This window comes from Chiroxiphia lanceolata, chromosome 3 (genome assembly GCF_009829145.1).
Source record: "Chiroxiphia lanceolata isolate bChiLan1 chromosome 3, bChiLan1.pri, whole genome shotgun sequence".
Lineage (NCBI taxonomy): Eukaryota > Metazoa > Chordata > Aves > Passeriformes > Pipridae > Chiroxiphia > Chiroxiphia lanceolata.
Window position 1 is genome coordinate 14,756,943 of NC_045639.1, and position 144,179 is coordinate 14,901,121.

At 40.2% G+C, this 144,179-nt stretch overlaps 1 protein-coding gene across 2 annotated transcripts; it reads left to right on the top strand.

Annotated features, from left to right (window-relative positions):
• Positions 1-26,359: 26,359 nt before the first annotated feature.
• On the top strand, positions 26,360-113,766 carry LOC116785147 (follicle-stimulating hormone receptor). Of its 2 annotated transcripts, XM_032684397.1 has the most exons (10): positions 26,360-26,538; positions 59,274-59,345; positions 84,299-84,373; positions 84,764-84,838; positions 92,489-92,560; positions 94,722-94,799; positions 98,503-98,571; positions 98,689-98,763; positions 103,614-103,799; positions 109,816-113,766. In XM_032684397.1, exons 1-10 carry the CDS (start codon positions 26,387-26,389, stop codon positions 111,041-111,043), a joined length of 2,082 nt encoding a protein of 693 aa, XP_032540288.1. In that variant the 5' UTR covers positions 26,360-26,386; the 3' UTR covers positions 111,044-113,766. The 2 variants fall into 2 exon arrangements, with proteins under 2 accessions (XP_032540288.1, XP_032540289.1); XM_032684398.1 differs by lacking the exon at positions 84,764-84,838.
• Positions 113,767-144,179: the final 30,413 nt, after the last annotated feature.

Sequence of the window (144,179 nt, forward strand, 5' to 3'; positions counted from 1 at the left end):
GGCAGTTAGAACTAGGAAAGCTGAATGTCACTAAGGGATGGTAAAAATGAAATGTTTGACTATAAATTATTTTTTATGTCCTATTTAGATTACAATATAGAAAATGCAAGTAGTCAATATGAGTTATGTAGCAGACACTAGAACGTGTCAAGAAATGCTCCATTTTTGATGAAAATAAACTATGATGGAGACTCACAGTGACTTTGCAGGAGACATAAGTTGTTGATCCTTATTCCAAAAGTAATATCTGCAGCAAATATTTTTGAAATGACAACTTTCAGAACACTATGAGGTAGTTGCTGTGTAAGGGTTATTAAGAGGTCATTTGAGATAAAAATCTTCAATTTGGTTCTGCAAAACCTCAGCAATTGCTCAGAAGACAGGCAGTAAAGCAGACTACTGTCCTGTATCAAATCGTCTGCCTGTGAGATCTGTGCAAGCAGTTATAGTTTGTAAAAGGAGGAATGCACAGAGCTTGTATGAAAAAAGTTAAGTATTTTCGGTTTGTATTAAATGCAAGGGATTATTTGTGTTATCATCAGTGAGAAATGGATTCTTTCTTGTAACAGTGATTCATTTAGCTGATTATATCTCACCCTCCAAACTCTGTGTGTTCAACCTCATGGCCTTTTCCAGGAACTTCTTGGCACATTGGTCCTTGCCTTGCAAAGCAGAGCCTGTGCCTTTAATCATCAGATGTGATTTTGCTCAGAAATTTCTATCTTTCCCCCCTATTTGACTGGTTCATACTTCATCTTAGTTTATTGAGTCAACTTCAAAATGGTAAGAATGGGGCTGGGAGCATGACCTGGAGACTGAGCTTCCTTCCCTGCTGGCACTGGATCACATCCTCCCCGTGTCGTGATGCTGTCGCTCCTGCTGTTGAAAGGAGAGGAGGGGAACAGGTTTTCCACCAGCCCTTTCTTCTTGACTAAAGTTTGAACCAAATCCCCTGTGAGAGGAGGCTCAGGTGTTCTTCATTCCAGCATTACCTGAAACACAATGCAAGTGGCCTCTGGCAAGGTAGTTCCTATTCAAGTCAGGGCTGCAATCAAAAGATTCTACAAGTGTTGAGACGAGCACCATGCTTTAGAGTCCTCACCAGAGGCTGACAGTGCCAGTTTCCTCAGTTCTGGAGCAAAGAGGGAATTTCATTATAATCTGAATCAGTCTGGCCATCTCTAAGTTTGATTAGGCTATGTGGAATTTTGATTGGTAGAGACACAGACTATTTATTAGGCAATCTACCTGTGGAGAATGAGAGCACCCATAAAGCATTTTTCAGGATATGCTGTTCCATACTTTGCTAAAACTCCAAAGGACAATAAGAAAATGGATGATGCACAGTAGATGAACCTTAAAAATAACATTCAGCTCATAATTGTTTATAGAGCCCTGACTCTGAGGGGTTAATTCTTTTTTTTTTAAATTATGCAATTATTTTTTCTATTTTCAATAGGTAAATTATGAGATTCTTGTACTATATAGTACTTACTGTACCTTTGGAAAGCATTCAACACTGGGTTGGGGCAGTGTCTGAGAACATATACCTGAAACGATGGCTTGAATGAGGCAAAGAGACAAGTTGTTATGAAATTTGCTCTTCTACTTTCATTTTAAAATTTCTAGTGAACACACTTCAATATTCCTGTTATCATTGCCTCAAGATTAACAGGAACATGACACAAAATATTGATTTAAAATGTGTATTTTTACTTAGGTATTAACATTTTATATAGTTTTAAAGTTTTCTATAAAATTACTTTTATTCAGTATATATGAGAAGATCCTATTACATGATAGTCTGTGGTCCTCCTTGGCTCAGAATAAGATGAATGCATTAACCTTTTTCAAATGTCATCTATAAAATCTATGCAATGAAATAGTTAAGCACATAAGCTCCAACCTAATCAATATTTATTTCTTGGAGAAAACTGACTCTGCAGCATATCTTTTCCATCTCTATAAACATTTATACAGCAACCTTAACAATTGTGTCTGTTTCCTTTCAAAGCTGATGTCAAATTTCTGAAGGTGTCCTAATTTGATAATAGCATAAATATTGGAAGTTGACCCCAAAGTTTCTTTCTCAAAGTCCTTCTGTGCTTGCTTATGGTGGCAGGAAATGAAAAATTAAAGACTGAGAACACACAGATCCTGCAAAATCCTTGAAAGCTATAACAAATCCTGGTGACACCTGCAATGCATCATTCAGTATTGCTGCATGGGGCACAGAGAAAACTGGGCAGATTCAGTTCGTTATGGCAAGTACAATTTGAAGGAATGCTCTGAAATGGGGGGAGAAAAAGGAAATAATGCAAACACCATCAGCAGGTGAGTAGATGATTAAAAAAAAAAAAGGCAGTGGAGAGTATCTGAAATTTAGCTAGTATCACCTTTTTGGTCACATTTTATCTCTACATGGCCCACTGTCACCATCAGAGCAGCAGTGTGTGGGGTGACTTGTGCCACAGCTGGCAGTCAGCAATGCCTCGGGGCTCAGGCCAGCAGGGACATTGGCTACTGAAGCATTCTCTGCTCCTCAGAGAACGTGCATCTCCATGGTCCAGGATAAAGATCAGTATAAAGGCAGAGAGGAGAGAGAAAGGTGGGAGAGGAGGAGTACAAGGATATCCAATTTTTATAACTCTCACAGTGTTTCCCCTTTGTCTTTGACACCTGCCCTGGAGCACACGAAGCACACTGCTAAATAACACCTTGTCACAAGAACCAAAGCCATGATTACACTATGACGAGGTTAATAAGGCAATTTTATTTCACACTAGTAAATTACAGTAAGAAACCACATGGCAAAGATGATCTTCTGGGAAGAGAAAAAGGGTTTTTAAATTGTCCATTTTTTTTAATACCTTGCCACTGAAACCACCAGAGTGCCATACTATAGTCATATAATAAAAAAAAGCAAACCAAAAAACAACCCCAAAAAACAAAACAACTAAAAAGCCCTAAACACAGCAATAAAAAAAGCCCCCACCTTTCTCTTTTCCACTTTGTCAGCCCAACGTAAGATGTTCAAAACCTGATTTGTTTGCTTGTTTTGGTATGGGCTGTGATAGCACGGTCTAAACAGCTATTAAAAGCATGCTTCCTGTGACTTGCTGGGAAAAAGAAGTAAAACTTATATTTCATCATTAGCTTTGCTGTTTCGATTAAAATGTAAAAGTTGTGCACTTTATTACCTTGTAAGGCTCCCCCAATTGCCAATAATCTCAATTTATGCCTTCATTTCTCCCATAAGAAGAATGTATTTAGGACTTGGAATTCGATATATAATGAGACTATAGTTGTATTTGAATTTTGAATTAGAAAATTACAAAAAAAATACCAAAATATTGTCAAGATTCAGAGCAAATTAATGACAAATTTAAAATACTGAGTTAAGCAAATACGTGTATATGTACACCTTGTCTTGCAGAATGTCCTCCAGAATAGCTTTTAGGTTAGATCTCTATTGGAATATCTCTATTAATGGAGCTTAAGAGCACATTTACCTTTCTCACAGCTGTAGCCAGTAGTCTCTGTGAAGTAAATTACATTCTCATTATTTGCACTAGTTCTGGCAGCAAGACACCACTTACTTTGAAGGCAGAAGAGGGGAAAAGGAGTGAGCTCTCTGAAAAACATCCTTCAGCAAATTCAACTGTATCTGTGTAAGATGCTCCTGGCATCGCCTGATCCTGAGTAGCTGTGTGCTTGGCCAATGTGACTTAGACATCTCAAACCTGCATTTCATGCATCTCTTGACCTTTGTCGTTGTTGTGAATTTAAACTCATCAGTAAGTTAATAAACCAGCGCTGCTGTGGCACAGACACGTGTCCCACCGAGCCACCTTGTTTCTGGTTATTCGTTTTGGTAGGAGAGACACTTGTGTGGAATCTTCAGCCAGTCAGGTTCATTTACCAGAGCCTGGAGCCTGTCATAACTCTGGCTCAGTCCTCAGGAATATGATTTCTGTGGCAGAGCATAATGAACAGCTCTTACCAGTGTGGTTGCACCGCAAGGCTCTGCTTACAACCTGTGGTTACAGAAAACATTTTGCTGACTTTAAATAAATTGATGAAAGGAAAAGACTGACAACTATTTTGTTGTCTGAGGAAGGAATATGGTTTCCCTTGTCTGAAAAAGACTGTGATCAGCAGAAGATTCTGTCAATATAAAGAAGTGCATCAGTAATTTCTTTATTTTTATGTTAACCAGAAAACAAAAATATCATTTGGTTTATTGAGGTTTTTTCCTGACAACTGATTTTCCAGTAGTGTTTGCCTAAATAATCAGCATGAGTTACAGTATTTGTGTTATTATGTCATTCCTTGCATGGCCTTGTCCAGTTGAAAGATTTGCAAATGTTATCAAACATAGGGGCTCTCAAGCCAAAGGTTTATTTTTACAGGGAGCCACATTATCTGTCTAAATTGGCACAGGTTATGTTTTCTTTTTCCTGGTGGCCATTCTGTCATACCACTCCAACAACAGGAAGTAGCAGTCAAAGCAAACGGCTCACAGATCAAGCACAGGTCCTCTTCTAATGTATTTTTTTCCAAGGTACCTGACAAATATTTGCAAACAAACTCAAGGACAATCAGGCTTGATTAGGAAAACTAGTGGTATCCAGACTCTGACATGCTGTGTTTGAGGGCTGGCAAATGCAGTACAGATGTGGCTAGATAGCCAGCAGGTGTGTCTGATGACCAAAACCTCTAGTCTTTTGCTTCTTTTTTTTTGTTTTTGTTTAATGATTATGAACTGCGTTAGCACAAAGAGAAGTTGATTGCAATCCCTTCTCTTCATCTGATCTGTTTCTGCAATAAGAGAACTTTTCAGATAAGTATTTAAATGCATTCATGGCAGAAAAGAAGCATAGTGGTCAGGAGAGTCAAAGAGTTTGATTGTTTTGTTTTGTTTTTATGGATAGCATGGATTATTCATTATGTGCTTTTCTCTGCTGGTTAATGAGACATACTGAGCTCCAAGGAACATCATGGGAGTAAACTGATTTGTCAATGGCATCCTTAGTTCTCATGAGCCAGGAGTAGTCCTTAGGTCTCCATGCAGAACACCTCCCCAGGCAATAGAATTTCATTTTTCTTCACATATATTTGTTTCATATTGTTGTGTCACATACATTTGAATTCCTCATTGTGCTAATGCTCGGTTATTGAGGGTTGCTGTGTTCAGCTAGGAAGGAGAGCTCTTGGGAACTGAATTTTAAAGATGTTTCTGTTGCAACTGCTAGGAACAAGTTACTGCATGGTAATGAGAATGGCAGGTTACACCACGAGGAGGAGATCAAAGTCAGTGAGGAGCAAAGCAGATTCCTGCAAGACTCTGGGCTTCACATTGTTCTCTGAAATCTCTCCTGCCACACAAAAGAGATGGTGAGATACCCAGGCAGCACTGCTTTGTTGTGTTGATGTAATGATTTGAAACAGAAGTCTGTGATCTGGTAAACTAGTTTAGACCAATCTGTAGTGTGCAAACATAAAATGTGATGTAAAGCCAGAGTAAAATGGATTTTAATTCAAACACATACCCTCAAAGCAAACTCATGAATATTGTGATTTAAGGTGCTTATCTTGCTATCTTGAAAGACACCTGAGAGTTTATGAACTACCCCAATAGTGACACTAGAACGGGCTGACTCCTACTTCAGAAACTGCAAAGGTGCTGGAGCAAACTGGTAGCATTATTTATGCTTGTACTTACTAGATTGTGGTTACACATACTGTCTTTATCATTACTTTTAAGTTTTGCAATCTCTTTAAGTAAATCAGTGAAGTACTTTCACCATGCTCCTTCTATGCCTCCACACTAGGTCCCATTTACATTTGAAATCTAATGAATTGTCCCCTTAATTAATCATTCTGTGAAAGGCCTGTAGCTTAGTTGTTTCTTATGCATACAGTTCCCATGGTTCTCCATCAACTAAGAGATAAATCTGAAAATAAATAAATAAATAAAATGAAAAAGAGGAAAAAATTTTCTGCAATTATAATTTGTAAGTGAGGCAGTCAAAAAGACAATGAATACTGGAAGAAACTTTATTATGTATTGTCAGTAAATATAACAATAAAACTTTTAAATCTCTGGAATCCAACTAAGATTACATCCTCTTCCATAATAAAAGGGATTTATTATCAGTGTATACCCTGTATACACTGCAAAATGATGCTGCCTTCATGCAAGATGGATGTGCAGTATCAGCAGTGAGCACTCCCACACTATTTAGGTGTCACATGGTTTGTAGGCTTGTAAAACTAAACGACTTGTTTGTGAAGAAATCTGTTTGTAAAGGTGCCACAACTGTAGTAAGTCAGCCTATGAGTGGCTCTGATACCTCTTCTGGTTCCTCCAGGAAACTCCTGCAGCAAACTGTTGCAACAGGCTCCTTACTCTGCTACATCTTTTCTTTTTCCCCATAGGAAGCTTTGTAAATTTGGGGTCAGCTTTTCCCTACCTTTTCCTAATTGTTAATGTGAGCATTACTAGTTCCTAGGCTGTGCTATGGACACAGCCTTTTTGGCACACCTTCACATGCCAATATCTCTTAATCCTGTGATGGCAGCAGGTACTTCTGCACAGCGAGTAGGAACACTGCCTTGCCCTTTGGCAGTGTCTTTTTGGTCCTCTGGATTGTTCACATCCTTTTGTAGTACTTCCTATATCCAAGTTTAAGCTTTTCCATGTTTTCTTGCCACTGCTGACATTTATTTAAATATTTAGGGAGACTGCAGTTCTAAAGCCTCCACTCTGCTCAAAGTCCATACTGCCTTATACAGACCAGTCCCATGGTAGTTTACCTTTTGCCTTTGTTTCTAGCAGCTGTTTGGTTCAGACCTGAGCTCTTTGCAGTGTCCCCAGCCATTGACACCTCTGAAGGAAGCTGCTTGCTTTATACTATACTTCTGTAAACTAGTGTAAACACTAAACATGATCAGATTCCATTTTATGCAGCTTTTAGCCCCAGCCTGCTGCTGCCAGCTGGCCGCGGAAGGCTTATTTTCGATCACCTGCCATTGGTCACACTTGCCCAGTCTAAGATTGCTGCTTATCATTGTTGTTTTAACGATATTGCATCTGGCACCACAACCCAGCTGGAATTATAACATTCATTCAATAGTACAGCTGCAAATACGGCAGCTGAGTGGCAGGTGACTGGCTTTGGCTGTGCATAAACTTTAAGAGTCCTTGCTTTTACTGGAACTGCACTACAGACATCGGCCTCTGAACGACAGCCCTCTGCATCCTTTGACTGTGTACACACTGCTCACTCCTTTCTTCCCGAAATAGCTGCAGCACTGGGGATTACAGATGGCTCTATTTCATATTCTCCTTGCACCTCTTCCTTTCTCACTCTTCACGGCTGTCTTTAATTTAAACCTATTTCTTTGTGTGTGTGTGTGTGTGTGGAGGTTGTGGGTTTGATTTTATTTGGTTGGTTGGGTGGGTGGGTTTTTGTTGTTGTTTTTGGGTTGGGGGGGTTGTCTTGTTGGGTTTTTTTGGGGATTTGGTTGTTTTTCTTTTTAAGTTTGGGATTTATATTTTTTAGTTGGTTGGTTGGTTGGTTTGGGTTTTGTTTGGTTTTGGAGGGGTTTTTTTGTTCTCCAACTGTGATTTTGCTGGTTTTTTCAATTCACTTGAGTGGCCCAAGTGGTTTGACAGTATTTGGAGGTGCCTCTCTGGAGAGAAAGCAATGCTCTCTCAGCAAAATCTCCTGTCGCTGGGATCCTAGGCTAGTGGTGAGTCATCTCCAAAACCACAAGTAAATGAGAAAGTTTTCACTTATAAATTTAAAATTCTTGCTACTTGTTTTTGTGTAAGTACATGGTAGGTCTCTTTTGGCTAAATTTGTTTGGGATCACAGTGCTTATGCAACATTTCTATTGGACCTCTGTTGTTTCAGTTATTGTTCTTGGCAATGGTATTATTCTACTTTTCCTTTTTTTTTTCCTCAGTGTGATGGATAATATCCTCCTCCTTCCAGTTCTTTTTTTTTTAGCAGCTGTCACTAGTTGGGTATACAGACTTTGTTTTCCTCGAATTTATGCTTGTGCCAGATTCTTTGTTAGAAATTCAGCATGACCAATGATCTGAGTCACTCGATGCTAATCACCTTCTCTACCTTGCTGTGTATCTCACTAGACTGCCTTCACCACACTTCACATACCACATGTTGGCTCATAAAACTGGAGGGTTTCATGCTGGTAAATCTAAGTTGCTCTGTATTTAGCAGCTTACTTCAGAGGTGCTGCAAATGTAGCATAAACTCCTCCTACAATATATAGGTGGATGTCACGGTTCTTCCCACGGATCCTTCTTCCTCCTTTTGTATTTTATGCACTTCTGGTCTGAACAGGGAGGATATGTCTAGGGCAGAGACAGTAGTTTAAGCTCTGTTTTCCATGTGTGTTTAGTACTTTTTCAAACATCATTCTTCCTCTTTCTAGGAAAGGCAGTTTGCTATGCACCCAGACAACAGTCTGAAGCTATGCCAGACGGGCTGTCTTCTAGAGTTGTCTTTGCATCATTTCTCTGTTCTGGGAAAAAATTTCTCTTTTTTTCACCTACTGAAAAAAACTCCATCTTTTTGACAGGAATGGGATTTTAAAGTCTGTTTGGTAAGAGGAAGTCAGGATGCTGGTCTGGGATGTAGGAATGTCTGGGTTTAGTTCCCAGAGCTGCTGCAGAACTTCAGTGACCTAGTCCAAGACATGTATACTCACCACTTACCAGTGTAAGGTGATTTCTACACCTCATTATCCATCACCTATTGTAAGTGGTTTGGATTAGACATTAGTATTCCTTGGGTACTAGAGTAGCAAAGTCTCAATACTGATCCTTCCAGCTTTGTGTAAAATGTGCCCAGATCGATAAAAAGTCAACCCAGACTGAGGAGGGAACAGGTTTTTCAGGTGGAGTTGGAGTTTAATAGAACTCAAGGGACTGAGCTTGCCCCACAGAGAAATTTTCTGTAGCCACAGGTTGTGAAAAAACGATGACTGCTCATTTGACCTTGTTTACTTTTACGCATCAGTACAGCTTTCCTCAGCTTCGAAGGTGAATGCAGAAAATATAGAACTGTAATTTTAAAATGCACTTTTAATATCAGAGAATATAGCAAAGCTTGAGAGATCCACAAGGCCAAAAATGTTTGAATAATTTAATGTAGTGAACTTCTAAGCCACAAGTTTCAAGAGTGCAGTTAATACACAACTTTGATATTTACTTTATGTATGCGATGTAATATTCCTGATCTCAGGGCTTCAATAAATGAGTGTCACACAATCAAAAAATCTATTTTGTGGTAATCCTGTGAATTAGCAGTACTTTTCTCACCATTTTAAGGCACTTAAGGAAGTTAAGGTACACGTGCATGTGGAGGTTATGCAGAAAGTCTGTGATAGATTTATTATTCTGCACCTGACTCAGAAATCTAAGCCAAAAGGAAGGAAAGGGAGAAACAAAAACACAATATGATGGCTTGAGAACTGTTAATAGAAACCAAATACTTAAAAATTTCTCTTTTTTTCAGTCTAAATGGGGAATTTAGTTACATTGCCTGAACATTTTTTTTAATTGTAGTGGTAGAGTTTATGTATACCTTAAAAAGAGAAATTTAAAAGAGAATGGACCAAAATGGCAGAGTTGTTGGCTTTTTGACTATATATATTTTGTATTCAGTTAAGTTGTCTGTGTTTAGTTATTTGCATCTTTTATTTGATTGCCTGGAGAATCCTCATATCTTATTCAACCTTTTACTCTGGGTTGTTTTTCTTTTTTATTTTCACTATTAAAAAACTTTTGATACTGCTATCACAGAGATAGATGTAATATAACAATATATAAAATTACAAATTGTACCAAAGTAGTACAAAATGTCAGGCTGGGAACAGGTCTGACAAAAAGAGGGGGAGTGGGTGTAGCCATATGTAGAGAGCTACTTGGAATTCATCATCTTGAACAATCCAAATCATTATTTCTCATTATGGATAATCAAGGGGGGGGAGGAAATTAAATATGCAGTTTTATTTAACAGAAATGTTTTGAAGATGTATGGAATTCTTTGTGAATAATTCATGCTCTTTAAGATCAGAAACGCTGAAACAAAATAAAGGTGGGCACTTCTGCTGGGATGTGCCAGTTTAGAAACAAAGCAGCACTCTTGCCACATGTAAATACAGCTGAAACAGGATGGCTGTAACATAACGGAAAAAAAATTCTTTGGTAAAAAGTCTGCAGTGATATAGATGATCTCTTCTTCAGAAAGTAAATTATTCATTTTGTCCTTGATCAATTCCAGTTAACACGTATTTGTGGCTCACAACTCTTTTCTCTAAAACATAAAAGTGACTCACAGGGGGAAAAAAGTCATGCTTGGGGAAAAGAGCATCAAGAAAACTGTGCCACAATGCAACCTTCTCCATCTTATGCCCCTACCAGGCATCTCTGATTAAATAACCCTCTCAATGACTTTGGCACTAACAAGTTATTTAAATTTTTCTTGCCTCTTCCAGTACATTGTTCTACTTATTTTTCTACAGGTTAGACACAAAATTGAAATTAAAAAGGAAAAGAAATATTGGAATGTGCTTTCAATTTGGGGCAGTTGAACAGCAGCAGGTGTAGTGTGGGCTGTAGGATGAAGCCTGTGAGGGACAGGTGACAGCTCTGTCACCTCATGTAAACTTTCATGTGTTCCCTTCTGTGAGCCTGCACCAGCACAGTAATATAGGTATTAACTAATATTTTTTTCTGTGTCTGCACATAGAATCCCTAGTTTTGCAGTCCAAAGTAAAGTAATGGGAATCTGCTGGTGCTTAAAAATCGTTGCTTCTTCTTTGAAGAAAACTGCGACTTTGTGGCATGTGCAAATTGTCTGCCACATGCTCCCTGCAGGGTATGCTGAGCAGCTGAGTCACTACTGGGGAGCCCCTGTCAGTGGACAGCCTTTGAGCCTCCTTTAATTCATCACGTTCTGGCAACACATTCTGTCCTTCCCATTGCAGGGGATGCATGAAGCAAAACGTTCTCCGAGATTGATATTTCTGTTTGTTTTTCTCAGTACTTTGGTGCCTTCTGGATGATCTGTAGATCTATTTTGTCTAACATTTTAAACTTCTTGGAAAACTGGATGCAAACTGTTTGTGTTCAGCATTCAAAAGCTGAAATACTTCTGAAAATGTTCCTATATACAAAAAGAGTCCTTCTTACCACATATGTGCTGGCTGTTAGCATATCTCCTCTTGTTTTCAGTGATGAACATCTTTGAACACCCAGGACAGGACACTTTTGGCTACACTGATGTAGGTTGGGTAGAAGCATATGTGTCCAGTCCTAATGCCAGTACATTTTCACTACCTAGGTTACAAAATGATACTTGTCGGGAGAAACCAAACAGAACAGAAATGTGTCAGTCTTTTAAAATACTGGTTTACGACCTTTTTGCTACTTTTTCCAGATATAGATAAATAGAACTATAGTTTGGTGGTAAGGTTCATCCAAATCAAACTGAACAGTGAATCATTTTCAGAACTGTCGCAGGGTACCCTGTACCACTTCTTTTCCATTTTACATGCATGCAGAGAAGGTCAAACAGTGAATTAGCAGACACCTTTGATGGTGCCAAAGACAACAACCTGCTTCAATACATTATCAAATAATAGACTATAAATTATGTAAGCACTGAAATGCCAAGCAGCAAACAGCATTTTCACTGCTAAATAGAATCACTGAATTCATTAGAAACTGCCAACTTGATGATGTAATTTTTTGAGGAGTCTGAATGTTAATTCTCTGTCACCAACCTTCCTTTCTTTCTGCCTCTCTATCAAATGCAGTCTTTTTTTATCACGTTCCATTATTATGTGATCCTCCATCAAGCCCTGCCTCCAGTATGCAGACACCCTGTTTCAATTCATGTTCAGACCAACTGCATAAGCTGACAGATTGCTAAGGCAGCACTGGAGGGGCACCACATAGGAATAAAATATTGAGTATGAAAAGCTAGGGAGTAAAATACCTGAAAATGGAGCTGGCAACACAGAGCTCTGATCCTTTGTGTGCTACTGAGCTCTACACTTTCCATAAGCAGATGATGGAGACGTGACAAATCCAGAGGTTGTGCATACATCAGTGTGGTACCTCCTGAGACAGGTCCTGCAGCCTCTGGGAGATAGAAACCACAGCTGGCAAGGGCTTTGAGCATCTGTGGTAGTGAGAAGGTCTCAAAGGAAATGGAAACCAAAAAAAAATTGAAAGTGTAAAAGGCAGATTTTATTAAAAATTGAAACATGATTTTTTTTTTTTCATTTCTTTTAAATAGAGAAACATCAGCATTAATAGGATAGACAGAAAAGTATTGAGCACCTTGGTTTCAGGGAACAAAACCACCTCGTTAGTAAGAGTTTGATGTATCCAAGTCAAGGGAGTCTTCTAAAAGCTGAAGCATCCTTGGGAAGGGAAGTAAAAATTAGGCTAAAACAAAACAAAACAAAACAACCAAGATAAATATTAATGAACAGAAAGTCCATAGTCTAGCATGATACTTGGTCCCTATTTAAGTTCAACAAAAAACATGATCACTGGGTACACAGCAGGACTCACAGGCAATTGCAGAGCTCTATGGGGAAATGTAGTAGTTCACATACTCTTTCAATACAGACTGCTGTCAGTGCATTATTTTGAGAAGCCACTAAAATTCGGTGAATCATTAATGAAGGATAAATATATAACGTTAAAATACAGCAGAAGTACCAAATCAAGGCATTTGGCTCTGAACATTTTACTTGCTAAGTTCTTTTCTGTCAGGGAACTCTGTAATTCCTAAAAACATCTCTCTCCTTTTCATAACCACATATAGCTCTTAGGAAAAAAAAAAAAGACATCTTTCTTTTTGCTTTATCTCACTATTTCACTGAACATTGAAATTTTGTTAAAGCCTCCAAAGCAAAGACAATTTGAAAATTAATTTCTCTACCACTCTGAAAAAAAGAAACCACCAAAAGACCATGCCATGTCCTATGGTACTGTGTTTCTGTGAGAAATCCTAGGGGAGGGAACACATAGAATTATGTTTCAGAGCTGAATTTTACTCTGATGATTTCTGTACTTCTGATAATTTGCTGGTAATACGACTTAAGGCAGAGCTGTAGTTGTTCTACATCTTAGTTCAGATGGTCTTGCTTCCTTTTGCAAGCAGACTTGAAGAAATGATAAGAGAAACATTTTTTTCCCCTTGTTTACTCCTTGCACCAAGAGATCAGATGTTTCTTGGTGCTCAGAAGTTGATTAGCTTAATAAAGGAGAAGCAAAAATAATTTGCTTTGATGCATTTCTTCAGAACAGGGCAAGCTGTCCTTTGGCAGTGGAATTCCCTAACCAAGGAATATTTTCAAGCTAGTATCCAAGTTTAAGCATGAGTTGTGATTTTGGTATGCATGAAACAATTCAAATTCATAAAATTAGACATGTACTTGGCAAGCAATGATTTCAACTCTCTGTAATGAGCCACTGTCCTTACATGAATCTGGAGGCAGTAAGGATATATGACTCAAGAGCTCACTGCTAGGAAGTGTCTCCCATTGCTAGAATTATCAATACCAGTGTATTTCAGTGCTATACTTCTATACAAGACAGTGAGTATGTTCAACAGAAAATGTCACAGATTAACATAAATAAAGTATTTCAATTAACATAGTAGAAGGTTTTCAGCTATTGTAAAAAGCTAATTCTCTTAAAGTCAGGACTGGCCACTGTAGGGTCTCACGTGCCTAAAGTTGGTGACAATGTTCACACCAAGGTTTTGCTATTCTGTCTCTGGAAGTGGTAATAAATGGATACCTAAAACAGTCAGACTTATGTAATACCTTCCCCTAATATTCTGTCAGCCTCCAGCTTCATACATATCTGGGGATTTACTAAGTCTCTTGTGTCTTGTTCATTTAGCAACCCAAAATCATGTCTCTTTGAGTCAATCATAGAATTTTTCCTTGAATCAGTGTCCGCTGCTCCACCCACAATATACCTTAAGAAGAAATTACAGAGATCTTCTATCTGTTGTGTTAAACAGCTCTCCTGGCTTCATTTGATGACCCATAGTTCTTGGAATGAAAGAGATACTGAAAAAGTTGATTCCAAACCATCACTTCCATGCCACTCCTTATTTTGTAGACCTGTACCAAATTTTTCTAAATAAGATATTTTTTTCAGAGTCTTCTCTGTGACCCCTGTGTCCTAGCTATTTTTTGTTTTCCCCAAGTCAGAACTGTCCCTTTTCCCCCTGACCTATTAAACTTTGATGAAGAATTTTGTCAAAAACCTTTTGGAAATACAAACAGGCTGTATCAATTAGATCCCCTTTTTCTGCAAGGATCAGTAAGGCAGAATTTCCCTCAGCAGTTTCTCACAAATCTGGCATTTTTTCATGCTCTGTAGCTACATTCCTTGTTACAATTTCTGCTTATTTGCCCAGTGTTGTCATGATTATGGACTTGTGATTCCCCAGATCTCCCTGGAACCTTTTTTTAAGGATTGATATTACTCCCACTCTTTAGATTGGAGGACATTTTAGGTAGTTAATATGCTTACATATCACCATTAGTAACTCAACCACCTGATTTGAGGTGTGTTAGACCTCCTAGGTGACTGCCATTCGGTTTTTGCAACAGGTTACTGCTCATCTGGAGCTGAAGTTGAACAGTGTAATTGTATTATCTGCCCTCACTGGCTCTCTGATTCCTCTCAGTACAGAGCAGTCCCTGTCACCAGCTTCCTAAGGGATATCCTTACCCCGAGATGGATGTATCTCTGTGTGATCATGTGCCCCCCTTCCTGTTCTAATGATGTTTCTGGAGTTAATCATCCTCTACAAGCTTCCCCATCTTCTTCCTGGTGAGATGCACTGAAAAATGGATGGAAGAAAAGTTGAATACTGGACCTTTCTCTGCATCCAGCCTGCTTCTGCCCTGTGCTGTGCCATAGTCAGTTCCTTTTGAAGGTGGCATCTGGCTTCAGAATTAGGTTGAGCTGAGAAGTCAAGTACAGTTGGGACTGTGTGATCTATTGTTTCAACCTTTTTGTAGAATGGGGTGGATTCAGAGCTTTGCATCTGGGAAATGCTTGATTTTTCTTTAATGAATCTGGAACTCTAATCTCACCATGGGATCTGAAGACTAAGCAAGATCAAACAGTATTTACTTCTCTACCTTGACCTGCTGTCAGAAATGTGCTACATTAGACTTTGACAGATCAGTTGAAGACAAAGAAGAAAAGGGATGAAACAGAAGCTGTTTACAGATGCTTAACTTTGGTGCTGTCACCTTCATACATGGCAGAAATGTCACCTTCTCCTACACACATTGGAGAATGCTCCCTACAACAGCTGTGGTCTGTCAGTGATGCAATCCAGAGTTTGTGGTAGGATGTGAAAGTGTGAATATTGGCCACGATCAGCCTTGGGAATGTTTTCCTGCTGCAGCAGGCGTGCTTTCTGCCCAGAAGCTGGATGACTTTCTGCTGCTCTGTCAGCTGACACTAACTTTAGATTTGGCCAAATATTCTATCTGAAGGGTATGTTTGATCTGAGTTTCTGTTTCCCCCAAAACTTTATAGGCCTGTACAGTGAATCATGTACCTTGACTATTACCCATCCTTTTTTTCTTTAGGCATAGGATTATGCCAACACAGTAAGGTTGCATAACAACATGCAGAGACTAAAGTTGTTAATTTCTTAATTTTTTTTCCCAAGAGAGTCTTTTTAGGTAATTTTATTCCTCATTCAAAATTCAATCCTTTTCCCACAGTTCAGTGTCACTGCTAGCATTTGGTAAAATCACTCCTATAATGAATTTGAATTGAGATCTATTAGGGTGACCAGTGGCTTAATGGCTCAACTGTAACTACTCCTTGAATCAGCTCCTGGGTAATAAGCGAGGCAAGAATAGCTCCTCATCTTGTGTGCTGCACTACCTGAGGTTCCTGCAGGCAATCATTATTACCTGCTACTTCATACACTGTTTGGCCAGATAATGTCTTGCAATTAGGCCTTAAGAGCAAGCGATGGAAAGCTCTCCATAAAAGCTGATTATATGGGAGCCCAGCAGCGCATCCCTACCACCATTCTCTGAGATTTATTGCCTTTTTGATGTCTCGCTGTTGCTGCTCAAATCCAGAGACAAGCTGTTTATCCAGACTGCTGCAGTCCAAATCTTCAGCAGTGGTGCTCTGGCACTGCTGCACTGAAGCCAAGGACAATATGGACTATGTACTTCTCACTTATATCCCTTCATATTCCATAATGTCAGCTGTATTCTGTTGGTACTTTTCTGTTTCTTTTATTGTCACACTCATTTTCAGCTGGTATAAATAGCATGTTGACATTTACTCAATGGATCCATTGCTGGAATCAGGCTTGCTTCATGGTTTTTGCATAGATGTTGAAATGTTTATGGGGACTGCAGGGGCACAAACACAGAAATCCTTGAAAGTTTGGTGAATGTCAACACAGTCTGTGAATAAATCTTCACTGACCCTTATGGTTACACTGCCATGCACAGAAGGGTTGGACAGATTAAAATGGTCCCAAGAGTAGCACAATATCCTGAGTAGATACAAACTGCTTTGCTTGTGCAGAGCAGCAAACAAGCACAGCTGGCTCACCACTGCAAGCACTGATTTAATAGATTATTCTGCGATCCAGAATCTATAAGGAAATTTTCAGCCTTCCTGCATTCTGAAGAGGGCATCCATATGTGGTCAAGGAGTTATCTTTTCACTTCCCAGAGCTGCTGTGGTTTGGGAGGGTGTAAAGCACCATTCTCTAGCTTTGTATTTAGACAAGCAAGAGTGATCTCCCTGAGCCTGGCTACGTGGCACTCTTTCTCCACACACTATTCTGCAAGCAGAGGCAAAGTCACTTTACCCACATGCCAGGCCAATCAGGAGTTAGAATGTGTAAGATTGGTTAGCACTGAGCGTGAACTAATGAGCCCTAATGAGATTTCTGCTCAGCTTGGAGCACACGCAAAACACACTTGCAAAATATCACAGACGTACTTTTTAAGAGACAGTAAAAAACCTCCCTTGAGAGCTCTTCAGTCTCCAGGCATTTTGAACTTCACCTGGACAAACAAAAATTAGCCAAGATGTGGTCTTCATTACTTGGTTTGGCAGCATTTAACAGATTGTGCTTCGCCTTTGCGCTCCATCTTAAAAACAGCAAAGAGAGGTGACCATGAAAGGTAAAATGCACCCTTCCACAGACAGTTTTGTTTGGGTAGTTATGCCCAAATTGTGGTCAGCTTAGTTCAAAAGATATTTGAATTTGTAACACAACAGGATATGTCATTTCTTGATAAATTGTATCATGCTAAACCATGTCATATGAGTCAAAAGGGTAAGGAAAATTGTAGTAGAGGTAGGAAAAATGAAATATGTTGGCGGAGCATGACTTTTCTTCCTGCTTTGAGTTTACAGTATTCAACAGATTTAAATCTTTTTTTCAATATCTAAAATTTTTATTCTCTAACCCATCAGTGAACCATATCCCAGCATCGTCACAAGGGTGGCAGCAGCCAGAAGAGCCTTTCTGAGTGAAAGACACGCAATCTGTCAGGGTGGGCAGGCTAACACAAATCTGTTAGCACTTTCTTTTCCTACGCAGGTCAGAGTCTTCTGGTACACTGGCCGGATTTCAATTTGGGGAGCTGTACATCTGTTGGGACTTCAACTGTGACTTGTAAAGTTTGTTTGAATCCTTTGAAGAGCAAGTAAGTCCTATGTAAATGTCAGGTGTGACGGAGGAATTTGAGGTCTTGACTGGGATGTGAGGGAGAACCACAGTGTATCTCTGTCCTTCCCCATGCTCGCTCTTATGGATGCCAGTGAGATTCACTGGACTGCAGGCAGCAGTGATGCTTCTTCATTGCCAGGTCACAGCTGGATGTGTAGAGAAGCACAGTGCAGATGCCAAAAGTGGTTGCAGCTGAGCCAGGGGAAGGTCAGAAGTCCTATGTGTGTGTTTGCAGTGTAGGGCCCATAAGCACAGCTTCCTGTCTTGGGCACATCACTATCACACACTACTTGTGCACAAACCTGCATCTCCCTGGGGTTTCTGCTCTGCACCTCCGTGAATGTACCCACCACCAGGCTGCAGATGTGCCATTAGTTTCCCTGACATCATCTGTAAAATGATGTTGGAGGTCTTTCTGTGCTGTAGAAGTGGGGATAAAAATGGGCATTAGAACCATGAGGCACTTTGAGAACATGGTAATGAGGACTATAAAGCACCTGAGAGAGATGGACAAGCTTCTTTTTCATCATCTGCAGAATCTCATTAGTCTACCTGCCATTCTTTTCTTTGCCTTAAGAACAATGTCAGGACCTTATTCTTCTCCTCCTTTTGCAGAGAACTGTGACTGACCTGCTCCCTCTGTGCTGAGAGCACTGGCAGGCAGATCAAGCTTTGGAGGCTCCTCTTTGTCGCCTTCCATGTAATAACCTGCTTCCTGGTAGAAAAAGTGTCAAAGAAAAACTATTCCAAGGAGGAATATATCACTGGACAGTCTTATAGCACTAATTTGAGCTTGCTGAAGGAACTTGGAGCTGCTCTTTTTCATTTTCCAGGACTCCAGCTGCATAAAGACTTAGACATGCCCAGCTTTCCTTTCAATGCTCATTTGCTTGCTTTTAAGTACATGTGTCATTTTTCATTATTTTATATGCTAAGGGGTAGGTCCTGAATTTTTTAGTCATGTTTGGCAGAACCTTGTTCCATAAATAATCCTATTAACTGCAGTGGATCTGTTTGTGGAAAACAGTACTGTTCAGCAGCAGCTGAGGAGTCCCAGCAGGAAGCACAGGGAAGAGAGAAAGAGGAAAACGACTGCTGGAGATCGGAACTGTATTTATGTTTTAATGTAGCTCCATATCAGTCATTGAATGAAATGAAATAATTTTTTTACTTTGCTGTAAAAGCTTCAGCAAAAGTAGGCAAAACCTCAAATGCCCTTTCAGGGACGCTTTAAAGTGAATGTGCAATATTCATTCTCACTGTATAGTGCTAAAAAAAGACTCAGTGACTCTTTGGCTCCTAATTGTCACCTCAGGCAGCTTATTTAGCCTACCTGTCATGAAGGTAAGAAATATACAACACACTGTAAGTCTTGCAAAGTAAATGAGACACTTTTTTTAGCCTTCCTCTGTCAATATTAATAACCCACACTAATTGCACAATGCTTCTTTTTTCTTTTCTCCTTTTTTTCTTCAATCTGCTACAGGGATTAGTTAGTTACTTGCATCTTCTTTAGAGATCTTAACAAATGTTAATTTGTCATTCTTACCTTTTTTTTTTTTTAAGTGTCAGAATGAAATTAATTTCCCGGAAGGATATTTAGTGTCTTTTATGTATCAATCACGGTTGAGTTCTTCCTTTACTCATGCAGAGGTGGTTTCTCCTAAGCTGTATGAGGTCAAGAAAAGATACAGTTTTACGCATTGCAGAGTATCTTGATAGTGTTTAGGGACCTATGGTATGCTGTAAAGGTATTTCCATTTCAGACCTCTTTAATGTATTTCAATGCTGGAAATTCTCCTCCAACCTGAGTGAATTTCAGCAAACTTAATTGCTCTGGCCAAACAACAGGTTGTTAGCACTGTCTGTGGGCTGATTGTAAGTACTAGAAGAATTAAGCAAGTTTTCTCTTTACAGAAATCTCAGTATTTCAGCCTTTGAAATTCCTCATGTGTGCTCTGCCAGGCAGCTCTCTTTCTTTAATATGAGATGATAATTATGGCATGTTGTGGAGGCATCATTAAAGTTTCTTTAATTCATTTTATGTCATAATAAATTGTACTTGAACGAATTAATAGTCTCTTGAATGTCAATGAGTAAGAAGTTCAGGTTTGTTGCTAAACTGCATAGCTTCCTGAATGGCAGGCTCATGAACTTTGAAATGGTGGACAGGAGGCATTGCCAGCCTATTTTTTTCATGCTGATGAACATTTTTCCTTTATTTATGGATTAAAGACTAATAACTGAGTAGTATATTTTAACCATACTCAAAAGCAATCAGACCAAGTAAGTCCCTGAACAATCCAGTTTGACCTCACATTGGTCCCATAAACCTCCATGACCTGTCTAGAAGTCTGTGCCCCTGCTTGACTGTCCTTAAGCTGAAAAATTATCTCCTTGTAACCAGCCTGAATGTCACTTGTTTCAACTTGTGTCTGTTACTTTTTCTTCTCCCACCCTGCACTTTGAAATAAGCCTGGTCCACTTCTTGATCACCATCCCGTTGGTGCTGGGGACTGCTTTTCTGAGTCCACAGGCCATCACTTCATAGGTACCAGGGGCTACTGTTAGGTCCCCACAGGCCATCCCTTCCCTGGGCTGAACAAACCCTGGTCTTTCAGCTTCAGCTCACAAAGTGCTCCTGCCCTGCCCATCTTGGTGGCCTATCCTGAACTCCCTCCATTAAATGATGTCTTTCTTCTACTGGGCATCACAGAATGGACACAGTGCTGCCAGTGTGGTCTAACAAGTCCTGAATAAAGGGGAATAATCACCTCTCTCAATTTACTGGCAGATCTGCTCCCTGAACAGGCAAAGCCGACTCCGCCTCGCTGCAAGGAGTTTGTCCTCCACAGGTTTGGGTCTTTGCATTTGTCCCTGTTGGATTTCATGAGGTTCTACTGCTGCCAATGTGAACAGTGTATGGTTATTGATGTCTGTAGGCAGGTCTCCTTGACATTACAGTCAGGCAAGGTTTCTCCTGCCTCACATCTCTGACCTTCAGATACCCTTTTCTGGCTGGGAAAGGTGGCAGGGAAGAATATATGATGCAAAGTGCAATTCTAGGCAGGCTTTGGTGTCTCTTGTGCATTATTTTGGTCTAGTCAAACCCACTCATGGACAGTGGAAAGAAAAAGTACTTCTATAACTGTACTTCTACAGACATGTGATAGAAACCTAGCAGATGGGCTGCGTCTTTTATTATCAGCTGGGGATGAACAGACCTGAACCCGAGGAGCAGTACTAGATGGAGTGGCAAAGATTATTCTCTGACTTCACTGTTGTCTCTTGCATATGTCTCCTGTGGTCTGAAAATACACGAGGTGATATATCCTCAGATTGCCTCAGAAAAATCATGTAGATAAAGGGCTGAGTGGGAGTTTGTCAGCCATCAAAGCCATGGAAGTATTGGGGCAGAGTGAAATAAAGAAAGTCGAAATTCCCCTGCACAAGCACATGCTAATTGCTGAGAAATGTCAGCAGAAGCATTAGAAGTGTCCAAGATCCTTCTGTGCTGGGCAGTGTCCTTCCTGTGCTAAACAGACAGGCAGGACCATTTACAGCAGTTTCTAACTCGCTTTTAAGGAGGGGGAGGTGGCTAAGAGGAGGGAAACAAGAAACACAGTGTAGTTGATTATTGCTGCTCCGCAGTCTGCAGAGGTGCGATTTAATAGGAGGACAACTAATCACAGCCAAGTTTTGAAGTCAAGAGTCAGGCAGTCACAGGAAATCTGTATGAGCGTAATTCCATAATCCTCTCCTTATGCTAGTGTGTGTTGTCTTCTCGAGTCAATGCACTCCCTCTGGTGGCAAATTTACTGTCTCGCTTTCACTCTTTTTTTGCAGTTAAGGTTGCATATGAGCAGATGGCTAAAAAAAACGAGAGAGCAAGAAGCTACTGCTTTTATTAGGCTACTTTATCGTTTTATATTCTCGGCACTGAGGTCACAGATAAAGTCTGTCCATTCAAACGTATTAAAAATAATTTCATACATGGAAAAAGAGGAAGCTAAAAATATTCTGTTCAGAAAGGCTAATTCTGGGAAGAGCCTAAAACATTCTATTTTTATCAGGTCAACGGTCTGTTGGTCTCAGTGATCAGCTGTTTTAAAACCCATGTTGGTCATTCATAAAAGGTAAATCAATGATGTGTTGAAGTCCCTTTTAGTAATTTCCTCTAGTTTCTTCTTAGGTGTCTATCTGTTCCATCTCACACTGTAAGCTTTCCTAAATAAAAAACATCTTTTTCTGCTCGTTGAGTGGTAGTCAGGATAATAGGTGCTACTGCTGCCTGTAAAGTATAGAGAGAAACTATGTGATGGAAATCATCAAAAGAGCAAGAAATCTCCACTCTGACAGATTAACTTTTTTTGGATGTGGTTTTTATGTCATTTGTTCATACAAGTGATTTATTTGCCTACACAATTTTAGAGAATGCTTATTGTTAAGCAAAGCCAGTGTTAAAGTGGTATTCGGTAATTAAACACAACTCTAAGGCTGGGAAACATCAGTGAAAACAGTATTTACTTAATTAGCTGTCATGTTGTGTTTCAAAAGACAGAAACAAAAGCAGACACTGCTGTGAACTTGCTTGCCCGTAGGTTGATGCACTCCAGCACCTGGTGAGCTTCCTGCCTTAAGAAGACCTGTTCGCACACCTCCAACAGCTGGATTTAGATGCTGAGCTGACCACGTCTGCACTGTAGTGGAAGGACTTAGAGTTGTATTTGGAGCAAGTTTATTGAGGGCAAGAGAGAGAGAGAGAGCAGGGATGGCTCATTTTAATTTCCTCTGTAACCTCACTAATCTGGGTGACGGAGTGGCCTGGGACCGGCACTGCTGCTTGGGCAGAGGATGGGGTTTGTAGAACCCTTTTATTCCTCTGGCTTAGTGCTCACAGAATTAGACCAAAGCTAATTTTAGAGTCCAATGTTGATGTTAGAGGCCAGTCCTATCAACCAGACTCTATTACCACTGTCTTAAAAAAAGATTCCTTGGTGACTATATAACCTTGAATTAACTGTCTGTCCCAGATGCCATCTAATTTCATAATCTGTAATGTCATCATTGAATATCTGTCATAATTCACTTAATTGCATGTCAGTTGCTACAGTACTTCAATTTGGGCAAATTTCTGTTTTCTTACTCAGGAAAACAGTTTACACTCTCAAGACCAATTTGCCAGCTGGAGCATAGTTCTTCTGCAAATGGATGCAAAGATAAGGCTCTTGTAAATATCTGAAAGCACCATCATCTCTGCATTTACACATTCAACAGTAAGAATCTCAAAGACAATGCATCACAGCCATCTCCATGAGATAGGTCCTTGCTCCCAGCACATGATGCTCTGAAGGTGTCAACGTGTGTAGCTGGGGCAGGTATGAGTCTGCCACCTGCATTGCTTTCAAGAAGCTAATGAGGAAGAAGTATGAAACCCTGTGATGGCACAAAGATGTGGGGCATATTTAGGACTAGCTTTAAGTGCCTGTCATGGATCATCTGCAACAGGTCCTTTGGGTTTTCAGGCATGGTTGTAGCTGCAATCATGGCACTCAAGAAGGACTTGTGAGTGCAACCTCCCCAGAAAGAGACCAGGAAGTGGTTTTTTCCCCCTCTTTTACATGGATGTTCTTCCTGAGAGGACACAGCTGTGCTTCTGAACTGGTAGTGAGAGAATCACCATCCGATTACTCCATCCAGGGGACTGTAATGATGTGACTGTGTGCCATTTGATAGTAGTATAAAGAAATTAGGAGAGACATTCACAGGTCAAAACATTAATAGACACCAGAGTATGTTCTTTAAGGCCTTGGATCATATGTATAAAACAACTCAGACAACCTTCTGAATCTTCATTTATTCTCAGATAGTTTTAGTGTGGTGTTGAATTAGTGCTTGCTCTAGTATGAATGAAATGTCAGTTCTGTTTAGCATACTAGTCTGGTTTTATTAAATGTAATGATAACTACATATTTCCTTCAAAGTCTTATCTCCGCAGTATTAAAAGAGAAACTTCTGGTCTGAGAGGGACTTTTTTATGACTTAATAATTGTCATCTCATTCTTAACTCTTGTAAATGAAAATGAAGCAATATGTACTGTACTGATAAAATGGCCTCTCCAATCAAAAGTTAGAAGGATTGAATTTTTCTTCATTAAGCTCATGATTTGCTACTGAACCTGACCTGATGTTTTAGAACACCTATGTTTTACTAGTCATATTAAATTAAAGTATACTTGTTATAGTTTTGGAAGTCACTAATAATTGCAAAGACATCTTGTAGCCCCAGTGGTATTTTTTGATCTCCTTACTTTTGCATATGGAAGAATTATTACAATCATCTGAAAGAAACTTTGTGGTTTGATATATAAAACCCAGAGTTAATCAAATTGAAATGTCTTCATATCAGTGAAAACTATTTTGACATTCAGAGAATGTTACCACTTTTTAAACTATGTCATAAATATTACTATCCATTTCATCAGTATAACATGACCATTTATATGGATGTATTTCAGGATGAAGAGATATGGCTTAAATTCCTCTGTAATTAAATATTCTTGTGCTTTGTACATTTCTCAAGCTTCACCTTTTGTGTTTTGGGGGGCGGAGGGGGGAATTCCAGTCTGCTTTTAGATTACAACTGTAGAAGCTAGAGTCTTCTGTTGAAAAGACAAAACTCCAAAAGCCTCAAATGAATTGTCTTCCTGGCATTTGTTTAAATCCTGAAGTGTTCCAACTTGCAATGGGCTACAGCAAAATTTTACTAAATGGGAATTTGTTTGATCATAGGGTGCAATTCTGCATTTTATATCATTTTGAGTATGAAGGCAACTGAAGATTTACCTATTTCAGAAGACCTTGTAGGTCTAAAATCTTTCAAAGGAAAGAGCATAGAGAGATATGAGAAAAAAAAGTCACTTATGTTTTAGAAAGTCTTTTTTTTGGCAGTCACTGTCATTAGCAAAATGGACAGTGTTTTACACAGACAATTAAAAGAATACTATTGCAATTCATTATAGGCTTACCATTGTTAAAAAGAGATTGTCATGATTTTTTCTTACCTTTTTTTGTTTGAATATTGCTCTTCTCATCTTGAGTAACTTCAAATGGCTGGGGGGAAAATAACAAATATTTAGTGATGTTTGGTAAAATTGGGATAGCTTTTAAGATAACTTGAAGAATTACTTTAATTCCTTTTAAAATCTTAATTAGTTCCCTTCAGAAAATCTGCATTATGAGGCTTATTTTAAAGGTGAGAAGGATGGAATTTTTTGGTCAGCACGGTTCAGAGAAAAGGTGATGTCTTCTGTCTCATTTCACGTGTTTATGCTTTTTGATTACGGAAGAAGAAAACAAAACCGGCCATTAAAAGAAAAAAAAAAAAAAAAGAAAAACAAGTTAACAGCAGATTTTAACAAGATTAAGAAATGTGAGTCAAGTTCAGGAGAATCACCTGTGGCTCCCTCACTTACTTAAAATGCATACGATTTATAAGAGCTGTGTATCTGAAACAGCTATTTACAGTTTAAAAGAAAAACAAACCAAACCATCAAACCAAACAAACAACCCCCCACCTTTATGTCAAAATGCTCTCTTCAGGCGTCTTGTAGAGTAACCCTGGTTCCAGACAATAGACTGGCGCAGCATGACTCAGCAACAGCAAAGAGTTCACAAGGTCCCTTCCTCCAGGATTAATATTTGTAACAAGATGTTTTAGCTCAGTCAAATAGTAAACATAACAAATAAGGACTCAAAGAGTCCTTAGAATTCAACATGCAGGCCTTCTGATGATATCCTTGAAGCTGTTTTGCTCCTGTTGTGTTACAAATAGTCATTTGGCATATTTCTGGGATTTCTTTTCCAGATGATGAAATTAGTTTACCAGTCCACAGACATTACTGGAATTGTGACATCTTCTGCTTGGGTTCCTATAAAGGTACCAAAATAAAAAGGAGATGAATCAGCAAGTGCATGAAGAATAATCACAGCTAAAAAAAAAAAAGTTATGTTATTTAGCTCTGGTTTGAGGGTTGTAGAGCTTTTAATCTATCAAATAGATTATATACCACATAAAAAATAACATGTCTTTTGCCTAGGAGGAATACAAAAACAGGGACTCTTGGATCCATGAAGTGGAGCATAAATACTGTAACAAATAGGGTGTTTCTCCTTCAGGGACAAAAGTGTCTGGGCTGTATAAAGTAAAAATGCTTTGTTGTCACTTTCGGTCTTACCAAAAAATACATGTGGCTGAGGAGGAAGGAGCTTTTCACAGGGCAGATACCCACTGCATTAAAAGAGCCCTGGTTAATACAGTTGGGCCCCATGATTTCAACACCACTTTAAATATAAAATACTTGTGTCATGGAAAATCAGCATTGCTCACCTCTATTCCTACTCTAAGGGCACAAAGAATCTGGGGTCGTGAAGTGAAACTTGCTGAGGATTCATCCCCCAAGGGGCACATGGTTTGTCCCAGCTTTTGAGGCGGATCTTCTATCCAGGGAGTTGGTCTGGGAGGTCTCTGCATTCCTCCCTTTGATATGAAGGAGACAGGCACAGATGTGAAGGCAGAGATGTCTTCAGTCCTTGCCTGTTTGCTGTTTTTCCTGGTGGGCTGCTTGGGATGCCAGCACCACGCCTGTCGCTGCATGGGAAGGGTCTTCATTTGTGAGGAAAGCAAGGTGGTCCATGTTCCCCGGGACATCCCTGCCAACACCACCGAACTGTAAGTAGGGCAAGGGGATGGTTCTCAGCAGCAGCCTTGTTGCTGGCTCGCGAAACAAACTGCTGCTTGGCAAACCAAAGGTCAGGTTTATAGGGAGTATCTCGGAAGACTTAATGCTGGATGTTTGCAAAGCAAAGCCCTTCCTTCAACGCTCACTTAATTACATCTTGAAGCTCCTCTCCATTTCTCTGATCGTGCTCATTTTAAGATCTCTGTTAAGAAACAATATAGCATGTTATAATGCGAAGTGCAGACCAAATTTTGAACAAGCTTCCTTGGTGCTGTGACACTAATTTGAAGCATAAAGTCTAAGCTTTCTTTACAGCTTGCTTCAGTGTTGTCAGAACGTGTAGTGCAACTTGTCTGCCCTAAACAACTTGATGATGAGCATTTGTGTTTGTACTGCAGGAGGTTTCCGAAGGTTTGTGCTCATTTACCAAGAAGAAACTTAATGTTTTCTTTTTGAAATCACAAAGGCATTGCAGAAAGGATTCTGATGAACAGAGACCAATCCTCCTCCATCAGGAGCAGCACGACTGCAGCTGGAGGGAGTGAACAGTGTGAAGATACCATACTGAGTTACTAGAGAATGAGTTTTATCTATCTTAAAGTTGCTCTTTGTTTTCCATAAGGTAGTGTAAGCAATAGTGTATGGCAGCTGTTTTCTGTGTAAGTAGCACAGGCGAGCAAACGCATTTACAGAAAGGCAAATATGTAACAGTGCAAGCGACAGTTTTCATTTTAATTTTTTTTTAAACAAATTATATCACCCCTTGCCTACACCCACAGCTGTCTTACATTGTTACGACCTAAAGCAAAAACAAAAGGATAGTCCTGGATAAAGCCTTTGATTAATGTCGAGTAGCAAGATGGAGGGAGGATACAATGAAGAAGGATATGTCACTAGTTGGAAAAATATACCCCTGTTCCAATTTTGCACATAGTTACTATGCCACAGTTTTTCTAGGGCAGAAGTTTTGTTTTGTACAGAAGGAGGAGCTGTTATGCTCATTGAGTAAGCAGACTGCGGTGAAAACTTGAGAGAAATGTCTGAGTTAACCACAAAAGGTCAATAAAAGTTTAAATCATTCTCACAACTAGAGGGAAAAATAATCCATCTGTGATGTAGGTCATCTAAACCCTGAGTGAACTGTGCTCCAGGCATATACTGCTAATTTTGTTTAATTTTGCTTTGATTGTTTCTTTAGATTACGCAGTTAAGGTCTGCCTTCTCGGGATTAAGCAAAAGCATTTTTTTAATTATTTCTGTGAAGAAGTAGAGTATCACTGAAAAGCACCTGTTAGCAAAATGGGGTTTGTTCTCTCCTTGTTAACTTCTCAAGGGTTTGTTGAGGATGCTAATTTGTGGGTTCTTCAGCATAAGTATGTATTCTCTGAAACAGGCAGACATTAGTGTGACTGAAAACAGGAAACAAATGCTTTCTTCTGGCAGTGCTGTGCAAATACTGGAGTTAGAATCTCCCAACTTGGCTCTCTTCTCACTTTCTCTCTCACAAAATAAACCAGCTTTTGGTTCCTCAGGAAGCAATTCTGATCCCATTCAATCAGTATAGCCCTAGGACTGATTTCAGCATGGCTTAAAAATTTGAAAACTGCCTAGAGTTGCTTTGAATATACCAAACCTTAGAATTAGTAATACGTTCAGATACGTTACCTGAACAGCTAAGTGACAGATAAATGTTAGATTTTTCCTTCAGGATCAAAGCGGAACTCTAGAAAAGTGTTTTCCTCTGCAATCTCTCTGTTGAGTGCCCAGTGGGGTGATTCAGGTGACTAAAATAGGTTTTACTGCTCCAGATGACGTTGAAGGTGCACTCTTGGAAACAGAAAAAGCTTGCTTTATGTTTCCTCAAAAAGTCTCAATGACTGAAAAGGGTTTTAAAATCAGTGTAGCAAATTGAGCACAGAAGGCCACAGTGTCTAAGAACCCTGTACAGGGCACAAGCAGTGATTTCTTGGTACGTAGAGCTCCTGCAAGGTATTTTTTTCACTTAAGAGATCATTGTGGAAGTGCTGAATGCAGTCTGGTTTCATTTGATGTAAAGGAGAAGGGTTTCTTCAGTACACTAAAAGCTCCTCACCTTCCCTTACGTGGCCTTGATAGCTTTCCTAAGTTATGCTAGAGTCCTTTCCTAGTGTCTTTAAAATATTGAATAACATACTGGTGAATACTTTGGACTGAGAACAGCAGCCTAATAAGCCTCACTTGTTGCTCTGTGTTTCTATTTCACTACATCTGTTTCTGAAGTAGGGACACTGGCATGTGGCAGCCAGCTCTGTCACTTGCTAGGAAAACTCAGGATAAAGATAAAAACATGGCTCTCACTAACCATTCTCTCTTTGCCATTGCTGATTTTTTAATTGTTATTATTATCTTTTAGTGTTCGAGAGTTGGTCACTGTCATGTGCTGCTGTGATGGGTTTCTTTCTCCCCTCAGGGAGAGCTTACACTCCACAGTTATAGTTCACAACAGTGAACATGAGCTCTGCAGCATGGTACATGAGACAGGGTTTTCATCCTAGTTGGATTAGCATCTCCCTTAGCAAAGTTATTGCAAAAGGGAAGGCTGGTAAGCTCTTACAGTGAGTGATTTCATTCTGTACTTACAATGTGGAAACAGAGCAGGAATCAGAATCCATACGGTTTCATTACTCTTCTTGCTGCTGCATCTACTTTTTCACTCACAGGCCAAAATCTCATGAGGGGATAGTTACAGCTTGGTCTGTACATTGCTTTTTGCAGACTTGCAAGCACTCTGCAGCTGGCATGTTCTGAATGTTTGCAGAGGAGTCTGTGGTTATTAGCTGTTTTGCTTTTGTTCTATCTTTGGCTGGATAGAAGAATTTTTTTGGGTTTTCTTATAGATATCAAAATGCCTAAGAGAATTGGAGTCAATCCATTAGAAACCAGAGGCCAAAAGTTCAGGTGGGAAATGTATGTTCCTCTGTCTCAAAGTACTAACTGTTAATTGCCTCTGGGGAAGAGGGGAGGGATGATTCAGTAGTAACCGAAGGCAGTTTGCTCCTTGAAGATTTATACCAGTTTTAAAATGTAATGTCAAGCTTTGTAATCCATCATCAGTATTCACTAAGATTTCATTTTAGTTATTAGAGGTCTTGCTTTGAGATTGTAATGCAAACAAAAAACTTATTCTCAGAAGGGATCCTTCTTAAGATTTAACAAACTACTTTCAGTAGAAATATTTGAGTGTCATCAAATAACAGGATAAGAGGAAATGACCTCAAGTTGTGCCAGGGGCAGTTTGGACTGAATATTAGGAAAAATATCTTAACTGAAAGGGTGGTCAAGCACTGGAATACGCTGCCCAGGGAAGTGATGGAATCATCATCCCTATAAGTGTTCAAAAGACACGTGGATGTGGCACTTGGGGACATAATTTAGTGGTGAACATGATGGTGCTAGATTAATCTTTGGACTCAGGGATCTCAGAGTTCTTTTCCAGCCTTAATGATTCCATGATTCTATGGTTCTGTGAGGCAGTTTAGCCATTGTCAGAGCAGTTTAGAAGTATATTATATAGAGTGTTTGCTCTCAAGCATCTGCAAACTATAAACAGCAGGGTTTTTACTTGCTTGCTGCATAGGTGTTTTTGTACAATTGCTCAAGGATATTTATTTTAGATTATCAAGTCAAGGCTGAGTAGACGTCTGAGCACTAAAACATTGGCTGCCTTGAAATAGCAAGTTCTGTGTTATGTACGGGGTGAGTCAGATGCACTTCCCAGCGACAGAAGCTGCAAATTATGTGAACAATACCTGCAGCACTGTCACTGACAGCTGCAATTAGGAAATTTTTTATTCTTTCACACTTAAAGTTGAAATTACACTGAAACCTGCGAACAACTACAGTTTTGCTCAGGTGTTTATATGGGCGGACTGAACTCAACCTAAGAAAGACAAGGTGCAGAGAGGATAAAGTAAACTAAGGAAATGAAGACTCGTGAAACTTTGAATTCCCTGTGTTATGGAGGTTAATCATAGAGTTAATCAATAAATCCACATATTTGCAGAAGGGGATGAGAATATTTTCACAGCAGAGCATACGGAGAACATACTACATGCTAGCTAAAGCCTTTTTTAATATTATTAGTTTTTAATTCAAACCAATTTTGCATCTCTTAGGGTTACATTCTTCTCGCCCTGAATTTATGATCAATTCATACTTTGAAGTAGAAAGCTATAGAGGTGCTGTACAATTGCTGTCTGTATATCAGTGGAGTGATCCAACACTTACTCTGGACTCTGATATTTTAATTGGGAGGATAAAAAGAAATAAGCAGATCATAAAAGGGAAAAAGAAGAAAAGGAAGAAAATTACACAAAAGGATAATAAACTCTGCAGGACAGATCCTCAGCTAGTATAAATGACGAAATATATATCTCTATAGAAACATTCAGTTCCTAAAGCTTCAGGAGCTTTTGAACACGAGGAGGTATGCTGCACACAATAGGAGCTGCTTTGCAGTGCAGTACTCTGCTGGCTTACTCATGGTGCTATAAATAAATACATACACATGACTTCACGTTACTAGTATGATCTGCAGTTTGATGCATGTATGTTCAAGTCTGAAGGTATATAGATGTCTGCATATGCATATAATGTATCTTTGAAATGAAAACGCATTCACTTAAAATTTAATGGCAAGACATACTTGTTAAATCACTGAGCTCTTTGCAGGGAAACAGTGAAAGCCAAGACTTGATTTTGTTTTTATGCAGCATTGAGAGAGTACCAAGTTGATGCCCTTCACTGGGTTCAGCTGCAGAGAGATTCTCCCAGTGTATAATCCCTGGCTTTTCCAGCTCTTTCTATCTCTCACAAACACACACACATGCAAACCAGCATGTAACACATCCCCACACATCTGATACCAGGCAGAATGGGTTCCTGGACTTGTCATCTCCATGTCCTGAAACAAAGACTAACAGATATTTTAGCTTTGATCTGCTTCGTTTCCTACAAAGAATCAAAACGTGCTTGTTAAACAACATAATAATTAATATTTTTCTAAAGTGTTTGGAAGATTAAACTGATCATTTGTAGGTGTTACATTTTCTTGTCTCAAATATGGTGTCTTCATTTGGATGTCTCCCCATTCAAGTCATGGATATAGCTAAAACCTAGGAGAGCTTGACAGTAATGTTATTCATGAGATGCGAGCTTGTTAATACGAAGGTTTAGTGCAGAGGCACAGCAGGAAAGAAAAGCCCCAGTAAGATCTGAAATAAGTAGTTTTAAACTAAAATGTGGTCCAAACTGAGAAGTTAGTAAGCCTAGAGCACATTACAAAATAGGATGGAGGTCTACCTTTTACTTTTCCGACAACAACATGCATACAAAGCAGATTTGAGGACTCATGAATTCACTGGTGTCATGCAGCAGTTAATTTCCTTTGCTCTGAATGGTATGTCAGGCTAAAACTTCAACACTGTGGATGATTTCCTATCTTTATTTACTCCCCTTACAACAGTTTCTCACAACTCATCAGTTTTCACTCCACAGAACTTAAACGCTGTATTTCAGACTTTGTTGCCTTTTCTTGCCTAATATTAAAATGTATTAAATTCATCTGTCATTCTATGTAGGGACACTGGTACAGGAAATCCTATTGATACTCAAAGATGATTATGGCTAGCTGGGAGAGCAGAGCATAGATAGAGCTCTAGGGAAAAGTTTTGAAGGGTGCTTTTATGAGTTTGAATGACACTAAAGTGCTTATGTGTGTCTGTCTCAGCTTCACTGAGTTTCCTTCCCATCCCTTACATAGGGAGCTCAGGGTATTCGTGCAGAGAGAGATGCAGAAAGGGGGATGTGTGTGTGTATTCCTCATATTCTGGCCCAGCAGGGTACAAGCTCCTGTAGTGTAAGAACCATCAAGCCAGGACAGCTCATCTGTTATCCCTGTATCTGCATTTGTCCATGCAGTACGCTTTCAGCTTCTCACTCAGGTTTATAAATGGCAGCTTGGGAATTTGAATTAATCAGTTTCTGGATCAGGCCCTTAACGGATTCATATCAGAATTGCAGTCCTGAAGAATAAAGCTTATTATCTCCTTCAATATTCCAGGCCATGCCACTTTAAAAAAAATAAAATTTTTAAAAAGGTTCTCAAACACTTGATAATCCCAGAAACATTTCTGAGGTGATTTCTGGAGATCTCCAGTGGGAGGTATCTTGAAAAGCTCCAAATCGCATTCGTCTAGAAGAGTATCAACCACAAAATGTTAAACCTGATAAGCCAGCAGGAGAAAGTCTGCTGTGCAGCTCCAGGGTTTCCTTGGCAGACGCCAAAGTGATCTCATTGGGCTGACATGTCATTGAAAACACTGCTTATGTGAGAGTTTAACAAGAGTGAAAGAAGAGAGTGGATGAGAAATACCGCAAAAAACGGGAAAAGAGTTGCACAGAGGAGAGACACTAAGTGAATATACATCCTGAAGGGTACAGCAGTTTGTATGCAGGAGGGGGTCCTGTAAAGCCAAACAGAATTATCTGCCAAAGAAAAATAAACAAACCTGTTAGACATCCAACTGAGGAGCCAAAGAAATCCATGCAGTGTTCATGCCTCACTCTCTTCTGTCTTGATGGCATTTTAGTTAGTTCTGCTTAACTTTCCCAAGTTCTTGTGCAGGCAAGTTAAAAGATAATTGGGGTAGGTTCACAGTTGATTTAAATTGTCATAGCTTCATTAACTTCAGTGGAAAGAACTCGGTTCATTTTCACAGTCTGGCAATGGGGACCTCTGTCAGCCACGTGTCGTTCATTTTGGCAGCAGCTGATTGGTAACGACTGTGTGTGTGTGGTGTGCGTGTGTGTGTGTCTGGTAAACAAGATACTTTGGGCACAAAAGACAGGTATTATTTTTCATAGCAGTCTATTAGTTTTACACAGTGAGGGGCAAGCACTTTGGTAGGAAAAGTCACTTTTCTTTGTTTAAGACCTTGACCTTTTCAGACAAAACCTGTAAATTATTTCACACACTTTGCCTGTAGTTTGATTGGACTGCTCTTATTAGCAGTGAAATTTAAGTCATTAAAATGAAGCTTATTTCAAATTATAGGTCAGAGTCAAGCCTGAATTTCACATAAGAGCACAGAAAATTATTTCTTCTAATTGTCTTCTTCCACACACTATAATACGGAACCAAATTTCTGCCTTTTTCTCAGATGCAGTTTCTTTGCTTTTGAGGGTCTAGAGTCCGGAAATCTTGTGATTTGTTTACTTTTGCTCAGTGTTTTCCTCCAACTATCCTTAGGTGTTTCAGCTCAGCCTCGAAGGTATGGATAGTTCTTATCTCCCACTACCTTATCAAGCCACTCAGATGCATTTGCTCCTTGTTAGCTAGAGGAGAATTTACAGACTGTTATTATATGCAGAGAGAAATGCATGTCTGAGTGGAATGAAAACAGTATCTAACCCAACTCAGCTGAATGAGTCTTTGTTTTTCTTAAGTATATTGAGCTTGCTGAGCCTCTGTCTTTTCCTGGACTAGCTGAATAATGCTGTATCCTTAAATGTAACTTATTTAGAGTGTGGTAAGGACAGGACAGCCTCAATTTTAAATATATACCTGCTAGGTGAGCTGCAGGATGAAGCTTTCACCTCTCTCTGCTCTCTTATCTACTCAAGAATGCATTTACTAATCAGCATTTTAGCATATTTGCCTGGAAATCCTGTTTTGTGAACTTCCATGTAGCATTATTCCGGTAAACGTCCTATTGACATAAAGTTTCCCCATATCTACATACATGAGGATGTACTTTCTGATATGAATCCTTGTCCAAATACAGTCAGTTAATTGGAATTAATTAGCAAATATTTGTTTGTCAGAAATCTGTGAATCTTCAGTGGTTTTCTAAAAACACTATGTGCATAAGCATGCAGTGGGGAAAACTTCCAAGTTTTCAATGTTTGATTCATCTTTTGTTTGACAGCAGAGCAAAGAGGGAATATACCTTCAAATGAAGGTCAGCAGATAATTTTAATTTGAAATAGTAGCATGCAATGAAGAACTGGATTGACGGCGTGAAGACTGGAAAAGAAAGTGATGCTTGTTTTCTCAGGAGAGTTTCTGGTGTACTGTATTTATGTTCTAATCATAAAATTTTAGGATGCAATGGGATATTTATAAAGCTGTCTTCCCTCATCCTTACCCCAAAACAAGATCCTAGCCCAAGAAGTGAACAACATGTGTGCACACACCTGTGAATGTGCACGGGGTGTCTGTGTTTAACTTCTTCCTCCATGAGTTTGGCTCCAGGCAAAGAATATGACATTGGAAAACAGTAGCACATATATATAGCTGCAACTGTTAAGGTGGCCGAGGCTTACGTGGAAGAGAGTAACAATGGAAGGAAGGACGGTCTGCCTGTGCTTTTTTTACTAAAACCAGGAGCATGGAATGGAAAGAAGTGATATATAGTTATTTGAGGTTGGTTTTCTTCACTGAAAAGGATTGTCACGTGGGCAGACTAAGAATTATAATGGTATTCTTTACGCACCTTCCGAAAGCCTTTCAATGGTTTACATTCTCTTCAAGGCCTTGTGCTTAGAAATGATCCCTGGTGTAACACCCCTGCCTACTTTGAGAGGTTTGGAATTCAGTGCTTACCTTCAGAATGTCTTTCTTGGCTTGTACCATCACATGATATAAATATATTAGTCTATTGCCTTTAGTAGCCCAACAGGCATTTTTGAGGACAGACCCTTTGTAAGTGAGCAATGAGAAGCACTCATACCTGTGGGAGCCACAGACACTCACCAAGGTAGGAAAGCACATCTGTCTCCAGCAGTGGAAGCACCACCTGTGCTGCTTGCTCTGGTAGATCCAGTCTCTCCATAGGTTTTAAAAAAAGGAGCACACATCAGCCAAATCCATTTTTTCCTTCTTGATAACTACTGGGAAGCAATCAATTCTGAAGAGTCTCTCCTTGGAGTCCAGTCTCCCAGCAAGAATATTTATACACACACATAAATTTCTGAACAAGCAAGGTATAAGAAGAGAGGCTATAAACCCCACATACTCTGGAAAGACAGCGTGTTGATGCTAAAAATCTTGTCTTGTCCCCAAGGTTTTCCTTGGCTTACGTGTAAATTTTTTGCTTTTCTTGTTTTGGCAAGTGGAGAGTCATAAAAGAAGTACAAACGTGCCAGAAAATGACAGCAAACCCAGAAATGCCCTGGTAGAACAACTCTCTCTAGGTGGAATTACTGGTTGGGGGAAATACTCACTGTATCCGAATCCCATGAGCTGTAATTTCCTATCTGCAGTATATTGTTGCCATGGCAGATGAAGCCCAGACCTCATTCTTCAGTCCTTTGAAATCAGCATTAGTAGCCCCTGTGAGGGAATACCCCGCAAGAAAATCCAGGATTTGATTCCTCTGGCATCCGTACACATCCTAATTGCTTGCCCACGCATCTCCACTGCCTCCCAGTGGGACAAATCGTAGGTGTGAAACTGCCCATCTGCACGTATTTGCAGATTCAGGACTTTGTGCTATCGTGGTAGACAGAAAACCACTGTGGGGAAAAATAAAGTGGATGTTGAAAGCACAAATGAAATAGGTAAACAACTGCTTAAATTTATTTAAAATTATTAGGGAAGATTTTAACTGTTTTAACGGACCATGTGGAAATGATAGGACTTTTTGAGGGCTCATGAAGTTTCCTATAAATACTAACAGACTTCACAACATTCCTGTTAAGTATATAAACATAATTTTATCCATTACAGAAACAGCAAAGCTATGGGTTGGAAGACAGAAGGAATTTCCCAAGAGTACAAGGTAACAAATCAGTGGCTTAGCCCCTTTAGGACATTTTTCATCACCAGACTGTACTCCTATGGCAGTGTGTTTCTTTTTTCCAAATAACAAATTAAAAAAAATTACCTCTTGCACATTCATATTTCTGTCTAATAGCTATTTATCAGCAGAGAAAGTCATAACTCTACTATTTTTTAATGTCCAAGTAATGCATATAGTTTCAGGGTTTTTTCCTCTCAAATGCGTTTTTATTGACCTGGTACCTCTGCATCATCACCTTTTCCACTTTCTCCATTTCTGTACTTTTTTTGTTTCAGTCTCTGTCACTGTATTAGAAGAGCAGCATTTCACAGCAGTGTTACAGTCAGTAATTTAAAGACAGCTGAGGTGGAGATTTTTGTGGGCATTTCAATTATGGCTAACTGTTGGCTCGGTTATGGTCAGTAGGGTTGCCTATGGAGCACTAATTGGGAGGTTTTCACCCTTTATGAGTTTAATTATCTGTATATTTCTCCTTAGCTAAAGCCTTTTGCAAATACATGAATGTTGCACCCACAGGAATTTTTTATATATATACAATATTCGTATAGAAAACCATATTACTTTGAATTCCTTCATTTCTCTATCTGTTATTCCTGTGTTAGATCAGTGTGGCTGAGGGCACTACATGGGCCCACAACCCAGAAATCAGGTTGGTTTTTGAACACTTTACCCCAGAAGTTGGAGTACGTCCATCCTGGGCTTTTAGGAGCACTGTATGGGCTGGATGTGGAGTCACGAGTCTCCACAAAGCTCCCATTGAAGAGTGCTTGCCCTTGCAGGTACTGATGCCCTGGTCTGGTGGGGACAGCAAGGGCTTTGCCGTTTTGTTTTTCTGTCGGAAGCATGAACACTGTCTAGAAGAGACACTCCAGTGGCACCAGAAACAGGGAGACTGTCTCTTTGTTCAAGGCTTTGAAAGACTTTATTTTTATTTCCCCCTCTGTGTCAGGCTGCCAAGGGGCAGCCTTGGTTCTAGGTATAGATTAATCTATTTAGTGGCCTCCAAGCTGAATGCACGTAGTAGTGGTTATCAGCTAAAGTAGGGAATGAGGCAGGGGGTGCTTCAGAAGTTCCTGCTTGCGTCTCCTTGAAGATTTTCTGCATTCCACAGAAAGCTTGTTAACGTCTGAGTTGGTTGGATGGCAGACTGCTGTTTTTATTAGCAGTGCCTGACTTGCTAGCTAGAATACATCTCTACAGTGTTCATTGTATAAAGGAGTTTATACATTTCTGTGAAGCACCACATCCTAGTATCCTGCTTTTATGAACAACAGCTTTGGACTTCAACCTGTGTTGTGTAGCAGTGCTCAGGACTTTGTTAGTCTGAACTCAAGTAATTCAGGTTTGTTCTCAATCCTACAAGCCCACAAGTCCCAGAAGCCTTAAGCTTCAGTATGATGTCAATCGCTTTTCTTAAAATGGTCCAAAGAAGGAAAAAGGTGCACCCAGAATTATATGGAGGTCTAAATTTCACCTTCATCACCAAGTATGCCATCAGCGTAGGAGTTTTTGTGGCTTTGAGTTCCCCCTGCTGGAAAGTCTTTTCAACCTCGGTGTCTCTATTTCAGCAGCTGCTGTAATAGAAGCCAATGCCCATGCTTCCTCTGCTAGCCTGCCTAAGAGCATGCTTCCAAGCTATGCTTGGCTTACATGGTCATCTGAATGTTGTTCCCTCCTGTTAATCTTATTGAAGAAGCGATGATGGAAAATACTTTCCAGAAAAAAAACAATGTCGAGCCAATCACTAATCATTCCCTGCTATCTCAATGCTGAAATAGCAATACTCACTAAATCAGAGGCTACTTCTGCCAGATAAACGATAATCAGCTGAAACATATGTGTGTTTTGAAAGATTACGCTTGAATGAAGGAGGCAGGAAAATCAAAAAGCATACACAGAGGCAGAAAGTATGTTAGTTGTGGCTTTCCATACTTTCATTGCATGTTATATAGAATGAGGAAAAGGCTGAGGTGCTTACTGCCTTCTTTGCCTCAGTCTTCAATAGTAAGACCAGTTACCCTCAGGGCAACCAGCCCCTGAGCTGATAGACAGGGATGGAGAGCAGAATAGACCCCCTATAGTCCAGGAGGGGGTGGGTAGTGACTTACTGTGCCACTTAGAGGTTCACAAGTCCATGGCACCAGATTGGATCCATCCTGGGGTGCTGAGGGAGATGAGAGAGGAGCTTGCTAAGCTGCTCTGTGCCATTTATTGTCAGTTCTGCTTAACCAGGGAGGTCCCAGATGAGTGGAGGTTGGCTAACGGGACACCCATCCACAAGAAGAGCTGAAAGAAGGATCTGGGGAACAACTAGGCCTGTCAGCCTAACCTCAGTGTCCAGGAAGGTTATGGAACCGATCATCTTGAGTGCAATCACTAGTGATCACAGTGTGAGCACATACAGGACAACCAAGGAATCAGGCCCAGCCAGGATGGATTTAGGAATGGTATGTCTCACCTCATTAACTTGATCTCTTTTTATGGCCAGGTAACCTGCCTAGTGGATGAGGGAAAGGGGGAAAGGCTGTGGATGCAGTCTACCTGGACTTCAATTAAAGCCTTTGACTCCATCTCTGACAGCATTCTCCTGGAAAAGCTGGCAGCCCATGGCTTGGAGAGCTGCACTCTTTGCTGGGTTAAGAACTGACTGGATGACTGGGCCCAGAGAGTAGAAGTGAATGGTACCAGTGGGTGGCTGGTCACCAGGGGTGTCCTTCAGGGATCACCGTTGGGCCCATTCCTGTTCAATATCTTTACTGATGATCTAGATGAGGGGATCAAGTGTACCCCCACTAAATTTGCGGACAGAACCAAGTTGGGTGGGAGTGTTGATCTGCTGGAGGGTAGGAAGGCTCTGCATAGAGATGTGGGCAGGCTGGATCAATGGACTGAGGCCAGTGCTATAAGGTTCAACAAGACCAAATTTCAGGTCCTACACTTTGACCACAACAACCCCAGGCAGTGCTATAGGCTGGGGGGAAGAGCGGCTGGAAAGCTCCAGTAGGAAAGGACCTGGGGGTGCTGGTTTACAACTGGCTGAACGTGAGCCAGCGGTGTGCCCAGGTGGCCCAGAAGGCCAATGTCATCCTGGCTTGTATAAGCAATAGTGTGGCCAGCAGGACTAGGGAAGTGATTGTCCCCTTGTACTCGGCACTGGCAAGGCCACACCTCCAGTGCTGTGTGCAGTTCTGGGCCCCTCACTACAGGAAAGATATTGAGGTGCTGGAGTGAGTCCAGAGATGGCCAACAGAGCTGGGTGAGGGTTAGATAGCAGGTCTTATGATGAGGGGCTGAGGGAGTTGGGGTTGTTTAGCCCGGAGAAGAGGAGGCTCAGGGGAGACCTTATCACTCTCTGTAACTACCTGAAAGGAGGTTGTAGCCAGGTGTGGTTTGACCTCTTCTCCCAGGCAACCAGTGACAGGATGAGAAGACATAGCCTCAAGCTGTGCCAGAAGAGGTTCAGGCTGGACATCATCACAGAAAGGGTGATTAAACATTGGAATGGACTGCCTAGGGAGGTGGTGGATTCACTGTCCCTGGAGGTGTTTAAGAAAAGACTGGATATGGCACTTAGTACCACAGTCTAGTTGATGTGGTGGTTCTGTCAAAGGTTGGACTCAATAATCTTGGAGAGTCCCTTCCAAGATCTCAGAGATCTTTTCCAACCTAATCAGTTCTGTGATTCTGTGATCTGCTCTTCAGTAACTCAGTATATGATCCCTTAGTACTGTGTTCAGTAACAGTAATAACAGTAGCACTTACACAAACTGTAACCTTTCCCAAAAGCAACACTACAGTCTTACAAACAAAGCCCTGGAAAAAAAACATCCTTTACAACTGTCAGCTCAGAACAAATGTTCATTTTCTCATTGTCAAAAGAATTCCTTAATATGAGAAAGTGAGAGATTGACTGCTATCATACCTCCTCTTTGAACAATCTATTTGCAAGAATAGATGGACATTACATTTTTTTTTTTTAAAAAAGTAGTTGGCTAATGTGATGAAATAATCAAAAAGGCTGACATATCAAGCACTGCATCTAACCCAACACCTCAAAGGGTATAAAATAGTGGCACATTTTCTTAACAAAGTAATCAGCTGCAAAATTCGTGCATTCTCTCATTATTTTTGCAAAGCCATCTCACCTTTAATACCTGAAAGACTTTTTGCCATGTAAAACAGAGCAAAAAGATAGGAGATCCTGTAAGGAAGCTGCAATTAGAATAAAGTAACGATGCAGATCTTTGAAATAACTCTGAGGGAAAAACATAATGATTCTGGAAGGGTATATGTGAAACTTCACAATGACATTTCAGGTCTGGTGGTTGATTCTGACTGTCATTTTTGCTTGTCCTTAAGCTAAACCAAACATGGTTAACCGAGCCTCTTGCAGCAAATTCTATCAGCTAGATAAGATGTGTAGCACTTAATGTACGGTACATTGGCTGATTGTGGATGTCGCCAGAGAAGAACATGAGGCCAACTCATTTTTTTGTTACAAACTCTGATCAGGACAATTTCATCTCAGCATGTAGAGATTATCACTGTGCTGCTGATTGGTTAACCTCTGTTCCCTTTATTCAGGCTTTTGCATGCAATAAAAGGTCTATCCAATACATATTGAAAAATCAGGGGAAGAATTCCTATTGATTTCCATTAGACTGTGCCATAATATTGGCCCAGTCTTTTATTCCATTGGTCATCAGTACTAAGTGTCAGCTAGCAGAAACCAAGGAGTCATGGCAACTTTTTTCTCATATGACTCATGAATAGGTGTTTATATAAAATGAGAGCATTAGGCAAAGCCAAGTTCTTGTACAATTTATACCCCTTTAATTATCTTCTGTCACAGCAAGTTATCATTGTTTTTAATTAAGCAAACATCCTCAGACTGGCAAGATGTGCTGTTTCATCCCTGCTGGAAATGTTTATTTCTGCTTTGAAATTTTAATATGGAATATCAAGGAGGTGGAAGGAGAACAGAGGTTTCAAGTACCCAGATATCCAGTACTACATCTTATGTTTCCCTAACTCTCTCTTCAAGGTGAGCAGTCAAGATAAGCCAATGATCTGCAGCCCATCTAATTTGTTTTTCCATCATTTTCTTAAGTTGTCTTATGCACAATAATCATTACGGTGTAAGCGACACTGCTGGGAGAATCAATTCTTCCTCACTGAATAGAAAATGAATTACACTACACTTGAATCATAATTGGTATTTTCTTTATTTTGTTGGACCTGAAGTTAACCACTGAGTACTTTGCCCAAGAAAGTTCTGTGTCTTCTGGTAAAGGCACTGCTTCCTATAAAACATTAAGAAATCTACTTCTGATCGAAATGTAATAAAAAATGCTTATGGATCTACACTGAATTTTCTGTCAGATGTTCAATATTACATCCTTGAAGACTATAAAGTCTCTGAATATTTATTAGCAAGATGGAAGTCTATTCCAGATAGACTTTGAACCACGCTCATCACTAGAGCATGTGAATGACTTTCAGTAGTACATCTGTCATATACTCTATTATTACAAGATTACTATTCATCTTCTGCTGTTTATCTATAATTCAACCACAGCAATGAAAAAGACTCTTCTGTGCTATATGTGAGCACAAAGCCCATGTAAGTGATGCCAGCTTTTCAGCTTGAGGATGAATGGGAGTTAGCAGAGGTTATCAGCACCAAGCATTGTTCTCACACCTCTAGAGTGTCACATGGTATGCCCAAAGCCTCTTCAGTTTTGCTGTATTTGAATATATAAATTCAGGACTGGTAGTTTGTAGTTGGCTTACATTCAACAAAAGGCTCTATTGGAGGGGTAAAAAAAAAGGGGGGGGGAGGGGTTTAAGTGCTTTAGTTTCCTGCATGGGGTTGGTTCTTCAGAGCTAGTGGTTGGGGCGTGTAGGATAAAACCCCAGAGATGAAAGGGGAGCTCATTGTGGTGTCCTGGTGATGAACAATACATGCAGAACCAGGGCTGGTGACCTGGAGTTCAACCAAGACTTGAAAAGCTGTTTGGAGCTTCAATATGCTTTTCCTTGGTTTCATTACTGGGGGAGGAGTCCACTATTAATCAAAATGAGCTTGTCTGAAGCAGGGTCATCCCCATATTACCCTGAGTAAGGAGGCATGTAGGATTTTCTACTTTATCCTACCCCTGCAGGTGGTATGTGTGTTGCAGACAGTTTGTGTGCAGTTCCCTTACATTGCTGTGACCGACCTAGAGCCCGGCTCTTGTCGTAACACCTGTCCAGTTGTGTGCCCTGGCAAAGGTGTCCTGTGCAGAGTGGGGACTCAACTGCTAGCACACTCCTGCTCTGCTCCTTAGTGACCAGGCCCCCTGCTAGTAAGACACTGCACCTTCCCCAGAGCAAATCCCTTTGGGGATGAAAACCCAACAACACAAATACAAAGCATAAAGAGGTAAATAAGGTGCCTGTATGCAACTACCCCCTCCCATTGCCAAAAGTCTAATTGAAGTTAATGACATCCCCTTGCTCCCCTCCAGTAGATAATCCTTGACTGACTATTCGGGGTAGAGAGAAAATCTGAATGATCTCCAACACCCTTACCTAACCTAATATGTCGGAAGACACTTTTCTAGTGATTTGACCAAGAATCTCTTCACCTGAGCATTAAATCCTATATATAATGCAGAATACTTTGTGTTTCTTTGTCTATTTAGTTCTCTCCTCTCTGTAAATTCCTGCATTTATCTTCAGGACAAAGGATTAGTTTTCTGATTTACTTATTATCCTTTTAGGATATTTTTTCCTTCTGGGGAATGGAAAAGGAGAGGAAGTCTGTGCTTATGTTTGGATAACTGGGAGTATTTTCAGGCTCTCTGTCCAACTCTGTGTACAGCTGTTCTGGGAGAGATACTGAAAAGCTGCAAGTGGATTCTTGTGTCACCTTATCACATTCATACAAGAGAAGACACCCCTTGGCTTATAACGATAAGCTACAGCCTTGATCGATTTGATGTGTGCTTCTGTTCTTTTTCATAATTTGAGCTATTGATTCTATTTATTAAAACTAATTTAAAAAAAACAAGCCCTGAGTGCTCTGCTGTTCCAGATCAGGCTGCTCCGGGCAGTCTGATCTGAAGCTAATCCATTCATTGCTGATTTATTTTCACTCTGTTTTCAAGCAGAGTTCTGTTCTCTGTTTCATTTTTTTTGTTCCCTGTTTCTCTCTGGAAAAAAAAAGGCATTTTATTTCACACCTCCAGTGCAAGCAGGGGGGTTTAGATTCCTTTTTCTGATATATGAAGTGAACGCAGGAAAGTTTACCTGACTCGTTTTCATGCAGGGTTTGTTCAGATGGTGGCCTACAGTGTATTGTTCTCTGTTGTCTTAAATCAAAGCACTACCTTTATGCTACAAAAGAAAGTATTTGCTTACATGTGCTCATCTTGCCATCCTGGAGTTAATGGGACTTGCTGTGTTCCTGAATTAAGGACCAGCAGAGGAAGTCCTTTCTCTACTACTTCCTGGGAAGCACAGGTTTGTCTAGGAGCTGGTTGATAGTTCTCTGAAAATAAATACGTTTATTCAGACTTAGATAAATCAAATGAAGTCTTTATACTAAAAATGGATTAAAAATAGAGCCTTAAGGAAGTAGACACCTTTTAGCACCAAGCTGAATCTGAGTTTCTGGGCAAGGATCAGCATTTATTGACTTAATGGTATTTATTTACTGTCAATGCATGTTGCCAGTGATGCTACTGTAGCCTTCTTTCCCTCAGTTTAACAAAATTATTGAAATCTTCAACCTCAAAATTCTTCAGCTGGTTAAAAGCTCTCTGTGTCCTGCTTGTGCAGGGACTGTGCATCATGGCTACTGCATCTTTCATGGCTACTGCATCTTTCAGTGTTTGTGGCTGTAAAGGGTTCTTTCCACAATAAAAATCTCGTAGTCTCTTCCTAATTTATAGTGAGGTCTGCTTGGTCATCCTCACAGTCTAAAGCCTGTGATTTCCTCTGCAATATGCCAGAACTATCAGCTGAACTCAGTCAGGCAAAACATAAGCTTTGATATTGTCATGAAGGAAACAGGCGTAGGGTAGTATAGAGGAATATCCTCCAATGCCTTGGTCTGTTTTTAAAGACATTGTGCTTTACTTCAAAAACAATATGGGCACAGAAAGATGGAGTTGGTGTTACTGAATATTTCTTTGTAGGTTAGAAATGCTTTATGTGGTGCATTAGGAAGATATCTTTGTTTTGACTTGAGAGCCACAGGTAGAATATTGATAGGATACTTACTACAAGCAACATTTAAGCAAAACCAGCTTAAAGCTGTTCAGGTACAGTAAGAAAGCAAGTTCAGGCAGCTTGTTTACGATGTGATCTTGTCCCAAACCTTCACAGAGATGTTGCATATCCCAGAAATGAATTGCTGTGAGTGGTCAGCAGCTCAAATTTGACCCATCAGCACCAACTAAGGGCATGCTAGATCCAGTTTCCATGATCTGCTTCCTTGCCCCCAGGTGTCCAGGCATGGTTATAGCCCAGCAAAGGTAGATTATGATATTTCTTCTGTAGGAAGGGACCCTGTCCTTTGTCTGTTCTCTCTCTGCAATATAAGCTATGGCTATGGTAAGCTGAATCAAGAATCCTATGCACAACAGGGATTCTTGGGAGCTGCAAAGGGTAGCTTAAGAATAGTGCAACACAGTACTTCTTCAACCTCCATATAATTCCTGTCCGGGAGGTTGCCTGAAATTCTTGTTGTTTGTTTAGTAATCCTAATTTATCTGTCCTCAAACTACTTGTACATTTTATGTCAGTCCACATCACCTTAACCCTGCACAGGACCATCCCCAAGAGTCACATCATGTGCCCAAGAGTATCATCCAAACACCTCTTAAACTCTGTCAGGCTTGGTGCTGTGATCACTTCCCTGGGAAGCCTGTTCCAGCACCTATCCACCTTCTGGGTGAAGTACCTCTTTCTAATATCTAAATCTCCTCTGACTTCAGGTCATTCCCTCGAGTCCTGTCAGTGGTCACCACAGAGAAGAGATCAGTGCCTACCCCTTTTCCCCTCACGAGGAGGTTGTAACTGCAATGAGGTCTCCCCTCAGTCTTCTCTTCTCCAGGCTGAGCAGACCAAGGTACCTCAGCCGCTCCTCATACAGCTTCCCCTCAAGGTCCTTCACCATCTTTGTTGCCCTCCTTTGGACACTCTCTGATAGCTTAATATCTTTCCTATATTGTGGTACCCAAAACTGCACAGAATATTCAAGGTGAGGCCACCCCAGTGCAGGGCAGAGCAGGACAATCCCCTCCCTCGACCGGCTGGCGATGCTGTGCCTGATGCCTCCCAGGACACAGTTGGCCCTCCTGGCTGCCACGGCACTGCTGACTCATATCCAACTTGCCATCAGCCAGGATCCCCAGGTCCTTTTCCATGGCATCGCTTTCCAGCATCTCACTCCCCAATCTGTACATACACCCAGGACTGCCCCATCCCAGGTGCACAATCCAGGACTTTCCCTTGTTAAACTTCATCCAAGTCATTTAAGATGTCGAAGAACACTGGGCCCAAGATGGAGCCCTGAGGAACCCCACTAGTGACAGGCCACCAGTCTGATGTCCCCATTCACTATTACCCTCTGTGCTCGACCCATGAGCCAATTGCTCACCCACCACATGATGTGTTTATCCAGCTGTGCTGGACATTTTGTCCAGAAGGATCCTGTGAGAGACAGTATTGAAAGCTTTACTGAAATCCAAAAAGGTTACATCAGTCGGCTTTTCTTAACCACTTAGTTGGCTTGCCTTGTCATAAAAAGAAATCGGGTTAGATAAGCAAGACTTTCCTATCATAAAGCTGTGCTGGCTTGACCAGTGACTGCATTGTCTTTTTACTACGTTTCTCAATACTTCCCAGAATAATCTTCTCCATAACCTTATCAGCCACTGAAGGGAGATTGACAGGCCTGTAGTTGACAGGATGCTCCTTCTTGCCCTTCTTGAAAATCAGGACAATGTTCACCAGCTTCCAGTCAGCTGGGACCTCTTTGGATTCCCAAGACCACTCAAAAATCATTGAGAGAGTTTTTGTGATGATATCAGCTAGATCTTTGAGGATTTTGGGATGAATCCCATCAGGCCCCATAGATTTGTAAGAATCCAGCTGGAGCCGCAGATGCCTCACAATTTCAGGATTGAGTGGGAGTTGATCATTCTCACAGTCATGGTGCTCCAGCTCAGGGCACTGAGACTCCCTTGATCTGTCATCCATGTGGAAGACAGAGGCAAAGAAAGTATCAAACACCTCTGCCTTATCTCTGTCCCTGTTTGTGAGGTGACCAGCCTCATCCTGTAACAGGCTGGTGTATTAGGAGCCTCAGTCTGCCCTATACTCCACCTCTCAAAGAGAGAGCTGGGTGAAGAGTAAGGGACAACTTGAGACTTGCAGTGGGAGTGCAATTTGCCTGATTTTACAAAGATTATAAAAATGACCTAGCAAAAGAATTCGTGGCAAGCTGAGACATTCTTTAAATATTTTTATTATTAAAGAATGCTGAAATGTTCTTGTCACATTTATTTTTGGAAGTGTCTTGTAGAGCCAATTCTGTGTAATGAAATAGGAGTCTGAACAAGGTGCTGAAAATATTACCCCTGATTGAGTTTTACTCTTTAATCTTCTGCCTAAGGAGCAATCCCTTCTTTTGCAACATAAGAAAACTTGCAGTAGTTCTAAATATTGAAGAACACTTCAACACTTCAATCCCGATACCACCTGCTTCAAAGAGTGCCAGAATAGGTGGTATTTGGTCATGCTGATCTAGGTATGTCCCCCCATTTTGGCTGAACTGTCTCAGGCTGACTGCAGTGCAGGTTTTTTTCCTTTCTGATGTGTATCTCAGGAGAGAGATGTGTCTCCAGCCCTGCCTGGTTCAAGTATATCTTGAGTAAAGGGATATCTTGGTAGTCAACCCTCTTCACATATTTTGCTTTCATGTATTTATCCATTTCTCTTGAATGTCTGCCATCCACAATGTCCTGTAGCAAGGAGGTTACAGTGTTGAACTACATGCTGTGTGAAGACTGGACTCCTCCTTATTTGCAAATCTTCTCACCCAGATCTTGTCTTACTACCCTGGTTATCACACATATTTGTCACATTGCTCCTCACTCCCCTTCCAGATCACCTATAACTATTGTATCCAGGCCCCATGCTGGTCTCTGTGGGATGCCATTTATGACCTTCCTTCAATGAGATGATTGTTAACATCTAATTCTTCCAGTGAGGTTTTCGTGGAATTATAGAATCATTAAAGTTGGAAAAGACTTCCAAGATCACTAAGTACAAACACCAATCTAGTACCACTGTGTTCACCACTAAATCATATCTCCCAAATGCCACACCCACATGCCTTTTTTTTATCCAATTTAATGCAAGGAGATGCCTACCACAGTCATTTAGAGCTGATGACACAGTTATCATTCAAGGAAGATGGTGGAAGTGTGTGTAGGGAGGTAGCAGAAGCCTAGGTTTTATCCGCTGTGGTTAGGTGTTGCAAAGAATATATTTTCACAGGCATAACTGCTAAGCTTTTCCTTAGAATTATTCCATAATCTGCAGCTGTGCCATGGTCAGGTCAATTTTCTCCCATTTCTATTTCACTCTTCTGTCGCCCTTTTTAAGAGGACTGTGTATGTTTATTAAGTGCTACATAGAGGGTTCATGTTTGAGAAGCACTGTGAAGGTAGAAGCACGAAGCACATCTTTATTCTGAACATAAGGTAGTATTTCAGTTGCCAATGGGTCAAGCTGGCTTCTTTCCGAAACAATAATACTTTCAAATGCAGTAAAGATGCTTGACACCACTGCAAGTTTTGCCCTGTGTGTTACTGAGAAGAGACCCATCAGTCTTAAAGGACATAAAGTACAGTTAGTATTTTTAAGGATACTGGTACACTCGTTGCCATGCTATATTTAGTCAGGAACATCATTTTATTATGTGAAAATAAATTCATGGCTAATGGAAGGCAGATGGATAAATTCAGCAGTTGCAGTGGCAAAGTAATTCTTGCTGAAATAAAAGGAAAACATAATTATTTATTTATTTTTGCACAAGGAGAAGTAATGAGAATTCCTTGCTTTTTCATTCCCTATCAAATTGGTGATGTCTGTGGGGGAGAGATCTCAATAATAGAGAAAGACTGTGAGGGAGAAGAGACGCTCTCAGGAGAGTGCAGGATGAAATTGAAAGAGTCCAGGCACCTGCAATTGATATCCCTGTGATTGTTTCCCTCAGCAATCTCTAAAAGATGAGCTGAGAAAAGTTCTTGCCATGGAAACTCTGTGACTAGGAAGAGGACCAGTGATGTGGGAACATGTGGTGAGCAATGGCAGTAAGCAGAAATGTTTACAGGACTTGAATAAAACATGCAAAGTGGACTACAGTGTAAGGACTCTAAGCTCTTTTACACATACACATATAAGCTCTTTTATAAGTACCTGTTTCTCACAATAATCTCATAGGTACTTTCGTTCTCAATGTGCTTTGTGGTTCATCCTCTTGCACAGCCAGCAGCAATTCCAGAAGCCAGCTTCCATCCACCTGAAAGAGACAGAAGAAACATTCATATTAGAGGAAGACGTGACCAGAGGGAATTCCCTTTTTCACATGGTGAAAACTAAAGTTGTGGGGTTTTAGCTTTTGTCACTTTTAGTGTTATTTCAAAACTCAAGTATTTAAAATTTAAATGTGGGCTTCAGTACGTAAGAAGAAGTAAACGCTCCACTCGCCTCTGCTGGGGAGAAGTGGGAACGTATGGCATAGGCCCAGCTCATTTCTGTATTTTGGTTTAGTTATGTTAGCACAAGTCTAGCTTGTGCCCTGAGAACTGCAGAATACATGCTGTTTGCATCTGGGACCCCTCCTTCGGGAGATGCTGTTTTCCTGAGTCTACCAGCTGAGTTAGCTGTGTTTGGCACTCACACTGCTTTTGGAAAATACAGCACGTATTAGATAGCAGAGAGAATATTTACTTTTACAAAGCTCATATTCAGATACAGAGGAAAAAAGAGTGCAATCAAATCTCCAAGTGCTGTTTCTTAAGCGTTTTCTGACTGCTCTGGGATCAGGAGTATCTGATATCTCATTACAACTTCAAACAAGCCTTTGAATGTATCCAAATTAATCCAAATATTTGGTGAGGACCCTGTTACTTATTAGGCTGTGTGTGCTAATTAGGGAATGTAACAGTGAGTGTCTTTCTTTTCATTTTATTAATATTCTTATATATTTCAGCTGTTTCCTGTTAAGTAGCATAGGTATAGTGCCAATGAAGACATGGACGAGAAAGAAGATAAAAAGAACACTAGCTGTTTCTAGTGAATTTACCAAGCAAGATAAAGTGAGAGGAGTTATTTGGTGTTTTGCCGTACAGCAATGGTTCAGCAAAAAGTTTTGCAGAAAAGCTTTCTTTTTCTCTTTTACCTTTACTAAGGTGTCCAACCCAGAACTTAACGGATTTTGTCCCTGGAGAATTTGTCTCACTCAATAAAAATAGCATCATGTATGGTGGATCTGTCAACATAGAAAGTCCCAAGGTCTTAGAGGTAGAAACACACAAAGAACACTTGTCCCCTTTCTGCTACTACCTCAGACAATGAACTGTTCTTTCCCTGCTGTGAAATAAGACCTTTTTTGACACATTCTTGCGACAGGAAAAGAGTCTAAGTGACTGGCTGTGTGTGAGCAGGATGGCTATTCTTGCACTGAATTAAAAGAGGGGAAGAAAGTTCTGAAGACAATACCTTAAAAAGCCTCCCATGTGGTTGTACTGTGGACATTTTCTAGAACCCTGTTTGCCTTGACAAGTTGCTCATGGGAAAGAACACAAAGTAAAACACTTTCTTTGCAAGAATGAAATACCCAGTACTTGTACAATGCTCCTTTTGTTAGGAAAATACGCAGAGATATTAATATAAATAGATGCAACACCACGATTGTGCTCAGAGTGAATGAAACTTTAATGCCTCCTTACCATAAAGATGGTTGCATATATCAAGGTCAGGTTTTAAGGAAGTTGCACGTTTACCACATGCTGTACATTTCTCAAAGGCCCGCCTGAGTAAGCTCTGAGGAACAAGGATGTGCTCTTCGAAAAGCAGTGTAGTGTCTTACAAGATAATCAATACTAACAAAAGTATAGCTATTTGTAAAAATAAAGTAATCACTATTTCCTGCCTCTCTGTAACCAAGATGGGATAACTTCATTCACTTGTGTTATTTATCTTACACAGAACACTTTTCACAGCATGCCTTTGACATTAATAGAAGCAATTTTAACTGTGCTTTCAAGTTTACTGCTGGCCTTTTTCGTGGGTAACTCATTCCAAGCAGTTAAACTCTTACCGGATGCGAACATGATAACTGTGAGAAGACTTGTTTGTTGCAATTTGTACTCAGCAGCAAACCCTTTTTCTCCATGTGTACTTAATGTAGAGGAATCCAGACCTCAAGCTTTGTTTTGCTCAAGCTCTGGGTAAGCTTAAAGGGAGATGATTCCTTCTACCAAGACAGCATTGCTTTACCTGCTGCAAGAGTGCAGGATGCACATTTTGACCTTTGACTTGCAGCCACCTGGATCTACTGAAATGACCAAGCTTCTCGTATGAGAGGGTGCTCTGCCCAGGGCAGGTGTCATTTGTGTTTGTGACATATCTTGTGCGTGGCTGCTACTTGCACCTAAATCTTCAACAAAATTATTTGTCAGAGACTTTCTGAGTTAACATGCGCAGGCAGCTCCTCTGAATAGTCACAACTCTGTTCCTCTCCAGCTTCACCTTAATGTAAAGCAACCCAACCTAAATTCACTGAAATAACTACACCAAGTGTAGAGCATTAAATATCTCAGAATGACTAAAAGTCCTAGTGTTGCATTTCTTTCTCTGATTGGGAATTCTGCCATCTTCTCTTTTTCCCTTGTCCTCCATCTTGTTTTGTTCTTTTTCACTTTTTTTTAATGCCCCATCTCTAGATTCATCCCACCTTATCCAAGCAGAGCTATTTAAAAGCATCTTGGAGGTTTATTTTTAACTGCCTGCATGTGTGACCTCAGAAAGAAACTATCTGCAGCGTCGTGGGGGGATATAGCAGTGTTACTGAGGACAGCCCATGCTTTGTCCAGAAATGAAAAGGGTATCAGTGCTGAGACTAAACATGCCATGGTTTTGGAAAACTAAGGAAGGGAGGAGGGAGAGTAAGCTTTACAAGCACATTGCTTGACCTATTTTACAATCTTTTAGATGCTTGCTTTTTTTTTTCCTCACAACAATTTTCTGTCCTTCCTTATCTCTCCTTATCAGCTGTTAGCTGCTGAGGGGCACTGTGTGCAACTTATTAGCTGACCTAAGCAAGGTCCTCTAGGAAAAACAAATCCCACAGCTAATTTGCTGTGTGCCTATGTGAGCACCATCACAGCTCTGATGGGGAAACAGGAATTTTGTTATCCATATTTTGGTATTGTGGGCGCTCTGCAAGTGAAAAGCCAACAGGACATTGGGTGGTCTTGAAATGCTTCCCTTCAGCTTTTTGTGGCTGGGAGGCACTATTACGCTGGGCAAGTGTTCACTAAATTTAGAATACGAATGCCATCAGTACTATTCATTATCCTTTTGATCTAATTCAAAAAAAAAAGGAAATTGATTTCTAAGCAAGACTACTGGTAAAGATTAAGGGGTCACTCTTCATAAGCTGCTGCACATGTTGCCTTTTAGATTCAGAACTGTAAAGCAGATGGGCATCTTTATAAACACATTTCTAATTGTATTTACTTTGTCTGTACATTACTTTGTTTAATAGCTCAGAAACCAAAATATTTTCTTTCTCATAGATGCTCTTTTTATCACTCCCAGACCTGAAGGGATTCCGAGGTAGCACACCTGAAAGGAGGACATGTGGTCTCCCAGATTAATCCTACATTTTTCAGTCAGATAGAAGAATGGTTTCCCCTTGTGTTGCTGAGCATGATGGTATATGGTGTGGCATGATGTTATATGGTATGAAATATCTCCCTGCTTGGTTTGGGTCACCTGCCAGGTGTGTCCCCCCAGCCTTTAGCCTACCCCCCAAAGTCTTCATTGCAGGGGCAAAGTGAGAAACAAAGGCAGACTCAGTGCTGTGCACAGTTCAGCAAAAGCTGGAAGATTAGTGTGTTATCAGCACAGTTTTGGTTAAAGGTCTAAACCACAGCACCCTGTAAGCTGCTGTGAAGGAAATTCACTCTCTTCCTAGTCACTCCCAGCACAACCCGAAAGACAGAAGGGCATTTCTGTCTTCTCCATAAAATGTATATTGTGTATGTTTTCCTTGCAATACTCACCTTTACCAGCTTTTATCATCCCATAAAAGGGAGAAACCAGCTGCACAGTCAAGATAACTTGTCCTTTTGCAAGCACTTGAAAGGGATGAGCAGCTGACTTAAGCACATTAGGTGGCCACAGTGATCATATGCTTCAATCCAGATTGTGCATGTTAGGACGGGATTATGGTCTTTCTCTCATAAATCCATTTACATCTGTGTGACGTAGGGCCTCTAAGACTGGATCATATCTCAGTTGAACAAATGATTTGCAAAGCTCTTCCTCCATTATTCAAGTGTGCCTGTGCTATCAGGGTACATTTTTTGAAATGAATCTATACTTACATGGATAGTCATTATTAAAAAAAATATTCTGCTTGGCTTTGGTTTTCTCTTAAGATAATGCCGTTGCTCTCTGGAAAGACAAGCCAGCAGGATGGTGGGAGACATTTTTTGTCACTGCTGGTGCCAGTCCTCGTGATCCCGTCAGCCTTACAAAGTCCCTACTTTGGCATCTCATGGAATTGAGGTGACTAATATAAATCTTTCTCTGTTCTTAAATTAAAACCTCGCGAGGGTTGAAAATAGCTTTGCAGAGTGATATGAATGCACTCTAAAGACTTTAAAGCCAAAAAGCAAATTAAACCAAGCTTTTTGCATTTAGCTCGATGGTTTTTGAAACCTGATGTTTTAGTATCCAATTTACAACTTTTGTACTCCTCTCTTCCTGCTGTTAGGAAAGGGAAAACATAGCTATGACTGAAAGCAGCTACAAGCTACTTAATAGATTACAGAGATTTTCCACCTAGGCAACTGATTATGAAAAATACTTTCATGTTCGCGTATATCTATGTATGTCCCTTCCCAGTGAGATGTTCACTAGAACCAGACCCTAGTCATAGTGAAGTCATATGGCAATGTGAACCCATTTCAGTCAGCTGCAGGCTTACAAATGTTCTTCATAAATTTAAATTAAATCGCATTTAGCTCAAAGGAATCTCATGATTCATTCCAATGAGAATTAGGACAAAAGTTGAGCACCAAGGTGACACAGCTCAATTGATTTACGCCATCTGGGATGTGGTCTGCAGTATCTATTTGTCTCCTATTATGGCATGAAAAGCAAAACAGTCCTTCACTGTTACATTAACTAATCAAGCAAAAACTGAAAAAAAAAAACCAGGGTGCAGGTTTGTGTTGATTTGTGCATTTAATCAAGAGCACATTAAATAGGTCATAGCATCATTTTGTCTTTTTCTGATGTAAAGCAAAGACTCATCTGTTGCTTGTACTGTAACCTCCAGCCCATTTCCAAAGCAAGAAGCAAAAACAAAGAAACAACCAAAAAGAATTACAGATAGTAAGATAAATTTAATTGTTAATCTTTTTGTGACAAAATGCACATTGCTGCAGAGGATTAGAAGGTGATAGCATCAGTGTATTAGCTCAGAGATTAAAGTAAAATGTTCTTCAAAATCCTATCACATTTATTTCTTCGGAACCAAATTTGGTGATTTAGTATTATGGCCACTAAATCTTTTTGGCTTTTTATTTTATTTTCCTTTGGTCCTTAAGTTATAAAGTTTATAGTATCTGCTTGATATAGTTCATTTTAACGTCACGAATTTGCAATTTACATGAGCCAGAGAAGATAATTCTACAATGCACACACTTTTCTGATTAACTGTGTGTGACTTAAGTAGATCTGAGAAATGAGTTTTAAAGAGTGTTTTGAAAGACCTAAATTCAGCCAGGCTTTATGGAGCAGAAATTATTTTATTTTATTTAAGCAGTCTAATTTCTGATAATCAGTGCATTCCTTTGTTGTGCCAGATTATTGCCGGTGGTGGTGGGGAGGCGTCTGGCAAGGAAGGGGGCTGGGAGGAGGGGACACTAAAGCAGAGCAGGAGAAAGCTCTGATGGAAAATTTCTACCAAAAAACATCTTAATAATTGCTCAAGAAAAACTTGTGGAACCAGGGTCTGAAAATTCATTTGCTGAATATGTAAAATACATAATTTTGCACATAAATGGCTAACCTCACAAATACCTCACAAATGTGTCTTCACATTGATTTGCTTAATGTGCACACTTCACAGGTTTCCTATGCACTTTTTTTCAGAGACATTTAGCAGAAACCTATATGAGCCCACTTTTTTAACTTCTAATTTACCAAGTCTTTTTCATCACCCATACCTTGGGCACCGGATACTTGAATAACAACATCCAGTCCTCCATCCTTTTATAATGAGGTCAATCTCTTTTCTGTCACTGGATTCATGTGGGGCTGGATAGGAGAACATTAATTTTTCTGGAGAGTTTTTTTTCCTTTATGTCCTATATTCTGCCTGTCTCAACTACTTCAGCTGAAGAAGACTATTTTAGGAAAAGATCAATAAATCTTTTCATAACTGGAAAGGTTAGAGGGTTATTCAGGAACATTTTAGCAGTACCTGCTAATTTCTGTTCTTTGCATCATGTCCTCTATAGGCTTTGAGGTTAAGTGGCACTATGATATTTCTCTTATACTAGGCACAACCATACAGAAACAAGATGTATTTGTGTTGTTTGTTCTTCATAGTGATATAAAGTGTATGTTATCTGTGTTACCGGCTTCATATTAACTGAGACCCCACTGCTCTAAATAACCAGGTTTACATGTCTCTTTATAAATAAACAAATAAGTAGGAGATAGTTCTGCCCTAGTCCTGACAGGTCTAGCTTTAAGTAGCAACATTTTTTTAGCAGCTTCATAATAGAGGAGTATATAAAGTATAAGCGTGATTGTACAACTAGAGCAGACAGTATCTATCAACAAACTGTCTAAGAATCACTTACATCAGATATATTTAAGTCAGGATTTAGAGACCTCTCCTGGATATCAGGGCATGTATAGGAGCAATGGGCCACATTTACATCTATATTATAGTTCTGTACATAGCGAATAACAATAGTTAATATTGTCATTCTTCTATTTCCAGCTATGCATATTGCCTTCACACGATGTACGATAACCATCTGATGTGTGACCATCTGGGGCTTGTTTCCTTTCCTCTGATTTCTGCTCTTGTGTTTGTTAAGTTTTTGGTGGCTCCTACACTGGAGTCCTTTCTAGGACTTCTGGGACCTATTGTAGCCCAAATAATATTAGCATCACTAAACTCTGGACTTAAAAAGTGCAATTATCAATTCCAGAATTTGTTCAAGGGAAATCAACTCTAATTGTAAGGTCTCTAGAGAAGGTGGTAAGTTCCCCCTTGTCTTCTTTAGTGGCACAAGAAGTCTAGCCCTGGCTGCATGATGCTTGAGCCTGGACAGGAAGAGGTCCCTTGGCCACTGAGCATCCTCCTGAGGCATGAAATTCAGAAGGCTGTAGCACTCAATGTAAGGGAAGACTTGAAGAGAGGACTCCCATTCCATGTGTCTGCTTTGGCTGCCAGGGCTGCGTTGAGGGACAGCAATGCTTCCTCCCTCATGGCAAAGCCTGATGTGAGTGGGGGTCCTTGTGTGTGATGAGGCTGGTGCTGAAAGCCCTGGGAGATGAGATTTGATGTTTCCTGGAGGCTAACTTTGCATATGGATTTTTGGATCACCCAACCTTCAGTCTAACCTTTCTAATGCCTTATGTTGGTTACCTGGCCCTGGGTTTTTAATTCCACACCATTCACTGAAGAGAGCTTTTCACTGAGAGCTTTTCAGTGCTCTCCTTACTGGTGTCTAAGTGCTAACATAAATTTTTAGGACCAAATACTGCTTATCTCTCTTACATGCATGTTTTTTAAAGGAAACTTTTTTTTAACTGTTTGTTGTGACATGAAACGTACTTGAAAAAGGTGGGCTGTATTCATTTCTTTAACCCTAAAATAGTGCCAGCAACAAAACCAAGGAAAGGTTTTTCAACTATTTTTTCCATGTACCTCAGAAAGAATTGCTACTGAACAGTCAGTATCTCAAGTTAAGTACAGATTGATTCTTGGAGACTAATTGGTGAGATTTATTGACAATACAGCATTTAGCTAGTTATAATAGACTCCTATTCATTATACAGTTGATAATTCAACAAGTAGCTGATTCTAATTGTCATTGTTCGTTATACCATTAACGCTGAGTTTATTAGCCTACTCAGAGATGTTTAAAAACAATTAACCTTAATTTTTTTAAGTGAAATGTGAGATTTCAGCTATTAAATTTCAATTCTACTTTAACTGCCTCAAGGCATTAGACACGTGGCTCCTGAATTCTGGCGGCTCATTAATGCAGGATATCAGGGTCTTCAACAAAGAAACTCAAGGTCTGATTTTTAATTCTATGCAGATGTGGCTTTTCTCATATAAGTAACCCCATCCATGAATGAGGTTCCCTTCCTTCCATTAGTTTCTGTATCAGAATGTAATTTCTTGTTGTGGTGAAGGATGGCATAGGCCAGTATTTAATTAAAAAATTGCAAATGTCCTGATGACCTAAGCATACAGAGAGAGGATTCGTTTTAGCACAGTGCCATAAAAAAAATGATAGGTGGCTTTTCAGACAAAGCCTGCTTTCTAGGGCTCAGAAATTAGGCATGCATTTCTACAAAGCAGAGTTTGAGAAAGATTTCAAAGCAGATCAAAGTTAAAGAGCTTCCTGATGGTTCAGCTTTGTAGCACTAAGCCTGCTGGGTGTTCTGCAAGGATCCATTGTGTCTAACTGCTCCGAAAGCACAGCCATAGCTTTGCATGCATTACACCAGCCCTGTTTTCAGTAGGGTTTTACAAATTGCCTAATCCAGGATAGGCCTTTTCTGGGAAGCTCTTTTATCCTTCTAACGTTTGCATAATGATCTCAATACTGTAATTCTTGTGTGACAGTATGTTGAAGCTCTTTCTGATTTACATTAATGATAGTACAAGAATAATGAAATACCAAATTGACTTCATCGTCTTTCAGGACTGAGAATACCATAAATTTCAATGTTTATAAAATGTGTGAGGCCAAGTTCACTCCTGGTGTAATCACAGTGACATCTCTAGAGCTAGGTGAGCTGTGCATTGACTTTGTACTGCCTAAGTAAATACTAACTCATGAGGGGGTAGATTCTACTAAAGACCTACAATTAAAAAATGGGAACCTTTCACACTGGTACTCTGTCAGAGTAATACTTTTTCCCCTAGAACTTTGATTAAAACTTGATAATCTCCCATGAAACTAAGCTAATCATTTGAAATAAAACATAGATGAGGATTGCATGAATACTTTATGTGAACAGTAAGAAAGTCTCTTGTTTTGAGCATTGTGTTAAAATTTGCAGGACTGCACAGCAGGCCCTACCAGGCTGACTTCCCCTTTCTGTCCTCCTGCAGACCTTACAATGAGGCAGCACAGACAGGAGATGAAAGGCAACCCCAAACAGCCATGCAAAAACAGTTCTGAGACAATAACAATTTGGAGTGATCTGGAAGATATGCTCACTGAAAAAAAGACTTCCATAGTAATTCAGAAAAAAAGTCATTTCCATATCTGTGGGAAAATAGACTAAGGAGGTGAATCACAGAGTTCAATGTATGTATGTATGTATGTATGTAACATGTTCATATATGTAACAAAGGTGGGTTTGTTGTTTTTTTTGAAGAGAAAAACATTTTTTAACAACTGTCAGTCAATGCAACCAGTGTTATATGATGTCTTGCAATGAGCAGGTCATGTTAACACATACAATTGTTTGTTCTTACTATCTATGAATGATTAAATGTGTGAAAGAAAACAATTACCCTGATAACACCTTATTCTCCGTAGAGTAGTAGAAACCCTAGTTTTCATTTGTTAAGCGCCATCAGAAGTTTTCTAGTCCTCTTTGTTTACTGTCATTAAAGGAGAAAACTCCAATTTAACAGAAAGATTTATATGATATTTTAAATGATTTTTCCTAATCAAGTATATTCTGTGACCTTTAAAAATGACAAAAATGTAGTTCTGGAGCATTTATGATCGAGTTGTGTACTCCAAAGTCCCAATTTTGGTGCACATTATCAACTAATTAGAAGAGAGACTGTGAGAAGCATTAAAGTTAATAAAGTTGTACTGATGGGAGATAGTAGCTGACTTCTTAAATTGTCTGTGCAGCAGGTTAAGGTTCATCCTGCATGAGCATGGATGTACCACCTTACAGCCTTGTAAGCAACTCACCTCCATATAGGTCCACAGGGAACCTTCATCCTATGCTTGATCATCACTCAAAAGAGCAGTCGAGATGAGAAAGGCACTGTTCACTCCCAGCACACAGAGGAACTGCAGGTCTGGATTTCTTACTGAAACAAACAGGGAAGTGGCAACTACTGATGGATGCTTTTTCCCCTGAGGAGCCCCAGCGGTCATCCAATGCTATGCTGTAATTTTGGTCAGAGCATTTGGAGTCCCACAAATGCTTTGAATGTTACAGCTGTGTTTAGATGCCAAAGCTTTCAGCCCAGAGACTATCCTTGTACCAGTGATAAAGGCCTCTCCTGTGCTACCAAGGCTACTGTGCAGTCCTGTGCTGTGAATAGACGATAATCACCCCATTTTCTCTATTTTCAGGAGATTTGTCCTCACCAAGATGAGAGTCGTTCCAAAAGGAGCTTTTGCAGGACTTCTTGACCTAGAGAAAATGTACGTATTATGTCAACAACTATTTTACTCCAAGCAGCAGTTTCTGGTTGCAGCTCCCTATCTGTGAGCTTCATATATTTCATCTTTGGGTTTAAAAAAAAAATACAACCTTTTTCTATTAACACCACACGTTTCAGAACAATGTTGTCATAAATACATTTTCATATCGGTAAATGGGCAGTCTTCAGTCAAAGGACTGGTTAAACACGGAGTGTCATTGCAGTTAATAAATACAGTGCCATAACAGAAGATCACAGGAAACTGATTATTTTGAGAGTTTTGGAATGAAACAGTGGAAAGATCAGGGAGGAAAGCACTCCTATTAAGAACAGGTCAGCCAATTCCTTTTTCACTAATGAATAAATAAGATTGTTTTGTGCATGTTCAGAGTCAGCTGGCAAGATGTGTGAGAGAAGTTTCTTATGGATGATCGATCCAAAAATTTTAGCACACAAAGAGTGTAAGCACCTAATTTCTATGAATTTTAGTGATAATCTTGGAGATACAATTATGAGCACCTCTGACGAACCAGATGTATGGTACATTCATTAGTATGCTATTGTGGATGTGTTTCAGCTCCACCACTAGAAGGATTATTACCTTATTTTTTATTATTATAACAACCCTTATTAATATATTTTTTCCAGCTATTCTTTAAAAACAGAAAATCTATGGGTTATGTGGTGCTAGCACCAGAAACTATAACCATCACTGTCCAACCTGAAATATTCTTGGGCATGTATGATTTTTCTTTCATATGGACAAATAACATTTTGCTTAGAAACAGAGCCAGTACTTGCCAGTACAGTGGGAGTGGGACACATAAAATTCAGTGTTCTTTTCAGTGCTGTGTGTGTAATGACAAAGCTCAAAAGGACAGTTCTCTGCACCCTTTCTACCCTTTTCCCTTGTACTCTTGCATAAGTAAGGAATTTAGCAAGAAAGTGAACACGCCAGAAGGTATGGCCAAGAAAGTGAAAGGATTTTGAACGTGGAGAAGGATGGATGGGTGGATGAATGGATGCAGGAAGAACAAACAGTGAACATCCAAGGATTGAAGAGCTGCTATCAGCAGCAAGTGATAAAGCTCACATGGCATCTTGCCTTTTCTGAAATAGGAGATCCATTTCAGGGTATAACTGTAGGTTCAGGAGTCTTCTCTGAGCATGTACAAACTAAAAATCTTCCCCCTTATGGATCCAGCCTCTCATAAACCCAGCAAGCATCACTGTAAAAGGTCATTTTTCTCGATAAAAGAAAAGTCCTAGTTAGGGCTAAGATCACCTCTGCATTGCCAGTTTTGTTGGCACTTGTTTCTCCCCAATCGTGTGGAGTTCCTTTTAGCCTAGTCCTTATGGAAAATCATTGAGCTCTCTGGTCTATGAATTGAGTTGCAAAGTGCATTGTGAGCTGCTTCTGTTATCTTTAATTACTCAGAAACCATACATCAGATAGGTTTGAAGGCATTGAATAGATTGTCTCTAAGTGGTGATTTATTGTTAACCAAAAAAATTGTATATGGTAATGGGCTCAGTTTGAAAATACATCCACTTACTAGTAGTACATGGAGGAGAAATGGGGAGAGACAGTTTATAGCAAAACACCCTTGAAAATAAAATTGTGATAAATATGTAAATGAGACCAATCAACATCAACAAAGATGCAGTATTTGCAGATGATATGGCAAACAGATAAAATTTGAAATAGCTCGCAAATCCTAAACCTAACCCATAAAACATTCATCAGAAATATTCATGATAATGTAGGGACAAAAAAGTGGGTAATCAAATAATAGATTTGCATATAAAAACACAGCCTTTGTATGAAAGCCTTTTTACTCTTGCAAGATCATGCACAGAAAGAAAGATTAAGCAAACTGTAGCCTATTTAAGGAAAACAGATATTAATATTGTGGTACCTCCATATGGTAAAATGTAGATAGCCTGATGTACACAAATTAGATACTTCAACGTAGTATATGTACGTGCTCACCTAGAACTAAATAGACTAAAAATGAAGTGACAATATTTCCTGAATGCATTACTGAAGAAACATTAATGAAGAAAAACCAGTATCTTGTGCAGTCCAACATATCTGTACACACAGATTTGACCTGTTTAGGACACTGGCTCAGAAAGTCCCTCAGGAAGCAGTCCTTAACAGCAAAGGGGTCCTGGAAGGCCGGACATACTTTAAGAAGGAAATCTTAAAGGCATAGGAGCAGACCATCCCTATGGACCAAAAGACAAGCTGTCAGGGAAGAAGACCGGCCTGGCTGAACAGGGAGATTTCACAGGAACCCAGGGAAAAAACAGAGTTTTTGACCTCTGAAAGAAGGTGCAGGCAACTCAGGAAGAATACAAGGATGTCGTTAGGGCATGTAGAAAGAAAACTAGAAAGGTGAAAGCTCAGTTAGAACTCAATCTAGCTACTGCTGAGAAAGACAATAAAAAATATTTTTATAAATACTTTAACAACAAAAGCAGGGTCAAGGAAAATCTCCATCCTTTATTGGACACAGGATGGGAACATTGTCACCAAGGATGAGGAAAACACTGGCGTACTTAATGCCTTCTTTGCCTCAGTCTTTAACTGAAAGACAGGTTATGCTCAGGGCAAGCAGCTCTGAGGTGGTGGAAAGGGATGGGAAGCAGAATAAACTCCCTGAAATCCAGGAAGGAGTCATTAGTGACCTGCTGAGCCACTCACAAGTCAATGGGGCCAGATGGTATTCACCTGAGGGTGCTGAGGGAGCTGGTGGCAGAGCTTGAAAAGCCACTCTCCATCATTTATCATCAGCCTTGGTTAACCAGGGAGGTCTCAGGTGACTGAAAGTCGACCAGTGGAGACCCATCAACAAGAAGAGTCAGAAGGAGGATCCAAGGAACCACAGACCTGTCAGCCTGACCTCGGAGCCCAGGAAGGTTCCTCGGAGCCCAGGAACAGATTATCTTGAGTGCAATCACACAGCACATACAGGACAACCAGAGCATCAGACTCACTCAGGATGGGTTTAGGAAAGGCAGGTACTACTTGACCAACCTAATCTTTTTTTATGACCAAGTGACCAGCCTAGTGGATGGGGGAAAGGCTGTGGACATAGTTTTCCTAGACTTCAGTAAAATCTTTAATACTGTCTCCCACAGCATTCTCCTGGAAAACTGGCATCCCATGGCTTGGAGAGCTGTTCTCTTTGCTGGGTTAAGGACTGGCTGATGACTGGGCCCAGAGAGTAGAGGTGAATGGTACCAGAGGGTGGCTGGTCACTACGGGTGTCCCCCAGGGATCAGCATCGGGGCCAGTCCTGTTCAACATCTTTATTGATGAGGGGATCGAGTGTACCCTCATTAAATTTGCAGACAGAACCAAGTTGGGTGGGAGTGTTGATCTGCTGGAGGGTAGAAAGGCTCCACAGAAGGATCTGGGCAGGCTGGATAGATGGGCCGAGACCAGCAGTACGAGATTCCATACTTCGTGAAGTGCCAAGTCCTGCGCTTGGGTCACAACAACCCCGTGGAATGTGACAAGCTGGGGGATAGAGTGGCTGGAAAGCTGCCCGACAGAAAAAGACCTGGGGGTGCTGGTTTATAGCTGGCTGAATGTGAGCCAGCAGTGTGGTCAGAAGGCCAATGTCATCCTGGCTTGTATAAGCAGTAGTGTGGCCAGCAGGACTAGGGAAGCGATTGTCCCCTTGTACTTGGCACTGGCAAGGCCACACCTCCAGTGCTGTGTGCAGTTCTGGGCCCCTCACTACAGGAAAGATATTGAGGTGCTGGAGTGAGTCCAGAGATGGCCAACAGAGCTGGGTGAGGGTTAGATAGCAGGTCTTATGATGAGGGGCTGAAGGAGTTGGGGTTGTTTAGCCTGGAGAAGAGGAGGCTCAAGGGAAACCTCATCATTCTCCGTAACTACCTGAAAGGAGGCTGTAGCAAGGTGTGGTTTGACCTCTTCTCCCAGGCAACTGACAGGATGAGAGGAAATGGCTTCAAGCTGCATCAGTGGAGGTTAAGGTTGGACATCATGAGGAATTTCTTCACAGAAAGGTTGATTAAATGTTGAAATGGACTGCCCAGAGAGGTGGCACTTAGTGCTTTGGTTTAGTTGACATGGTGTTGTTTGGTCTAAGGTTGGACTCAATGGTCTTGGAGGGTCCCTTCCAACTCAGAATACCCTGTGAAATATCTGTCTTCTCCACCCTAAATGATTCCATGATTCTATTCTATGATTCTAAGTTAAATAAGAGATGAGTTCTTCATAGGAATCCTAACTCTGTTGTATTTATTTTCAAAGTGAATGAAGGCTTTTGAACACAGGCACCAAAAATTTCTGGTTTTCAATTAAAAATAATTCAATAATATTTTCCTGCTTTCTCTATGTATTTTAGTATCTTCTCAAACACCCAAACTGCTGAGAGCTTTGAATAGATGTATTTTGCCAGAAAATATCAAATACTTTCAGTTAGGCTTCAGTCAGAGTACACAGGCAAGATCTCCCTTGTTTGCCATTTGGACTCTCCAAGGACTTTCCAGAATGGACACTAGGGACTATGACTCATCACAGAAAAAATAGTGTGACTGGGAAATGATGGCATGATGCACTTGATCTGCTCTCCCTTGTGCAGCTCTAATTTTAGTTACCAAGACAAAATCTTTTGTGTTTCATCTGATTTTTAATTATTTTTTTTTTATTTTGGCAATATTGTCATTGGAATACTTTTGTCATTTTTTAATTTTTTTAAAAAGTGAGAGTCCTTTCGAACTACCTCTGGCTTGTCATTATCTCCTCACCCATCTAAATTACTTCAGTTACTGAAAAAAAACAGGAAATGTCCATTCTGCAGACTGTCATATGGTGCAACAACTTTCCCCAAGTATGTTCTAGGAGAAAGATCTTCTTAGATAAAATGTTTAAATTTATGAAATAAACTGTCAGGCTCTAATTATCAGAGATTTCTCTTACTAAACATGCAACTTGAATTTTCATATAGAAAACTATTTCAGGAACACACAAGCCTGTGGAACAGTATTGCCATCTTGTTGCTAGCAGCTCTCTGACTTCTGCACAACTCTGGCTTCATGTTAATTTAGCAAATAGGTGTTCAGGAAAGCAGATTAGTTATTCCTGGTACATGTTTAGTCTACTCCTAAGTCTGAGACAACTGGCGTGTGGCAGTTTGTCTGGACTCCTGCTTAACCAACCTGTTTACACTCCCAGAACTAATTAACATTCCAGTTACTAAATTAAAAAGCAGTGCCATGCAGGCACATACCTGGCAAAATCAATTTGACGTGCTCTGCAGCAGCTATGTCATCTTCAACCTGCACTGAAAGTGCTTAATTTGGAGACCGTCTGAAGCAATATTAAGTCTCACTTTTCCTTGTGCTGTTTCCTCCTGTTACTACAAGGTAGCAAAGTAGACTTGTGAATGTTGATCTAACAAGGCCTGATTCGGGCATCATATTTATAGGAAATTTGGTCTGATTGCATTACCCTGTGCAAGCCAAAGAGGCCTCATGTCTGCACCCTGAGGCACAACCCACTTGAAAATTCATCATCAGTTATTTGTTCTTTTTGAAGGGTTTAAGATAAAACACAATGCTTTGGTTCATCATTTGCTTTCAAATCCAACCAGTGTGCAGCCTAAGGAAATTCAGCTATGAGGATGAAATCCTTCTTGAACTAGAAAATATCACAGAGAAAAAAACCACCATTGTTGGCCCTGTTTTGTTTTTTGGAGTAATAGGAGAAGGACATTTCTTTAACGGATTTTGGCAAAGGCACAGTTTAAGAACACAAACCGTGCTATGGATAACAGAGCTTGATGAGCTAAATTCTTAATGAGCTCTGGAAATCCTGGAAAGCTGAAATTTTCAGGGTTGAGAGAATCAACAAAAGTTGATAGTCCTGGAACCTGAACTTTTCTCTCTATGGAAGACAGCAAGAATATATGCACCAATTATCTTCTGCTTCCCTATGAATTTGTAGGAAAAAGCAGCTCTTAATCATGTATTTACTTCATCACTTAGTGCATTCAAGCTTTTCTGTTTTATTTTGTTTTGTTTTGTTTTTCTGCTGAGACAGTTGATCCAGTGATTGTTCATAAGAACAAATGCTGCTGGTCTGTGACCTAGATACATGAGCACCAGCTTATTTCATCTACAACAACCAACACAATGTATGATGCTAAAATCTCTCCTGTTTGCCCCTGTAGGAAAAAAAGCAAGTCACACTTTCCTTTGACTTAATTAGATCATACTGTGTTATCTTTTATGTTTCAGCCAAACTCAGGTGAGGTACTTGAGGACAGCAGAGAACAGAAGAGAGTATTTTGAATCAAGGGTTATCTCTTTTCCTGCAACTGATGAAGGAGCAGAGTTCTTGGCTTTACTGTGAAGGTCTCATCTGGAGAATTTGGCATACTGGAAGTCTTCACTTTATTTAGCAAGTTTTAAAAACCTGGTGGATTGATGGATTCACTATCCAGACCTTCTTCAGCGGTAGCCACTAAAGCTTCCTGGGCTAGCAAATGGCTAATCCATCCCACGTGCTCCTGAAAAGAGCTTCAATAAGCTCCAGCATGTGATTCTGTAACACTTGTCAGCCCAAGTGAGGGGAGGCAAGGGGGGGAGGCAGGAATCACATGATCACCTAAGGACAAACCGTCTGTGTCTTTTGCTATCAAAAAAGCTGTTCGGCATTTTGCAGCTTCTCCAATTTTTCTTGCACGGTGTATTGTGTGCTGCTTCATTTGGTATGCAAAGGCTGTGTTTAAATAAGATCATTAAAGCTATTTTGAGAAAATTGTGAGGATTCAGCGTAACCAAGACATTTGGAAATTGGTTCTAGGCAGGAGTTTCTATCTTTTGTTGCATCATTTGGATAAATTTGCTATTTATTATTTTACAAGCAGCAAAATATGGATTTTCAGGATCTGCTGTGATACAGAAGTTAAGTAGTGCATGTTTACAAAAATATTTATTTACATCCCTAAGGTGAAAGGGGGACACAGTGCATTCTGCATACCAGAGTACATACTGAATAAAGCAACAATCATACTTTGGTAATAAATAGTGCAGGATATATTCCCAAGGTGCAACCCTACAGATATTAAATTCCAGTTTACATCTGAGGAAGTTATGTGAAACATTCTGCACCTTAAGGACAGGTCATGAAAATGAGTATGCCAGTTAATGCATTTAAATTAGTCTAAATATGCATTTTCTCTCAGGGAACAGAGGACTACTGTTCAAAAATGTTAAGGTGAATAACCAACATAGGCAAAGAAATTCAAAATTCAGGCTGTCATCCCAAAGAATAAATGTTTTAATGGGACTACTGTTATATGTGGGGCTTTCCCAGCTGTATGCCCAGTCTAGTCCTGTACGAGTCAGCAAGCAGGCTGCTGGTCAGGCAGGGAGGAATCACAGGAGGCTTCCTGGCTCCTGAGGGTGGACTTGCAAGTCCCAGGTGCCTCCATCCCAGCTGCTTAATGGTGATCAGTGGTTTTGAAGCAGGGCTTTTCTATAGTGGAGGGACTGCTTGCACTTCAGGCCTCTGATTCAGCAGCAAAGTGTAAGAAAGCTTATCCTCTGCTGGATGTGCCATACACGTTTCATAGCCCAGCAGCATCCAGAGTGTCAATCTTCATTTGCCCATCGTAACACTCTGCCCTTTGAAACGGGTTCCCTCAAATGGGATTTGAAAGGTGAACAGCTGTGCAAGCTTCTTCCAAGGGTCCTGTAACACATCGTTGGTGGAGGAGCTGGGCAGAGCTGTGCCTTGTGCCACTGTCTGTGTGTGTGGCTGTGAGCGGCTGCAGCACCTTTTCTTCTCCAGGGAGTGCCATTGCTTCAGATGACCCTCCTGCAGCCTTTGCAAATATCATCCCGTGGATAGCAAACTTTTGTGTTTGGTATGAATACGTAGGAAGCCTGGTGTTCTCAGTTCAAATTATTTCATGAAAGTAGAAGCTATACCTTGGGTTCTAAACATAATAAACAATGAACGAAGACCAGGTGGTTTTATTATAATCTATAAACATTTTGCTGCATCATCACCTGGCATTCCACTTTTCCCTGTCAAAGCTTATCTGTGGAAGAGGCCTTGCACTTGCAGTTATTGTTGTCATCCCTTGCACAATTACAAAAAAGTGAAGTAGGACTTTATTATCCATGTCAGCAGCTCGCTGTTGATGTCAAAGAGCTTTGCTATATTTCAGGGAAAGCATGATCTAATCTCAATCTTTCGCTAATGCTTGATGGAACAAAATTACAAATAAAGTAAAAACCCTTAGAAGAAGCAGCTAGGGATTGTAAAATCAATCAATAGTGTCCATATCAATATTTTCTAAATTTTCTATTCAAAAAGTCCCAGAAAATCATGCTAATATTTTCATATTTTAATTGAAAAACATTAGAATACAAGAAAGGAAGTATTCCATAATTCTTTCTGTGTGGTTTAGTATCTTGATGCTTGCTGTCTTTGATATAATAAATTTAGAACAGAAAAAAAAATAAATACATTTTGTTATTACTTCCTTTTTTTGAACAAGAATGAGCTTTGTGGTAATGAACTGTTAGCAGAATCTTTATTTGTAAACTGCATTGATGTGGAGCCAGTGTTAAAGACTGAAGTATTTAATGGGAGAATCATCTTGCACCTCATTCCTAGTCCCTGTTTTACAGACGAGGCAGAGAGAGAGAGAAAAAAGAGGAATCCACTTGTCTGAATGTATACTAAATGCTTTAATGCCTCTCCCCAGTAACACACTGTTCAGATTACCTGAATTCATAAAAGATGAAATATGGGCAAATGCTTGTATGAGTTCCCACTCTTCTTTACGGAGAAACTTTGATCCAATGTTCTTCCACCTTCCTCCATGCAAACAAAACAGATAAAACTAAGTGCATGCTAAATTAAGATTTGCATATCTAAATGTAGGCTCTGCAGTAGCCACATTTGTTCAAAATGAGATTTGAGGGTGAAATGCACAGTTCTTAAGAAAAAGTCTCAGTCCAGTGTCAAAGAAAAAACCCAAAAAACCTCTGCAAACGAAAATGCTGTGAATTATTAAGATTTTTCCCTGAGTTAGTAAGATTATTTCTCAGTAGGCTTGCCCTGCATTTACGCTGTGTTCTGGGTGTCCTTTGCTGCTACTGGAGCAAGACGCTGGGCCAGACGGGCTGCAGGTTTGGCATCATAAGGAGAAATTTTCTTCCTCTGAATCATTAAGTTTTGCAAGGCAACCTCAGTCTAGGTCCTTGCATTAGAGGCATGAAGCTGATTACTGTGACTGGTAAACCTACCAAGGAGCCTCAGAATTGATGGTCATCCCGTGGTGCAGAATTAATACTATAATCTTTCTTCTTTTCTCCCGTGGAATTGCTTAAGGCATACAGACGAGGCTGGTATGTCTGCTCACTGGCCAGCTTTTTGAGATTCATCTCAGGTACTTTTGAGTGGGTTTTTTGTTTCAAGAGGGAAAGATGGATGACGGTAGAGTCAAAAATTTTCCCCCAAAATGTGTCACTTCTTCAGTTTCCATCTCTTCCTTCCAGGAGCTTCACTCTATTTTGAAGTAAAGGAAGTTTCAAGTTGTATTTTCTTAGGAGATTCTTGTACTTTCAAGGTAGAATAAATGACCATCTAAGTGACTTTGTAAATATAAAAATACATATTTGCTAGGTAACATAAAATAATTCTTATGCTGGACGAGTGATACATTTATTAAACTTGCATATATACATCACAAAATGAAATGAGAACTCAGAATTGCTGTTTCTGTTTACATTCTACCTTTTCAGATATAATTCATTACTCATACATGACAAAAGATGGGTCCTCTCATACGATGTGTCAGAATATGTTCCTGATTTAAATAATTATATTTTTCTTTATAAAATCAGTATAATCATTCTAATATCCCTAAATAATTCATTTTTTAAAAAAGAGTCAATTTTGTGTGTTAGTTACATATTAATACCCCAGCTTCTGGGTAGAATTCAGAATTAAAATGTACTGACTTGAGACAAGTCAGTACAAAATTAAGTTTCAAACAAAAAGTAAGCAGCGTTAAAGTCGAAAAACATTTTTTAAAGAGTTGTAAAGGGATAACTATATAAAGGTTTCTTTCTATTAAAAAAAAAAAACTAACGAAGCAAACAAACCCCAACTAAACCTACATTCTTGTGTGAAATCAAACAAAAAAGCAATTCTGAGAGAAAAAGCATGAATTTAAAAGAGGTTGCACCTCACCTGGTTGTTATGGCACCTTCATCTTCACCTGACAGACAGGCTGATGGGGGTCCATGGCTCCTGATGCATCATGGTGCTGTGCTGGCAGGAGTCTGTGGGAATTCAGGTGACAGCATATCCCAAGAGACGTTGTAATGTCATCTCCTTCCAGGTATATCCAGCTTCTAGGTTTCCTCAAAAAATGTGGCTCTTAAAAAAAAAAAAAAAGTATGAATTAGAAAAAAAAGGGTTTTTTCATGAGAAAAAAGGTTTTTAAAGGATTTTTTTCTATTAATCTTATTGAGTGTATTGTAACTGTATCAGTGAGTGAGTGCAAAAGGTATGACTTCCTTGAAATTGTGCCCAATTTTCTCTAAATGGGATTTTCTTCAATGTTTATTGTTGCCACTACTAATGTTGTTTGTTAGAAAGAAATCCAGCACCAGATAGGAAATGGTAATTCAGTTTCAGGAGGATTTCAGAAACACCTTCCCATATTAATTTTATCCAGCTTTTCTGTTTATTTTAGATATAATGTTAGTGGAATTGGCATCTTGCAATGAAGGAGGGTTTCCTGTTATACAAATGCTGATATAACCCTCAGCATTCATGGAAAAAAAATGTTGAGATGAAGTCATGACATTTATTTTCCAAGCAGGAGATGTTGATTTTCTGACAACGTTATATTGCATGGCCTTTATTTCTATTATGCCAAATGATTGATGTGGATTTAATCATTAGTTTGATGGCTGCTTTGCTAAGTGGGGAGGCAACTGAGCATTTTATCGTTATTAGTGTGCTGCATTTTGATTTTTCTATCAAAGGCACTGCTGGCCCTAATTCATCCCAGGTGTAAAACCAGAGATTCATTGTGCCCGTTGTTTGTTTTGCGACCAAGCCAAGAACAATTTGCTCTCAGAACACTGTGGATATTTGTTTTGATTTCTAGAGCAGGAACCTGGTTTTAATGAAGGCTTCCATATATGTGTTTGATTCTTTAAAAATAAGTAAGAGTAGTGTACCTTTTGTCGCTAAACTACTTCCCATATGGTACAACACATATACTTATATACTTGAATACATACATATGTGTACATATATACATAAAGCAGTCTGGAAAAGATTTAATTTGCTAGGATTTAGGATGGTAGACTGATACTAAGCCAGAAAATATTTTGAATGCTTGGGGAGCCAACATCACAGATGGAAATGACAAATGATTGTGAGAGAAATGGAGAAAGCTGAAAAACTATTGGTGTCTGTGCATTTTCCAGGGTAGTTATCAGAAAACTAGGATTTGGGGACAAGGACAGGCTTTTGACTTTCCAGGTCAGAACCTCATCTTTGAGAGCTGCTGATGCCACTTACTGAAGGAGGACGTTCAAGAGAACGTTTCTGGAACAATTATGGAACAGTTCATCCACATGGAGAATATGTTTTTTCCACCTCATAGGATGCTTTCTCTTCTGAGGAGAAGAAGCGCGCAAACTCCAGGAGTGGTTTCTCTATGTTGTCTTGTGCTGTGAAGTTTCTTTGCTGAAAGGAGTAATGAGAAATTTCACATGAGGAATTTCACATAGTTTTTTTTTACTTGGAAGGAGTGTTTACTTCTGTCTTGCTTGTCTGGTCAAGAGCACAAGGATTTACATCTTTATCTGTAATTATGAAGTTGGTCATTAGACATGTCCAATCCTTTTGTCAAACTTATCTTTTATTTTGAATGAGATTTTATGTTGATATGTCTTTCATTTTATTTTCCAAATTTTTAAGTCTTCTTGTACTGGATTTTTAAGATTTTCGCTTTTCCCACCTGTGCTGTGAGAAAGACTGATCACAATACAGTGAAAAGGACGTGCTTATTTATTACTTCTGTTTCCAACTAGATAAGGCTCTTTAGGACAGCTGGCAGGAGGAAGGGGTGATGGGTATTTCCTTTGTGGGCTAATGAGCATGTTTGGAGGGGAACAGCTTTGAGGTCCTGCAAGTGGCAGGAGGTATACAGGCCAGAGATGGGTTTGTGCCACCCAAGGACTGCACTGGAGAGCAGGGAGCAGCCCCAGGGGTAATGAACAGGGTTTGAAAGATGTTTGGGCAGAGCTTAGTGCCACTAGAAATGAGCGACTGAGGAACTTGGCCATTCAGAACTTAAAGGGGGACTATAAAAAAGATGGAGGAAAATGTTTTAGCAGGACTTGTCACAATAGAACAAGGTGTAATGGTTTTAAACTAAAAGAGGGTTGATTGAGATTACATATCAGGAAGAAGCTTTTTGCTCTTAGGGTGCTGAACCACTGGAACATGTTACCCAGACAACTGGTGGATGCCCCACTCCTGGGAACATTCAAGATCAGGTTGGATGGGGCTCTGAGCAACCTGGTCTAGTTGAAGAGTCCCTCAGGGAAGTTGGACTAGATGACCTTTAAAGGTTCCTTACAACCCAAATTAATCTTTGATTCTGTGAACTCCAAACCTCCAAAGGCACTGGATGTAACGTTAGAGGAGGATATAAATTCTCCTCAGTTCTCTTCCAATATCCTATAAGGTTTTTCTGCTTTAAAGTTAATTATCCTAGTTGATATTCTAATAAAAGCTGCCTTTTTTGAGCTTAAAACCCTTTGATTTTTCTTTTGGGCATTCTATGCAGAGGAAGGTCAAGACATATTGCCTCAAAACTCATGGCTTGAAGTGCCATTGTACGGCACACATTGTACTACCCAGACCGTCTTGTCACTACATTTTCACTGTGTGCCATGTCTTGGCTCCTCCGTTCCCTGAGCTCAACCCTCTGCTTGGGGACCCAGTGCTATGAGCTGGCATGAGCTGAGGCTGTAGGCACATTTACAGCAGAGGAGTAACCTCCAGAGAGGAACAGAGCAGAGAGACAAGTGGCAATGAATTTCTAGAGAGGAAAGCAAATGGATCACAGTTCATCTGCGACAGCCGTGTGCCTGGGCATAATTGACAACACGCACTGTTTATTTAAAAATAAGCATGGTTTTGCCTGTGTTTCTTGGTAGCAGACTTAAACACACTAACAAGTAAAGTGGCTTTTCATGAACTTCATCTGTCAGTATCAAGGATCCTGTTTTGTATTCCCAGGACCCAGAGTACCTCTGAATAGCACATTATGTTTTCTTCCTACTGTGCTGCCAGGCACTGTGCTTTCAGGGTAACAGATAACATGTTAACAACTGAAATAGGCTGTAAAAATGAAGGGGGAATTGTGTCAGCAATGGGAAATCACTCAGGTCTCTAGAGGGAGGGCTTCCTAACAGGATCTCAGCCAAGCACTGCATAGGCTTAGCTCCCAGGGAGTATATTCATGTGAACTGGACAGTGTCAACTTACTCCAGGCTTCAGCGATCTTTCCCATACAGGGAGATTGCTTTCAGATGTAGCTATGTTGATAAAAATCTATGACATATTTGTTCTTGATTTTGGTGGTGTGCAGTCAACATCAGTCCCAGCAATGTGACAGTAAGGTGTCTTTTTATCTGCAGTTCTAAGGATGTTTCTGTTCTCCATACTTTGTGAATCTGTTGGCAGGCTAAAAGCTTTCTGCAGTCGAGTAACCGGCAAAACTCTCGTTTGCCATGACTCCTTTCGTTCATAGGAGAGTGAGTAATAGCAGAAAAATGATCATTCTTCAGGAAAGATCACCATTCTTTGGGGAAGATCATCCAGGAGCCTGCTCCTCCTCTACCTGCCCTTACTCGCTCTCAGTAGCCTTTTTAAAAATCTATACAGCTTACTCCAGTGCTGACCTTGTCTAATCATATTGATTGTTAGTAACTGAAGGCTAATTAGGAAGCAAGTTGCTATGGTAATTCTTGAGTCACACATATAAAGAGAAAATACTGCTAAACCACTAGTGCATGGTGACTATTAGCATAGTTAAACAAATTAAAAAATATAATTCATTCAGATCTATGTTGGAATTCAAATGAAGATACAATATGCAGCAAGGAAGATTTTCTCTTTCGTAGTCATTTTATTCCTTTTTTTGTCCGTTGAAGGAGTTATGTATAATTTTAGGACTAAATGACAAAGTAGGCTTTGGGTTGTTCTCAACCTCCCACCCCACAGCCCACGCAAAATATGTCACAACAAGTTTTGTGCAACAGGCGAATGACTCAAGCACAGGGTAATAGGACTTGGAACCCCCCAGATTTCTGGGTCATTTGTTCATATCCAGTCCGCATGTGTGTGATGAACACTTTATTTTCACATGGGTAGGCTGATGGCTTGCATGCCATGAGAGGGTGATCTCAGCCTATGCCCTCAGGAGATGGTGATTCATTGCAAGCTGGGGCTGCTGCAGCTGGTTTTCAGCAGCACCAGCCTCTTTTGGCCAGACTTTGAAATGGCTCTGCAGCAGAGCTGGGGTCTCAGTGGGTGTCCACGGTCCTTTGTGGGGCACTGTGGGAAGGTTTGATTGCTTTGGCTGTGCTGTACTTCGTCTGTGGATAAGTCGAAGATTTTACCAGTCACATCTAATAGTCTTTTTACCTTATTTTTTACTAAATGTGAGCCAAAAGAAAATCAAGTGCATTCTTCCTTGTTTAATGAGAGCCTTCCTCCTCCTCCTCCTCCTTATTAGTCATGTCACAGACAAATCTGAGCTCTCCTAACAGGTCTCCATCTGCATGTCTTTAAGGAGGAGAAGGATATGAGAGCATGCATCCTGTTGCTACCCTTCTGGACAGTTTGACTGATGAGGCAAAATGTATCTAGGAGAGTCACAGGTCTAGATAGGAGGTAGAAGTGTACTGAGTTCAGGTCATATCCTGAACTCCAGGGGACCTTCTCTCCCCTTCTCAGTCTTCAGTGGATGAATGTCCTTAAATTGACTTCAGCAGCACACAGACAAAAAAGTGAGCAGAAATGGAGTCACTGTGTAGCATTAATCTCTTTTAACAGGTCTCATAAATAAATATTCTCTGTCTGGCTTCTTGGGACCTGTATGCTTACACAGATAAATTCATTTGACTGAAAATAAGTTATAAAATTGATTAGAAGTGTGTACCACTTAAAAGAAAAAGAAACAAAACAACAACAGCAAAGACAAAATCAAAACAAAGCCAAACAAAACACAAGCAAACAAACAAACAAACAACAAAAAAAAAACCAAGCAAAAGATAAAGTATGTTTGAACTCATTAGGATCAACTAAATCCGACAAAGCATCTGATTTGAGGCTTTGTGTAGTCCTGAAGTAGAATAGGTGCAACTGTAGAAACAAGTCCTGCCGTTTTGAAGTACCCACTACATGATTCTAGTAATTTAGCCCCTAATTTAGTAATTTAGGGAAAAGACAAAAATTAAAAGCCCTTGTACTTACCTGCTAAATAATCTGTTCTCACCAAAGGCATGGGCATGGGCCACAAGGGATTCAGGTGGGGAATCTTTAACCAGAGCCATACTACAAAGCCATCTAGGAACTGATAGAATATAAAGAAACCCTGTTACCTTTGTGTAGAAGAACGTGATGTGCACTGGTACTGCTGGTTGCTTTCTGTTTGCTGTACCTTTATGCATGCAAGAAAAATGCACTCCTGCCCAGGGATCTGGTCCAAATTTGGGTAACTTCAAGACAGAACATCTTTCAGAGGGAACTCTAATCATGTTCCATGATATGTGTTATATTTGTTTCTTCATTTTCCTGTTAAAATAATTCAAAAATACATGTTTTGTTTTCAGTCTGATGGAAAAACAATATTACATTTGCCTTTTGGTTTTAATTCAGTATTTAACATGCAAAAAAATCCTTTAAATCTGAGAGCTAATTTGCTCCCACGTGATTACCTTTGAGTTTGTGTGCTTCTGTGTCCTTTTGTGTAATGAGCTGTGTGTTTTCTGGAGACAACACTTATTTAAAATTACAGGAAAATATGCACTCCTCTAAAATGTAGAATGTCAATGCAAATACAGAACCACTCTGTTAAAACCAGTGGATCCATTCCTTCTGCTGCAGAGTCTGAAATCTTCTTCAGTCTCAGCTAAAACAATGATAGTAATCAGAAATGATGGATTTAATTTTCTTTATTTATTTTTTAAGCATATTTCATCAACATGAATTTTCCAAATGGTAATTTTTGTGGTTTGGGATCTCTGGGGGAATTTTTTCCCCTCATGAGTAGTATTTCCTCAGAGGGTTTTACTGTAAACACAAAAAGGTTTTGCCAGGCTTGCGTGCTGTGGAAACACTGTAAGTTCCATTTTGTTTACATCAATACAGGAAAGCAGACAGAAGAAATATCATAAGTATATGCAATACATTTCAGCAAAGGAACAGACACAGAAACTTTTAAGGGAAACATGACTTTTTATTCAAACCACGTTTCTTGTTCATCCTCCTTTTTTAGTGCTGTGGCTAAGGAGGAAGATTCCTCTTACTTTTCCCTTGATGAAGAAGAGAGACCTAATTCCATAAGGCTTTTTGCATCATCTCTAGCTCAAACTTCTTTCTGTGCCCCCACTTAGATATGACCCAGGACAGGGTGGAGGAAAAGGGCTCCCGGGTAGATAAAAGTACTTATACACAGGAGAAATTGTTCCCAAATGGCAAAGAATTGCCTTTGGGTTCTCAAGGGTTTTGCCTCATTCCTACTGAGACTCCTCAGGAGGAATCAGTACTTGGAGCTCCCCATCAAAGGGCTGAGTCCAATCTCAGGACTTTTTTGTTAAAGCCCCACATCAGCAGATGATAACAGAAAGCCTTTCCTTGTCTGGCACTTCTACTAGCTTGGGTTACACAGTGTAAATTTGGCAGTGACTCTTCATGACACACATGAGCAACCTCTTCGTAAATGGGGTTAGATGTGAAGAAAGTCTGCTCTTGGCTGATTTTAGTCGAGTAAGCACCATCGTGGGGCCATGTGTTTTATTATTTTTATTGCTTTTATTGGAATATTGTGCGTACACGCACACAAGCACAGAAATATGATATTGTATTGAATTTTGGCCCAAGTTTTATGACATGTTCCCCCTTTTAAGACTTTCTTATCTTGTACAGTCTTATTGTGTACAGTCTTGCAGTGTTTGCTGATGAAGGTAGGTTATTTCTGTTGGAGAAACTCAGGTGCAAGCATATGATTTTCCAAGGTTTCATAGTGGACAGCTGTTCAGTTATTTGTAAAATAAGACTCTAAATGTATTGAATCAGGCTCCTCTTGGCTGCCATCAGCCACTTGAAAAAAGAGTTAGGGATTGTATGTAATTCCCATGTTTGTATAATATGTCATCTCTGCCTCCTCTAATATAGAACCTGAAGATTTGGGGTTAACGCTAATTTTTGCTGCTCATGATAGTATCATAATCAGATGAATAACCCTCACTGTACACTTGTTTTGTAAAGATTTTGACTTAGCAGGTTTGGTGGTGTTTTCTCTGGCAATCTGTTAGAAGGCAGAGGTTTGGATTTAACTTTTGAAGAGTTAAAGAATATCCTTTTCCTGGGTAGGTTATGTCTGAGGGTCACAATCATGCAAATATTTATGCAGTAGCCTTTTGGCTGAGCCTGGTGCCAAAGCTCAAGGAATAGAGTTTGTAGGGTCCAGGCCTCAGTTAGACACAAACCACAAAAAACAGTAAGTAGTTTTTATGGAAGGGAAGCACGAATGCAAACAGAAAAGAGGAGAGAAGGAAATATCTGTGCTGGAAAAATGTATTTCATGGGGAGACTATAACATTGAATAAGAGAAACCTAAATCCTTTCAGAAGGACATTTCAAAGATGTAGTGCATGGTGTTAGCAACTGTAGGATGATGTCTATATTCATAATTGGGTTTCACATTAGGCAAGGCTAATATTTTTCTCATGATGGTCAAGTCATGGAGATTTATTTTCACTGAAGTTGGTGTATATACTACATTATTTGCTCTGGTGAATAATACTCAGTGTTCTCTCATAGGCCTGGGAGGATTTTTAATGCCAGAATTGAGGAGCAAGAGGGATTTTTTAGAATTTTCCCTTTTAGCTGAAATGTTTAATTGTGCCTATCTGAGGTACTTGCTATTCTGTATCTTTCTGTTTCTGTAGTACATTGGATTTAGTAATGAACTGTCCTCCAGAGGCTTCTTGTGAATGTGTGCTTCCTTAAAGCATTTCAAAACTGCCTGTTGAAGTATCTGAAAACATCTTCAAGATGACCTGTTTGGAAAAGCTGTCGCTAGACTTTGGGTCCTGGAAGCCACAGGTTCTCCCAGTCCGAGACAGTCTGCCTATTGATTTTCCCCCAAAATTATTTTCCCCATTTCCTTGTTCAGCTGTTCTCATGAATGATTATTTTAAATGTAGTCTCCTCATCTACCCAGGTCATCTTAATGAACTATTCATCATTAGCTGGCTATCAAAGCCAGGAGAGAAGTAATAAAAGATAAGTGGCAATAAATGCTGCTAGACCATTTCCATAGAAGGAGTTATGATTTGGGCATGAAGCCTGTGTCAGCATCTCTGAACAAGGATGTTCCTTCCTCAGCTGGACAGCCATCCTTGTCTACCAGTGTGGTCTCAAGCCCATCATGTCTGAGAAAAAAAGTGTCATTGCCAGAGTGGGTGTTTTTATTTTGGAGACATTTTTCTGTCTTCTCGACAAGCTTTCATAGTCAAAGATAAAATTTAGTGATACCTGAAGCAGGGTGCAGCAGATATGTCTGCCCCAGTGGCTGGAGAGCACGTAGTTCTAAGCCCCATCCCTTTGGGCTGCCAGCTTTTCTGTGGAAAGCTAATGTTTCCTCCAAAGACTCTTGCTCATTTGACCCTGCAAAGCTTCATGCATTTTCAGCCTTGCTGGCAATAAACTAAAACTAGTATAATACATCCCCATAGTGCTGGAGTATGAGGAGACATCTATCCCCCCAAACTGTACTGATTATAAAATCAATTCCTGCAACAATGCAGCTTCTTCTGTTGGATCCGGTCGTTATCAGTTCCAATTCTGCAGACTAATCATGTGCTTTTTCAGATTAGAGAGACCAATTTAAAACTGTTACATGGACAATTAATTTGATGCAACCAAACTCTCAACAGACTTTCATCTGGATTGCTGGCATGGTGCTAAAGCACCGATAGAAATAAAATCCCCTTTGCTTCTGTCTGCTGTGCGTAAATTTGCATTTTATTTTTTCTCATGCCTGCACTGATTTATTGGAGAATATGGTGTCATGCCCTTTGGAGAAGACAGGAAAACACAGCATTGGCACCTCCTGATAATCTCCTTCAAAGACCAATGTATACACTGTTTTGCTTGAATTGGAAGTTGCTAGTAAAGCTTAGTTGGTTAAATAGGTACCCCACTTATTTAATGAGGCATGTGTGTACCTTCAGCGAAGAGATCATGAGAAGAGTCAATGCTTGAATTCATTTTTGAAGCATCAATATCTACTAAGAGATATTACCCTGCAACTCCCTGCTGTTCAATAAATCATGGTAGGGAGACAAGTTTTTCATGTTCACAAGGAAGGTGACAGGAGAGAGTGTCAGCCATCTATTTTTGAAAGGTCAAAAGTCTCTAATACTTTTAAGAAAAATAGCTTTTCTTTTGTAACCTTTTTAAATCAATGCAGTAGCATTTTACTGTCACTTTAGAGGGAAGTTTCCAAAAGGAGATTTCAGACCAGCTTGGTTCTGATCAGACTGAAAGAAATAAGAGCTACTCTATCCATGACATGGAGACAAAGGTAGCCAGGTGTTTAATTTTGCAGTTCAGACACATTGCAGGCTGGTCCCATGGGGGCTCACCTGGTGAATGCTGAGCAGGATTGCCTGGGTGACACCACACTACTGCTATTTACTTCTTAAGTTTGACATAAATTGTGGCATTAGTCAAACCACTGAGTAAAAGTGACCTGGTAAATAGCTTTAGAGTGTATTTATATTTATGGAAAGGGGGGAAAGAATAAGCATTGTTGGCTTTTTTTTTTTTCTTCCTTTTTCCCTTAAATGAACACAATGCTATTGATTTGTAAAAGTGCAGAGAGCAGGGAGGCTGCCTGCTCTGGGAGTCAGTATCTGATACCTCCAGTATCACTACTGATTGCAGGTACCTATAGAGTGAAAAAAACTGTTCACAGGAATCCACAGGATAGTTATGCCGCAAGAAACTGCCTCAAAGGGTGAGGTTAAAAGACCAAAAGACACAATTATAATGTATCATGGGAAATATAAGTTGAACAGATCACCTATTTAGCCTATGTGTGTACCTGCTCTGGAAGGGAAGTTGAGGAAGACTACACAAGTTTATAGAGAGTGGGTCTCTTCCAGCACTACAGAGTAGGGCCTTGTGATATCCCTCCTTCACATCATGTACCATGTCACTTCTGACACAAGTTAGCACTTACTCATCTACGTTAACCTTCTGTATGTGTACATACACACACATAGATACACACATTTTTTAAAATAGACATGTTTCCTAGAAGGGAAAAAAATGACTTTGTCTGTATGGTCTGCTCTGATCCTGAAAGGAATTCTTATCATAAAAGACATAAATTTCCCGTCTTTTATTCTTTCCTTACTTTGAAATGTAAGAACACCTGGCTCCAAGATCATTAGTTTGTGAGTTTAATACAGTCTTGCTTTTGCTGTAAGACTTTGACTAGTCTAAGAGACTTTGTCTTTAGTGGACTACAAAGAAACTGCCAGGAACTATAAGTTCCTCACTAACAGGATTTTTTAAAAGGCCATTTCAATGTAGCTTGATTTTTATGGGTCATGCTCTGAGTGCAGCTGGTTTGAAGAGGAGTTCTTCCTGTGTGTCACACAGGACTCTGTCAGAGATGTCATGAAAATGCATGCCCAGCCCAGCCTTATGGCAGATTTGCAGGCAGGTTAAACAATTTTCCATCTCTCTCCCTGCTGTCAGAGGCTCTGGCTGTCACAGGGAAATGCTACACTGCAGTCAGTTGCTGGTGAATAGGTAACAATGGTTCCAGTTTGCTACTTTAGTGGTGAGCTAGGGGAGATCCCTTAGTCGTGTGATATCACATCTTAGCCTTACATCCTCTTTACAGAAAAATAAAAACAATTGTCCTTTGTGCCTTTGTAAAATGTTTTTGCTGAATACTTTTTTCTCTTTTAGGATGTGTTTGAGTAAACAATTTATGCTTTCAAGGATCACTGTTGATATCAATATGACTGTGGATGCAGTGAAAACTAAGCTCAGGCAGATGCCTAAGCACTTTGCAAGCACTGTGTGGTTTGGAGATTTGGGTTTTTTTGAGAAATTGCCCCTGATTGTTTTGCATACCATCCATTCAAAGGCTTGCCTGTATCAGAAATGATGCTCAAATTGGCGGCTGGATTTCCTGCGATAGCTAGCAGTAGAGCTAATAGTATCATTCATTACAAACAAACAACATAATAACAGTCCTATCTTCTCTCTTGATGACATATAATAAGACATACATTATGAGCAATCATCTGTTTGTGTGTATTTATACTATAAGACAAATCACTTGTTCAAACACTAGCCAGCAATCCCTTTTTTCTCTTTGTAGCTGCTGTCACAGGTATTATTTGCTCTCCTCTGCAGAGAATCTGAGTCTGCTGAGTTGGCTGTTTGATGTGAGCAGCAGTGGTTTGTACTCTTAGTGCCATAGATACCTGTATCCAAGATGGTGTTCTTTGGGTTTTCCAAGAGCAGATGGACATTTTTTGCCAGCTATGAATAAATTGTTCATGCAAATTGTGCAACCAAAACCCAGATTAGTGTTACCTATTGTCCACAGTGTGTGACTGATCTCCTAAAAAGAATGGTTTTATTTTATTTATCCTTCTTACCTGAATGACAGCCTTGGCAGATATATGTGCAGCCGAAAGGACAGGAATAGCAATGGCCTTCTGTCAGAAAACAGCACTTTATTACTGTAAACTGGGATTCATCTGCAAAGAACGATGATGAGTAAGGTCATCACCAACAGGATTTCCTAGGGAGAGTGTAGAAGAGGGCGCACAGTTCATTGCAGGGGACAGAGTCTTGTCCTTTTCCCTCATCCCTGCAATCCCCTGAACATAAAGGATGAAGCCCAACACCAGAAGAGTCACTGCCTTCTGCCATTGACAAGTTTCCCTTTTGTTCCTTTTACTGATCTTGAGATGCTCATAACCTCAGCAGCTGCAGCAGTGATTTGCTTGAGGTGGAAGATAAAAAAAAGGTCATTGCAAATGGATGTATTTTAATTCCTCTTAAAAAAACCCCAAACTCTCACCTTTGTAACTGTGAATTGGAATGTTAGAATGAAAGCTAAGTCATTTACCAAACCTCTGAAACAGCCCCCATATGGGAGTCTTATTTAATTCTGTTTAAATCTAATCTTTAAGAAACTTAATATTTAAAAAACCTTATCCTTCAAAAACAGCTTAGAGGTTCCTATCTTCCTAACTCTCTTCATTCTTTTCCAAGCCTTCCAAAGTGCCATGGTCTGCTTGTGCCCTACCTTAATCAGATCTGTATCTTCCATTTCTTGAATAGAAACAAAGCCAATAACCTGTCCAACTCTTAGGAAGCCAACACAATCTCCTGATGCAGAAACATTCATTTTTAAGCAGCCCATTAAAAGAGATATGTCATCCAAGTTGTTCTAAAGTTAGATAGCAGATTGGATCATAAAAAATTATTACCCTCAACAGCACTATCTGCTGGGTGAGGTCACTGCTGTATTATGGTTTCTTAATAACCTTTTTTTCCCTGTATAAAGCCAACAAATTTGCAACATTTTTCCCTGAACTGCTTAGTGGTGTGAAATCTCTTCTGGTTAAATGGATTTGTTAGCATTAAATGTTCTACTTTTTCTGATGGTTTTTTTTTTTCAAGACAACTGATTTTTTGGATTATGGGAAATGGCACACATACTGCTGACCACCCAAAAAGAGCACAGGCAAAACCAAACCAAACCTTAAAAGTATGACACACCTGCCATGTTGTTGCATCTTCTAGATTGTAGTTAGGCAAGTGAATTCTGTACTGTCATATCAATAAATCGTAGGGGATGAATGCTTCTATTCTATTCTTCTAGATATTTCTACAAATATTTTATAATGCATTATTTTTAAAGAAAACAGGAAGATAATAAAAAGTCTTTGAGATATCCCCTGCAATGACTGTGTACCTCGCGTGGTGTGAAGGAATCCCTGTCTCAGTTGAAGCATTTTGTTACTGATTAAAATTAAATAAATAAAGAGGAACATGTGAGCAGGTGGTTCAGCACTGCTAAACAAATTCAGGTCTCATTGCACCCTACCAATCACCTATTATCAGTCCTCATGTACTTTTACTATTTTATTCTCCAGTCAGTTTAGAGCTCCTGGAGTGGAAGAGAGATGGATTTCTTCCTTAAAAAAACCTTGAGGAAACTGGAGGGAAAGTTTCTTATTAAACTAAAAAAATATTATTAAACTAAAATATTAAACCACTGAGATGTTTTAAAATGGAACAGGTCAGATGGAAAACTTATCTTCTTTTACAAGGTTTTTGTTTGTCTTAAATGGGCCAGTAATTTGTCAGGTATGGTTCAGTTGCTACTTAGAAGGGAGTAGAATACTTTTTATATTCCTCATAATAATTTTTGTGATTATTTTTGACCGTGCAGTTGACATTACAATCTGTTGTTTTACCTCAGGCTTATTTGAATCTGTTTGCAACCATCATCATTTCAAAAGAACAAGATATCCAGGAACAAGTGTCGTCCAGTTTTCAATCTTAGTATTTATCCAAGGTTTCATTCCAAAGATGTGCACAGTTACCTTGCCATTAAAATCCAGGAGACCATCACACCACCACTAAATTACATCTGTATTACAAATTTTACTTCCTGCAGCTGACCTCAGCCTGAGAAAATAGCATTTTTGCACCATTTCCAAAAAAACAGCAGTGAGGAATCTTCTGGCACAGCTGTCTTTACCTTGACCTTCCTGGTCAGTGCCAGCATAAGGGATGTAACTGGGACAGGTTGCCCTGCAGTTAGGCCCACTTGGTTCATCAGGAGAGCTCCTGAGCTCTAAATTACATCAGAGCCTGAGACCTCTCTTTGCCATCCCGCAGATTAAGGAAGCAAAGAAATGTGTACTCTGGACTAGCAGGAGATGCATTCTAGTGTGTTGATAACAGTAAACTGGCCATTTATATTCTGCAGTTCTGCGACTGTAAGTGGGCATTAACTCTGTACAGATGAGATCAAATAGTTTTTTCTTCAAGGTGTGAAAGAATTCTTCATGTCTGTGGTCTCCAGCTCCTGTTAATAAGAGCACATCTGCTGGTGGCTTAGATTTAATCTCTGTACTTCACATTGGGTCTAGACAGCAGTGTCTTGTTCCTGAAGTTGTGTCATATTTCTTGGGAACTTTTTAACTGTCTTTATTTCATTCACCTTCATCCCCTATTTTCTTCACTGAGTTGAAAGGTTTCCTTAAATTTCTTTTAGTATTTTGTAATTTCAGAGATCCAGAGGCCCATGGTGGATGGGGCCTGATTTCTAATGCACAGAGAATGGTGGCAGCAGGAGGTGTAGGGCTGCCACTACAGATACAAAATTCAGTCTCAGACGATGTTCATTCCTGAATATTGTTTTTTGACATGGCAGTACTCAGCAGTGTTTCTGGGGTCTGTTTTGTTATCTGATATCTAGCTTGGGTTTAAAAAATAAATTCCAATTAAATTTTTCACTTGTCCATTCTCTGCTTCACCATGGCTTGAAATATCTTGACTTCTAAATTATTTTTCAGAGAGATCTCACAGAATGATGCCTTGGAGGTTATAGAAGCAAATGCGTTTTCCAACCTTCCCAAACTACATGAAATGTAAGTAATGAGCAATCTAAATGCACAGGAGACAATTATAAAGATTCATTATAGGCATATCAAAGGTTTTGCAGTTTGGTTCAGGTAAGCACAGAAGAATTCATAGCAATATAGGAGCATTTGAAATCTGCCTTTGTCTTTTCCATCTTCTTATTGAACTGTCCTTTTTTTTTGACCTGGTCAACCTAAAACTTATCTTCAGATCACTACCAGTATCAGAAGATGGTGAGGTCTGCCAGTCTGTGGTAGGCTGCTCTTTGAAATCACGCAGATCTTCTGCTGTCAAAAAGAAAAATCTTGGCATATAATGCCACTACATCACAGGACAAACACAATTTTAACATCAATATATTGATATATTTTCTCTGATGTTTCATTTCCTCTTTGCAGAAGAATTGAGAAAGCCAACAACCTTGTGTACATTGATGCAGATGCCTTCCAACACCTTCCAAGCCTCAGATATTTGTAAGATCTTTTGCTCCTTGCAAGTACTATGGTCACTTTGAATGACACACGTGTTTCTGTGCTGAGCACTTTCGGTGATAAGACAGGATAATGCCCTTTCCTTGCTACTAGTTGCATATTGTCAACCCACATTTTCATGTCTGCAGTCCTCAGAAAAGCTAAATAGGTTCCAAGGAGTAGTCCCACACACAAATTCCTCGAGCCTTTCTAAGCAACAGGTTGGAACTGAGTGATGAGAAGAGGAGCTGGACCATTTTATGTCTATAGAAACAGATTAAAGCTGAAATTCCTCCCGAGAGCTCTGGGACAAAAATATCTCTCATCTGTCTTTGCCATGTTACTGCCCTCTGTTATGTGTCATACACATGGTCTTAAGCATTCAAATTCCTATTTCTTTAACAAAGGCAGTGCTGTAGCAGCAGTTTTCATTAATGCTTGATGTGAGATGATTAAATCCCTAAAATACAAATATATTGATGTATGGTATAGCTTTATTTCATCAACCAGCCTCACTGAATCATTTGCACAACTACGGTTGCCACATCTGCTTCCATGGGGTTGCCATCAAAATTCAGTGCTAATTGAATGCATCCTTAAAACAAACTGTTACTCAAATATATTTTCACAGCTTTTGGCACGTGTTTTTAACATGACTAATAATCTCTCCTCTGCATTGAAACCCCAGTGAAGTCCAATGAACTCCATTTAATAGTAATGGTTTTTAATGGTCATAGCTTAAACAGCTTAAATGGTGCTGTTTGGTGACCAAAGGCATATGCACCCAGCAGGATATCAACTTAACTTTTATATGGCTGTCCGCCTGACCACATACACCCCTTCGTATTTTCCTGACTCACACAAGAAACTTTACTCATACAAGAAGCTTTATTTTCCTTACTCATCTAAGAAACCTGGTAATGATTTCTACATTTCAGTACATAAAAATAAGTGTTTAATTGTCTGCTTAGAAGTATGAAATCAGGTCAGTGGTCTAATAAGCATAGCTCCCAGTAAGTTAATGAGTATATAAAGTCTTTGAAAATCACTAGTATCTGACAGGTTCTGGGCTCAAAAATGCCAAGAGGCATTGCTTTGAATCTGTACTATAAGATTTGAGATTTGAGATTTGGACTTTGGGAGATAAGGTGTATTTAGCACTACACGAACCATTATAGTTTAAACCCTCATTGAACCGGAATATGTGATTAGAGTTGTAGTAGGATTGTCGCTCTCCACAGATTTTTGACTGATTTCTGTTTTACCAAATTCATCAGGCACCTTGATTAACTTTTCTGTGTGCATAACTGAAACACAGATTTTCTCTTGACAGTAGGGAAATAAAGCTTGAAGTTAGCATTTTCGTGAGGAGAAATCATATGCCTATTTCATCTCGTTGAGTCATTTAGCACTGACCGCTGTCTTTGGGTAGCTCTGTCTAACTATGAACGAAACCACAGCATTTGTTTATCCCATGTAAAATGCCCAGAGCAAGCTGCTAAGGGTAGTACAGTTGTTGGATGTACAGATGAGTAGAAAGAATGAGAATGCGTTTCTCTCATACAAAATTGAAGAAGAAAAAATGTGAACACGCTAATGAACACACTAATTTCAGTGGTTGTTTTAAATGTGGGACACACAAATCATAGCTCATGAGGACAAGGTAAATTCCCTCTCTAAATACCTGAAGTAGTGAAAGTTTTTCTCTTGACTTTGGTGGATGTTACCTCTTTTGAACATTTGTCATTGCACACTCCCATACACATTGACTCAAATATTCAGAGATTCTACCTGTATAAAAATTCAGCTGCAGCAGCAATACTATGGACTACAGAAACAACAGATTAAAAATACAGAGGATTGCTTGTCTACCTGACCATTCCCCTCTCCTCTTTGTCTAGCTTTACTTGCTAGCTGTTATGAGAGGGAAATGTATTTTGAGTAGGTTTTAAGCTTTTTTCTCTTGTGGGCATACAGGGATGGAAGAGACTCTCCACACTACTGTATCCTATTTTGTCCTGGATCCATTTCATATATCCCAATAATTAAGTGCTATTTATTGACATTCTTGATGCTCTTCACTGTTCCCTGCATTCTCCTTTTTTTTCTGGAAGAGGCTTTTCCAGAAACTCAGTGATTTTGTTACTAAAACATTTGCTTTAATTTTATACATGAACACTTAATTCACATTCATTCTCATGCCAAAGTTTTCTCTAATTTATGCTCAGAAAATTCATCTTTGGTGTTTACTCCACTAATGGATTTATGCTGCATTCCCGCTGTGCCTACCTTTTAGGAGGCAAAACCCCCCAGTCTTGTATGACTATAAACAGTACAAAAGGTGCAGGCTTCATGGCCCAGAGCTTCCGAGCAGATGAATGTAGGTGTTGTGCTAATTTGTGGAAGCTGTTCTGGGCATACAAGTCAGTGCAACACTGCTGGCTTCAGTGGAGTCACATCATTTCTCACCACAGGGACCAGGAGCAGGACACAAAGTCCCTTTTGGAGCCTTCTAGGTAGCAGTGGGCCCAGGTGTAATGCTGAGTTACATCATGCTCAGATCACTCTCTTGCTACAGCCACACCTTCATGCTCTCTCTTGGTACATTTCTGTAGGAAAGACTGCCATTTTCTTCATCTCCTGGTCTCACTCACTAGTGCTTGCCCTTTTAGAAACTGAAAAGGCAGAAAACTTTACTGTTTGAAAGAATAGGATAGTTAATTTAATGAGAAAGCAGAAACCTTGATGGAAGGCTGTAAAACAGCATCTGGTAAAGGTAACTCAGTCCTTGTAGTCATATTTCTATGACATGCAAGGAAGGGTCAGTTAGTGAAAATATAAGGCAAGATGCTGAGGGAGTAAATGGCTTGATGATTTTTCTGTTCAGTTAGTTTTTGTTTTGGTTTGAGTTGGTTTTTTTTGTGGTGGTTGGCTGGGGTTTTTTATACAATACAGAAGTAGAAGATTGTAAACGTGAGGGACTATAATTTAAAATAATTCAGAAATGGGTTAAGCATCTATGTGGATAAAAAAGCCATCAACAGCTATTGCAGAAATGATAAAAATTTTAAGAAATGAAAGAAAACCTGTAAACCCTTGTATGTTACAGACTAATTTTCATATTAATTGCTGGAAGTTAGGAGTAGGACATGGTTTCATCAATATCTTGTCACAAAACAGATTAGGAGATTCTGTCTGACCATGTAAGGAGGTATAGTCAGACCCAGTTGCAATCAGCATGACAAAGCACGGAGACTTGGGTACCTGCCCATTGTTGGATCACTGTGATTCTTCTGAAGTGTCCAGCTATGATGGTAGTCTGGCAGAGTACAAGACACATGGTCTGATTCCTTACACAGTGCTGCGACTTTGAGAGAACTGTCAAAATACAACTGGGAAAAATCTTCCAGAAAAGTATATATTTACTGACAGTTTTCGTATAAAAACACAGAGACTAAAACTAATCAGTCTTAGTGCCAAGACTGAGCCCAAGTACCACAGCCCATCAGTTCCTTGCATTGCTTGCAAGTCTTTCTCTGTGCTTCTTCAAAAATAGTTGTATAGCCACTAGGCCTTATTTATGGGCAGGCAAGAAGCTCAGGATAGCATTGTCATCCTCTCAAGCTTCATGGTCTTGTTACAGCCACCAGCTGTTGAACATTAATATGCTTTTATCTCTGTCACCTTGGGTACAAATACATTTCCTGCTCACCCCACTCCCTTTGTCTCCTGCACCTCATCATTACTAGTATGGTAAAAACACTAAGGAGAGAAAAATACTGAAAAAATGCCATGCTGAATAGCCTAAACCTTCTAGAAACATAGAACTTTAACTTTCTCACCAGTCTTTTAGAAGGAGTGAAGAGAATTGCTAATTGGTCTTCTAGGGTATATGCCAGAGGGACAGACTGCTTCAAAATGGTAACTTACTGACCTTTTCATTGGTACAAGATTATTTATCTGGCTCTCATTAAGGAGACCTGTAGCATTGTCTGTTTAATAATGTAGTGATGGCTTTTCAAACCCATTTTCTTTCCAAAATTAGTTCTCATATGTAATCTGTGTCCTTTGGTTCTTTTTTAGAGGGACGTTGACGTTCTGTATTAAGCAATCTCAGTTTACAATAGAAAGACTTAAATGCAACATTCCTTTCAGGTGAATTTTGAGACCATACAGCTGAGTTGTTGGAGTGGAGAGGAAACATAGGTCGCCAAGGCACGTGTTTTATCTGCAAAAGGAGCAGAGCCCTTTTGCAGAACCCTCCAAAGTCTTGCAGCTGCTTGTACCTGCCTGGTCTTATTTCACGGAGGATCTGACACACGTGTATCTGACACGCTTCCTAAACCCAAACCTGTGCTTGCTGCAGATGCAGCAAAGTCCACATAATTACTGATCCTTTGTGTGGAGTTGACTCTTCAATAAAGAGAAGTGAAGCTCCATTCTTTCCTTTTGCATGGCAGCTTCATGGTTAAAGACCTTCCACCAGAAGTGGATGTTGCAGATTTAAGGAGCCTGGGGTAAGAGAGTCAGAGGAATGTCTTGCTGGAATCAGGCTCATATGCAGCATGAAGTAACCAGTGTGATTAAGAGACACAAAAATAATGCTTCCTGAGTGATGCTGTATTTATCTCTGCCTACCTTGAGTTTGCAATTTAGCAAATACCCACAGTAAATTGATGAGGTAAACTGTGTTCCCAGATTTGTCAGAACAGCTCCTACAATTTGGCATAAAAAAGAGCAGACATGTTGCTATATCTGGAGATAAGCAGCCAGAATCTTCCAGGAATTAGTTTCTGAAAGATTTTTTTTTCCTCTGCTGATCGTGATGCTGTGTTTTCTTAAGTGCTGACTCCAGTAAGCCTTTTCAGAAAGACAATTAATGCTTTGGAAAGCAGCCATCAGCCGCCTGAAAAAAATAGGTTCTTACAAAGCTGTTTATGCATGGCAAGGGGGGACTCAGTTGTAACACAGATTAAAGAGGACACTTGTTTAAAGTGAGGCTACTAAGGAGGTATACATTATATGGTAAATATATTGACAAAGCTGTCCTGCAGGAAAGATATTCAGTAAATTGTATTATCTGCATTCTAAAAAGATTATCCACTTAAAGGCCTCTGGAGATTTGCTGGTTGAATAAAAAGACAGGGAAGATCTAGGCTGCAGTCTAGCTAAATATTTTTTTAGTTCTTCTACTGCATTTAATTAAAAGAACATCCTCTCCTGCTCCTAATCACCATTCCGCACTTCTGTGCAATCAAGTGCCTTGTGCCACCTGTAGCTTTACTTCAATATGTAATGATTTGACAAAAATGCTTTCTTCTTCATCTCATGCTGCTCAGTTGACACCAGTGAAAATTGAGCCCTGAACACTTTGGAAATACTGGAAAGATCAGAACTAACCCAAGGCATTGAGGATGTTTTTTTCACACATGTATGGTGAAAGCCCTGCTAACCAATTTAGAATTTTGATATGCTGGGAGGAAGTTGTCATTGGGAGCAGTGTTTGAATAGGATATGTTAGAATACTGTCACCTTTCATTGCTGCACCATGAGGACTGACATTTTGTCGGGAAAGCTTCTGATGTCTTTTCCTCTGTCCTGCAATAGCCACACACTACTTGACGGCAGTTTCCTTCTTCATTTACCCACTAAAGGAAATGCATGCCTTGATTTGTATTTAAAAGGGCCTTTTAAAAGAATTGCATCAATTTTTAATGTATGACTCATTTAAAATTAAAGGCAGTTTTCAACTAAAATCTTGTATATCTCCAGTAATTTAAAGAACGTATTTTAAAGTACTGTAAGGAGGAGTTAGAGGTTCTTCTCCTATTGCTTCTAATTTTTTTTGGTGAACTCCTTTTATAAAGTGTAAGTGCAGAAGTGCTTTAAGTAATAAGGGCCTTGTGTAATGCACCTGCTTCATTAATCATGCTTTCTATTTAACTGTATGTAATAATTTTTCAAAGGTATTTTTGTTAAGCTTTCTTGGTCACATATGATAGCTGTTATTTTTAAGCTAATGCAATGTCAGACCATCCTGACTCCTGAGACGAAATAGTCATGACATTTCAGCAACTTTCCCAAATTGGCTTCTTGAATATTCACTATACTACTTTAATTTTTCCCTGCATGTAAAGTATTGCTTTCTGTTATAAGATGAGACAGATCAAAGTTGGCTTTTCAACATCCAAAGATACCCAGATACCATCTCAGGGAGCTCAGAGCAGTACTTATGCCAGTGAATGACTATTTTATGGACCTATGTGTCATCCTGAGTTCCCAAATGTAGGATTTGGTTGTCATATGCAGGCGTTCAGTTTCAGTTCAGATTATGAAACCTGAAAGACTGCAACTCTCCTGAAAAATAATCTAGGTTCATAAAAAACATCAGATGAATGATGTTACATTTTTCCACTCTCAGTCAGTCCTTTCTGTTACAATTCAACTATTTCAGGAATGATTCTTAAAAAAAAAAAAAAAAAACAAAAAACCAAACAAACAAACAAAAAAAACCCGAAAACAAAAACAAAAAGAAAAACAAAACAACAACAAAAAAACCACACCAGAAGTCACATCTATTAATGAAAAAATATTTTTTTTAAGTGCCAGGATAAAAAATACCTTCTCTATACTATCAATATATTCCTTAAAGAACCAATATTCTCAGTGGAAAGTCACCTTCTCTACCATCTCATATATTAAAACCACAAAGATATAATTAAACTTTCAAGAATCCAAATTTTTTCTTTGTTTAGTGGAGTAAACATGAGACTTTTTGGTGTCTGTGAAAAACTCCCAGATGGTCAGAGTCCAGCCTGGTCCAACTCCTCCCTCCTGAACTCAACCCTCCTTCCAGCCATCAGTTGTCACCAGTCATCTGCTGCATGGCAATATCATGTTGGTCCTGCTCTTGTTACTGCTCTGGATAACAAAATTTTCTTAAATTAGACATGGTACAGCTCTGTGAATATCTGTGACCATGTGTCCTCACTGGCTGTGGGCAGAGGGTTATCCTTCAAAGTCAGTATTTCTGGGATAGTATTTCATGGACAGGAACTGCAATGCAGAGGTCGTGATGCTCAGTGCAGTGGGAGGGTAGAGGTAGTCAAGAACAGAGTCTCAGGTCCATTTCCACTTGCACAAACTGCTGAAATGTTTGGTTCCTCACTATCAGAGGTGCTGGGGAATAAAGCAACATAATTCTTTCCTAATTTCATGAATTAATGGTATTTCCCATGGAATTAATGTATCCTCTATTAGAGTAGAAGGTTAAAATTGTGGTAATTGAGTTGATACTTTTGTCTTAAAACAGCTACTATGAAAATAATTATCCTGTGTCAGTGCAGTTGATTTCTTAGAATACAGTTGGGAAATTAATATGGAAAGTTTCCTGAGATCATCAGGAGGGACTGTGTAATTATCCAAAGTAGGGTTTCTCCTTTTACTTCAGTGGGGCAGAATTCAGCTTGCAGTTTGAAGAAAAACCTTTTTAAATTACAGTGTGAAGTTTCCTATTGGCAAACCCAACTTTTGTGGCTAACCTCTGTCTTTTGTGGCTGCCATTTTAAAAGTCGAGTGTTCTTTCGTCTTTTTAAGTTATCAGTTTTTTCCTGTGGCAGAGCAAATAATCTTAGTCTGTTCTCTCCCCCTTAGGTTAATATCAAACACCGGCCTTCGGTTTTTACCTGCTGTCCATAAGGTTCAGTCTTTCCAGAAAGTTTTGCTGTAAGTTTGAACATTTGCTTTTTAGTTTTCAAAAGCCCCCTTTGAAAGTTCTTCTGCTCCAGCAAAGCCTTTCAAGACATGATTCCCCTTGCGTTCATTTATTGGCTTCACGGTATCATTTTGGGCTGTAATTTTGCAGGCATTGATGATAATGTGGCTCCAAGGGTCTCAGTTCTCTCTCGGTCTCCCTTCTACAAAGCATTGTAACTTGCACTTTACAGACCACTCTTCCTTAAACTGCACTATGAGCATGTGTCTAGATGGCCCAGGGGACAGTAACAGCCTTTTACTACTCTTTCACAAGTTGAAATCCAAATCAGGATGGTGGCAGTGGAAATTTGTTGCCACCTGGTGACAGTTTTCTGGCCAGCATGGGAAGAGTCACTGATCTCAGATCGTGTTCCATGAAAGGTGGCCACATCACAGAAGAAAGAAAAAAAAAAAAAAGAAAAAAAAATCTAAACTCAGGAAATTATCTTTGCCATGCCTTTTTCTCCCCTTGCAGTAAAACCATCCAGAGAATGAAAATTTTTTTCTATGGAAAATTCAAGTGCCAACAGGGAACAAAAATATTTATGTAAAATTCTGTGTGAAAACAAGCCATTTTTCTGTTAAAGCACCTTTTATTCTGTTAAAAAAAATGTGTATCAGAAAAAGACTGATTTTTTTTTCACCAAAAAAAATTTTGACATACATTTTTCAATCAGTTTTTAGTATAATTCAAAGCATTCTTTTGGACAATATTTATTGTTAATTCACATGCAAAGTTCTGATCTTCAGATATTTGATTGGAAGATTTCTAGCTGCAGAAACATTAATCCTGCAATTGTCTTACTTGTAGCCATTAATATAAATAAAAATGCGTATAAAACGTAGAGATGTCTGAATATAGTATGCATACATATAAGACAAGACATCTATTTCTGTAATACACTTGACATAGGTAATTCTAAGAACTTTGCTCCTCAAAACCGTCAAGCAAATGCATCAGAGCCTTCCACCTGTATCCCATGGCATCCCCAGTCTTAAGTAGAGTGGAATTACTGTGTCCTGCAGAGCAGGAGTTATTTGGTGGTTTTTTTCAGGTGAAACTCCTGACTTTCCTGTAAGAATAAGAAGACCTTGATACCGTTTTAGTCCCAAACTAGGCCTCGGTTCAAACCCTGGTCCCATTGGAGTCAATAAGAAAATTACCATTGGCTTCAGTTGTGCCAATATTTAAGTCCCAAAAATAGGTTTAGATAGGGCATTGATATTTATAAAGGGCTCGTGTAGATCCTTAGTAGAAGGATACAGTTGTATTGTATGGGTGCCTTGCTCCCTCCCTATTCCTGCCTCTGCTGACCTCAGTTTGTAGAATGAAGCCTCTCTGTAAGTGTCACCTAATAAAGAGTGGTGGCTGCGTTGAACTGTCAGCATGAGATAATTTTGGAACCACGCTTAATTTCAAGCTTTGCTGACAATTAATTTCGTTCTGTGCTTTCCAACAGAAACAGCATGGTAACAGCCATATCCCCAGTCTAAATTATGAGTAATACTATTTAACTTCTTTGAGGCCTATTTTGAGCCGGCAACAGAACGTTCCTTTTTTCGTATCAGCCACAACTGACGAAAGATGGAAATTCCTGCTTGTCAGTTCAACCAACTGCATTGGCAGGGCTCTGTGTCTTAAGTTCTTAAGCATATACAAAGCTTATAAGCAACCCTGTTGACATCAGCAGGGGAATGATTCATGGGCTGGTAGGTACCCTACTGAGTCAGGCCAAAAAGGCTAATGGTTTTCCTTCTTCTGGCTGGGAGGCTGTGAGAAGGGGTGGCCTCACAGCCCCTCAGATTGCATTTTCTGGGTAGTATGTTTGCTGGAGGAACTATTTCATCCACCTCAGGGTTATAGACCTACACTTTTATGCATTTTAACGACTTCAGTCTATTTGGGAGGAAAGTATGGGGGTGTTGGAAAGGTTTTGTTCCAGCCTTTTTTATCAGGAAGATTTGTGCTCTGCAAAAAAAAAAGTCTTGAAAACTTACATCATTACCCTCAGCCCATAGTAGTTCCTCAGATTGAATATAAGGGAAAATACTGTGTTTGAAACAGCATATTGTACTGAAAGGCTCACAGAAGTGCAAAAAGGTGTAGTTTCTAATGTATTTTATTTTTCAGAGATATTCAAGACAATATCAATATACGAGTAATTGAAAGAAACTCATTCATGGGCCTGAGTTCTGAAAGCGTGATTCTGTGAGTAGACATAGAAAATTCATTATTCTCCTTGTTACCTCATTTCTTTTCCAAAACCAGGAGTTGAGCACTATTTCATACACTTCCAAATTCAATTTGATGTTTTAGATTTCTCCCCTGCCCCTTAGATCTCTGTATTCTGTTTTTCTGACATGAAAAAATTAATGTTTTGGGGTTTTTTTGTTGTGTTCTAGTCCTACTCTTTATTTTAAAAGTACAGCAGAGAGTAAATTTAGTAATTACTGATACCAAGGTTAAACACCTACAGAAACAGTCCATGTGATACAAATTGTGTTCAAGAGGATGGCATGACTCATAAATATTTACAGTCAGACATTTATTACTTGGACAAAACATATGTAGATGTTGTGGAAATGTGATATATTTGTATGCAATGTTAATGCATTGATACAGGCTGGTTCATAATGCAGTTTCAAGCTGCATGGTTAGATGACTCTACATTTGACTTGAACAGTCATGTATTTTAATGAACTAGCTGGCTTTTTTGATCCTTTCTGTCTGTATATCAAAACATACTGTTTCCTTGCTAACAAGCTGCCTTCATTTCACCTACGCAGTGGCCAGACTGGAAAAATTTCCCACTCTGTGTGTGTGGTTTACCTCACATACTGAAGCAGACAAGCAAGATTTGAATTGACTGATTGGGCTCAAGTTGATTTTGGTGGGAGCAAGGTCAGATCATCAATAATTGAAGAAAGGCCAGTAGCAGGTCACTTAGCTTTCTCTCTCCTTTTCCCCCATCAGTCATGCACAGCCTCTGTCTACTTCAAGTTCTGAAGTTTTAAATACAGACACACAGACCCATACATACAAAGGTTTCCCAAATATATATTCAAGTAATGACACTGCAAGTACACTGGTTCATCTTCTCTCCTATAATGATAATATTAGCTGCTCAGGTGGGACTTTGTAGTTTCAGAGCACTGCCCAACAAGTACTGTGTATTTCCATAATACCACTAAGGGATGAGATACATATCGCAGATTTTTGCTGTGCTTTGACCTCTCTTTGCCACTTGAGCAGACGGAATTGACTTCTCTTTTCTCCCCAGAATGTCTCATTGCTTATATCAGGAAGAAATTCTTTACTGTGAGGGTGGTGAGGCACTAGAACAGGTTGCCCAAAAAAGCTGTGTGTGCCCCATCCCTGGAAGTGTTCAAGGCCAGGTTGGATGGGGCTTTGAGCAACCTGCTTAAATGAAAGGTGTCCCTGTCCACAGTAGGGAGTTTGGAACCAGGTGATCTTTAAGGTCCCTTCCGATCCAAACTATTCTATGATACTATGATAGAATTACTGACTGGGTATTGAAGGATAGTCGTTTCTGAGGACTTAAGGCTGCTGGTTTGTTAGCAAAATTGGCCTGGTGATGTATCATGTCCACTTCCAGCTGCTTTGCCCTGCCTCCTCAACAGCCCCATTGCCATGGGCTCCCAGCACCCACCAGTGCGTGCAAGAGCAGCAAGGGCTGTGCAAGCAGACCTGGCCACCACCACCCTGGTCAGGTGATGTCCTGACTTTACTGTGGTTCTGCCCTGGGACAGAGACCCTGTGTGTGCCCTTTGAGAGTCCCTGATTAGGTTTTTCTTGTGCTGTGGTGAACTTAGCTCATTTTAGATCCAAATTTGCCGATTTTCTATTCAAAACCGAAGTCATAGCAATGCAGCAGAAACTTTTGGTTAAACATCATTTAGTGAAACCTGACATGTCAAGATGATTAAAATTACCCAGAATCCATTGAACCCCCAGATTCTACAGAGAAACAATTTTAAAAGGTGTAGCTGTGGCGGGCTCCAAACTTATTTAAGCCAGTAACTCAGATTGCATCTGAACTCATGCTATGCATGGGATCAGCACAGGTGGGAACTGAGGATACATATGATAATAAAGTGCTAGAAATTTATGGAAGAAATTCACCTTGCTACCAGGTCAGCATAGGCTCTAAGATAGGTCTTTCCTGCCCTGAAATAGTGTATAAATGGTACCTCAGGGGAAGTGACCTCCTGAACTGGGAGAATTTTAAAGCATGTTTTAAAAGCCTGCTATAGCCATGAAATGGTAAGTAAAGGCCCCTATATCCAAGCTCTGGATCTTTTCCTCCGTTGTCACCTGTTGCTAATATAAGATTTACTGGAGTCAGTAAGAATGCTGGTTGAAGTGAGGAGAGAATTTGTCTCAAGAAAAACATGTCTATAAGTACTATAATGAGGTTTTGGGATTTAGGTAAATTTTTTTTTGCCCTTTTACTATTCCAGTGCTATTAGACAGGTGACAGGAGTGTATAGTCCACCCTGTATGGCAACAGTGACTCTATTTTATGACCTTAGTATCTCATTGCATTAGCATCATGTTCAGTAAGAGAATGCAGCTAAGTGCTAATACTGTGATTAAAAACATATATATCAGCCTGGCAGCTACAAATGGATAGGATCAATTTAATATAATAAATGTTTTAAATGCTGTAAGCAGGGACACGTCTCTCCTCTGTGCCTGCTCACTCATGTCTAATAGTGCTTGCAAGTGAAGGGGACGGTGACAGTTCTTCTGATCCGACCTGACAGACATTATAGACACACAGCTGTGTACATCTGCCTGTCATGGTCAAAACAGTAATCCTTTCGGCCAGACCCTTAACTGATTTTCGTGCTGACCTTAGTTCACCACCTCAGACCTTAGATAAGTGGGTCACTTGCGTGCTCAGCTTTCAAAGTGAGTTAGGAAAAAAATGTCCAAGTTTGCTGACAGTTTAATTAAATCAGACCATTTCTGCCATCAATCAGACCTGTCATTGCCTGTTGGAGAGGGCGTGAGCTGCAAAGTGACGTTTAAAGTGAGATGAAAGATTGCACCATAAAGATGATAAATATAACTGACCCAAATGTAAATTTTTAGGACTGTGAAGGGACAGAGGGAAGGACGTTAAACGTTAATTAGGTAATGCACTGGAGTAAAAACTTGGCAGAAAGCCCCAGGAGCATCAATTCCCAGTTTCATTACCTGTGTCTCCTTTTAGGGGAAGAAGCCTGGGGAGGTGGGACTGGGGCAACAGAGCAGGTAGGGAGTGTAATTTGTCAAGGAAGCAGGTGCAGCAGGAATCACCCACTTTCCACAGCAGTTTGGCACCACTGCCACCCCCCTTCTGCCCTCCTGCCTGGCTCAGTACAGTCAGTCTCCCTCCTCCACCTGCCTGGCTGAGCATGTGAGACCATGGCAAACAGCAGTCTTTTTGTCTAATAGCTGGCAAAGATTAAGCCATGGCTCAGAGTTTCAAAAGAGTCTTGCTAAACAGTAAAACTAAGCATCACTGACAGCGCCAACAGGAAAGATCCTGGTCTCATCCCTCTTGGGATTAACCTGGAACAGCCACACCAGCTCCTCTGCAGCCTTCCCAGTGGAGCCATGAGCAGTGCCAGCACCTTCACCAGCTCTGTCCTTACTTCAGAAACTTACTCTAGCTGTCATCTCTGATGGTAGCACTCCTCTGCCCTATTCGTGTCTGTGCTCTCCAAAGTCTTTGTCCAAATATTGGGATTTTACCAGCCAGTATTCATAAAAATTTCACTGTTTCAATATCCATTTAACAATTTTATTTGCTTGAGATCCCTTTCACTGCTTTGAATTACATACATTTTAGTCATGAAGCATGAATAAGAACACAGCTCTCTTTTTCTTTTCTCTATTACAGATGGCTAAATAAAAATGGAATTCGGGAAATTGAGAATCATGCATTTAATGGAACATATCTGGATGAGCTGTAACTATTTCTCTTGTTTACTATTCTGAAAAGTGATAATTAGAAGATAGTAACTTCTGCAAGATTTATTTTCTTTTTTATCTCAGATTGTTTCAGCATAAATATTGTGTTTTTCAGAAATCTAAGTGATAATCACAACCTAGAAAAATTGCCAAATGAGGTCTTCCAGGGAGCCAATGGACCTGTTGTTTTGTAAGTAATATTTGGACAATACTTTTCTCATTATTGACTACCTAGAAAAGATCAGAGAAGAACATACGAATGCCAGTATGGATTTCAACATCTCACAAACCTTGAACTTCAAAACCAGACGTAGTTCTGAATATATTAAAAAAAAAAAATCAGTCTAGATCCTTATTTTCACTTTGTCCTCAAGTTTTTGAAGTATTTCAAGTGAGAGATTTAGATTAAGATTCCTCTCCATGGTTGATTAAACTGTGTAAGAGAGTAGTGCTTTTGCTTTTGGTTATTTTTCCAGAGAAAAATGCTTTTGATTTTTTGTTTGAGCAAAATGAAGAATAGGTGAGTGGTTCTCAGTGCTTAAATCTGGATTACTTGCCACTGAATATCTGCCCCTGTATCTGTGAAGCTTAATTTTAAAGAAAAATTCCTATCCTACGGTGTTAGGGACTGGGATGTCCCATCTCCTGTAGAGATAGGTATGAGACACATCCCATGCAGTTACAACAGGATGTCTTTGGTGGGTGATGAAATGGAAATTGAGATCTCAGCAGTAGAGAATTCAGCAGTAGGATACTCAGGAATCTCAGTAACCATTATCTCAAACCATGGTTTGCCATGGGGTCTGAAAATGCCTGTGGTTGTGCAGAACTGCTTGTTTTCCTGAGCTCAAGCCACAGCATGTAAGAGCTGCAACAGAGATGTAGGAGCCTTTTTTTGTCTCACCTATTTGTCAGAACATTTCCCTCTTCCCATCTATTCCGCTTATCCAGAGAGGACTAAAAGTCACCCAGAAAGAGTGAAAGGGGTCATTGGAGCTCTTGCAAGATTTTACACAGATGTTAGAGTGGTTAAAAATCTAAAATGGAAGGAGAAAAACATCTGATTAACCCTGAGTTCAGTCTAGAGCTTTTCTGAAGGCATTTTGTTTCCACATTGTGATGGCCAGTGCACCTATGATATAAAGAGCTATGGTGTGGATTACTGCATTCTGTTTCACTTCCCTCACTTCCTAAAAGCGTCTTCATTCTTTGGAAAAGACTGCCAATGGAGTATCTTTTCATCAGTAATGTCAGAGATGCTTCTTAGGAAAATCATTGTTTCCTGTAGCAAAAAGTAAATGCATTTTCTTTGCAAGCTATAACTGATACAGTCATATTCTGGATGTTTATCAAATTGATTTGCCTGTGGTTGAGATTCATTTGATAGTTCAATTTCTAACACTGAGTTATTTGTGTAAAAAGTTTTCTGTTCCATTACCAATACATCCACTATTCCATGGATGGGAAATTACCTTTTTATCCTGGATGAGATCATGAAAGAAGAGCCTTCTTGCTCATCCATCAGCGTAGTGTACACCAGGGATGCACTTTCACTTGTGGAATGATTGACCCATAATCATATCTTTGCTGGGAGAAATAGTTTTGCTGCAATCAAATCCATGTTACAGACTGCAATGTTTTATTAGAATGAACATCGGGGGGGTTAACTCTTGACCTTCTTAAACCAGTGTTCTACAGTCAATTAGTTTCAACTTCTATTTTATAATTCAGCGTATTAAAATAATGTGAAAGGAACACAAATAATCAGAAAGCACCAATCTTAGCCCTTGTACAGACTACAGAGTTTCACAAATCAATTCCTCTCTCAGACTTACAGCTCTTAGCTGAATTAGAATATCTCTTTTGGACAGACATCAAGTTTTGAATTAAAAGATTTCAGTGCTGACAGTAGGCAAGTAAATCCAGCAGATAATAAATCCAACACCTATACATATTGCTTCTATACAGAAATACACTGTGTTTCCAGCTTGGAGTTTCATAGCTTCAGTTTTCAGCCATATTGTTTCATTTAATTGTTTTCTGCTGCTCTCAGAGCTGTAGTGGCTTACACCAGCTTTTGCTGGTGTCCTTAGTTCTCTGACTATGTCCTGACTCGATGCAAGGCATGGTATGGCAGTGGTCCATCCTACCCTTGTAATTTGTCTTCAATGGGAAACCCACCTATGGGGGCTACAGGAGAGTTCCAGTAGATCCCCAGCTCAACAGCTGAGTCCCTGAAGCGCAGCCAGAGACCAGTTTAGATACATGGAGAAAATTCTCACCGACCACTTTACCACCCTCTGCTTTCTGCTCCAGCAGCTATTTCCCACCATTTCTGTATGTGCCTTTCAAACCTCATCAGCTGGTCAGTATTTTTGCTAATCCAACAGAGACTCCCAGTGGGAAAGGGAAGTGATTGGAAGAGAAGTCAGATTCATTTTCCTGTTCCTGCACCAGCTGCTGTCAAGGCTGATGACTAACAGCCAAGCAGAAATAACACAGGAACACATATTCCAGTTGGTGATACCTTGTGGTTTGATTTCCTATTGCCACTTTATGATTTTGTTCATCGTGATTATTTAACTTATCAAGCCTCTAACTAGAGAGCAACATCCCAAAGAACTTTTTCACTGAGGTCTGTGTGTGGTAACTCAGTGGAGTAAGTTACTAAACCACCCTCACAATGTCTATGTTTGCTGTTTGGGGGCATGCAGTGGTCTATTGATAACTATCCCTCACAGACATACCAACAAACCCCTGCAGGAGTTTGCAAATCAAATTCCCTAACTCAATTCTGTTTATGTGCAATAATTAACATAAAAAGAAAAATTGTTAAAATAAGAATAAAATATTTTTGTGGAAAAAATATTTAATATTTATGAAATTATTTAGAGATTATGAGAGACCCAGTAACCTTTTTGCTATTTTTAAGTCCAGGTGGTATTCCTATTCGTATTTGCTCATTATTTCCGCTCATTGTAGTAACAGTTTGGATTTGGTAACAATTTTTAGCTAACAAGCCAAAGAAAACATTTTCCATGTTCTTTTTCAGAATTATGAAGTTTTACATGCTCTTAATGACGCCATGAGTGATGCTGTCTGTGGATTTAGGCAGAAAACTGCTGTTTAGTTGTTGGCTCGTGAGCATATACTCTGGGTGACAGTTTTCATTAGGCAGTGCATTAAGGGCAATAGTCAGCCCATGTGAAAACTGAGATTGCTCATGGCAACCTAAGTACCTCTTCAAGTGTCCAAGTCAGAAATGGATAGCCTAAAATTTCTCATTGGTTGCTGTTTTCAGCTCCTGTAAGAAACAGACCCAGGACCTCAGAGCCCTCTCTGTGAGAAGTGTGTCTTCTCTCATTCTGCCCTGCAGAAATTCATAGCATTTTTGAATACACTGGTCTATTTTCCCTTCCAGTAGAAATTATGGCCCTAAGTCAGGGCAGTGGAGTGGAGTCTGTGTTTGCCCCTCTGCTGCCACAGTTCATGGTCCAGTTGTTGAAGATGGTACATTTCTTTAGAGCCTGGACGTAGGCACAGCATGGACACATCATCTTTACCCAACACCAATTTTACAAACCACTTTATCAGCTGCCTGTGAATTTGTTAGGCTTGGCTAGAGTTCAAACATAGCCCTTCCCTGGCATTAATTTTGTTTCTTAAACCAGAGAACAGAGATGCAAATGTGTGTATGGTACATAGCAACTGTCTAAACTTCGTTACATGCTGCTAAAACCTGGTCTCCCCCTCACAAGACACCACTTTACTGTATTAAAATGATAATAAAAACAATTTGTGCATGTTGGGTAATAGAGATCAAATAACATATTATCCTGACATCATACTGTTAGAGATGAATTGAAAACCGTATCTTCGAGGGGACATGGAGAAAACTACAAATATTGTCAGTTTAATTCTCCAATTAAGGAAAAATTCTGTCTTTTCTTGGAGAATTAAGAGCAGAGCAGCCTCAGTAAATGCTGTATCCTGGAGCAGACTCAGCCCATAAGAGCACAAAGGACTAAGGGAGGAGGACAGGGTGATTTTGTGCAGTTCATTTTTACCTTTTAAGAGAAAGAAGTGTGTTCCCATGCTGTCATGATCCAAGGGACACAGTTTGTGTACCAGTGAGGGAAATTTGGAGACGTTTTGCCCCAGCTGTTACACCCTGAAGCTATGGTGAAGGATTCCCAAATATCTCAGCCTGAAGATGGAGCACACTTGGTCCTTCTTCCCTGCATGGCACGAGTCAAGATTTAGTGTTTGCAGAATGTGTTTCCTTTTAAAAGCCCCTCTAATGGTCTCTTTAATACATTCATGGGTGCTGGTTTCATCGCTGCCTCTGATAGCCTGTCCAACACAGTAATTGCCTTCCACATAAATACGCCTCTCCTAACCTCCTGTAATCTTGTCCCATTCTTTGCTTCAGTCTGTGCTTTATTTGTTTTTTAAACCTCTGGGAATGTTTTGTTGGTTTGGTTTTTTTGTTCCTAACAGTCTGAACAATGTCACCCCTGTCTCTCTTTAATCTCCTTTTCTTTCTAATGAGCACAAAACCTGATATACCCAACCTGTCCTCACATCTGTACCCCCCATGTGATCTTCTTTCTTTGTGTTTATTGCTTTTTCCACAACAGCCTTCCCATGATGTGATGATCATACAGCAAACTTCTACTGCGATTTCATCAGCCTTTTTTATCCTGTAAGAGTATTGTGGGATGATTGTTGCATTTACTGGGTATTTACTAAACCCAGTATCATATGGCACTAATGGTTTATGTCCCTGTTAATTCTTACCCAGAACATTATGGGACTTTCTTCTTTATTTCTCACAGACTAACATCATTTGATTGTTGTTTGCAATGCATATTAGTTCAGTTTGCTGGAGGAACACCTAATTTTTCACCGGATCCTCTTTTTAGTGTAGATTTCCAGGTGATCTGTTTCCAACCACTATTCTGAGAATGAGTAGGACAGTCCCTTGTTGAGCAGAAGTAAATTTGCTTTTTACCAAGATTTTCATCTGTTTTCTTAAAGGGATATTTCAAGCACGAAAATCAGTTTTCTGCCAAGTCATGGATTAGAACTCATTAAGACGCTAAGAGCAAGATCTACACAAAATTTAAAAAAGCTTCCTGATCTAAGCAAATTTAGATCTTTGATTGAAGCAAACTTCACGTATCCTAGCCATTGCTGTGCATTTACAAACTGGAAAAGACAAAAGTAAGTGATTTAATTTGTTTTTCTTCTTGGCGCTTTTCAGCATTTGATAGTAAATTAAATAAAATTCCTCAAAGTTTGGATAGAAAAGGTCTCTTTAGAGCAGGTAAGTAAATGGATAGAAATAAATAAATACACAATACATACAGGTTTTTGCATGCTACACAGTGTACTGCCTCCACATTACAGGGAATTGTTAAATTCTAATAGCTGTGTTAGCTTGCCATCAGTATTTTCCCCAGCTGCAGCTCCGTCCCCACCTGTTGTAGGTCCATGTTTCACTGGATCTGCTGTCCTGGATCAACCTGGAGCCATGCTGAAAACATTAAACAGAAAAAGTTTGATAACCTTCTCTCCAGGTAGCTGGAGAGAAAGCTGTGTTTGCAGAGAAGCTGGTCAATACTTGTCCATCGATTCAGGAGGGTAACAGGACCACTGAGTGATGCAAAATACTGTTCTCTCAGAAAGCCTCACTGATATTGGAACACTGTCAAGCCAAGCATCAGAGATACCTTATCTGTTGAGTTGACAACGACAATGTTTTTGGACGTGACTTCTGAAATGGTTAACCTAGAGCAGATTCATTTTACCCAAATCAACAGAGGGACTGTGGGAGGGTATGGTGTCTTTTTAGACTCCAGTTGCAATTTTCCATGCTTATTTTAATTTTCCATTAGTGAGTTGCAGTGAGACTTCAGGTATCAATGACTCTTTTTGAGTATTTTCACCTGCTCAGGCAGTCTTGAAACGTACACTTCAAGTAGTTAAGGAGCCTCCTGAATTTGTGCCACTGGAAAACATGAGGAGCTGATACCTATGGAAACCCCTGTTATTGTTTGAAGTTCTTCCTTTACTGGATGTCCTGAAAGACTTGAACTTTGCCATGGCAGAAAAAAAAAAGTCATGAACCATTGTTATAAATCAAGACATCGTCTTCAGAAGTTGCATAAAACTTCAAAGAACAGTAAAACCATGCAGGAAAAGCATAAACTGTTAGTAGCTTCTATTTTTACACTTAAAATAGCCATTTATTTTACTTTTAGCATTGTATTGTCACCAAACAATGGAAGATAACTGAGTTTGCTTGTGCTGATAGCCAATAAATATCACCTACATGTGTTTGCAAAACTGTCTGCGTAAAGAATGCAAGTGCAATGCTGGAGACTGCAGGGATAAGGGAACTATCTGACAGAATCCATCTTCCATTTTCCATTTTTGTTCCAAAATGCTAAACTGTTCACTAGAACAACTTATCATCAGGAGATGTTTTCACATACTTGTGCAGTCTTATGCAGACACAGTGCTCAGTAACTTATATGTAGGAATGGGTCCAGTCCTTCCAGCCCTGATGACAAAGTGGTGTATTCCAATGAGTCCAATGAAAGCATGTTTAATCCTGAATCTGCAAAGGAACGCTGATGTCACTGCGATTCATATTTTTGAAGGTACTTGGCTTCTGGGCTGCTTGGGCCTAAACAGGACCCAAATCACAGAATCCACCCCTTAAATTAGGCAACTGGACTTTTCAAAAGCAAAGTAAGAGTTGCTATTGAAGGAAGGCTACAGGAGGAAACAGTCCTGATCGTGTGGTAAGCTGCCAGTATCTAGTCCCCTCACTTGGGTTTTAAAATAACTTCCTTGTCACACACTCATCCCAGGGAATTGAAGACCACAACACTCACTTTTCCCCTTGTATAGCCCCTCTTTTGGAGGCCTTTGCCCTGGCAGGCAAGAAGCCAAGGAGAACATAAAACATCGCTTTCCACAGTTCAGGTAAGGGTAATTTTGCAAAGAAATGCCAACAGACCTGTGCAGAGCTCACACAATCCAGGTAAGGATGGCCAACAAGCTGGGCTGGAGTACCATGCAGTGGTGGGGCTGCTTCTGGAGAAGTTTGGTCACAACTTCAGTCTCCTACAGTATCAGGTGTGATGCAATGGGGAGAATATGTAAGTTGGAGATGCTCTTGTTTATGACATATGATATAGGACTACTTGAATGAATGTGCCTGTGAACTGTACCACCCTGGTCAACAGAACAAAATTGAATGTATTTATATATGTCTTTAATAGCTACCAGATGTATTTTTAACTAAATCTTAAGCATAAATAGAAATTTACTAGAACCTATCTGTTAGCTGCTTTTTAACATAATTAAAAATGGTAATTTCTTTCATACAGTCATGTGTCTTGTACTAAAATTGGTGGGAAACTAACATCCTTTCTCCAGCTTAAAGAAAATGGATATATGTGTTCAGTTTGAATACTGAAGATATTACAATACACGTCAAAAGAGATGAGTCACACATGGAGTAGCTACACCAGCTTTCATTTCAAAGCAGTTTTCATGACAGCTGGCACAAGTTGTGAGTGCATTGAAGGCTGCTCAGGATGTTTAAAAGTTATTAACAGTTTGTATAGTGCTTGATCACACAACATGTAATATTTTTTTGGCAAGAGCTGTACTTGGTTCAGTGCTGCAGCATCACTTGTGGTGGTGGGAACTGTGATGTGTCCTGACTTGTCATGCACCTTCACAGGAGACAATCAGCATTCTGTGACTATTTGGCTCTCAGAACACTTCCAGGTAGTCCAGGGAGTATAAAAAGGATGCCTTATCACCCCCAGAAGTGCATTTCTAAGGATCACAGCAGCAGCTGCTGTTCACACGGAAACTCTGGGAAGGAATTAAAACAGGGATGTGTGGCCCCTTTCTGGCTGCCAGTTTATGTTAAATTTTCCCACTTTGACACTTTTGCAGCACTCGAACTCTTAGAAAAAATAAATTGCCATAGCGAATCCTGCTTGGTCACCTCTCCCAAATCTGTCTGCAGCAGAGAACAGATGCTGTTGTGATAGTGGGAAGCTTAAACCTGTTACAGCGACGGTGCTTTCTAAATTTTGGAGAAGGTCAAATCAAGCTCTGCCAGTCTGAGATACAAATTTTAAGACAATTTTGATGTTTTTCCCATTCCCATAAGGACTATATGCTAAATATTGATCTATGAATTGATCACACTTGAATATTGTGATGCTGCCCTAACAGAAGGTAAGCTGCATTCTTAAGTTCGGTACAGTATGTTGAACTCCCTCACATTTTTCTGTGACTGGAAAATAATATCCTTGAAGTGTGGATAGGGCAGAGGTTGGATGTTAAAACCCTCAACTTGACATATACCATTATGAACTTCAGTAAGCTTTTGGCTTTCTTTGACATAAAGATCGCCTTCTGCCAGAAAGAATGACATTGATATGACTCTGTCCTTACACTTGATCGTTATTCTTCGGAGGACCTGTCACTTGAAATCCTACTTTTTCAAAAAATGTGGCAGAATCAGGAGTCATGTTTGGGCCTTGTCTCATGAGAACATACTATCAGTTGCTCACAACTCACCTGATGTCACCTTTTGGTGAGAATGATTGGTTTGAGATAGGGCTTAATACAGAACCCAGGTTAAGACTATTTGTTCTGCTGAGCATGTTTCTCAGCACACAAAATCCTGCTGTCACCAGTTCCAGACAAAGCACATAAAATAACAACTTGTACAAAGGTAGTAATTTTTGTTTATATTTGTCAGAGCACTCTGTCAATTTCAATTTTATTCTCTAAGTTGTCTTTTCTCTAGTTTATTTTTCTAGTTTACTTGAGCAAAATAATGCTAAACAGTAACAGAGTTTTACAGAGTGCATAAGTGGAGTGTATTACAATACCCACAGCCTCAAAAGGAGGTAAGGACCCTCCCATCCCTTGGCAAACAGGGTTTTAACTTGTTGCTCTGAATGTACTGCACAGTCCAAGGAGTAAACATCATAGGGCAAAGATATGGTAAGGGTCAATATCAGAGGATGCCTCTTCCTTCCCATGGGATTTCGCAGCTGCCCCTCTTACTTACTCACAGTACAGGTAACCAGCCTCGTCACCCTCCTCAGAGCAAACACAGCAGCTAACTCCACGGGACCCTGGTTCTACGTGGGACCACTGGCTGTAAAATAATTCAAGAATTAATGAATTGTAGTAATCAGAAATATTTAATTGGTCTTACATAGCAGTCTTGCCAGGGAATAGACTTAGGTCCAGGCAGTGCCTCCATAATTTGGGAAAAGGTTTACTTTTAACTAATGCTGAGAAATGATTGGATACAAACATTTCATTCAGTTCATTTACGAAGAACCACCAATTGCAGTACCCCTGGGTGATTGTTGCACTAAAAATGAGGGACTTTCTGTCCCGTTATTGCTCCTTGGAAGCCTATATTCCCTTTCAGCTAGAGAACTGTTGATATATTGATCAATACAGTGGACCCCTCACTCATCCTTATGCGAGTAGAACACAGGGGAGCAAAATGTAATGCCTTGTTATTGCTATTGTGACCTTCATAGTGCATATTTGACCTCACAGAAAATCAGTTTTCTGCCTCAGTTGACAGGCAAGATAAAAAATATTGATAATGGTAGAGGATGTTCAGAACCTCATAGGAAATGTCTCTCACCTTCTGGTGCTGGGCCTTCATTAGTTTTCCTTTCTTGCAGACCTTTTAAACTCAATTTTTGGAAGATATAGTGAGTGCACAAAGTCAAAGGGTAAAATTAGGTTACAAAGAAGAATTCTACCTTTCAAACCACTACCAGTTGTTCAAAATTTTCAACCTAACTTGTCTGGAGAGTTCTTCTCTTGACTGTACTGAAAGTCAGGGTGGAAGATAAGCTGGGGTCCTGTCCTAGAAATTTTACACCTAAATTGCAGTCTGGATTGTAGCTGAATGTAGGTAGAGCTGAACTGTGTTGGTTTTGCAACACATTTTCCCCTGCTTTATTTCCCAACTCAGATTAGGTCTGCATCCAAAACTATGGATTATAAAATCCATAGTTATAAAACACAAGTTTATTGGACAGCAAAGTTCAAAGGCAGCCTAGGAGAAGCTGTTGTAAAGTCTGACCCTTCATTTCATGTCTATACAGGAATATATATTGATATTTCTCAACTTGATGGACCTACTCATCTTTCTATCATCTCAACCAAAATATTTGTTTCTTTTGTTTGTCTAGGGATGGAGTAGGGCATAGAGCTAATACTCTATGAAATAAAACCAAACACAAAAGTATCAAAAATACTAGTTTAACCTTCAAAGGCTTTTTTTTTTTCTTGAAACTCTTTTCCTTTATTTACTTGTGCTGCTAAAAATTCTTGGAGTGTTTAAAAAATACTTTCTGACAGAAACAAAAGCAACTACTTCTTCCATTAAAATGTTGGTTTGATTTGGTTTGGTTTAGTGTGGCTTGGCTTGGTTTTGCTTCACTTGCTTTCTAATCCATTTTCTTTGAAGAACAGTTTTTAACAAAATGGTCTACCATGTCTTGTGTTCATGTTGGCATCTGGCTTCTAGGTATTATCTGGAAGCCTACATGAGCTTATTTGTGTTATTTACTTATGTTACTGGCCAGTAATGTTATGAGATACTAAGAAATAAACAGCACAAACTGGAGGTGTTCTGTGCCCTGATGGAGTTACAGAACTATGCCACAGTGATGGTCAAAACCTCTAGAAAAAGGGAATTTGAGAATAATATTAAGGGATCATAGCATTATTGTGGTTCAGCAGAGTCCTTATGAACACAGATGAATTGACTAATTCTTCAAAGTTCAGTCTTACATTGCTATTCATCATCATGTATTTCCCCCACGCACAAATCAGCTTATCAATGACAGACTATGTGAGAAATTCAGTTCAAATAAGGGAGGCTTCTTAGAGAGGCTGTTATCCAGGTGGATAACTCTATCATGGGTGTTAGGCAAACATTAGGCTTTTGTTTCCCTTACATTTTATGATGTTTCCAAATCACTTACCTGTTCCTGTAATATTTTGTAAATAAGGACCAGCCAGACTATTAATTTCAAGCTCCAGGTGATCTATATAATCAGCTAAACAGAAAAACTGAGCTGTTAAGGGAAACTGGATGATTTTGTGTTGTATGCCTCACACTGTGTCTCAGCTTCCAACTCCACTCTTTTTACAATTTCAGCACCGAATTACATCCGATATGTATCATGACTCAAGCCAAGAAAGACCTTAAGGAGCAACCTGGTGAAAAGCTACAGATACAATCCGCAGCTGAAGATTATATTTCAAGCTATGGCATAGGATTTGATCCAGCAGAGCATGACTTTGACTACGGTTTATGCAACGAAATAGTTAACGTAGCTTGCTCACCAAAACCTGATGCTTTCAATCCATGTGAAGATATCATGGGATACAACATTCTAAGAGTCCTGATATGGTTTATCAGCATATTAGCTATCGCTGGGAACATTGTTGTCCTCATTATTTTAATAAGCAGCCAATACAAGCTCACTGTACCTCGCTTCCTGATGTGCAATCTTGCATTTGCAGACCTGTGCATAGGCATCTATCTGTTGTTTATTGCATCTGTGGATATCCAGACCAAAAGCCAGTATTACAACTACGCCATAGACTGGCAAACTGGGGCAGGATGCAATACTGCAGGATTTTTCACAGTGTTTGCAAGTGAACTCTCTGTCTACACACTGACTGTAATCACCCTGGAGAGGTGGCACACCATCACCTATGCCATGCAGCTGCACCGCAAGGTTCGATTGCGTCACGCTGTGATTATAATGGTTTTTGGCTGGCTGTTTGCTTTCACAGTAGCACTTCTTCCCATATTTGGAGTCAGCAGCTACATGAAGGTCAGCATCTGTTTGCCCATGGATATAGAAACACCATTTTCTCAGGCTTATGTTGTATGTCTTTTAGTGTTGAATGTGCTCGCATTTGTGATTATATGCGTGTGCTACATCTGCATCTACTCCACTGTGAGGAACCCCAATGTGATCTCTTCCAACAGTGACACCAAGATTGCCAAGCGCATGGCCATACTCATCTTCACAGACTTCCTCTGCATGGCACCCATATCCTTTTTTGCAATATCAGCCTCACTCAAGGTTCCTCTCATCACAGTGTCCAAATCCAAGATCCTTCTGGTTTTGTTTTACCCTATCAACTCCTGTGCTAACCCTTTCCTCTACGCCATTTTCACCAAGACTTTCCGCAGGGATTTCTTCATTCTGTTGAGCAAGTTTGGTTGCTGTGAAATGCAAGCCCAGATTTACAGAACAGAGACCTCCTCATCTGCTCCTAATTTCCACACAAGAAATGGTCATTGCCCTCCTGCGTCAAAAAACAGTGATGGTCCTATTTATTCATTGGTTCCTCTGAATCACTTGAACTGAAACACTTGCATGGATTTGTGTCTGAGGCAGTGTGATAATCACTTCCAACAGTGCATTTGAATAATGACTTCAGCATAGCATGTAGAATTATGTTTTATGAGGAAAGAAAAAATTAATTCCACTTTGCTATTTTTGTTCAATGAACAACCATCAGAGATGGTACATCATCTTCATCAGCTCTTGAAGACCAAAGTGCCAAAGTCTTCTCATAGAATTACCTTAAGAAAGAAATTAGATCATAAACCAGTATCTCCCACCATGCAGACAGAGATTCCCTTCATTCTAGGAAGATGTTAGCTGCTTATTGAGAATTAAGTAGTGTTTATATAAAATTGAAGGAAGAAAACATGTGTAGAAATGATTTCTTTTCATGTGAGGTGTGTTATAACAATGACAAATAATTAGGCTTTTTCATTAATTGTACTTCCTGGGCTTGCAGGAGACAGAAGGCCTACTTAAGCCCTCCTTGAGCAGACTTGTTCGGAACGAGAATATCCTGTCTTGTTTCCATTTCTGTTGACCACAGCAGAGGGACAGAAGACATCTCCAGCTATGTTGATGTTTTCTGTTCCACACTGCATGGACCTGCCTTACTCTGCACAGAAGTGTCACTTTGGGTGGGTTTTGCATTGATGTAGATCGGCAAGCTCAGAGAAACATATTTTGTCTAAGTTTGTCTCTAGAAGTTGATTTGGTTTGGGGTTTGTTTTCAAGGTAAAAAAGCACAAGAACAAAGGCAGGAGAAACCCCTTATAATAAGGAGGATGTTCTCTCAAGTTGTTCTCACAGAGTTGGGTTGAATTCGCTTTTGTGTGTCTGGGCCCCTTGGATATGGCAAGATGGGCCAATGGGCTGCCGTAAGATGATACAAGAGGTAGGTTTACCATACAATAATATCAGTGCATTAACCTGTCTGGCCTGTGTAAAGGACAATGGACCAAGGTATGGCTTTTGAAACCCTGAATTAAAGGTATAAAAGTTTATGGGAAATCCTAATTTTTTGTAAAATATTTTTAGGATTTCCCCTTCCCTTCAGAAAAAAAAAAAAATCCTTTGTGTGCACATTAAGATTTCCTGATTTTAGAAGATTTTTTACTGAGATCTCAATGAATGTACAGACTTTTTACATGATTTGCATATCAAACTTTTGGAGGGTTAATCATTCCAAATTGCATCAAAGATTTAGGGATGGGTAGGATTTTCTCATGCTGATTGTGTGGATATGTGTGGGTATGTGGGCATAAAGAAAACACCAAGAGAGAGGATTCTGGGCTTCATTTCCCCCCACAAACAGTTCACAGTTCTGCCCCATGAGGTTATAAATCTTTGGAGTCTTCATGGTTAAAAGCGATGTGCTTTAAATATTTCCTACCTACAACTCATAAAATTTCAGTAGCAAATCTCGATGCTTCTATCCATAATCTCCCATCATCAGCTTCACATTTCAGCATCTGAACCTGATGTGAATAACTACAGGAGGCGATTATTCATTCAGTCCTAGCCGGGGAAGGAACTGTCTGCTCCCTAGTGCATAAAACAGGGGAGATCAAAAAGAGCGTGTTTTGGGGGTTGTTTTGGGGTTACACAAGTAACACTCCATCCAAGATCTAGGGGAAGGAAGAACGAAAGAGAAGAGCAGGAAAGACAGTTCATCTCTGGGAAGATCTTCTGATTATTCAAAGGAATGATTTTTTTCACAAATACTTTATATCATATATAGTGTAATGGTGCGCAGCCATTAAAACCCATCCTGATAGAAATGACTGAATGATGATGTTCCAAAATGACAGATCTTCTAGTTACATTAAAAAAGGCTCCTGATTCTGTTCTTGGGCCAAAAATGAGGGGTGTTATTTGACAAATACTACCCCATTTTTGTTGATAAATAGGGAAAATTCTTGTAGTGCATCACATCACGCTTTTTTGCCTGGGCTCTGTCCATTTGCCAAGGATGAGACCTGGCAGTTCAGGAAAGCACAGGCATCATAGTCTAGAAGCCAGTTTTGTAAGTAGTCTTGTCAGGCATATGGGCTTGATACATCTGATCTACTTCTTGCAAACCCATTGCCCAGACATTTGCAGAATTAGGACGCAGTTAAATATGCTTTACAAATTAGCATCCCTGAAAAGAGACCTTGCAGGATTGTATCTTGTGTACAGAGTCAGATCAGCACCAAAGGGATGAAGCCACCTTAGCCCACAGCTCTTCCTCCAGAGGATGCTAGATTTGATACTTGAAGAGCAAGTAGAACCTGCATAATTGAACACCTTGCCTTGTCCCAAGCAAGAGGACATGTCATCCTGCCCATGCTGCTCAGGAGCTCTGGTGGCAACTCAGGGTGTGGTAGCACCTCCAAAGCTGGGAGATTGACTGCGCAGTTGCCAAGACAAAAACCTCCTTCTTCTAGTCCTTAGAACCCCTTGGCTTTAACTTTTCTTTGGATTTTAATATTCTTCATTTTCCAGATTTTGAGACACATTGTGTGACCTGTGTCAATGTCCCTGTATGAGACATTGGTCTGTTTGTAGCAATTTTTTAAAGTGTTTTTTGTTTGAAGAAAGCAGTATAACAAAAAAATGCAAGATACATTTTTTTTCATACTTGTACAAAAAGCCTACTGGTGTCTGGTGTGGATTTTCTCAGCACTGAACAACATGTTTATGTTGTAACCTTTAAACTGTTTTACATTTCCCTTTTTGAAATCCATTTTAATAAAACCAATATCACAACAAAGTACCTTGAGAACAAGTGTATGGCCAGAGATATGCTGACAAAGTATGCAATAAATGTTACTGCTTATCTGGAGAGCTCCATTTTTGCGGCACAGCCTCCACAGTCAGGTCACTGTGACCTACAGATGAAGCTCAGCTGGTGAGAGACTCTGCACAGAAAACCCTCCTATAGAGTACTGGAGAGTTAACAAAGCACAGAAAAGTATGTTTGAAACCTCTTCAACAAATAACATACTAAGACCGACCTGTTTTGGGTCTTTTGTAACAAATCTCTCTTCTATTAATTCATATTTCTTATGAAATAAGATATTACCCATTGATAGAGCTCAGAAAGGTATTTTCCTCCTTTTCAGTATATATAGATAGTTCTTGTTACGTGATACATTCTAATTTTTTTCCCCTCCTTTTTACATCCAGCGCTTGAAATTCTATTTTGTGGAGTATTCTGCTCCAACAAATAAGCATGTGTCTGTGTGTGCACACATCTAGGAGAGAGAGGCCACAGGTAACAAGAAAACTGAGTCAAAGCCTAACTCCAACTCACGAAAAAACCTTGGAGTTGTTTTGTTTTGGAGCTTGCTCCAAAAACCACTTGACAGTAGACAATATTGTAATACCTACTGGTTTTCTTCGCTGCCCTTATGTGGCCATCCATTGCATTTTAGACTTCACCAAGACCCCAAAAATGCCCAGTTAAAGAATTATGTCTCGCTTTGCCCTTATGGTGACACCACCAGTGATACAAAGAGACTGTGCTGGCAGTGAGAACATGATAAGCAACTTCTTCATCTGTTTGATAGAAGCATCATTCTTCCAGGCATGTACCTTGTGGGAAACCCAAACCTGACCTCCCCAAGAAACACTCATCTTGTGATGGGAAATGAGAAATGGGACCATTTCAGCTTGGCAGACTAAGGGCAGCATCACAGAAATTGTCACCATGGGTAAAGGTAATAGAAGCAGCTGGTCAAAGGCGTCAATAAAAGCAGAAACCTGACTCAGTAGAGAAAATGAACCATGATCCATTTTCTTTATAACTTTGCTCTGGGGGTTGCACAGATATGCCAAGTAGAGTTTGCTCATTAGAAGGCAGGTCTACATTTGAGCTTGTTAAGAATGCAAGATGAGATTTGCATCCCATTTAGCAAGTCTTCAAATCATTTGACCACATTTCTTTCCTGTAGATTCCCTCCTAATCATTCCACCGAGAACACAGCAGATAATCTTACATTTAATTTATGCAGCTTTGTTGTTAAGAAGAGTTAATAATGTGAAATGATTTATCCTCAAGGAATAATTTAAACATCCCTCCCCCTCCCTGAATGAAAGAACAGAAAAGAAAGGTGGGTCTGGTTCAAACGGTCAAGTAAGCACATACAAACCTCCTCACAGATTTGCATCTTTAATGTGGGCATATGCAATCTCCCATTGTGTATGCAAATGTGAATGGCTCATACACACTCTTCTTCAGTGAGAGTTTTTGTCTAAGTACTTGGTTACAAGCACGTATTTGAAAATGTGGGCCTTGTTGCTTTAAAATATTCAAGCACAGGAGTAGGATTTTATAGCTGTCATCTGGATAATTAAACTCTTCATTAACAGTTGTTCTGAAACCAGTGGGTGACCTTTAATTAGGGATGAAAGTACTCAGGAATGGATTTCAAGCATTAAGAAGCTGCAGAGGAGCCCTTTGCCCCCCACTTTCCCAAGTCCATTGAAAATCTTTCATAAAGCACTGGTTTTCCAAGAGAAATAATGCTGTGTGAGACAAAAATATGTTTCCAGGCCCAATTCATCAGATGTATGCTTCACTTAACCTTGTTGCAACTAAAATATTGTATTTTCTTTTTTCTGTCTTATACAGACTTTGCCATGTGTTACCTGGGTCTTTGTTATCCCAATCTGGACGATTGTATCAAGTTGTACCCCCATCAATAAAAGAACAGGGAAAATTAGCAAATTCACAATGAGAGCAGAGCACAGATGGGGACACACTGTATTTATGAGTATGTTGAAGATTGTAGGGTAAGATTGAGTAATATGGACATTTCTGTTGAGTTATCTGAATATCCAGTGCTAAAATTTTGCATTAAAGGGGATATTTTGGCTGAAGTATTGTTCCCAGGAACTAATAGAAATTTGCATGGGAAAATCCTATGGAGAGATAAACTTTAAAGGAAATTCAAGTCAGGATATTTTATTTCATTGTTGAAGAATTGTGCTAGGAAAAAAGCAAAAGATTGATAAAAAACAGCATGTATACACTGTCTCTCAAAAAAAAGGATAACAGCTCCTTTAGGGACCATCCAGGCACCACAGTGGACCATCACCAGTCACCTTTGCATTGCAATTATTTGTATTGCTTGTGAGCTACAAATGCCTGATTAGCTTTAGATACTCCCAGTTTCTTCTTTTCTTGACTATGTTGTATGGATAGGCATGTATCTCTTGAACATCTGTACTCTTCACTCTTCATTGCCTCAACTTCACTCCATCTTGGTCCTTTTCAAAATGATGGTTTATGCTGTCTGTGCTTAGAAGTGTGTTCTGTTTTACCTGCAATCATGTAGGAGCAGAATCCACACCCCTTAGAAATATTTCTTCAGAAATCAGCAGTTGGAAGATCAGAAGCCTGCTCATAGCTCTCTGTACCAGCGTGCACATGTTTTCTTATGCTGCCTTCCCGTTTCCCTCTCCCGTTTTTGGTTATTTTTTTGAGTGACTGTGGCGAGGATAACTGGCCCTTTCCCAAGCTTAAGACATTCTGCTTTGAAATAGTCACTGTTTGAGCCAGCTGACTTCCATAAATCAGGATGATGAAAATAGATCCCTCTCCCTGACTCTACACATTCCCTGGATTTTGCTGGGGGGGAGAAAAATCTTATTTTTACATAGCGTATATACAGTTTTCCTTTCCCACATTGTCATCTGCATTTTAGCCTTGTCATGGTAGCATCAGGCAACCCTAAGTGCAGCAGGAGAAACTGGGGAAGGAGGAGGGAGGAATCAGTCTCAATAAAGTGGGCCCATCAAAAGCTAGAAAAGCACAGTCAGATTAGAGCAGTTTTTAAAGGATCCCAACATGCTCCAAGGACTGTCAGGACTCATGTCAAGGAAAAGCCCAAATCCATTCTCTTTTTTTCATTTCTGCACTACAGTCTGCACTAATACAGGATTCACTCTGCCTGGGGGTCTCTGCATAGGTCTATATGGCAGTAGGCTGCGCAAATACCGAGTTTAACAAGGGCACCAGAAACAGAGGTTTTCCTCAATGTTGTACCTGTGCTGAAATACTATTTCTCAGCAGAGCCAAGTTGCCTGCACTAGGCAAACAATTGAGTTGAACTAGCCTTTTTTCCTAGGAGAGGCACAGGCATGGCAGAGTGTTTTCAACCACGTTAAATTAACTAAGGTTTGGGGTTTTTTTCCAGCAACTTCAGCTTCTCCTGCTACCCATCATTACCTTTCTCCTAGACTATTTATTCTTCCTTCCTTCCTACAACAGTCACTGCTGTCCACAATCACCACTTTTAGTATCAGTTTCCCTTCCTTTCATGAATGGTGGCATCTTTTTACACCGAAATCGCAACTGAAGCACTCATTAGTCACTGAAAAAGCTTTCAAGGCATCAGTATTCTGTTTTTTCACTTGGAGGTGTTTACCTCATGGTAACACTCAGAATATTTTTCCACACATTTAACACCATCTTTACTATTTCTCAGCTTCAGCATCTGTCCTACAGTACACCATTAACGAAGGCACAGGCTTGATGGTACCTTTGGTCTCGGTTTCAATGTCCCTTGTGCACCTCTGTAGACAAGTGCCATCATTCTCAGACCCTCAAAAGAGACCTCCAAGTTTGACTGCCCTGACTATAGGTGCTAGTCCTGTTTTAAGAGATCTGTTTTCCTCCGTGAGGAGGGTGACCTGTGAAGTCATAAGAAATCAGGGAGGAAACAGGTGACCTGCATTCACAACAGCTTTGTCGTCACCCGAAGACCTCAAAGAGGTGCCAAATCACAACATATGTAATTGCAGTTTGGCATCTCTCCTTGTTGCTGTAGGTAAACCTGCACATATCACACAGCATTAGGGGTCAGCACCACCAGTGCTAAGCTGTGCCCCAGAACTCAGGACGTTGGAGTTGCAGATTGTAAAGCACCGTGGCACCTCTCCTGTAAAAAATATGTGCATGCATTTGACACCATGAGCCAAAAAAGATCACTAAGAGTTAACTAGCTGGGTAATCAGGCGATTAATTATGCAACTAATTAGATCTGACCCAATTTCTGGAAAATAACTATCCAGGAATCCTTTCGTTTGTTTCCTCTCTCAGAATAATTCATCAGCAAATACATTTGTTTTCTTTCTGTAAAGGTCCCACGTGAGTTGTAGCCCAAGTGGCTTTTGGTTACTTTTTTCCTAATTAAAGACCCTTTGTCCCTTTTTTCAAAAGGTGAGAAACAGCTCCAGTGGTGTCTGGCGTCCTCTTGCCTATTAGACACAGATGGTGATGCCTGAGGCTTCAAGTGAGCTGAGGCTGTTTGCATAATGCAATCTCCATGCTTTCCCCACTCCTGCAAAGCTCAGGTTAACAGTTGCATGTAGACAAGAGTGAACAATGCCAGCAGAGAACTATAGGTGTTAGGAATTAGGTGTCCAGGATTCATGGACATTCATGAGGAGAACTCCATTGAAGGCTTGATGTTTTAGCATCCCTTTAGTCTTGGAAAACTAAAGGGAACTGAGGGAAGAGGTTTTGATTTTGCATGAGACAAGATGATCATCTACCCTATTTTAATTAATACTTGCTCACACAAAGGCTGGTCCCCAGCAGTGCTCTTCTTACCCTCATGGTTTTCTCCCCGTCCCAAAAAACTAAAAAGGCTTTTGAAGGGTAAGCCTGAAGAAGCACTCACTGCTAGCAGAGTGAGGAGAATTACAATTGAGGGATAGAGGGAGGGAGGGAGGGAGGAAGATCACAGAATCACAGAGTCGACCAGGTTGGAAAAAACCTCTGAGATCATCAAGTCCAACCCTTGATCCAACACTGCCGTGGTTACTAGACCATGGCACTAAGTGCCACATCCAGTCTCATCTTAAAAACCTCCAGAGGCGGTGAATCCACCACTTCCCTGGACAGCCTTTTCCAATGTCTGATTACTCTCTCTGTAAAAAATATTTTCCTAATATTCAACCTAAACCTCCCCTGGCAAAGCTTAAGACCATGCCCTCTTGTCCTACTGCTGGTTGCCTGGGAGAAGAGACCTCCACCTGGCTACAACCTCCTTTCAGGTAGTTGTAGAGAGTGATGAGGTCTCCCCTGAGCCTCCTTTTCTCCAGGCTAAACAACCCCAGCTCTCTCAGCCTCTCCTCATAGGACTTGTGCTCCAGTCCCTTCACCAGCCTCGTTGCTCTTCTCTGGACCTGCTCCAGCACCTCAATGCCCTTCCTGAACTGGGGGGCCTAGAACTGTATACAGTACTCCAGGTGTGGCCTCACCAGGGCTGAGTACAGGGGAAGAATCACTTCCCTGGTTCTGTTGGCCACACTGTTCCTGATCCAGGTCAGGATGCCATTGGCCTTCTTGGCCACCTGGGCACACTGCTGGCTCATGTTCAGCTTCCTGTCAATCCAAACTCCTGTGTCCCTTTCTGCCTGGCTGCTCTCCAGCCGCTCTGTCCCCAGCCTGTAAGCACTGCAGGGAGTTGTTGTGGCCAAAATGCAGGACCCGGCACTTGGCCTTGTTGAACATCATCCCATTGGAACCAGACCATCTCTCCAGCTTGTCCAGATCCCTCTGCAGAGCCCTCCTGCCTTCCAGCAGATCAACATGCCCAACTTGGTATCATCTGCAAATTTGCTGATGGTGGGAGGGATGGATGCATGGATGAATGCATGGATGGATCGATGGACGGATAAATAGTGTCCACAAAAACAAGATGCAGGAGTTTTTGCCATATTTCAGAAGTAGAACAATTTTCTTGAGGCTGCAACCAGAAACCAGATTGTACTGGAGCAAAATCTTCCATGTCTTGTGCTCTTCAGCCAGTAAAGAGAAGATGGCTGTCTGAGGAGAGAGTCCTAGTGATGCTTTCAAAGGCTTTATACTTTTTTTTAATGTTGGCAAACTCTGAGGAAAAAGTGCTGGGGTAGAAGGGAGGAGGGCAACAGAATGAAATTTCTCTTACTTAAAATAAAACTATACAAATAATTTTTATGAAGGGAGTGAAAAGATTTGCACTGAGGTGGCTCATAAAAAAACCCGATGTTTAATTTTTCTAAGCTGGGCCTCCGAGAGCGAGCAATGCTCTGCACAGAGACTAATATTCATCCCTGTTCAGAGAACCAGCACAAGGACATTTTCCACAATAAATGACCTTTAAAGTGGGGCTGACATGATACGTAAGTTTTGTGCTGGCCCTCTGAACTGCAGCAAATTGCATGTTGAGGAGGGAATGCCTGTCTTTTGCCCATGAAAAATTGCCCATTCCTGCCGTGTCACCCTCAGCCACTCCTTACATACATTTGTTTATGTGCACTTTTGGCTCCAAGGCTCTACATCACACAATAACACCAGAGCAACATGCTATTTTAAAATAAAATGTGTGGTAAAATTCTTCCTCAAAAGATAGGCAACTCCTGCTTATTACCCGGGATTGAGTCAGTGCTTTTTGAGCTGAAAATCGCAGAAAAAAGACAAACAGGCTACAGAAAAACATGAGCTCCCGTCTGTTCTAGCTGTATGGGAAAAAAAAAAAAACAGAGGGAAGAAAGCCTAGTCAAAGAGAAGGTGCACTGGATTTGGTGTCTCAGCTCTCAGCCTCTCCAAACAAACATCCTCCTCTCTGCAAGAGGGTGGTGGAAGGGCTGGAAGGTGACAAGAGGGCAGGGTAGAGGCCACAAAATATTCTGTCTTCTCAAGCGCCAAGCAACTGGGCTCATCATTGCTTCTGACAGGGATTCATATGTCTTCTTACCTAGAAACAAAACCAAATGAACTCCTCTGTTGAATTAGGGCCAAATTTACACACACACACACAAAAAAAAATGCATTTCGTCACCAAGCACCACTTTTACCATTACCAAATGCAACTCTGTCACTGCCTCATCACCTCCATACTTTATCTCCATCTTTTCTTATAGCTTTCATGAAAACAATCTTTTTCTAACCAAGTTCTTCCTACCACTGGAAAGCCTGTTTGCAATGAGCCACTCTTGCTGCCCTCCCCTGCCTGCTCGGGATACTGATATCTCCACTAGTGGCGGAGTAAACTCTCTTCCCACCTGTGTCTGCACAGTGACAGGTATGCCAGGATCCCATCCTTCGTTGCTTCCAGGGCAATAATGCCGAAAATCAACAATCACAGCATCTGCAGACTGACTTTAGCCTCTTCTTCACACCTTGGAAGTCATCTGAGCTGCACGGCCTAACAAACTTACAAATCTGTATGCAAGGCGTGCTCTCCCCAGACTGCAAGTTAGGTGCTGCAAAACAAGAGCAAGACCTCAATGCTTTCGCAGAATTGCTTTTGGTCATGTGCTGCATCAGGGTAACTTACAGAGAACAGCATGTGATCTAATCAGGCATATATTAACCCACCTACTGTGTGGGCACTAAAGCAAAAGAGATAGTGGGGGGCTGCATGGAGAGAACAGGCAGTGGGTTGGGGTGTCCCTGCCCTCCCCTCTGTTTCACACAGGTCCTTTGTTCAAATGCAAAATTTTTTTATGCAATGTGTATGGGGAGCAAGAATGGAGCTGGGGAATGAACATGTTATGTTTTGCTAGTGCACTGTTCTTGCTCCTTGCTAAGAGCCAGGACACAAAACTAAGGTGATGCTTGAACACCATTAACTACACAAAGGTACGACGTTCAGGCTTCCTGAGACCAAGTCGAGCTGAACAGCTACGCGGGGGCCCTGACTTTTTTGGGTGGTGGGAGAGCCTGTCTCCCAAATCTACATATTCTCTACATGTAACATTTTAAAAGCTAAGGCATCCACTTGTTCAGAGAGGAGAGAGCATGCAGTTGGTCTGGTTATTAGGACCAGGCAGCACTTACAGTGCCTACAGCTCTGCTATATTTACAGTTCCTCCTCGTCCTTCATTAGTCACCAAGTCGCACCACATTTCACTTCTGTAATCGCCTCCTGTGTTTTCCTCCACCACCTGAAAAGGCACTCGTGTTGCTTTTCTCTCTCTTTTTGCTCAAGTGCTTTCTTGTTTCTACCCTTTCCCCCTCTGTTATATTTCTTTGAACCAACCCAGATATTTCACTTCTGATGGAAATATTCTGCACTCTTCAAGCACACAAATAGGTTAGGGAGCAGGTTTGAGGGGCTCAAGGCAGGAAGCCTGATCTTGGTCAAGAGGCTGATGGGTGGGACTATTTTTTGAGAGAGATTCAGAAGTAGTAGAAGGATAAGCCTTGGCCTAGCCCAAAGGATTTGTCTTGGTTTGGAACAGATATTTGAGACCAAAGACTGAACCCTTCAGAAGGGCTAGGTTTAGATACATTTTGATGGAGAGGTAGAGATGCTAGCAATTATGAAAACTGGTTGTCACATTACTTACAGGAGATTGGCCAGCATTTTCTAGGTAATAAGAGCAATAGCACAGTAAAGAAAGCTCTGTGCTTTAAAAGCCTTGCCAGAAAAAAAAAGCACTGCTAGGCAGCCTCTGGCCACAAAATCAAGCTGAACTGGATATGTGCACCCCACACTCCACAGGTGGCCCAGCCAAGCTCCTAGGATTGAGAAGCCACTGGAGAAAGCAGAAATGCCAGTTGCTGGGCAATTGCTGTGAACATGCTTTTTTTCCACTCTTCAAATTCCCAGCTCTTAGTACATTTTCCTTCTGCTTGGTAAACCCTGCAGGCAGAAAGAAAGGGCACGGCCTCTGCAGATGGGGACCTGAGGATGAGCTGTCTCCACCAGCTGGTTTTGGCAGGGTCAGAGGACAGGGCAAGCTTGTGCAGTGCACCCGAGCTCTCCCAGCACCAGGATTTTGTGACTGCCTGCTATTTTTGTATTTGTGATGTTTCATCATGGTTTCCTAGACATTCCCTTTAATGGGATTAACTCACAGTTGCATAGAATATCCAGTCTCAACCCATCCATATTAATAATTCAGAATCTTCCCTTTTCTCTTCAAGCAGAAAGCAGCTGTCCTGGATTTCTACAGTATCCAGTGTTCAGCATATGAACGGGCTGGCATTAGCTACACTGCTGCTCAATACCTGTTTCTGTCAAATCCTTCCACATTATTCAACACCTGATTGCTCTGCTTTCTAAACTTGACCCACACATATGCCAGGAGTGGACATCAGGTTTTCTTCTAGGAGAAGTGAGTATTGCTTCCTCCTTTCTCACACCTGCAGCCTCATCAAGTTTTTCTGGACAGTTCGTTTAACCCTTTCTCTTGCCATGACTGAGGGAGAAGAAGCTGTTACCCTCTTTCTCTAATCTTCTTCTCCTAGACCAAAATTATTCCTCCTGTAGCTTTTTCTGGTTTATCTAGAAGAAGGATGTGACATTTTAGTGTAGCTTAATGAAAATGTGTGTATGGTACTAAAAATAAAACCAGGACTGACTTATTGCTTTCAGTTAAGAGAGCAATAGTCTTCACATTGCAACACAAGATTATATTGACCCCTGAGCCATTTTGGACAAATGGTATAAATTTTTCTGCAGAGGCTTAAGGTCCTGACACATTAGAGATTGTTGAGAAGTAAAATGTAGTGGCTTGTACAGCTAGTCAGACCAGAGATCCATTTTGACCTATGATTTATTTTTCCTTCTTGGAAAGTAAGATTCCATAGACTTGCAGGGAGGTGGTTTTTTTTACTAACCAGTTTGATTAGTAAAAATACTGTGTATTAGCAAATCCCATGCTTCCACACCTCAGGAAAATGTATTGAATTTGCCACATAACTCCTGACCTTGCAAGCTTTTAGGTGAGGTGTTTAAAAAAACAAACCACAATCCCTTTTTCATAGTACTGTCCAAGTCCTGGTTGCCATCAGGACACTGCTGGGCACCCCTTACTCTCTTTTGCATCAGTTCTCAGGAGTGCTGGCATTCCTGGCACACGTGCAGCAGTTGGAAACACTCACTCTCCTCTCTGCTTCCTTAACACCTTTGATCAGGTTCAGGCCATCATATCCCGCAGGAATTTATTGTGATGGACTTTCACAGCAGTCACTTTGTGCCAGCAAAGTAGTGAAAATACTAATAAATTCTAGTCTTGCTTTGTGGCTACACAATAGTCTTTTATGTTGAAGGCTCAAGCTCAGAGAAGGACATGAAAACCAAGGCTGAGCAGCAGGAGCTGACAGAAGTTTCTGAGCAACTGAAAACTTTTGAACAGTCTCAGGATCAGATGTTTTGCCTATGGGGATACAGCAGAGCTTGCGGCCAGGAAAGCTGGCATACAAGTGATGGGCATGCCCTGTGGCAACCTCAGGTTCTTGGGGTAATCTCTGCATGAGGCAGAGGCTCACAGTCCCAAAGAGGTGAGTGAGCAAGACCCTGAAGGGCATGTCCAACCTGCTCAGGATCATCACAGTGCTTCAACAGCTCACCCATGCCCTGGTCTATGGAAAATGTGCCACTGATACCAATGAGAGTGTATCAAGCTGCTGAACATCAAGGGAAATTTTTCCCATTGTCCAAAGAGACACTGATATTTTCAGTGCATGCTTCATGCACCTCAGGCTTGCAAGGTGGTGGGAAGGGTCCCCCGTCATTCCTGGGAAATGTCTGAAATGTCCCACAGACAGAACAAACTGCAGGGTACAGCAGCTCCCTCCTGCTGATCTTCTGGCTCAGGAGAAAGCCATGGAACCAGAGGTGAGAGGAATGAGCTGTGTGAGACAGGTCCACCGCAGAGAGCCAATTCCACGATGCTCAGCTCTGCCTCATTCACAGTATGCCTTGGGGGGAGGTTATGCCTGGATCCACCATCACTCCCCAGATGGCAAACAGCAGGCAAAGCAGCCTCCAGCATGGCGCTATCTCCTGGCTGCTACCCCCCATCCAATGTCAGCTCTGTGCCAGAGAGTTTCCTTCTCAGCACTGCTGTGCCTGGAAAATGAGTTACTCTGAGATGACATTGCAGTGTGCTCCCACACACAGCTGCAGAGTGAGTTATTTAACAGCACAGATATTATTGAGGCACAGACTGTAACGCCTGTTTTCTTTCTGAAGTGAAAAAGGAGCATTACATCATGCCTATACTGAGAAACACTCCTTCCTTAAGGACAACAGCAGAAAGTTTATCTCAAAAAGCATGATTAAAATGAAAGGGTACTGGCAGCTAGGGAAGGGAGAGGACAACTCCTTCCACCCTGATGCTCGTGACCTTGCCTGTGTTGTTTCTCTGCTTCCCACCTGTGGGAGATAACTGTTTGAAGATAGGATGGGGTGTGTAAGAGAAGTTTTGTAGTCCCACCTATATAAAAGCAGCAAGGTGCCCAGAATCTCGTGGGGGTGTGAGGAGAGAAAAGAACTGTGAGGGGTCCCTGCAGTGCACACTCAAGTTTGACATGGAAGAATGAGAAGGGACTTCAGGGGAGGCTCATATTTTTGGCCCTGACCCATGGCCAGCCCTGTTAACCCATCTCCAGAGGGACCTAAGCATAGCCAGGTGATAAGAATTTATCCCGTCTACAACCATTCTGCAAATGCTCAGCACTTTGCTGACTTCTGCATGTCAACAGCATCTGAAATGTGCCCAGGAAAAGAGCTATAACAGGGCTGAGTCAGATAATTGACTGTGGCTGGGGTTGTAGTTTCTCCTGTGCTGTGTAGAAAATCCCCAAATTTCAACTCTGCTACCCATGCTGTTGAAGCTGACAGGAGTTAGGATGCATTTGATACCAGGTGAGAAGCTGGAGACAGTGCTGCACAGGTGAGTGAACCCCTATAGGAGTCTGACAAAAGAGATTCACTCGCAGCAAAAGGGCAGGCATTCATCTTGATATATTTTTTTGTCACATACTGCTGCAAATATGTCATTTTGTTGCTCTCTCTCTTCCTCAAATAAGCACTACACCTAGAAAAAAATTCAGAAAAATGGATTCGTTTATTTCGAGCCTTGTAAGAGATGCACATTCACTTCAGGATTTCTCTCTCTGCACTGGTAAAGACTCACATTATGCTTTCAAGGGGTTTTTTTAATACATTTCCAGGTTTTTCCATTTATGGGACAGAAGGCTTATTATTTATCAATAAAAAGGCAATGTGTTCTGGGAGTTAGGTCTGCTATAGTGAGGTTACAACTCCTGTAGAGGGACCATCTCCCTGAGGTCCCCAGTAATTCCTGCAAAATGCTCCACGTGCTCAGTAGGATGAAGATCCTCAGAATTCCCTTGTGAAGACCATGAAAATAAGTGTTTTCCATATGCCCTTGGACAAAAGTTGATGCCCAGGTTACAAATTTTGTATACAGGTAGTTTAAATGGGCTGCAGTGGTAGTGCTCACTGCAGATTTACCCTTAATCCTTTTAATGATATCAGATACTATTTGGAGATTATACTGAGAAACTGGTATTAAATCTTCTTTAATAAGAAAACTTATTTTTATTTTTCTGAATTGTTAGCTGTACTACAATAATCTAGTAAAATACCAAGAATTTAAGTGTTATTTATTGGCCTAGCATGTTCACAGTTTGTATGTGAATTATAAGAGATACTTTCTATGAAAAATTTAAGAAAAGTCTGAAAATTAAAACAGCAGCAGCAAAACCCCCACAAAATGAAACTTTAAACATTGCCGACTGTGTTCCTGGAGCTATTCTTGGAAAGGTTGTCATATTTGTGTGAAATCCCGAGGAGGGAATGTATGCAAGCATTCTGCTCAGCATGAACCCCAAACACCCACAACACTGATAGATTAAATGTAATAATGTGTTTCAAAAGGGAGAAACACTGCAAAGCAAATTAGGCAACCCTTCAGTGCATTTTGACACCCAGAAGGGAAAGGTGCCAAGGGAATATTGGTTTTCCACCAAACGCACCAGATCCACAACAATGAACCACAAGGCTCCAAGACAAACATACAGCCAGTTTGCCAACAACAGTAAAACATGACCTGAGGAAGAAGGGGCTCTTCGAAGGAGGGTTGCTCCCATCAGAGCTGTAGCTATCATCTCCAGGACTGTAGGCAGAGACACTGCCCTGGGAATATTTATTTCCTTTTAGAAGAAATGTTATTGAACATACATGTCCACTGATGAATGAACTTATGGTTTGGTGTAACAGGAAAATCAGGACATGAAATAGAATTCCTGCAGACCCATTCCAACAGGAGTGCCTGAATTTCATTAAATAATAAGTAAAGGAATATCTGCAACATGAAGTTTGCTTTGCTCATATGCTCTTAACATATTTGGTTTTATTATTCCTTAATGTTTCCTTCCTACCTAACATCCTCCATCACTGAAGCTTGCATGATATATATGATTTACCATATGAACATACACACTAACACCACAATCAGAGTGCGGGGTTAATCTTAAACCCATGAAGGGACAAATCTAGGTAACTCATTGTCTAAATCGTGGTGTAAATCTGGGCTGAACAACCCAGTTCTCCATTAGGTATGCACATGGTGCTTTTCAGATTGCTAGAAGACTATATTCTTCTCAGGGCTAGCTCAAGGCTCCTCAGTCATTTTGCTGCCTCAAGGATGAGGACAAAAATAACAAAAATAACTAATGCAGACACAAAGCAGAATCACAGTGAAAGCCCTCCAGATCCACCCAGCACTGGCTAAACCAAGCCTGACTGATTTAAAAAAAAACTCCTTCTTCTTTAGCATCTGCTTGACTGGAGGGTCATGGGCAAAATCAGGCATTTTTTAAAATATTGCTACACGTTACATTATTGTTTTTGTTCTAGAATCTGAAGTGACTGGCCTGTCTTTATTGGAACAGATGCTCTATGGCATCGAATCTTGTATTAATTAATTGTCTCCTTCTAATTAATCAGTGTGTCCATTCCTATAGGCAGGTTGGGGAATTGTGGTTTACAGACCTGGGCAGCCTTCCACATTTGGCTCACTTGGGGGTATGAAAAACACAAGGAAATAAATAAGGTGGAACATAACAAATATCTAACAGGGATTGGCACTGAGACTATTCTATCAACTCCTGTGTGTGAGCTCAGAAGGCCCAGAGTACTTGCCATGTGGATTTTATTAACGATCATGAAACAAATCAATGGAGATTCTGACACAAGAAAATTGTGCTGCTCTGGAGGCAGCTAAATTATTCCGTTTGCAATTTCTGCTGAAGTTTTGCAGTCTCCAACAAATTTGAAAGAAAATCCTACTGGAGCTAGAACCAGAAACCAGTAGAGTATCACATGACTTTGGATATGATGGAAAATCTTTCTCACTGCTGGGTAGAAGTGAGTTACTGAATTTAATTATTTCAAGCTGCATTCATAAAAGGAAAAAATTCAGATATATTTGTCTACTTCCCAACACAGGAAGAAAGAAAAAAAATGAAGAAAAAAAGTGAAGAAAAAAAGGAAGAAAACTGCTTAATTTGAGACTATTGTCAAACTGTGCTAAAGGTGTTCGTTAATGTTGTTAGTGGAGTCTGAGTCAGTGTAAAGAGGAATGCTTTAAATGTGTGAATATATTCAGCACTACTGCATATGAGACCCAGTTGTTTGTGGTGGCTGCCCCCTGAGGACAGATACCCTCTGGAGTTAGCACTGCATGAAGCCACAAACCCCTCTTCCCAGAGGGTACACATTTCCTTGTCTCAAGCAGAGATGTTCTGCAGAGATGCTCTGCCAGCTCAGAGGCAAAGGCAGACACATTAATGATGTATTAGTGCACCAAAGACTGTTTTTCTAGGATTCAAAGCTGCACTCCAGTGTTGTAGTGTAACCACAGGAGGCTTGTGCTGAGTATTGAGGTTACGCAGGGATTCTTCTTTCAGAAGTAATCTCGCTCTCAGCTTATTTTCCTTGGTTTCAGTGTTTTGTTGCACAGCCTAGGAAATAATGAAATTTTTGTTTCTAAATTTCGTGATTGATCTGAAAAATTACAAGAAATTTGTTTCAGGTTGTACCAGATTATTTATGCTTTTACCTGAAAAATGACACAGAAAAACTCTGAAAAAGTATATATTCTGGATGAGGTAAAAAAATGCCATATTGTCTTAAAAATCAAATGCTCTGAATATATTTTTCTGTTATGTAATCAGGTCTTATATTTTAAAACAAAATTTATATCAAGTTTAAATGAAAAATAACATGTTTTGTGGAAATTTTAAAAAGTAGTGTAAAACATTGAAACAAAACCTTTCATTTAAAAAACAAATAATAAATTAAAATCAATTCTTCAAAACTATGTGATTTTTTCAGTAAATTAATTTTCAGCTATATTTTTTTTCTTCCTTTTCTCAGTTGGTTACTAATTAGCAGCAATGTCAAATTTCTGGTGTCACAAAAAGGAAGAGGTTATAAAAATTGCTGTGATCACTGCTGTAAGCACACAGCACAAGTCACAAATAATTCTAATGATCTCAGGAAAAATTACTACTCCTGTCTTACAGCTGGTAAACATGGGCCACAGATCCTGAAATCACTTGTTGTGGTCATGCAGGATATCTAAAATTGATCAAGTGGCACAGCTCAAGAAGAGTGGAGCTGTAAAGAGAAATATTCAAAGTCCATGATACTTGTGTTCAGTTCACAGCACCCACATGGAGCAATCCTTGCTACATATTTATTTCTAGTCAGGGCCCAAAAAGCTAAACCCACACTGACAGGCAGAGTGCATTAGGTGCATGTCTCTAGTTTGCTCTGAAAAGGCCATGTGGTCCAAGACTACCACATAGTTGGAACCAAAAGGAGAGTGAGGAGAGATGGTCAGGAAGCTGCTCTCAAAACCCACTCTGGTTCTGCCTGAAGATGCTAATGCAGATACTGCATTGCGTGTACTAAGAGAGCCCGGGTCTCTGAAATGCTAATTATGGACTCATAGCATTTTCTCACTTCTAACTTGCAAGAGGTCTATTGTGAAATGGTTTGAGTGTTTCAGCAGTACTAGCCAAAAATGTAAGTTCCAGAAGTAGTTGCAGTCACAGGCAGTCAACAGTTACTGCTCCTTGCCAGAAGATGTGGGCTGTCCCAGTTCCATTTTTCAAACATACAGTTTTCTTGGTGACATCACCATTATCATAACTATGTATGAATGGATTATAAAGCACATATCAAGGAAATAAAAATTGTTTAAGAATAACACTGATACAAAATCAAATAGATATGAGAGAATCAAGAACAAATTCAGACTGGGAAATGGAAAACTTGGTCTGATTAACCAAAAAAATTAAACTGTGAAGCAGTCTACATAGAAGATAATGAGAGCTTGGACCTCCCACTGTTTTGAAATGAGGATGATATACTTACGGGATTGCATAAAGAAGGGATTAAAACATAGGATTACTGTATCAATCCCCAAACTCCCAAATTCTCAATATCTTCAGAGCAGGGAGTTGATCAGAGCTCATTTGTTAATAGTGCTTGTTCACATTTTATTTATTTTGCACTTATGCGTGCCTCAAATCTCTGAGAGTACTAGGACAGGGAACATGGGAGCTTCTTTTGCTTTTTTCCTTCCTCATTATGCATACATAACCTGGATTGTGAAGGGCTGGTCTTTTCTCACCTTCTTCTGAAGCACAAAAACTTGTCCAAAGGACAAGTACAGCGTGTGCTCAGTGATATTAAACCCCTCCAGGTGCCCATCTGGCATGTTTCCCTCATTTGTTCAGGGTTAAATTAATCATCTGGTTTGGACTCAAGCCTGTTTTTATCCAGATCAGTTTGCAACAATCATTTTTTTTCCCCGCTGACTGCTTTCAGTTTCTTTGCTTTCCCCTTTTTCTGTCACTTGGTATGGCCTTCTTCATGGCAAACTGGGAGTTTTCTCCAGCTAAAACCTCACACTGTATTTGGTGGTTTTGGTATTTTACCACATTTCTTCAGTTTATTTTGTAGCTGGCAAGGAGAAGAATTGTATGTGCAAGGGGTGTTCAGTGGTTCCTTGTAATCTGATGCTTAAAACATGTTGTCTTTGATGGGGAGGGCCTGGTTGGTAAGACAGCTCTTTTCTTGCAGTCCCACTTTCCTGCATGGTAGCACTGACTCACTACATGTTGTTTCAGGCTAAATAAGTAATAAATAAATGTAAGAACCAAAGGAGATGCTGGAAAAACTACTATAGTTTCAACCTTGACTCTGTGTCTGCAGTGACTGGAGATGAAAGCCAAGATTCAAACAGTATTGAACTCTAGGCAAAACCAGAGTCTGACAGCAGATTTGTGGTACAGTGCAGGATTTTTAATTTCTAGTTACATCTATAGTTTATTCTTTGTGCACCACTCTGTGACACGTTTCCCTGAAAGATACTTGTACAATTCGAAGGTGAAGCCAGTGAAGAGTACAGACTATGGCTGATGTTGTGGGATTAAGCTACTAAAGCAAAAGGGACCACCTCTTCTTTACATTTCTTGTGGATTTTGCCAGTGGTGGATAATGTCAAAGTACCACTGAGAGGTTTGTGCACATGTATTATTCAACACATGCACTTTTTTGTAATAACTTTTATGAGGGGGAAGCAGGGATGAGTAAGATGTACTATGTAAACAATACATGGAGAAATTATCAGTATGTACAAAATGATAACATTAGGCAATAAAGGTGCTACCAAAATTGATTGATATGCCTTAATAATGCCTTTCCACTTTCCTAAGGGAGACAGAACAAAATGGAGCTGAGACTTTCCTGTGTTGGAGATGATATTTTGTAAGTTCATATTTCTTTTCAATCACTTTCTAGGAAAGGATTTTGCATCAAGAGTGTAATCTTCTCTTAAAGAACTCTCCTAGTGTGCTTCTCTTTATGAACCGACATTAACTGTTATTAAAATACATATTTATTTACATGGAATTGAAAACACTCTTGTTTCATTTGGCTTCTACAAGTATATGGTAATGGTAAATGTGTCGGGTCACTGCGCTCTTTGCATGGTATTATCTCTTTTTAGATTCTGCTTGCAAATATAGGAATAGATTAGAGCAAAATATATTTTAATATATAGCAAAATGCAAAGTTCTTCAAAATAAAATCATTCTTTTCTAACTGCTTTTTTTTTTTTTATGAGTTTTACCTAAGGGTTTGATTTCATAAGAGCTAGATGGGTATTCTGCAGTTTTTACCACCCAGAGACTTTTACTGAAGAGATGAAGGTTGTAAAGGTGGTTTGAGATCTCCAAATTGAGCACTTGTGTCCATAAGAACCATTCTCCCATAATGACAAAGTTACATCTGTACAGGATCATTAAAATTCTGGAGGAGAAAAAAAAACAATGTGATTTTGTCAGTGTAAAGAGCAGTACCAATGAACTGCTTTGTCAGAAGACCCCAACCCTTCACTGTATTTAACTGCCCTTAAACCCAAGCCTGACAGCAGATTCCCGCTACTTTGTCAACTGAGCTTACTCACCTCTTCACACTGATGTCCCTGCTCATATAAACCAGTGAGACATTCCTCATTTCTAGGATTTTAAGGCCAGAAAGGCAATACTGACAGAGGTATCTGCATGGCACAGACAACCTCACCCAGCATCATCTGCAGCAAATTTATAGCTTTGTTGCGCTTGTGCCAAGTCCCCTGGAAAGGTAAACTAACCATGGTTAGAGGTCTAAGTAGCATAGTGACCCCAACATAAGATGCTTACATGAGTGATTCTATCACTGTTTAAAGAGAAAAGAAAGAAAAGCATGCCTTTATATATTTATGTCCACCCTGAATCATATCTCTCCCGTATCCCTTCTTAGTCTTTTTTCCTGCTGCATTACAGAGCTGGCTTTTACCAGCACCTTCTCCTTTAGGTAGACATATACAATGAACAGCTTGCCTCTTTGCCTTGGATAAACTAGACACACCCTAGCAATAAAAACAACTTTAACCTCTCTTTTTAAAAGAAGTTTAATGGCTGTTAAAGCTGTCTGCACAGCGAGTGATCGAGCCTTTCTGATTAGAAACTCACTTGCACTGCAGGTTTGCTGTCTTCAGGGCATGTTTTCAGACTTGCACATAATCTAGGCGCTCTTTTCTGAACCCTCTCCAATTTCTCAGTGCTTTGGTGCTTCACAGTCAGGATGTCAGGACAGCGTGCAGTGCAACATTAACCACATCACTGCTGCTTCACAGAGAGCTACTGCCACAACCCCATCCACTCTTGCCAGCCTCTCCCCTGTACACCCAAGCAATGCATCTACCTGCTCAGCCTCCACAGCCCAGCTGGCACATACGTCCAACAGGCTGTCCACTGCCAGCCCTGAGCAGGTCTCAGCATTATTGCATTGGAAGATCTAATGCTGTTAACGAGATGCCCGTCACACTTCCTCCCTAAACACGTTACCTTGTATGCCTGCTGCTATTCCCTCCAGCATTCTTGATCACTCCACCAGTTTCACCACTACTGCAAGCTCTACAGGTGATCATTACTCCAAATCAGTCATAAAGTTGCTTAATAGTAGTTGTTCAAGTGTCAAGTACTGGAATGAATTATTGTGGAGGGCCAACAAACATACTCTCCATTGGATAACAGTTTTCCACTCACAGTTACATTTTGCAACTAAGAGAATTGATCAGCATATGATCCAGTAAAAAGGCCCCACCATGGTATCTTCAGACCACTAATATTTTCATCAAGATGGGAAGTGTCAATTGTTTTTCAGAAATCAAAATATACTGTGTTGACATCATTAAGCTGAGCAAACTGATGTTTCATAAACCTAAAATAATACTTCTTCCATTATTTTTAATTATGGATCCTCTTCTATTTTACATGTTGTCTCCTTCAGAGAGTCGCTAGATTAATTGGTCTATAGTTTGCTGGGTCATTCAATTCACCCTTTTAAATTGTGACATAATATTCTCTCTGGCATCCCTCAGCCCTCATGCTCCAAGACTTGCTAGAAATGAATACAAGCAGTTCATAAATCTCCTCAGGCAGATGTTTCAATGCTTCTGGACATAAGCACTGTAGTCCTGAGATTTTAAAATGTTTAACTTCAATAGTTGCTGTTTAACATCCTCCCTAATTAAGAACAGAAGAGAAAGTGTTACCACACCGAGATGTGAAACCATCATTCTCCTTCTTTCTGAGCACAGAACAAACAATTATTGAACAGTCCTGAGGCAAAGCTTTCAGGGAGAGATCATATCTTTGTTAGACTAACAAATAGTTTTGATCATACTGATATAGGAGGTCTAATAAAAGATTTTATCACTTCCTGCAAAATATACTTTATCTTTAATCATGGTTCCAACAATATCATTATGACAAACATTCCAGTTTATTAGTATCAGGATAATTTTATCCTCCTTCTCTATGACTCTCCATGTACCAATACTAAGGTTTCATCTGCTCCTCATACATTTAAGGAATCCCTTTAAAACAAAGAGGCCTAGGCTGTTCAGCACTGGTTTTAGCCTCTTTAATCAACTTTCTGAATTTTCTATTAAATGAAAGAGCCTCACATTCCAATTTCCTATCTGGGAATGTGTGTGAATGTGTATACACATATTTGGTTTCACATACAATCACTGCTCCTGCTTCTAATCAGCAGGAGACTGTGGCCTGTTTTTCCCCCACTGCTGAGTTGCAAGGGCTTGAAATTTAATAAACCTTTCCTAAAGAATTATCTATGTATTATTGTTTGTATGCTGGTGTTTCAATTCTTCTCATTATGATTTCATCTTTTGAGAACTATCCCTTTTTAGAGCAGAAAGGAACCAAGGTAGAGAGGTTGTTTGATATACCTGTCTTCCAGTTAGGATCAGCAAATGCAATTTAGTTTGATCGCTTGCATTTCAACAATGCTTTTTACTTTCTTCTGAAGTAATCAAGCTACCTTATTCAACAGAATAATATCTAATACAGGGTTTTCTTAAAGATATGTCAAACACATTGGGGGTTTTTGTCCTTCTGTCCTTGCCTATCATGTTTAGAAACTCTAAGGTTATGGTGTGAACTGAAGAATGTATATGTGCTCCAAAATTTGACCTCCTCTGCTTATTCCCTCTGCTTAAGTCACTTAGACTATTAGAGGATGCTACCTACATCCTACTTGTGGTGACCTACAAAGGTCTTTGACCTTCACTTTCTCCACCATTCAGCCACTGCCTCCCAGCCCTTCTTTATCTAACCCTGTGACCTTCAGCATGTAAGAACTCTTTGCCTTTTAGAAATGAGTGCTCTGAGGTTCAAATGGCATCTTTAATACAGAGAGCTCCTCTCAGCACCCAAAATACACACACTTCTGCTGCCCAGTTTAATGTTTCTACAGATGTTATGGCCACTATTTGGGCACTCCAGCCATCTTGGTCTTCCAACCAACTTCTCACTACTCCTAATAGTATTTAATTTCTTTTCACAAATGGCAATGTGTAATTCCTCTTATTTATTCCCCAAGCTTCTCATGTTGGTAGAAAGGCTGTTACAAAACTGCTTTTCTTTAAATGCCTCAGTGCTTTTACATTGCTGTAACCTTGAGTTTAAGTAATATGACTAGAGCAAATGTGCAGTGTGTCTCTTAATTCACTCTCATTTGTACGCTGCTTTAAAATCTTCTGGGTCACTTTGGTCAGGCAACTCCCCAGAAGATGGGCAGCTGTCTTAGACCCAAGGCAACTCACATATCTTCCAGCTCTCTCCTGTGGCACTCCCCTGTCACCCCTCCTGTGGGCTGTCACTTGCAGCTCTGCGGTGCCAACACACACAGGTATAAATGTCTCCCTTTCTCATTTAAAAGGCAGTTAAAAGTAATGGTATACAGAATCATACCCAAACCCCTTCTCAAATGTACTTCCTCCTGTATCTTCATGTCTCCAATCTACATTCTGTGCTGCTTAAGCCCAGAGGTCTCCTCCTCCTCTTGAGTACACTCGCTGCAGAAAGCTTTTCTGGGTGTCCCTATAGCATGGTGGCAGATACCTATTACACTGAAATTATTAACTGTGCTGGTTTTGCTGACTACTGTTTGTGCAGTTCACTGCTGTAGCACATAGGAAGTGTCTCCAGCCCCATTAATCACATCATTTCCCTAGGATGTTAGACATTATGGCCACCAGGATATGACCTGCTGCTCCTCTGATATCTGCAGGTTATGGGCAAGCCACCTTATCACAATGCAAATGTGCAGCATCAATAGAGGCCTGAAAGACTAAATATTCAGTCTTTATTATACAAACCAATATGGAGAGCTCTACCATCCCCCAAGCACTGTTCCTCCGGGTCTTGCTGCTGTTATAAATAAACTGCATGCTGGCTATTTTGCTTTCACAGACTGGTGTTCCTCAGGCAGTACTTCACAGCCTTGGGATGAGCTGCAGATATTAGCTCCGGGTGTGCAGCCCTCAGGGATGTATTGTTGTCACCTTTTCTCTTTTTTTTTTTTCTGCAAGGGAGAGGAAATTTGACAAGTGCATCTAGTCCTGATAACAAAGCCATTATGGGAAATCAAGTGAGAGTGGTGCCAGTTGCTGTGTTGTGTCTCCCTCTGTTCCCTTGGTGCTTATGAGTCTATTTAAATTCTTTCTTGTGTCCATGGACCAAGAGTGGGAGAGAGCATTGTTGCAAAAACCAGCCTCCTGTCTTCACATAGTAAAACATGAGCAAGTCACTGCAGAACATTAGCTGGGCTAGAGAGCCTGACTCACTGTCTGAGGCATCTTGCATGCTTTAGCAAAGCCACCTAGAAAAAGTATTTGCATTTTAAAGCAGCAGCAGGATGAATCTTCCCCTGGCTCTCTACGGTAAACAAACATTATCTTCAGCAGGACAGATTTGCAGATAAACAGTTCAGTGTGAGTTCTTAGTACAGCACTGTGGCCCTGGACAAATGCAGTCATTAGGTACCTAATTAAAGAGTATTGATAGAAGCAGGGAACTTAGATTTTCTCTGCATATGAGACTTACCCATCTGTGATGGAAATGCTGCATCTGTCACTCAAAAAAACTCTGAAAACTTAGAAAAGATTCCAAGAAATTTCCTGAGAATGACTGAGGAATCTGAAAGCACATTTATGAACAACCAACTCTAGGGGTTCAAGCTGTTAATCCCATCATGTCTAAGGGGTTATTTCAGTAGGTCCTAAAAATTCCTATCTAGGGAAAAAGAATTTGAGCAGATCTCAATTTGTTACCTCCCAGACAAATATATCAAAGATCAAATGGCCAGAATCTGAAACTAGAAAAAATGAGGCTCAAAACCTAGTGCCGTTTTTGAACAGGATTTGTATTTAATCACTGGATCAATTTCCCAAGAGTAAATTGGATTCTCCATCACAGAAAAATGTTGCATTAAAAGGTTGGTTTGGTTTCACTAATTATTCAAATAAGAATTAACTCAGGGCATTCCTGTGGCCTTGATGGTTGTTCTGGGCTTTCCAGTATGTCGGTTTCTGTTCCTGATGCACAGAAGAGGCGGAGAGCTGTCCTGCCCCCCGGCATTGAGCCCCCCTGCCACGGCCAGCATAGATCCCTCCATGGGAAATCACAGCAGACACAGAAAGGGACCACAGCCACAGCATCCCCTTCTCCTGCCACTGCAGGCAGGGGGGCCACTCCAGATCATGTACAAGTCTATTCGTGCCCTGATTCCCTTTTATTTCATTTCCTTCAATACACTGTGCTCAGACACTTCTGAATATACATCCCTGTGGGGTTCAGCTCCTTCTATACCTACTGCACACTGGCATATTTTTTCTTGAAGTGGGTAATACAGACCTTTTGTCATTCAGCATCCCTGCCTATAGCAAGACACTCAGGCTTACAGCTTCAGTAAGAAAACTGGACAACACCAGGAGGCAAACAGCAAATGTGCCCTTTAATTCCTATATGACTATTCCTGGGGTGACTCTAGCTGGCAAGGACACTTACACATCCTCCCTCTCCTGTATGCCTGGGTAGGGTAGAACTCCCCCCTTTTTAGGATCCTGTTTACACATACATGCTCAGGAAGGTGAAAGCAAACCTACAGCAGGCAGGAGACGATGAGCATAATTCAAAGCACATTCAGTCTTCAGGAAGCTGCTAAGGTGGCTTCAGGGTCCGAACACATAGGATCTGCAAGATTTAGCTGGCGTGACAGAGGACACTGTCTTTTCCACCTGCCTGTCCTCTCCACTTATTTCTATCACCAAAGCAAGAGCATAGGCAAAGGGGAAGTTCTAATTCCTGGTGCCACAGTTCATTGCCTCGAGAGTTAATCCAAACTGCAATTGATTGTGTGAGCAATTAATAAGACAGAGTGATAACTGCAGCACTCACTGCAGAGAGGTTGAAGGCAGGCCAAGTTATGACCCCGCTAGAAGAAGTCTCCAGCTAGAGGAGGGAACAGATTGCTAATCGGTTAAATCTTCCCACCATGAATCACTGGAGTTTGTGCAGCAGAGTCTTTAATTCACTATAATTTAATTCTCCAAGGCATAAACTACAGAGATCTACAGCCACTTAAAACTTCTGAGCGAGAGCATCCAGGCATGCTATGAATTTTCCCATGTCTTCACACCTCCAGTTCAATTTCTACCTCTCACAAAGATGTGGACCTAGAGCCATGTAACTACTTTGCAGGCTCAGCCTTGTGCAAACTCCCAAGGAGAGGTCTTTTATCCAAAACCAATACATATTTATATTTTTTATGAAGAGTTAAAACTAGGCTTTAAGATAAATGAATTCTTTATATTTAAAACTATAACTTGTAAAATTATCCTTATCTCACCCCAGAAAGTTGTTTCCTTTAAACTGTAAAGATGGTACGTTCCTATACTTTTATTTATAGAGAGATGGTAAGGAAATATTTAAGTCCAGTACAATTTCATTGCACTTATGAAAGTTACTATGCTTTTATGTTTACTTCAGAAATTTTGGTTGAGTATTGGGCTGTTTATTTTTAATAATTTTTTTTCATACATCACCAGTATACAATTCTGAGTTTGCATAAATTGCCACAATGCAAAAGTAGCTGATCTGTCCCAGTTAGGAATTTACACTCATATAGGTTAATCAGCTCCTGCACTAATGCAGTGAGTAATTCTTTCTGTTCTTATCTGATCCCTTATAGAAGAGGAAATGTTGAAACGGAACCTGGAATATCACATTATAAATGTCAGATGCAATCAGCAGGCCAGGTTAATCAACTGTTTCCAAATTCCCTCAAGTGACACCTTTTCTGCAAAAATTTAGTGGTGGCCTCCAAGCACAGGAAAACCAATTAGGCTGATAATTCCCACAACAGCAGATGAACCTCAAACACTTTGTAGTAGCTTCCTTGGCCCATCAGCTTCCACCCCGTCCACAGCAAACCTGCAATGCAGATGTCCAAGCACTGCTAGAGAGTGGATGTGTACCACATCAGCACTTCTGCAGTATTCACCCCTGTCCATGCTTTTGCCTCTTGTCTCTCTATAACTGAGGACACTCAACCTTACATTTTCTATAGGGTGGCAGCACAGTTGTGGCAGTTACCAGGTACAAGCCTGAGCAGTATAGGCTCGTCTTTCCTCTCCTTGCACTCATCTGGTCCTGCTGCTAGCAAGCCTTCAGAGCTCAAGCAACAAACATCTTTGGAAACAAAGGCTTAGGCTTTGTCCTGATTTCACTCCAGCTCCCTGCTGACAGGTACTGTGAACAAGCCCTTACAACCTGTCTCACTTTTCTGATTAAAAGCATTATCTTTATGTGAGGCTAGAATTTAAGGCATCAGATTGGAGTCCAGCCATAGCTAAGTGACGGTGTTCACCAGATAAGTATCCTCAAAGTTTTGCAGAGGGTTTGCTCCTCTGAAACAAACTGTAATGATACCATAAATAAGAGCACCACACAGGAGGGCTCAAACTGGATTTCAGCCTTATTTGACTGATAAAAGGGCAGCACCTTTTAACTAGGTTACAAAAAACTTTTCCAGAAATTAAATCCAATAAACACATACAATTAAAAGAGAAAGAGAAAAGCAAAGGGCTGTGCAAGGACAGTCAGTTTTCTCAGGTAAAATGGAGATAATAAGAGAATATGCAAAGAACCCAGTTATAAGAAAACATTTATGAGCACATCACTCACTTTAAACCATAATCCCCAAGCAAGTGCTAGTCTTCTTCTTATTTCTAAAAATAGAACCAGATCTTTAACCCTGTCAGAGGAGTAGATAATAAGCACCAGGAACCCAAAGAAATGTGACTACCAATGTTGAGATTCTCCTCTGTATGAGAAACAGCACAATTTTAGCTTTCCAAGCTTAAATAGGAAGTGGCATAGGGCAAATCATAGTCTGCTGAGGGGAATATTTTTTCTGGGTGGGATAGTTATAGTTTTTTCAGGCTTTGTCACACAATTAATTGGTTCTCTTCTTTCATTAATGAATTTCTATCTTTGACTTTACACTGAACCAGACCTCATGAACAAAGGTGATCTAGAAAAAAGTAATACACTTTATATTAGTAAAATCACCCATTTGAACTGTTGTGTGGGAGAGGAGAAGCAGATCTGTGGAAGAAAGAGCTTCTCTCCCATGCATCCATATAAATGAACGATTTTACTAATGTAAAGAGAGGTCTACCACTGTTAAGCCTTGTCAATGAGATCAGAGACAGGGCCCTGCTGTCTGCTCTTTAAAGTATATTATTTTTTGTTAGATCACCTTTGCTCATAACATGGCCATTGAGAATTTAATGTTCTTACATATTTCACTGTCAGACTTTATTGCACATTCACGAAGGAAAGTAATTTCATCAAGTGATAAACTATGAATGATACTAAATATAGATTTATTGGAAATTCCTGTAGAAGGTAAGTGAATTCTTTCTGCCAGCTGGAATAGAGAGCTACAGTCAAGCTATTTTGTTACCTGTCCATCATTCTCAGCATAAAGAAAATGATGACTGCTAGTTCTAAAATCAGATTAACACTGTAGTGTGTATAAGCTCATTTTTGAGTACCCAGTGTTTGCCTTACTTCTGGAAGAAAATCAGTTTTAGTCTGTAGACTAAATATTTGACCAGAATCTACTGATTACAGCAAATCATTAGGAAAAAAATAATAATTCCCTTTGCAATGAAGTCAAATTTCTACGTCTTCTCCATAGCAGATAGTAAAAATATTTGGTAGCACATATTAACAATTTGGTAACATAGTTACCAAACCCATGTGAGGATGTCCACAGCTCTGCACAGCCAGAAACCAGGCAAGAAAACCTCCCTGCTGGGGGGTGAACCTCAAAATGCAGCCTGGGCAGCTGTAAGAGAAATCGGACGGCTCCTGGACCCATGGTTCATCCCTTGAAAGGAAGACATGCACTGACTGACCAGGCGAAGACTCCCAATTAGCCAGCTAGGGGTGTCACAAGTTGCTTTTGTCTCTGTTTCTCACCATTCGACATAAAGACTGGAGGGAGCAGCAGGCAGTGTCCAGCCAAAGCAGACCTGCCAGCAGGCATCAGTGGTCAGAGGAAGGGTTGCTGGCACAGCCTGTTCACCATGTTACTCCTGGTGCCTGATTTTTTGCCTAAAAAGGATGGGTCTATAGTGATATCCTTCTTGGGGATCACACACTGCTGGCTGTGTGATTGCCTCTTTTTCAGATAGTTCAGCACTCACTGAAGATTGTTTTGGGCAACATCTAAAATGCAGCCAGAGCAGACTTCAGCAGGTTAGAACCAATATTTGATACATTTAATATTTTCCTCCTAGTATACCATGGGTTTCCTTTAAAATAATTCCCAGCATATTTTATTTCCTAACTTTTCTGCTGCTACTTTCTTATTACATGCACTGGTTTGCCTGCTGATGCCATGCAGCCTCACACATTTGCATCCATGCTCTACCTGGGGTTTACTCTTGGTAGGCTACTCCTGTAACAAGACACAATTACATACACTGCACTGTAACCAGTGGCACATCTGTGATTCCCAGGGCCAGCAGAAGATGATGTGAGCAAGGATGCCAAGTGTTTCCCTGTGCTCTCACAAAGAGTTAAGTAACCAAATACCATATGCATCTTCTCTATCTGACCATAGAGCTGAGCAGGGTGTTGTTGCACCTGCCCAGGGTTAGGGCTGATAGCCCTGAGCAGTGATTTGGCATGTTCAAGCCCAGGATTAGGGCTGTTGATGGGGAAAGATTGTCTTGCAAGTGATCAGCAAGTACAAGCAGAGGGAGACTGAGTTGAGATGTTTGTAATCCTATTACAGGATTGTGCTAGTCATTTTGCTTTTTCCTTTTCTATCACTTCTTTGTGGGCAGGCAGAAATGTCCCTCTAATCTGACAGGAGCTGCGGGACTCAGCCACCCATGTGCAACTTTGCCTGTATGTGGCTGAAAATACTTGTGCAAATCCCCAGGAGGTGAGAACTTGACCTGAGAACTGATTTCTGCCTCTGAGGAATAAATATCATGCTTCACCAAGAGTTTGGGTCCCCTCCAGCGGAGAGGGTGCCCTTGCCTGAGCAGTGTTGACAGCACAGTTGTGTTGCTCACTAGCAGGCAGCCTTGAGGCTGGCCTTGCTAGGGCCAACCAGAGGGCTGTTCAGTTCATTGCCTCTGACAGTGACCAAAAGCAAATGCTTACAGGAGAACAGAGAAGCAGACAGCACTGCTTCCCAGTCTCCAGGGATGCCTTAAGGAGACATTTCTGAACTGCCTTCCTCCCGGTCGCTCTGCCTGCCAACTTCATCCCACCAGAACAGCTCGTTCACTGACCAGCAAGCAAAAGAGGATCTCTGCTCTTTTGCATGCCCCTGTTTTTCTAACATAGTTCCCTAAGACCCTCATGTACAGAAGAAGAGGAAGTTGGTTACTATTGTCCATTACTGTTCTGTGGAGGAGAAGATGAAGAATAATGAGGGAAGAGATGTGCAGCTGAAAGGAGTAGGTGACCTAAAACTAAGCTACAGGGGGAAAAGGTAGTGAAATAGTATGTGTGATAACCAGAGAAGAACTGTAAAATAAGAAAAAAAAAAGAAGAGTGAAATAAAATAGTGAACAATAAATTTGACACGAAGGAGACAGTGGATAAAGAGAACAAAAAAAGGTTATGGATGCAAAAGAACAAGATAGAGTAATAAAAACCCAAGCCACAGGTGGAGAGAGAAGGCAGTGAAAGAGGAAGAACTGGGAGCAGCTTTATATCAAATTACAAAGTTGCTATCCTTAAACCATCTGATAACACGATACTCCCAAGCCACTCCATTCAGTGCACTCTAATAGAGTCCTGGCTTTAATTTTGGTGGCTTTTCATATGTGTAGCAAACACATAAAATAATGGAGAGCAGCAGACATCCAGACTGTCTTCATGCTCATGTACCTCCAAGTCCTGGAAGCTGGGCTCTGCTCTGAACCACCACCTACAGGTACCACTTTTCTCCCATTGAGTTTGAACAGAGTCAAAGATGCTCCTCCTCCTCAGAATAAAACTAGCCAGGATGACAACATGGTGACATTGTTTAATCCAGAGCTGAATGCTCCAGCCAACTGTAGAAGGAAGAGTATCTCTCTGTCAGCACTCACAGATTTTGGTCTCTATGTTGTGTTCAGTCATCCACTCTTTTATTGATAATTACTGAGATCAAGAACAAGAAGCTGAGGTTATAAACTGACACATAATCATAGGGTATTAATTTTAGAGCCTTTTAAGTTTACTCAGGAATATGATTCTTGATCCCCTATCTTGACCCTCAGTTATGCACAGCCCTTGCATACTATAGGTTTGATAAAGAGACTTACTACTTTTGACATTCAGAGGAGGAGGTTTTGGCCTACTATATGGGTGTTACTGATGACATTCATTATCAAGTCCACTCTCCTATCATTCTTATTTTTCTGCCATCATCTAGTTTGAAAAAGCTATTAAGCAGGATTTATTTCGCTTAACAAATGTGGATAAAGCCTTCCCAAATCTTTGTTTGCGAAGCCCAGCCATGATTTCGCTTAACCTCTAAGAGCTAAAATAATTAAGCTTTTTATTTCATTCCATTTTCACGAACAGTCAGGAATATATCTGAGTGCATCTATCTCAGATTTTATCATTTGAGCTAATTAGCTTAATTTGAACTAACCACATTGGTAAAGGGCTGGGTGTAGTCTCTAGATATTATTTCCAGACTAGTAAAGCTACCAGTTCACCAGATGTGCCCACCCAGCCCCTCCATATAAAGAATGAGCTGTATCACCATCCAGGTTCCCTTTGATAGGTCAGTGTTACCTGCCCATTTCACTCCACCGATTTTAACTTTGTCACCAGATGTTGTCCCTCCATGTGGAAGGTAAATCTATCCCAAGGTCAGCACCTTTATTGGAACCACAGCCACAACAGCAA

Bases quoted from the DNA above. Each gene is read 5' to 3' on its own strand.
- LOC116785147 (XM_032684397.1), top strand. From the start codon at position 26,387: ATGTCTTCAGTCCTTGCCTGTTTGCTGTTTTTCCTGGTGGGCTGCTTG. The intron at 59,346-84,298 runs GTACGTATTATG...ATTATTTTTCAG, and splicing joins CTTCTTGACCTAGAGAAAAT to AGAGATCTCACAGAATGATG. The intron at 94,800-98,502 runs GTGAGTAGACAT...TCTCTATTACAG, and splicing joins AGTTCTGAAAGCGTGATTCT to ATGGCTAAATAAAAATGGAA.